Below are 144,179 nucleotides of genomic sequence, written 5' to 3'. Positions count from 1 at the left end.
CAGCTTTACCTGCAGCTGCCGAGTCAGTAGTGGTCTGTTTCGAGAAAGATGCCGCTCCTCCGGCTACCACTCCAACACCGCTCACTACACCTGACGGCATTCAGGCAATGGTGACAGGGGAGCACGTAGCAGCCCCCATTCCCGCCCCACCACCTGCCCCACCCGTTGCGGGGAACGATGCCCGCGACGGTGGTACCCAAACGCACCCAAAGGAAAGCTAACTATAGAGGACCCGGTGCGCTGGGCACCCCAGACATCTGGAGCTGAGATCGGCGTCGGACCGTTCTTGCCGGCATCCCAGCACAAGGAGCGGGGCTGCGGCGTCCAAACCAACAGTGAAGCGTAAACAGCCCCCTCCGAGAATACAAGCCTCGAAGGATGAAACATGAACTCGAACACAATTCACTAGCTCCTAATTGTCTATAGTGGGATCAGAAAATATCCTGTGGAACTGTAGAGGCCGCCTTAAAAATATTGATGATGTCTACGGCATATTGCATTCAGTTCCGCCAAGTGTGATGTGTCTCTAAAACACATTTATTCTCTAAACACAAAAATTCATTTATTTGTTACATGGCAGTTAGGAAAGACAGGGATGGTGGTGATACATGTTGAGGTGGTGCGTCCTTCTTTGCTGAAACACCATTGTGTGTCACACTATCCAAGTACAGAACACCCATGAGGCTTTTTCTAATGAAACCATATTATCTTATAGGCTTATAACGGAATGCTTTCTGTACATCCTTTCGGACTTCCAGCACTCGAGCTCCGATTTCACGGGCCTTCTAGATCAGCTATCCGAACCTTAAATTCTTTTACGTTACCTGAATGCGCGTAAATACCTCTAGGACTCCTCCGGCACGGATGCACGAGATCGACTAAATGAAAAAGTCTGAACATCCTCGGAAGCATGCAGTTTGCGTAAGAACCTGTCAGATACCATTATATAGGACGGAACACTTATTCACACCATTCCTACGCTATTTGTACTGCACTTCTCTTTCCATTTCTTGAGTGAGTCGTGAGCACGGACCCATATGGTAGTGACCACTTCCTTACCTTAGTAACATACCTGCCTGAGTAACATAGGAAAATATAGGTGAACGCCAGAGCAGTTCATCTTCCAATACCAAGTTTACGTACAAGTCTATTGGGATGAAGGAACTGGCAGGCGATCAGGGTAATATTTTGCAGGACCTGGCCCAGATTACAAAGGCAGCAGAAAAATTCTACACCACTCTGTATGCCTGGCACGTTAGACTGGTGGAACTACTAGAGTACAAGCTCAACTTGCTATGTTTAACTTGCAACTAAGGAGGAAATAAAGGTTCTCAAAGGTATGAAAATAGGAAAAGCAGCAGAAGGCGACGGCATAATCCTGGATCTTTTGAACAAGGCAGGAGATATGGTACTCGAAATGCTTGCTGCACTTTTGGGTGGGCATGAGAGAGACGCCGAAATGCGGCCTCTCCAAAATCCGTTTTGTTTCGTCTTACAGTTTTTTCTGGCGCTTGGGTCATGCGCGGGCTACGTTCCCGGAGGATAGCCTTATTCGGACGAGGCGAATTTGGCTGCACTGAATTTGCGCGCATGCACTGATCCCTCAAAGACGAGCCTGACACAGCCTTCCACGTGCCAAGCATCAAATAGCCTATCAGCGCACTACCACGGTGTCTTTGCGACTACGCGCAGGGCCCTGGGTCCCTTCCGTCATCTATGGCACGCCTGGTTCCCGTTATCGGCGACGTACTCTCGGCTACAATGCCTTCACTACCTGACGACTACATAAGAACCCGGCCGACGTGTTGTCCCTTCAGTGGGCATGGGAGAGACCCAGAAATGCAGCCTCTCCAAAATCCGTTTTGTTTCGTCTTACAGGTCGGTAGCGCTCATCCTATCATTGTAAACGGTCAAACAATCTGTGTCTGCTTCTCTTCCCATGCCCACCAGTGTTATGCATAATTATTTGTGATTGTGTAGAAACTATGAAGCTATCAGTCTTATGTGGGGATGTCGAGCTTAATAACCCCTTTTACAGCAAATTCATACATTATAGAAAACGGTTTGATTCCGTGCTCACCGCAGCCGGGCTAGAAACACTAACGGGAAAGAAAATAGAGAAAACCTACATAAGACTTCTAGAAGACATATAAATAAGGAATGCATGGGCAGAGTACAAGAAAAGCCAGAAATTTTTGATCCGAAAGGGAGTAAGAAAGGGAGAAAAACATCTCGCCAAAACTATTCACAGCATGTCAAAAGGGCGTATTTAGAAAGATTGACTAGGACAACGTAGGATTGAAAATAAACAGGGAAGTCTTCAGCCGTTTGAGGTTTCCGGATGGCATAGTCTTGCTGAGTGAGACAGCACAACCCATGTAAACAATACTTAAAAAACTGCAATCAGTAAGCACGGCCATGGAGTTACAAATAAATAATAATAAACCTAAATTGTTCATGTCAAAAATGTCCTCTTCAGCTTAGGCAAGAAGACGGCAAGAGAAGTAAAAGAATGCAACTAACACATTGTTCGTGCTAACCCTAAGCACGAGGGTGAAACCCGGCACAGATTAGGTATGGGTTGGGGGGGCACTCGGTAAGCACCCCCAAATAATGAAAAGTAAGATTCCTCGGTCACTGAAAAGAAAACTCCTCAACCACTGTACAGTTCCAGTGATGACAAACGGAGCTGAAACTTGGCACATTACTAAACAACATAACTCAGGAACAGGAAACGAGGCATCCGTATCAGCGGACAAAGTAGAATAGAGAATATTACATCTTAAACACAAAAAATGGACTTGGGCTGGCCATTCGATCAGACGAACCACCAACCGGCGGATAATAAGGGTAAAAGAGTGGATACAAAGAGATGGGTCTAGAAGAAGGGGAAGGCCATCAATCCGATGGTGTCTTGAAATAAAAGTAATTCAGCGCTAAACAGTGGACTCGGGCAAGGCAGAACGGCAGCAATTCCAAGGCAGTGAGAGAAGCCTTCGTCCTGTAGTGGACCTGAGTAGGCGGATGACGACGACGATGAGTGTGGTTTATGATTAAAGATATTAAGAATAGCTCAAGCATTACCTCCTTTCCACAATCAATGTATTGAAGCTGCGCCTCAAACACCCGCTGGAGGAATGTCTCTGGTACCATCCACCCTCACCAATACCCTCCTTAGCAGAATCCAGAAACGCTAAGATGCTAGTTATAATGCAACTGATTGGCGCGGAGCGCTTGTTTTGGAGTAGCCCCAATGGTTTCCTTCGGAAGCTTAATATTTTTAACTGTGAGCCCTAAAACCCGTTCTGTGAACTTTATTCCGCGTATGGAACACTTTGGTTTTATGAAACATTAAAAATCGTTTTTTACACACCCTACACGCTTGGCAACCTCTTCGAAGAACGTGGACTTTTGGTACCATCCGTTGGACATCCTAGGTTTAAAGGTAAATCGGTTATTAGTGAAAGGAAACGACGAGAGGTGATGAATTGAACTGGCCCTGTATGGTTTCAGACAAGAGGGCGCATCTGGTGTTCCGAAGAAATCAGCTACGGAGGATTTTTTACCGTTTGCTTGCCCTTACCTGCAACGCCTAACCCAAGCGCCGGCCACAGCAAAGTGCGCCAGCAACAGCATAAAGAACTGACGAGGAAGCAATTCGGAGAAGATAGACATCCGGCCATTAATGACAGAAGACGTAAAGAAGGCGTTGAAAGAATTCAAATAGGGAAAAGCACCTGCTGATGATTCTGTAATTGCAGACCTCTTGAAGGATGACGGGTAAGTGGTGCTAGAAAATCTGGCAACCCGTATGAGCAAGCAATGCCTAATGACTGCGAGTGTCCCTAAATCACAAAAGAATGCGAACGTCATCGAATTCATAAGAAAAGTGACGTGAATAACTTAAAAACATAATGCCGGTCAGCTTACTGTTAGTCGTCTAAAAAGTTCATACGAAGGTAATCGCGTACAGAATTTTTGCCACCTGAGAGTTGAGATAACCTAATGAAGAACCAGGGTTTTCTAAAGGCTATTCAACAATACACCATTTTAACACGATCAATCAGGTGATAGAGAAATGCGGGGAGTACACTCATCCTCCATATATAGCGTTCATAGAGTATGAGAAAGCATTTCACACTGTTGAAACCCTACCAGTCGTTGAAGCATTGCGAAATTAGGGTGTAGATGAGCATTCCTTAAATAAACATTAGGAGATATCTACAATGGGTCAACAGTACGATGGTCCTACGTAAGGAGAACACTAAAATACTTTTAAGGGTGACAGACAAGGAGACACAATATCTCCAGTGTTATACACAGCATATTTGAAACAGATATTCAGAGCATTGGATTGATAGTAAGGTTGGGAGTAAGGGTTATCGGAGAATACATCAGTAACCTATCCTAAAGATTTGTTGATGAAGTGGCCTTGGTAAGTAACTCGGGGGACGAATTGCAAACCATGATTGACAGTTAGAATCGTGGGCCTGAAATGTAATATGCCGAAACCAAACAAATCTTCATAACCTCAGGAGAGCACACTGGTTTTAGGTAAGTGGCGAGGCAATGGAAGTGGTAAGAGAATATATCTACTTAGGCCAAGTACTGACTCCCAATCCCAAACTTTAGACAGTTAATTAAAAGTATAAGAATTGGGTAGAGTGAATTCGGCAGGCCTACTCCTATAATCATTGGCAGCCTACCCTAGGCGGCATAGAAAGTGTGTCCCAAGACAGGCCCGCCTATGGCTGCTGTCTAGTATGTCCGGCGAGCATCCAGGTTCTGGCAGCCACTGATCATACGATGAGTGGCCAACATTCGGCAATCAGCGCTTCGGTATTTCTCCGGCCACCCGTGTTCAGACGCACAACGGTAGCTACCCGGCTTCCAGATACTCAGTTCACTTTTGGCTGCCGATGTTGATAAAGAGAACGGCCGAAGTACGGCTTTAGGGCATCCGTTTTTTCTTAGTGAAGTGGTGTTCAGCCGAAGCACGGCAAGCAACCGACCACAGAATATCCATATTCTTGCGGAAGTTGGTGTTCGAAAGGAGACCGGCCAGCGCGGTGGCCTCGCATTCGGTCTTTCAGCGGCGAACCGCGCGTCCGGCGACAGAATACTCGTTTTCTTCGTGCAATCGGCCAAAGCAGCACAGGACTGTTCGGCCTAACTTTATCCGGTGTACTTTATCCGGTGATGTTCTGTACGGCCTTTTTTCGGCAGACGTGTTCGGCCTGTGTCCAAATGTGGGCCTTTTGGCCGTATACAGACGCATTCTCATGGCTGTCCAACGGCCAGTGTTCGTCGGCCAGTCGACCAGATTACGTTTAAACGACCAGATTCCAGCCCTAGGGCACCGGCCATTTCAAGGCCACCCCTTAGCGGCTGAAGTACGGCCACCGGAGGACAGCCGAGATGCGGTTGTCAGACTCCAGCCGGAGTAAAGCTGCCGGAAGTTCGGCCATGCAACGGGCATTGGAGTTCAGCCACAGTACGCTAATTTTACTGAAGCGGATGAACGACCATGGCATGCATCGCAAGCAGATGGCTTAGTCGCGCTGGGCAGCCGCGCAAACCCACCATTTCAGGTCCACTTCACCCACATCAAAGTGAGCCCACGCGCCACCACCAGCCGTCCAGCCGTCAGCGCAGCGTCAGTTGACAGCAAAATTTATTTATTAAAAAGTGCTCACAAATTTCCGCTACTTTAATTGCTCTGCCTCTTTTACTGCCGCATACACAAAATAATAATTTTTTTGCAGAGATAGAGTAGATGCATTGTCCTGGCCCTGATATCTTCCCTATGGCGGCTTACCTGTAATAAATGGGGAAGGAGGCGGAGGGGGGACGGAAGGCGCATACTTTATTGGGTTGAATTTGACAAAGATGAAAGTGCCGCTTCAAACCAATTTTGTTTAGGAGAATCTTCCTGAACACTTTCATGCTCTGACTTAATAAACTATTTTTACAACAGTTGCTTGACCAGTTTTGTTGTATATGAAACCGGCGCGAATGCCTTTACGAAGGGTTTGGTACTCCACAAAACTCAGGAGCAGTCAATATTATTTTCATCACACAAAAAGTATGTCCAGTTTCTTCCCATTTTTCTTGCAAAGAAATTTTCTACTCTATGAACTTTTCCGATCAATTTTCACAGGGCTGATCATAGGAGAGATCGAGCAAATACTTTCATTTTCAATCTATTTTATGTTTTTATGCGTTCTGTGCACACCGCCTAATAGTCCAAAAGAACTTAATTTCCTATAATAACGTACTACGTTAAAAAATTCCAGACGCGTTGCGAATAACGCCGTGCTTTAAGTCGCTGCAGTTGTATCGCTGTGCGTTCACTGAAGGAAAGGTGTAAGACTAGAGTTTTATAACTTGTTTCAAACCAATAACATAGCAACGGTAGTATTCATGCAGCAAACCTTGCACACTGGAACGAATAAAACAATAAATATTTTATTAGTGAAGTTTGAATGTGTAAGGTTCACAAACCATAGGAGGCGAAGTTGCGGCTCCGCAAGTTTATTTATTTCTTTATTTATTTGATACCTGCTCCACCTTTGCATGCATTACAGCACGGACATACATAACCCTAAGCATCAAATTTGAGACCAAATAACAAAATAATTCTACAAAGCGCGGTGAAAATCGTTATTGTAAACAGTAGATACAACCATACGTGGAAGATAATTGCACTCTTGTATTGATCTAAGATAAAATGAATCACGCAAGGCGTCACCTTTAAAGGAAAGTTAATAATTGGCTGTAAGCTAGCAGTCCAACTTTGGGATATGGAGAATGGCGCTTGGATATTCTTCTCCCCTTCTACTCCAGTTTTCGAATTATAGATATTGCGAAAAATTTCAACTTGATGTTTCGTCTGTTATCTTTCGCGTCTTAGCAGTAAAGGTTACATTTATTTTCCCTCGTGCTACGTTGACAGTGCCTATTACCTAATGCGAATCGCACTGCCCTATTCCGTACGTTTTCGAGCGTATCAACCAGCTCTTTATTGTAGGTATACTCGAGAAAACATCTCCAACATCGAGCGCACGTGAGAAAAATACGGTTGTTCTTTTAAGCTAGGTGGAGGTTCGTTGAAATTTGTCTCAGAAAGCCAAAAACACGTAAACCGTAACTTTTAAGTTGTTAACGTGCCTATTTAACCTCTAATCACTCGTTAAAAAAACTCCTAGTTATTTATGGAAATAAAGGTTTTGTTGTGAAGGTGACGTTAACATACTTTTTAAAAAAGTTACACTGTCGTTCCCGAACATTTCGAACAAAGGTTTGGGGCCGCTAGTAATAACATTTATATATAAAAGAAAAAAAGAGGGCCCGCAATTGAGCCTTGGGGAATTCTGGAGGTCACGGGAACATATCGGGACCAACAGCCATTGAGAGCGATCTACTGCAGTCTTAGAGGTACTGGGCTATCCATGCAATAGCCGATTCATTCAGTTTATAGCCCGCAATGTACAGAGAAGGTGAGATGAAACACCGTGAAATGGTTTTTTGCAGTCCAAGAAAATACCACTTTATGCTTATCTACTGTAGCGCCAAATCGTGCGTGAACTCAAGAAGCTGCGTTAAGCAAGAAAAACCTGACGAAATCCGTGTTTCCTAGGATGCTGGCGATTATGTTTAGTTTGCGGCTCTTCTTCTTACAATATTACTGCGAAAGATAATGTTGCACTATTTTGTTGGTGGCAAACATAGAAGAGGCTAACCTCATGCATTGGCAGGCTCACCTTAGTGCCCTGCTTCGTGGGATTTTATGATTGTCTATGAAAAAACACGTGTTATTTTAAATTTGCCATAACAACAGAGCCTTGTGAATGACGAAGCCTGGATGGTATTTTAGTTGCGGTGTTTAAGGTGAGCTTACCCACACTTCAAAAATAACTCATTTGTTTAAACATAATCTCCCGCGTCCTAGCAAACACGGGTTTTGTCGGTTTTTTTTTTCTCAAAGCTGCCTGTTAAGTTCACGTACGATTTGGCTCTAGCAATAGCTAAGCTTAAAGTAGTTGACTGTATTTTCTTGTACTTCACAAAAGTCATTTTAAGGTGTTCCATATCAGCTTCTTGTTAGTACATTGTTCGCTATAAACTGAATAAAATCGGGTATTGCATGAATAGTCGAGTATATCTCTCTAATACAGAAGTCGGTTGCTCTGAATGGTTGTCCATCCGGCTGTGTTCCCGTGACCTCAGGAATTCCCAAAGGGTCAGTTGCGGGCCATCTTTTGTTTTTGTTATATATAAATGTTATTACTATAAACCCTTTGCAAAATGGTCAAATCTTTGGCGGAAAAGCAGTAAGCCGCTCTGGCAACACTGTTCACCCGCTGCGCCACCATTAGAAAGGAAGTGAAAAGGCTGCGAGCACAGAGTTTCTATGAAGCAATTACCGTCCACCGTCCATGTAATTGCGTATGCGTCGTGGGGCAACAGACTCGTGAAGCCGTGGGCGAAAACGTGCCACCGCCACGGCGTTGCTACGATGTGCTTCATTTCTAATGGCGTCGTCGCATTCCCCACCAGCGTTACCACCGCTGAATTCTCAGTGTTTGTTCGCCTTTTTGCAAAGGGTCTATTGGGATCAAATCTTTCTTCAAAATATTGGCGAATGACGGTGTAGTTTACAGGACTATAGCAAATGAACGTGATTCTGAATACCTGCAGCATGATTCGAATGTAATAACATCTTGGTGTGCTGATTCAGAAAAGTCGTTGAATGTTGAAAAGTGTCGTAACCTCTCCTTTACAAGAAAACCTTCAATCAAATTGAATACGTGTACCGTATAATAAACTGATTTAAGAAGATCCGGGGAATATAAGTAAGCAGGAGTTTATTTAACGAGAGGTTAGAGGGTAAATAGGGACGTTCACAGCATAAAAGTTGCGGCTGCACGTTTTTATGGCTTTCTGAGATAGAACTTCGGCAAACATCCATCTACCTTAGAAGAACAAAAGTATTTTACTCATGTGCGCTCAATGTTGGAGTACGCATGTGTTTTCTCAGATCTCTACAACAAAGAGCTGGTTGATACGCTCGAAAACATACAGAATAGGGCAGTGCGATTCATATTAGGTAATTGGCACTGTCAACTTAGCATGAGGGAAAGTAAAAGTAAACTTGAATGGTGAGACAGGAAAGATCAGAGGCGAAACCTCAGGTTGAGATTTTTTCGTAATATCTATCATTCAAAAACTGGAATTGATTGGGAGAATTATATTCAAGCTCCATTCTGCATATCCCAAAGTGGGAACGCTAGCTTAAAGCAAATTATTAACTTTCTCTTGAAGATGACGCCTTGCGCGATTCATTTTATCTTAGATCGATACGAGGGTGTAATCATCTTCCACGTATGATTGTACCAACTGTTTATAATGATAATTTTCACCGCGCTTTGTGGAAATTGTTTGTTATTTGGTCTCATATTTGAGGCTTAGTGTTATGTATCTCCCTGCTGTAATGCATTCAAAGGCAAGCAGGTATCAAATAAAAAAATAAATAAAAAAATGTTAGATGTAGCTTTATTAAGGAAAGAGCTGGCTCATAAAAAAATAAATAAATAAATAAATAAATAAAAAAAATTAATAAACATTCGGAGCCGCAAGTTCGCCTCCAACGGGTTGAGAACCTTACGCATTCAAACTTGAATAATGAAATATTTATTGTTTTATTCGTCCCAGTATGCAAGGTTTGCTGTATGAATACTACCATTGCTATGTTATTGGTTTTAAACAAGTTATGAAACTCTAGTCTTACGCCTCTCCGTCAGTGAATGCACAGCGATACAACTGCAGCGACTTAAAGCACGGCGTCATTCGCAACGCGTCTAGAATTTCTTTACCGTAATACGACATTAGCCGAAATTTAGGTTCTTTTGGGCTATTACATGATGTGCACGTAACTAATGAAAACAACATAAAAAATAGATTGAAAACAAATACACCTGTTCGATCTCTCCTAGGATCAGCCCTGGGAAAGATCACCAGAAAAGTTGATCGAGTAGAAAATTTCTTTGCAAGAAAAATGGCCAAATACTGGACATACGTTTGGTGTGAAGGAAGTTCTATTCAATGCTCCTTAGTCTTTGTGGAGTAGCAAAACGCTTCGTAAAGGCAATCGGGCCAGTTTTATATACAACAAAACTGGTGGCAAGAAAATAAAATGGCCTAAAAGCGGCACTTTCATCTTTGTAAAATTCAGCAGCCTCTCACCCCCTCTCTCTCCCCGTTTATTGCAGGTAAGCCGCGCCACAAAAGATATCACTGCATGGACAATACATCTATTCCAGCTCTACAAAGAACTGAATATTTTCTGTATTTGGAAGTAAAAGAGGCACAGCAATTACAGGAACGGCTGTTTGTGAGCACTGTTTATTAAATAATTATGGTGTCAACTGGCGCTGATAATTAAGCAAGGCTGCGCAGAAGGCTAGACGGCTGGTGGTTGCGCGCGGGCTCACTTTGATGTGGCTGCTTTGAACTTAAAATGAACGGTTTGTGCTGCTGCACAGCGCAACTGAGTCATCTGCTTGCGCGACATGCAGTGACCGGCCTCAGTATAGTTAACGTACTGTGGCTGAACTCCAATGCCCGTAGCACGGCCATATGTCCGGCGGCTTTAGTCCGGCTGGAGTCCGACGACTGCATCTTGGCTGTTCTAAGCTGACCGTACTCCGGCTGTACACGGGTGGCTTTGGCATGACCGCATCCCTACGGCTTGAATCTGGCCGTATGAACGTAAGCCGGTCGACTGCCGGACAGACACTGGCCATTGGACAGCATGGGGAGCACGGCCGTATACCGCCAAAAGGCCCACATTTGGACACGGGCCGAGCATGGCTGCCGGGAAAAAGCCGGACAGAAAATCACCGTCCAAACCACACCGCCTTGACTTTGGCCGAACAGTCCTGTGCTGCCTCGGACCAATGTCCCCAAACAAAAAAGTGTATGAGAACTGCATCTTATTGGTACTCACCTACTGGGCAAAAACCTGGAGGGTCACTATAACGGTTAAAGATAATTCGACGACGATTCTTTGCCCAATGGACCAGACATTGATATGTGTGACTTTAAGGGACACGAAGAGAGCGGAGGGGGTCGGAAAATAAACGGGTTTAAGGACATATTAGGCGAAATTGAGAAAAATAGTTTCTTGTGGGCAGGGCTTGTAATGCGATGACAAGATAACCGTGTGTAATTAAAGGGACACTAAGTGATATGTAACAATTGCGGGATTAATTACCCAATTTGTAGCCTGGAGTCCCTGGGCCATATTTTGACCACTGTGGGTGCGTTTACACGAATGTATTTCGTAGAAAATTCAATTCGAGATTGCCGTTCTCATCTTTCTATCCTCGCCCATTTTCTGTGGTGTTTTCCTGCGACTTCGGGAAAAAAAACGACTTGGCCAGACTGCGCTTTTGCACAGCTCGCCGACTTTCCGAGAGAGTCAGTCAGCCCACCGTTTAGCCTGCCAGCTGCCGACGGGTCGTTGCAATTCATTCGCAATGAAGCCACGACACGTTTGTGAATGAAAGGATGTGCATTTCTTCAGATTGTTAGCTTGTACACTGTATCCAGCCCCTAGTCCAGTTCGCTCAAAACAAGTGCTGCACAAGCGCACATACGACTCTTCGCTGACTAGAACGCTCGCAGGAAAATCTAGGGCCAATTGAAGGCGGGAGAAAGGTTAGCCAAGTTGACATAGGTACTAAGGAAATAAAATCAGCTAAAATTTTCACCGTGCAGCGTAAAGCTAGTGTGCAGGAAGCCCTTTTATGCGCTGGGTTTACAAGCACAGCAGCGAGCAGAACGACCACACATCTGCGAACGCTTTTCCACCTAAGAAATGCAATTCCTAAACGTGGGATATCGTGGGATATCGACTAATTGCTTGTCATGCTATGGAGAACGTCTTACAGCTGGGGCGAGGTGCTTTGGCACCTTTAATCGTCGGCTGATTTTGCACAAGCTCCCTTGAACCACGTCCGGTGTGGACGGGCTCGCGAGCTCTGCGCTGGGGGCGAGCGATCGCGGATGTAGTGAGCTCGCCCAGACCGGCTATTCTATGACAAACGGAACGCGAGTTTTCCACTACCTTTCCGAACTAAGGCCGCCAATGCCTTCTAAAGTTTATTCTCCCTCTATGCCGGTATGGAGGGATAGGAGCGCAGGTTTTATCCTGTAGGACTGCGTGCTGCGCTGACCGCCGGCAGAGTCCTAGAAAAAGGCGTAGGTGTGTCTAGCCAAGGGAACGGAATTGCAAAGGAGCTCAGGGGGGGGGGGGGGGGGGGGTTTCGCGGGAGACAACATTGAATTACGGCGCGCCAGCCTGTATGCTTGAACCAGCACGTTTTTGAGTATGCTCCTTTTCGCCGATAGCTATGGAAGGAACCACAAAAATGTACAGGGGTTGAACTTGGAAGGAAGCCGGCGGTGGTGTGCAGGTGCCGAAGACGTTAAAAAGATCATAAGGCATAGAAGGGGGTGTGGTTTCCCGCGAAAGATACCAACCGCATAAAACTTTGATAACGCGATTAATCGAGCAAACATAGGACATACTATCGTTAGGCGCGTTGATCATAAACGCACCGTTTCTGTAATCAGATGAGCCATGTTAAAAACACTGCTTGTTTTAGAACTTGGGCGCATTGACTTACTAATGTATGAACTTGTGCTGGTTGTTTCTAATATTTATATTTCCAGATTTTTAGAAAAACAGCGCTTAGACTGAGAGCTTTCTATATTTGAGAAACATACACAAAATATATACTTATTCTATTACAGACAACAGGCGCTTAATTTCATTCGATTTCTCCAAGTGTTGTCGCCATTCCATTCCTATTCCACTCCAGGTTCGCGAAGTGTGGAATTATCACAAAGTCATTCCAAGTCCGCAGTAGTAACTCGGCAACGCTGGTAGTTAAATGCAGGATGGACACACGGTGTCAAGGATCGTGGATATGACAGGGGTAACACAAACCTACAGGCAGGCAAGCACAATGATACAGTCTAAGTGAACGCAAAACAACAGAAATTAAAACAAGAGAAGTTGGGTGGTGCGGCCTATATTGAGCCATTGGCTTTGCGGCTGTCCCGTCCCTACCCTTCCCATTGAGAAGCGCGCGACGCGTTAGGCAATGTTTATACACGCGGCGTTGGCCTGGCAAGTTTCGTAATGTGCCTTAATAGGCCTTTCAGCGTAGAAGGCTTTTCGAGGAACAAAAAATTGCCCCGCATTTCCCCGAAGGGGAGTATGAGGAAGTGCGAAGCACGGGGTGATGCTATGAGGGGGAGTTTGTTGAAGTTTGGTGGCATTTTGCCCGTTAGTTACATTAATACCCCCTCGTGATCACGTTCGGCTTAACACGCCTCGTTTGTCCCTCTGCGGAAATCTTGGTGAATTAACGTGTATGTTCGAGAGGAGGAGCGCACCGCACAGCAGCGCACCGCAGCTGCGAAGCGCCGACCGGAGTGAAGGGAGAGGAGGCGCAGTCACGTGAGAGAATGCAGAACTAGCGGGTTTGTAGTATCACGTGTACACCACGCAGTTATCAAGCCGCTATAACGCCGCTGAGTCACCAACGCACGCCGCTGACGACGTAGTTTGAATGCGTTAAAGATATAAGGCGCGTTACTAACACTGATATCAACGTCGCGTCCGTGGCTTAGTCGGTAGAGCGTCTCGCTGCGGCCGCAAAGTCCGCAGATCGAAACCTGGCGCCGGATGCTGTTTTTTTATATAGTGTAGTGGCGTGGCTGGCGCGCCGAGAGAGGGTGTTGCGAGCTGGAGAGTAGTAAAGGGGATTTAGGAGAGTAGGCGAGGGGGGAGAGGAGGCGCTATGCGAGCGCGACGATTCAGGCTAGCTTAAGAAGTGCATTCGCACTTATTCCTGGCCAATCTCCCACGTGGGTATGTGCCATGTCAGCGGCCAGGCAGCGCGCGCCCATCTCCCCCCGTTGCTAAGGAAGACGAAAAGCGCGCGCACCCGCAGCTGTTGCCATGCGGACGGCGGAAGGTTCGGGGTCGCTTATAAAGTGCATTCGCACTTAAAAGCCTCCTGAGGGGATAGGTATGCGTGACGTTCGGTCGTTGTCACCGGTGCCACCGTTCGTACCACACCATTTGTATACAATGCCGTCCTTCGCGGGGACAAGCCCAAGCTGGCCTTTAAGCACCCGCAACGCTCGTGGCGGCATCCCGTACCCGCAGGGAGCGGACAATGTCCGCCGGACAGGCTTTGTACTCCAACGCGCCATCCCTTCTCTCCACGCAACCAACGAAGGGTATAAGAAAGCGTCGAGACAAGCCCCTGCGGTCCCTTTCTCCGCCGTACGTCAAGCGTTTCTGCCAGAGGAATCCCCCGTACGAGTGATCTGGTAGCGCGCTGCTGCATTCCGACACGAGAACGAGACGGGAATGAACGCCGCTTCCTGCACCTTCTGCCAACATGGACCAGCAGGCCCACATCTGCACTCCGAGTCACCTCGACAGCCCAGCGGAGTACGTGTTTCCCGGCTCGCAAGCTCGAGCCCCCGGTCCTGTGGCAAACGTCCGCCTCCCGTGCACCTTGGCGCGAGAGGGAAGGATCTCGCCTCCATTGTGCGGAACCAGCCACCCGCCTGAAACGCTTCTACCTGACCAGGAGCAGGACTAGCGCCGATCTTATCCCGTCCCCGAGACTGATCAGGGAGAGCCGGCACCATTTAAAATCCTATTTGCTAAATTTAACTCTATGTGTTGACACACGTTCGCGTCTGGGTCTCTTTTCTTCTCAACTCTGTGTGTAGCCACCCAAAGGGAAATCAGTGACCCAACCCGTTAAGGGCTCGTCACAGCACGACCTTGGAGGACGGGCTATGTGGGCCTGCCAGTCATAGAGGAATTTCAGCGGTAAGGCCGGAAATTCATGCGAGGTGTCGGGCGAAAGGTGGCATCAGGCGATTGAAGCAGAGCGTCATTCTTGAAGAAGAGGAAGCGCGGAGCGAAAGCCGCTGCTCCGCCACCTTAGAAAGAGGCGATGACTTTGGTCCAACCACGAATATCGCGCCGGTGAAACGGTGGCGGAAGGTCAGCGAGTTGCGGAAAATCCCAGAGTTACGAGCTCACGTGCATTGAAAATATTTTTATAACCGTATGTTAACTTTTCTTTGGGGGCTCACTACGACATTCCACAAAAAAAAAACGGCTGTGGCTTAGCTCAGCCAACCTAGGATACAGAAATCAAAAGCTTGGATTAGTCTGGTTGAGTCTTGGTTTCACTTTGTGAACATTTGATTTAGCTGTGTTTTTCACACTATTAGTCAAAGGATGCCTTTGTCTACGGTTGTGGTCCCGCTTCGTGGATATTCTTAGCCTAATGGCTCCCTCTTCCTCCATCTAATTCATTGATCATGACGTTAAACGCGCCCACTCTACGCAGGAGATGGGCGAGCTATACTTGAGCGCACCTATGGAATCATTTTGCGCCGAAATCGCGAAACACGGACGCTCTCGTTTTTCCCTCTGTCAGAAAAGCCGCCAGCTCGGCCGCTTTTCTTACAGAGACCAACGCGAAAGGCGAAAGCCCGGACAAACAAAGGACGACGGGAGAACCATGAGCGGCGCTTCTGGGCTGCCGATACAGCGGCGCATGCGTGTGCAAGAAGCCAAGGGGTAGTCGGTTGCCGATCAGCGGAGAGACCGCTCTCACCGGAGCCGCGGCCGCCCAGTCGCGAACAACTGACTGAAAACTGGGTCTTAAGCGCACTGCTGATTGCGGGCCCCGCGAGTCCCGTGGTGCAACTACGGTATGGTGCAACTACGTGGTGCAACTACAAGGGAGGGTGGTGCAACTACGGTCAAATGTAGGTCGAATGGCGTACGGTGACGAAATTGCTGGACAAGATTTGTGAAGCTTTGCTTTAAAACGGCACCCGGTTTCGGAGCAGAACCACGCAAAAAACTTGGCCACATGTTCAACAACAGGTCGCTTGAACATAGGGGAACCAAGAAAAAGTTCGGTGTGACCCACAGCTTCACCATTTGCCTTGTCTTCACGCCACTAGTGCGAAGATGCCCCAATTTTTTTGTTATATTTCTACATTAGGCTGTTAGCGTAACTTGAGTGGTTTTCGCATATGACCCCGCTTATGTAAAAATATCTTTTTGCGATAGCATTTAAAAAGATTGTAAAAAATGGATACGCAAATATACTTCACGAGTTTTGCAGGAAATACCATTTCGTTTCCCGTTTCTTATTGTGTGCGCATCTGTGCGCGCTCACGTACTGTATGCGTGTTGTTTACACCTTTTTTTCTAGAGTACCCTTCAAACAATGAATGTCGCCGTAACAAATAACGATATAATTACGTTCAAACAGGGTTAAGACCGTCTTCATTTACCTCGCTTGTGTAGCAGATGATAGGGTAGATAATTTGTCAAGAAAAGCTGCCGCTTCTGTCCCGTGCTATTTCGCATGGCCGTCAATATGCCTTGGTTCATTTTGCTGTGCATTGTTTTAACGTTGAAGTAAGCAGTAATAATTTTAACACGTACAAATGCGTTGCTTTTTAATGAGCGGAATTCATCGTTTTCGCTCTCTGCAGTACAAATATTTGGGGGCATGAAATACTAATTTGAGCTAAAACCTACCTTTCTCATTAATGCGGGCTCACTTCTTCCTAAGTTTGAATTCGGTTAATATAAGCACGTGTTTTATATGGCCCTTTCAACGTGGTAATCGTCGCTTTAGTCTTTTACCACACTAACACATTCTGGTTGATTTTCTGCAAGACATGCCTAATATAAGTTTATACATACCTATGCTATTTTGTTGGGGTTCTACAAAACAAAGAAAACGCTTAAAATTCGACACATGGGGCAAACGTAAAACAAATGATCCAGTTCGGAAGAGCACAGGCACACGGCACCGTTCACTGCGCAATGTTCTCATCAGTGTTTTTGCTGCAGGTCCTTTTGTGTGCCTGGCCTTCAAGTTCAGACAACTATCTTATCGAATGTACGACAAGCGAACTTTAACTGGACGCAAGCGCACTACCCGTCTTCCCGGCGTTGCTCGGTGCCTCATTCTGCGCCTCCTCCTGCGCACCATACGTGGACAGTACGGCCCTTCTAGCCTGGAAACCAAGGACAGCCGAAGGCGTATATAAACGCCTACCGGAGCTGCAACCATCGGGACAGGGCACCGTTCACTGCGCAATGTTCTCATCAGTGTTCTTGCTGCAGGTTAGTTACTTTGATTGCTGCTGTCTAAAAACGTCAAATCGATTTCTCATTGCGGTGTCGTGCCCCCTTGACTTGAAAGACCAGTTGCATTGAATTTTAGTGCATGTAGTGATTGCTTACTACCATGTTGCACTTTCACAGTTGCTTTTGGCGCTGTCGGGAGACGTTGAATCAAACCCCGGGCTTGTCTCTGAGTCTGGTACTCAGACAGATACGCTTGACGTCTCCGCGGTTTTACAGTCCATTAACAAAGTCGAATCTGGGCAGGAAAAAATTTTGGCTGAATTAGCTAATATTCCACTCAGAGAGGCGAGAACTCAAGAGGCGATACAGGACCTTTCCTTCCGCGTGGCCTCACTAGAGAAGAGTAGGCTTCCGCCCGATGCAGGCATGCTGCAGTCACAGATATCTGAGATAAATGAATTAAGAAGACGTACGGAAGACGGGGAGAACAGGCTACGCCGTAACAATCTTCTGTTTTTTGGTTTCTCAAATGATCGGGCTGAAACATGGAAGCAGTCCGAAGAGCATATTATTGCTTTCTGCTCTGAAAAACTTCAAATTACCATAGACCCGATTAACATTGATCGAGCTCACAGGATTGGCGCCTTTCAATTGATTTGATTGATTGATTGTAGGGTTTAACGCGCCGACGCAACGCAGGCGATGAGGCGCGCCGTAGTGGAGGGCTCCGGATTAATTTTGACCACCTGGGGATCTTTATCGTGCGGCGAAATCTCGTACACACGGGCGTTTTTGCTTTTCGCCTCCATCAGAAAAGCGGCCGCCGCGGCCGGGAATCGAACCCGCGACCTGGCGCCTTTCAACATAACAAAGACCGCCCCATAGTTGTTAGGTTTTCCCGATTTAAGGAAAGGGATGCGGTGTTATCGGCATGTACAAATCTGAAAGGAACAGATTTTTCTGTTCGACAAGATGTGTCTCGTTCAGTGCGAATGGTGCAAAAAAGGCTCCTGGAATTTGGAAAACAGCAGCCTCTAAAGTACAAATTACGTCACGACAAGCTTATCATCGGCGAAAGCGTGTAGGTTTATGACCCAGCGTGCGATGGTATCGTTCAGTTAAAAAGCAGCAAAACGGGTGAAGCCTCTTCGTCCGACTGTTAGCCGTACGAGTTCCTGTGTCAATGCACAATCATCTGGTATTATTGTTCTACTTGTCAATTGCCGCAGTATAAAGAATAAATCAGATGAGGTGGCTGCACTGTTATCGTCAATTAACCCAGGTGTGGTTATTGGATCAGAATCATGGCTTGATACAATTTCAAGTTCTGAGGTTTTTCCTGATAACTACGTTGCTTATCGGCAGGACCGAAACGCTCATGGTGGTGGTGTGTTCATACTTGTGAATAAGCATATACCCAGCCTGTTTCTCGATATTGCCAATATAAACTGCGAGTCGGTATGGTGTAAGGTCATGCTCTCTTCTGGATTATATCTTTCAGTTGGCGCCTTTTATCGCCCAACCTGTGACAGAAGCAATCAACCTTTTGTTGAACTTTCCAACATCTTGCATAGAGTTTCCACAGATTACCTTCTGTTAGGTGGCGACTTTAACATGCCAGATGTTTGTTGCGAAATGAAATGCCTATGTTTTCGTCTCAGTCAGCCCTTTCGAAAGCTTTCGGTGATTTAATTATCAGTCATGGCCTCTTTCAGTTTGTTGAAAACCCCACCCGTATCACTCCTTCCACAAGCAACACTCTAGACCTTTTTTTTGCAAATTCACCGGATTTAATACGAGACGTGTTAACCATACCTGGTATTAGTGACCAGGAATGCGTGACGGCCCGTATAGTTTGTACGTGCCCTCGTACGCCTGTTGTCCGACCTAGAAAAGTTTATTTATATGATAGGGGCAACTTTGGTAGCATATCGCTGGCCTTAGAGGAATACTTTGAAACATTTGAATCCCTTTGTGCCTCGTGCAATATCGATGATCTGTGGTCACTGCTCAAACATAAACTCTTAACTCTTATCGACCTACATATCCCGTTTAAAATACTTTCAGCTAAACAAAAGAAAAATAAGCCGTGGTTCACAAAGGAAATAAAAACTCTAATAAATAAAAGAAAACGCATATTTAAGAAGTACCATACGCAGGAGGAAGAAGGTATTCACGCTGCCCTAGAGCAGGTGAATATTGAAATAAAGCTTAAGATCGAAACTTCCAAGAAAGAGTTTTTCCTCTCTCTTGGTTCAAAAATAAAACATAACCCCAAAGAGTTTTGGAAATGTGTTAAATCTAATCGTAAAGATAATACCGGCATTCCATTGCTAACGTACAATGATGTTTCCGTTTCTGCTGATGCTCACGGGGCTAACTGTTTAAATAACTACTTTGAGTCTGTTTTTTCAAAGGCTGTTCCCCAGGATATGCCTGGCTACTCATGCCCTTCATATGATAGCATGCCCAACATTATAGTAGACAGTTGCGGGGTCCTCAAGCTTCTGCAGAACCTGAAAACTAACGCTGCTCCGGGCCCAGATGGTTTCCGAAACATTGTACTTAAGACTTGTGCCCCAGTTCTGACTATGTATCTTGTGTTGTTATATAACTTATCTTTAGCGTATTCTATTCTTCCACAAGACTGGAAAATTGGTAAAATTGTCGCGTTGCACAGAAGTGGCCCACGTAACTCCGTATCATACTATAGACCGATTTCGTTGACAAGCGTATGCTGCAAAATTTTGGAGCACGTATTGTATTCGAGCACTTTTCGTCACCTTCAAAATAATACCTTTTTTGTAGATTATCAGCACGGCTTTAGGGTAGAGCATTCTTGCTCCACTCAGCTGATAGAATTTTCCCATGACGTGTTGCAATCTTACGACCGTGGCCGTGAAACCGACTGTATATTACTGGACTTTCAAAAAGCGTTTGATAAGGTTTCTCATGTACTTCTTATGCACAAACTGTCTTTTCTGGGATTACCCGAAAATATTCTTCAATGGCTCCACTGCTACCTCAATGGACGCTATCAAATAGTTGTTGTCAATGGAACCGAATCAGCCATTAAAACCTGTTTCTTCTGGTGTTCCTCAGGGGTCAGTCCTGGGGCCATTGTTATTTCTGATATTTATTATTGATATAGGCCAGGGCATTCAGTCAAAAATCAGGCTTTATGCAGATGACTGCGTCTTATACAGAGAGTAATGACCATTCGGATAAATTGGCGCTACAATCAGATCTCGACAAAATTCATTCATGGTGCTGCACATGGTGTATGCCCTTGAACATCAGTAAATGCCAACACATTCGATTTTCTAGAAAACACGTGCCTCTCCCAGCAAAATACAGTTTGAATAACGTGCCCATTCCACAAAAAAACGAAGTTAAATATTTAGGAGTAATCTTTTCAGCTGATCTAACCTGGAACCCTCACGTTGAAGCCGTGTCTTTTAAAGCATCATCAACTCTTAACTTCATTCGTAGAAATTTCAGACAAGCACCTCAGGAAGTAAAGGAACGGCTATACTTGTCAAATATTCGGCCTATACTCGAGTGCGCATGCATTGTGTGGGATCCCCACACTCAAAACCTTATCGACCGCCTAGAATCAATTCAGAATCGTGCTGCTCGATTTGTAACTCATAATTACCAGTTTCCAACAAGTATTACTCAAATGAAGAACTCGCTTGGCTGGCCTAACCTCTCTTTGCGTCGGACACGTTTTCGCATTTGTTTCCTTCGTGATGTATACCTTCAGCGCAATGCCGTTACCAGGAATCTATATTTACTACCACCAAACTACATATCTACTCGGCGAGACCACCAATTTAAGATAAGAGAAGTAGCTGCGCGTACCTCAATTTTTATGAATTCTTTCTTTCCCCGTTCCATCAAGCATTGGAATCACCTTCCGCAACACGTCATGGGGATGATAAGCGACGATAAATTTTTTTAATTGTTAACACAGCATTTACTCAGTGAATAGTACTGCGTATGTGCTTTTCCCTTCTTGCAATGTTTTAAACATCTGTCTTGTATATGCCCTGTTTTAAGCTATGTTTTGTGACTTTTTATGTCTTCTTTCACGCCTTGCTAGCAGTCCTTGCCACATATCGTGCATTGTGGTGCTTATACCTATTTGTTTTCATATTGTTGTTTGCTTGTACATTTTATTTACTTCTTTGTTAACTTTTTTCGACTGTAGCGTTTGAAACTGTTAAGCGCAATTCTTTATGCCTTGTGTGAATGCCCCCCTACTGTAATGCCCTCGGGCGATGTAGGTACTTAAATAAATAAATAAATAAAAGCTCACAAATCCTGCTGCCAACCGCCACACTACTTCTAGCCAGCACAAATATTCCTACTGCGACCCCGGCGCTATCATGCGGCCCTGAATTTGCACAGTCAGTTCGTTGCAGACAGCACTCCAAACAATTTGTTTCAAGAGTAATCTCATCTAAAAGAGAGCCATGAGCGTGGATTTCCAGCAAAACAGTGCCACGAGAAATGTGTAGGAAGGCGGATGAAGCTTGCCATTGAGCTCTTAGCAGAGACAAGGTGAGGTATACAGGTAGCACGTGCTGCCACATCAGCACAGCGCCCCATGATCTTAATGCCGGCATCCTAAAAGACGAGCTGCATGGCACCCGCCTCCCTCCACGTGCCCGCCCCCCTGTCCCCCTTCTTAAAAGGAGCAAAACTGTTGCAGCGTATTATACAACTTGATCTTAAATGCACCGTCACGTGCCCGCACTGGGCAACGAGGCGCGTTCATGTCTAAAATTCCTGCGAAATATGAGGACGGGGGGATTGAAGTCATTGCACACATACACACATGGACAGGCAGGCACACATGCACACGAACACGTGTTCACACGCACGCACGCGTACACAAACAAGCGCTCACACGCACAAACACACGCATGCAGGCTCACACACAGACACGTGCGCACAAGAAAGCGCGCGTGCATGATAACACTCGCTCGTACACACTCAGGCAGACAAACTCAATCGTGTGATTGTGTGCGCCTCAATCCGCACACGCACTGAAGCACGCACACGAACACGCACGCGTACACACACACACACCCTTGCACAGGCACGGTAACAAACCCGCAAACACAGGCCCACAAATTTCGTGCATGCACCGACACACACACGAACACGAACCCGTTTGCGCAAGTACACACATCATCACGCGCACGCGCAACCGCATACGCACGCAAGCGCTTATTAACTCATTCACTCACTCATAAATTTCACAATGCGATTGCCGCAAAAGCATACTATTCGCCACACCACACACTGGTCACACTGCCTCTACGCTAGTCTGTAAGTTATCGGCCTGCACACGACGATCTACCTGCGGTGCACAAAATATGAGCAACACTACTCTGCAAAGCCCTTTTCACCAAACTAGCGAAGCAAGCATGACGGGCACTAACCATAAAGCGAAATACAACTACATATACAACTTTCGCAACAACTATAAAAACCCAATGTAGGAAGCTTATACTAACGTGTAAAACTTGAGCGTAGCGAAGCTGTACGCAATCTTCGCGACTGCCACAGGGTTTATGTCCACGACTGAAGACTATTTGCTTTTTCTGAGCTGCTGCAGCGACCTTTACAAAATTACTGTTAGTATAGGTGTGAGCACCCTTCATTTTTGTTAAGTGATAAATACTGGGCATCACCATGATGGGTCACACGTGATGATGTGTCTTTCTCGTGTCGAGCAAATTTTTCCACAATTAGCTGAACGCTGTAGTCTTTTTTATTCCGAGTAAGTGTTGCGACAATTAAAGCGTGCACTGGAGAGTTCGGCAAATCTTGGTCAATCTCCGTAAAGGGTATGCTTGGGGTGCCAAACGTGCTCCGGGGACGCTGGAAGGTCGCAAAGAGGCACGCAAACATGTGCGCTCATTATTTTTATTGGTATTTTAAACGGCGAACACGCGTAATAACGAATTCGTAAACAGTTTCGCTGTAACAATATTGCCGTGAACTGGAACAATCATTTTGTCGATATTTGTAGTGTTAGCAGTATTGACATTGAAATGACGAATAAAAAAAATTGAATTCACAACTACATTTACGTATTTTTCTGGTATCCTGAATTTTCGAATAAAAAACGGAAGTTTAGAGAAGGCGATACCGCAAGTATATTCACTTATCCAAGAAATTCTATTGTAAGAGGTCGCCTGTGCACTTCCTTACTTTCAATCTAATTATCTTGTAGCGTTATATAAGCATCTGCTCTCTGGAACATAACAAAGTTTGATTGATTGATTGATTGATTATCAACGTGCAACATTTGTTTCGCTTGATCAGCTCGATTTGCGTATTCAGTAACGCAGAGAAATTATTGACATTTCCTTTTATCCTTCTGTGGTTGGTAAGCACTCTGTTAAGGATAATATTATTGTGTGGATGACCTACCCGCACGGCTTTGTTTTCTGTGGCATTGGTAGCAGATATTTTAGCCTATAATGTGCACCTGTAAGCCCTAACTTGTTCCTGCAACCTAACTTAATAGTACTACCTACTCGATTTATTGGTTAAAAAGTGGTCGCGTATCGGCTCATTTCGTTGCAAATGTCGTCAAAAGACGATAGTCTTTCGAGACACTTGCCAAAGAAATGCCCCCATCTACTCTCCGGATCACCTCTCATGCAGTTCCTGCACCGTCACGCTCATCCCAATGTAAACACACTAAACGTTTGCCCATGGCGATTTGAATTTACCCCGTTCCACTGCTACAGGCCGGGTTTCTTGATGCGAGCGCTGCAGTAAGGCGAAGACGCGTGTGAATTCAGGAGGCCGACTTCAAGGTTTATAGAACTGCGTGGCCTTGCTCCACGTGTGTTCCAAGCAGAACGTGGAACGTAGTTAGTGGAACCATTCAATGCTCTTGCCGCGTGATTTTCACATGCCGCCAGGAGGTGGCGCGGGCTACAGCAGGCGCCACATGCAGCACTGCAACGCAGGTGGTCGCTAGCAGCATCAGTGAGAGATCGGGGAAGAAGTGTCGGTGACAATGTGAGGGTGGTGTTGAGGGCGCAAAGCCAGCCACTCTTCCTAGACTACACCTGTGCAGTTACCCTCTGTGTAGTTGTGAGTTTTTGTTTTCTTGTTTTTCTGTTTTTACCAGGTCGTCACTGTCAGTGCCACCCGTTTCAAACGGAAAGTAACCACTGCATTATCATCATTCTCATCATTATCATCATCATCATCATCGATTTTCTGCAGTCATGTATAGTATCATTTGCTACCAAGAAACCAAGCATCCAGGGATATTTTAGGAAAGGAACAAAGTAAATATCCCTTGTGTGCCAATTTCCTGTCTTATATTAGCGTATGTCTTGTTCTTGTTCAACAATGTTGACAAGTATGAAGGTATAAACCGGTGTTAGACGTTTACATTTTCCTGTGAGTATATAAGACTATTGCGCAATATCTATTTTGGTTTGGCCGGGTGGCTGAATCGAGTCACAGACACACAGAGAGACAGACATACAGACAGACCAAAATTTCTTCCACGGAGTGAGGCCCGCACATCAGCCTTTGCTGTAGAAACAAATATATTTTCTCTCTCTGTCTCTCTCTCTGTGTTTAAGTAGCCCGATAAAGACTATCGTCTTTAAAACTCCATCCGTGCTGCACCCAAGGTAATATATTCATCTTTACGTTGCAGAGGTGGCCGTTGAGACCCAGATATACTTAAGTCCTTGGCGTATGGCTGACATAATCCCCACCATGAAGGTACGGACTGAGAGCCGTTATTTCGGCTGTAGACATAGTTGGGATATTGTGGCCAAGTACTCTACAAGGGTGGATAAATCCTGGTCTTTTTACTTCGCGGAGATCTTTCTTGGAATCAGTGCACTTATTAAGTAAAGATTCCTAAGTCTCTGGGGTGTTTCTTGTGGGCCACGTAGCCATGCAACCCCTGGAGAGCAGCCTCCTACTATGCAATGTTTCAGTTGAGCGAGTTGAAAGGATCGAAAGAGACGAGAGGAAAGGTAGGCCTAGGTGCCCACCAAGAAAGAAAAAAAAGCATAACAATCATATTAATCAAATCGCTGTAAGCCATCTCTTGTTTTCGCTAAAAATGCTCGCCCAGAAGGAAAAAAACAAGCGGGTCCGGGTTGTGGATACACGTATTGTATCACTGAACGTGTCGTCACATAGCATACCATAAATGCAGGCAAGAAGCAGCCAGTAGGCTATAGACAACCACAGTAGGTGCCCTCGAGTCCTTTAGGCAAAAAAGGTGGTCGGGGGCAGGACTACGACGATAATGTATATTTCCTTCCGCTAGCTCACGTTTCGGGCGAAGTAGTAGGCCTAAGGCGATCAATTTACCGTGGTGGTCCCCGACCAAAAGAAATAAAAAAACGTTCTACGTACACCGGGTGAAGAGACATCTGCTGCTTCGATTAGCTCATTTCATGTTGAAAGCCGCAATTTCAGAGTGCGTTTCAGATGGCGACGATCCAAGAGATGATCAATCCACAGAACGTTTCCCGGCCTGCTGGCTTCAACTGAAGGATGCTGTTCTTGAGCTCCAAATGGTAGAATTTCGAGCATCAGAAACGTTTTATACGTCATAAAGTAGACCAACGTGCACTCGTTTATCAATCCCAGGTCGGCGTAATCTTGCCGGCGGCGTCTTTTCACTCCTTCACTCGAGCTTGCTGCGCCAACACTCTTTGACAGCTGCTGATTCCTATGGGCCAACCTTATTGCACATCCTGGAGTGGCTGATGTTATAGTTTCGCTGGTCCAGAACCTGCGCATCTTAGTCAAACCTGGCGTGAGGGTGATGCCTGGGGCCTTCATCACCGCCCTGGTAGCCTCGTTATCCGCAGTATCCACCGGGGTCAGAAAGGAATTCGCCCTGTAGGGGAAGCTGCCTTAGTTTGATGTGCTCCGCCGTATGCCCCTGGCTGGCAGGCGTATAGCTTGCTCAGAGTGTAATTGCTTGTAGCTGGTCACAAATGACCACTAGTTCTCGAGCGGTGTACGAATGGGGATGGTGACCTGCTACACCGTGCCTGCGGAACGAGGAACGCGGTGGCGGATCTGTTCAGAATCCCGCGGAGCGGGTTCATTAAAGCTGCCTGGTTTCTGTTCATAATTTAGGGGCAGCCAGTATCACAGGATGGTACACGCAATCCGATTCGAAGCACTGGTGTACCGCTCGAAGGCAGAGGATCACAGAAGGGCCTACCCCAGCAGTTTAGCCTGCACAGAAAACATAATGACCACCGGCTTGCAAGTGAGAATGGCTGCCTCTCGCGACGGTCGTCCGCGGGATGTTTTAGCAAGAAACCTTCAGTAGCGCCGGTGACGTCCGTAAATCCGGAGAAACTCAGGTAGGGCGGGTCCGGGTCGGCCGCATCCTTACACATCGTAGTCACCGAGTCCTTTGCGAGGTGGTTTATTGGACCTCAGCGAGGATGACGCAACAATCGATTGTTAGGTGGGCTGCTAGGTATACCCAGTTGTCCGTCAAGGGAATCTGTCGCAAGCTTCAGTAGTTGCTCTGTTTGATTAGAATCCTCGCTTGCTGTCTGGTCAAAGACGCACGGCTCCCAAACAGCGTGCACTTTTGCCACCTTTTCCGCCTCCATGGTTATCCTGCTGTCAGCGAGGACCGCTGCGGTATTCCCGTGCCTGATGACGGCGAAATCAGGGCTTGGTGCTCCGGTACTGTCGGCAGCAACTACGGGAGGAACTGCGGAAAGTCTGTCGAATAACACCTGCATGCTCATCAAGATGAAATTTTCTAGGAAGTCATAGCTACTGAAGAAGGGCAAAATTGATGCTTTGATGAGCCCGCTTGCCAAGGACCTTCATTTCTTTGTACTTGCTGTTGACGGCGCGTAGGTGTGAGCGGATCAGCTCGGTCGGTAGGTCAGGGTACTGTAGTAACGTTTCAAATGGTAGTGACATTCAATTGCCGCTGCCCCCCTTGTGATGGCTTCTCTCACGAATTCTTCACAGAGAAATCAGTAAGCACCCAAAGAAAAATTGAGGTTATAAGGAAATTATCGGGTTCATAAAGCAAATGGCTGAACCCAACCAACGAAAGCAATGCAAAGGAAGAAAGATCCGGGAAGCTGGTCGCACAAGGAATTGGGAGGAAGTGTTGACCAGCCCAAAAGTTGTCGAGAGGACTTAGCATGAAGAACTGGCATGGAACTGGAGGTAGTAAAGAAAAAAGGGGTTGCAGCCGGGAGAAAAAAATTAGACGTACCGAAAATGGTACAAGCACATGTAAAACGAAAAAGCGAACAATGAGTGACCGAAAAACAGAAAAAGGACGAAAGTGCATTTAACAAGTTTAGGAACAACGTAAAATTGGTGAGCGTAATGAACGATATCCATACAAGATGCGTAATGAAGAGATAAAACATTTATAATGGGAACTGGCGTTAACGCATATTCATCGAGCGATTAGTGAGACGTTTAGGCAAATCGAGGAGGTGAAGCCTAAACCGCAAACTACAGCGTCACAAAAGACAGTGGAAAGAAAAATAAATTTGAGCAGTCTTGATTGAAAAAAAAGCATTGCGAAAGGTTTCCCCAAAACAGCAGTCAGCCCCGAAGGAATACCAATGCAGGTTATAAACCTACTTTGATCAAAAAGTAAGGCATCGTTTGTGAGGGCAATGTATAAGGAACAAACCATGCAAATACCAGAAGATTAGCTAGAAAGCAAGGTATATTTATAATGTGAATGCGGCGGCAACCAAGCGAGTATCGATCCATACAGACCAGTCACAGTAACGTCAGTGGTGTAGATTGGTATTGCATGCGATTAAATCAGTAACACAAAAATTAATGGCAGCAAAAGAATCCTTGGGTAACTTCAGAATAGATTTAGACAAACCAGCTGCTTGGATGAGAATTAGTTCGTCATAAAAGAGTGCAACGAAATTGCGAAAGCTAGAATTGACCAGTATGAATTACGTTCTTGCACGTTAAAGGAGCACAGGACAACGTAAGCAGAAAAATGCTTTGAGTGGTTCTGAAACTCCACGGCTTAGATGACGAGTAATACCATTTTTATAGCAACCTATAAACATAATATAGTGCACCTTACGTGGGAAGGCCAGAAATGCCTACAGCAGGCCAACACCCATCGAGGACTGAAACAGGGATGCCCTTTGAGCACGATACTCTAGGCTTTGCATGACATTGTTTGTAAACAAACCAGAAGAACCTCAATTATGGTTCAACGTAGCGCATATGTGGCAAGGTGAACGGGTACAACAGCATATTCAGGAATGTTATACGCAAACGACATTGTTCCTTTCGCTGATAACCAGAGCGTTATGCAACGCCTCGTGTACATCAGCGGCCATGAAGCCACATACCTCGTAATATTATTTAGCAATAAAAATGGAGAATAATGGTTTTCAGTGACACTACCACTGACGAAATGCCATGCAAGCATGGCGAATTACACCCAGTAAAGGAATATAAATATTTGGGGGTGTGGATAAACGACGATAATAACTTAAAAACTCATGACGAGCAACTTAGGAGTACAGAAATCAGAACGTAGCTACAATGAATCACAAAGCTCTTTCGGGGTGTCGCAAATAGGAAGCAGTGAGAATAATGTGGAAAGAAGTAATGGTTGCGGGCCTCACATTTACGAATGCAGTACTCTGCTGGATATTACCTGCTAAGTCAGGCCTTGAAATGAACCACAGAACAATAGCCCGTTTCGCCTTAGAAGCGCATGGGAACACATGTAACGAAGCAGTGCTGGGCGATATGGGCTAGGCGTCGTTTGATGTTCGAGAAGCTCAGAGTAAAATGTTTTGAGGGCAGGTTGACATCAATGGATCAACGTAGGTGGACAGCTAAAGTTTTTAGGTACCTCTACATCAAAAGCATGGGCATGCAGTGGGCTAAAAAAGTCTAGAAGGTTAACCATGAAATACGGAAAGCGCAGTGGAGGCTCAAAGACCGCCAAGGTAACCAAAAATGAAGCAAGGCAAATAGAAACGAATAAATGGGCAAAACATGAAAACTTCAACGTCGTTCGAGAATTAAAGGGAAGAGAAACTGGACACCTCAAAGAAAATTTCTACGATAATTGCAAATGCAGTGCTTTGCTTTTTGAGGCTAGATCAGGTTGCTTCAGAACTAAGAGCTTTGTGGGGGAGTGTACAGAAAATGATGAGGTATGCATGGTTTGCGGAAAAGAAATGGAAACTATGGGGCACATAGTTTTAAAATGTGAGTGTATCCATGCAAATATTGAAGGGGGTAATATTCGGCTTCCAGAAGCCCTACAATTGAAGAGTAGAACAGAGGGAGGAAACATCAGGGCTGTCGAGGCGAGTAAACAATTGCATTGCTAGTGGAAGAAAAGCAGAGAGGGGAATAAGGCCTTGGACAGGTGCCACCTGATACAGAAAAACAAGTATTTAGCACCTGCCTTTAGAACAGCGCTAGTATTAAACAAAGATGACATGCCATCACCGCGCTTTAAAGGGTATACCACCAGCAATCAATGAATCAAGGATTCTGAACGGCCCAAGGGTCCCGGGAATGTGGGGTCTTCTTCACAGGAGCCCATTATCTCATTGCGCAACTTGGAATGTCGACGTGATCATCAGTGGAGGGGCTTGGCGGGAAGGTGGTTCATAACCGGTAGCGTTAAGGTTCATGACCGGTAGCGTCAACATACCAAAACGTTCTTGTTCATCAGCCAGTCTTTATTGACGACATCTGGAACAGCAATTAAGGTTGACGTGTAGAAGTTTTTCTTCAAGCCCACAACACAATAGGCTTTCCCTTGTTTTGGCATCTTCCCTTGAGCATGCACCTTTGACCGCCCGTAGATGGGTCAAAGCTAGAACAGCGTTGCGGGACTTATGGTGATAAAAATTAGGTTTGGGATTTCGTATGGTCGCTTTTTTCTGTGCATGGACAATCTTTTACCTTACTTGTTCACCTGAGTTGCACTGAACCAGCAAAGGACTTTACTAAGGGCAGAGAGTTGGAGAACAGAATGTTCTTCGACGTTTTCATGAAGACGTGTAATCAACTGAGCCATGTCCACAAAACCATGTCCAGAAATCCAACGAAAACCAGCCCACACCTTCCCTTCAAATCGTACCACTCAGTTTCGCACAATGATTATGCAGTCATATCTCACCTATGCAGAGCACATACAGTACGCTCTCCAGAACATGGAAGAAAAACGGAGTAAAAACTTGGTAAGGTGGACCTAAAAAACTGCTACAAAATCAGCTGTAAAGTGGCGACAAATGCCGTCTTCTCTGATTTGCCTAAGACCATTTTTTCTCTTGAACGCCTCCAGTCAGCAATCCTTCCCTGCCTTGTCCATCACCCCCTCACCTTCGTTGCCCTATGGTCCACCTGCATCTCCCTAACGTAATTTAGGGGCAAGGGCAATGATGTCATATATTACCCAAATGGAATGCCCCTCTGTCAAAGCCAAAACCGCGTCAACTATTAGAGTGCCCACGAAAATAAAAATACGAAATATGTTGCCCACACTGCCTGCCATGTACGTGGGTGAAGCTCAAAATTTTTAAGATAGACTTTCATAATATGTTAACATGACTCAGGCATAAAGCAACTAGTTGCACACAGCGACAACTTTGACCCTCTGAGGAGATTTCACCAAACAGCAGGTGATTGAAACCAAAACGATATTCCTGAAAGAGATTCTCCTGAAGTCACGGCACAACCGAGTGAGCAAGAAAAAGCTGACCTAAGTTTAGGTGCTCGTATGATTTTCACCCACGGCCCCAAACGAAAAAACATGTAAGACAAAAGATCTGGGCAGAAAATGTAGGCTTTTGGCGAAACAAAGTCAAATTTGAAAGGGCCGAAGAGGCTCTCAAGCATTGAACACATGTTGCCTGGAAAGGCCGTCGAGCTAGTTGGTATGGTTCGGTATTTGGAACAGTACAGAGGCGACATGGAGAAATAACGAAGGACATAAGAGGCGCATTATATAAAGCTAAATTTATTTAGAGAAAACTACGTTTATATACACATATATCTGGGCATGCGAAATGACTCCGTATATTGGTAAAAACAGCTCCAATTATTTCTTCGGCCTTTACACCTACAAGGCTGACCACAGCAAACCAACTTTCTTTTATGAAAGGAATTAAAATGTGTTGATGATTCAGTTCTCCTCCAATCTTATGATGCGGAAAGCTTCCACTGCCTCTTTTATTGTTTGATTACTGTGCCTGTAGAATATCTTCAAGGACGACATGCATTTGCATTTTCGTGATACCTTATGATTGTGAATCATTATGATTGTGATAGATCAGTGATACTATCTAAAACATTTGTGATAGCTTACGTTCATGGGCTTACACTACGTAACTAGAAGATGGGAGGAAAGTATAATGTAAATATTTCTTTGCGCAAGTAAACCGAGCCGAGTGTATAACCCCCCGTTGACAGCATGTACCAAAACAAAAACCGAAATTAAATATTCGCGAGTGCAGGTGATAATGACCGTACCGTTCTTTGCGCATATAACCAGAAAGATGCCGTATATCATATACCTTTTAACTTTGAGCGCGTGTACGTGGTGCAGTAAAGTAGGTGTGTAAATACTAGCCTGAGACACCACATCTCCTCGATGAAGATTAGGCCCTGCAGCTACTTGTCATTTCATTGCAAAAAATGCAACTGCGCCCCGTCCTTCAATGAACTGGAGATATTGTACGAACAGAGTAATCAAGAAACAGAAAAGGTAGCGGAAGCTTTCCTCCAGCACCGCCGTTGTCGGTACGCAGCTTTTCCGTGTGAAAAAAACGCTCATATATATCCTACTTTATAAATTTCCAGTGAACTGAGGCGGAAAGTTGGGCGATTTGGTTACTAAGCAATTCATCTTACTAGCGAGCATTATAGAGAGACAAAGGTAAAGATTAAACAAAACACACCATAAAACTTCAACTCAGTTTATGCAAGAGAAACACGGGAAAAAGGTTCTATGTATATAAAAGGTGGAAAGGGTAAAAAAGTAGCAAACAAAAAAACAGTGATCAAGAAAAACAAAAAATAGAAGAAACAAAAAGAATAATACAAAAAAAAAACGTATGGTTCTGCACAGGTGAGGGGTGATAGCTGCACACATGCGTAGTTTTAATTTATGCCATGTGATATTCGCGGGCACTGTGGTGTGGCTCTGTGATATGAGCAAATGTGACCAGTGCGATCATATATATATATTTTTTGTAATATCATATTTTTCTTTTTTGTTCGAAGCTTTTCCAACATTTCTACGTTTCATGTACATATAGCCTTTTTTGCGGGTTCCTGTTCCATAAACTGAGCCGAAATTCGAGCTTGTGTTTCGTCTCCTCGTTGCCTTTGTCTCTTTTTTATATTCGATGGTACCATGATTTCCAGTGAACGCCGCACAGGAATATACACAATTAGCCAGCAGAAAGCCATTCTCCACAAAGTTCATTTCAAAACTAGCCACAGCTGTCATTTCAGCTATGGTGACAAGGCGTCAAGCTGGCTGCGAGAGCGACGCAAGCAACGCAAGCACATGTGGGCCGAGCTGTGTGGTGTCCACTATTTCGGGAAAAAAGCGTGTGGGCTCAATAAGAACCCAAAGTCCCAAAAACGTCTTGGGTTTGGCGAATGCGCATCACAGCGCCCCTAGCTGATTGTGGAACGCAGAGCGTTGGCGTCCCTGATATTTAAACTCCTCATTTCCTGCCACGCTGCCTTTCTTTCACGGACACTAGCGTTCCCGTAAAGATCACTGCAGAGAATTTCGTCCCATCGAAGGAATATATTCATTGCACAAGCGTTGTGTCATGCTATCATTTTTAAAAGGGCGCGACCTGTAATCTTGCTGGCACAGTTAAGGTCTCACTCTGTGTACTTTGTATTTGACGAATACTCTCTGTTGCAACAACCCGGGTGTTCTCTGCACGCTATCATGCTCGTTAAATGATAACTGCCCGTTTTGCACTATTTCTATGGCAGTAGCTCTCATGAATACCTTACTGTCTACTGGACCACCACTCAATACAACCAAAGCTGGATGACTTGGGGTCACGAAACTTCACCTTGGGAGGCCCGTAAACCTCCAGAAATGGCTTTAGAAACCACATCATTGTTCCCATTCCGCTTCCATCCACTAAACGCGAAGTACGTTTTGCATATAAGTATGCAACAATATATGTCTCCGCTTATGTTATTACAAACACAGTGGGTCCTAAACGTCGTCTATGCTATTTCTGTCACCTTTAATAGGTAACAAAGATTGTATAGTGGGCGGATTATAGTTATGCCAAACGTTTTAACCCCTGCATATATATGATCGGCAGATTTTTATTTCGAGGCACAAACCTAGCAAAACAAATCCTTCATTGTCCTCCTGAAGCATGGGATAGCTGATAATACCGTTCCTTTTTTTACTCTAGCTGTACCCCTGGTTATGCGACGAGGTTTTACAAACTTTAAGGGTGAGGATGAATGTTGAGGTGCGAAATTATCAAAAGCTTCTCCGCTTGTGTATACAAGTAGCTTGACACTGACTAGGGCTTCAGAGCCCCAACCTGAGTGCTTGTAAATGCTGATCTAAATATTAGCCTAAATAAGACAGCTGTCAATATCCCTCGGAGATACTTGGAATAAAAATAAAGGCATGGATAAAATTGATGGCTATAGTTATGCTGCGATATCTTAGGCCGCGCGAGCGAGAATAAATGAGTAATTTTGATGACATTTGGCTATAGGAGCATGAACTCTAGGGTTTTTTCAGCTTACTCGAAATAAATATCTCCTTATTCCGAAGATTATTCTGATATGTGTACCTTCAAAAGAAGTAAATGATTTTGTTCGTTAACCAAGTTATACAATAACTCTGCGATGACGAACACGTAGGATTAATACGTGTGCCTCTGTGCCATTAGAATTCTAATCGTATACTTCTCATACCGCACCAAAATATTAGCAGATTCACAGGGTAACTTAGCAGGGTACATCGTAGAATGCATTTTAGGTAAGAAAGTTTGCCGTCTTTGAAGTTAAAAGTGCTAGTTGAAGTTAAAACCAAGCAGCAATCCACAATCCTCCTGAAACAAACCCTCATGGCAGATCTGGAGATCAGGGTCACACCCCACCGCAGCCTCAACAGTTGTCAAGGTGTGATCTCTGAGGCAGATCTCCTAACCGAGACAGAGACTGATCTGCTCGAAGGCCTAAAAGAACAAGGCGTGACAGCAGTAAGGCGCATCGTCATCAGGAGAGAGAACAAAGAAATAGCCACCAAACATCTGATCCTGACTTTTGACCGCTGTACACTGCCCGAGCATGTCAACGCAGGTTTCATCCGTTGTTCTGTCCGGCCGTACATCCCGAACCCGAGGCGCTGTTTCAAGTGCCAAAGGTTCGGGCATGGTACCAACTCCTGTCGAGGCAGAACAACATGTGCCAAATGCGCCCAGCACGATCATCTCTCTGACAACTACACTGCAACCAACTTCACCTGCCCGAATTGCCAGGGTCCACACGCAGCATACTCTCGCGCTTGTGAAAAGTTTCATCTTGAAAAAAAAATTATTAACCTTAAGATAACCGAAAACATCACCTTCCCAGAGGCGCGAAAGAGGTTCGCCTCCTTCCCTCTGGGCAGGTACGCCGACGCAGCTCGCCGGGGGGCGGAGCGGCGTTTGGTTTCGGCGGGGACCCAGTACCGCGTGTCGGACTTGGTCCCGTCCCCGCCCCCCCCCCTGGGTTGCCTACGGCAGCCCAACCCACCTCCGCACCGCTCGCTCACCCAGCTGCGGCTGTGGTGGCAACAACGTCTGTTGGGGATGCCTCTGCATCCACTGCTTCCTCTCCACCGGCCCAAAGCACACGCAAGGGCACGGAGATGGAGACGGAGGCAGTCTCAGCGACCCCCTCCTCCGTCTCACTGCCTGTGCCGCCTGTGGTACTCCCCACGCCTTCGGCACTGGCAGCGCAGGCAAAGAACACCCGAAAGGGTACCACGTCAGGGGGGCCCAGTCCGCTGGGCACCCCCTTGCCATCAGATGACGACATGGACGTCGAGCCCTTCCGGCTTTCATCGCAGCGGAAGGAACGGGCTGCGACGTCCAGGTCAGTAGAGAAGGTCAGAAAACCCCTTCCAAGAGTGCAAGCCACGAAAGACCCTACATAAATAATCACACTCCAGTAGCTCTAACACATCATAATGGCAAGAGAAAACATTGTTCAATGGAACTGCAGAGGCCTTCTGAATAATCTTGACGACGTGCATGAGATTCTGCATGGCAATCAGCCAAGTTTAATGTGTGTCCAGGAAACACATCTTAATTCCAAACATACAAATTTCTTGAATAGTTACCTGGTATACAGGAAAGACAGGGATGGCTGCACATACTGTTCTGGTGGTGTGACCATAATTGCCCGCAAATTCTTAGCATGCCACCCTGTCACCTTGAACACTGTCCTTGAGGTTGTAGCAATTCGAACAATAATATTTAATAGGTTGATAACGGTATGCTCCATATACATTTCTCCTGATGTCTCACTTTAGAGCTCTGACTTCGAGGCGCTGGTTGACCAGCTGCCCGAACCTTACATCCTTACAGGCGACCTTAATGCTCATAACTCTCTTTGGGGGTCTTCTCGCACGGATGCCCGAGGTCGCGTGATAGAGAAGTTTTTAACATCCTCTGCAGCATGCCTTTTCAACAAGAAACAGCCGACATACCTTAACACAGGTCACAACACATACTCACGTCTTGACTTGGCTATTGGTTCTGCAATTCTCTTTCCATGTCTTCAATGTGGCGTGGGCACAGACCCATATGGTAGTGACCATTTCTCCACTTCATTAACGCATTTAGGTACAGGGCCGAGCAGTCCATCTTCCCATAAAAGGTTTAATGAAGCAAGAGCTAACTGGAATACATTTACAGAGACATCCAAACTACACCACACATCGATGGGACACCTACACGTTGAAGAAGCTACCCAACTGCTCACGGCGCACATCCTCGACGCCGCCGAAAGGTCCATTCCCCACGCCTCTGGTGCCCCGCGCAACCAGCGGAGGCCGTGGTGGAATGAGAACTGTAGGCAGGCGCGAGAGGCCCAGAACAAGGCGTGAGGTATCCTTCGTGGGTACCCCACGTCGAGTAACCTCCTCTTGTTCAAACGGGCACAGGCGTTCGGAAAACATGTGCGCCGTGAGGCAAAACGCGATAGTTGGTGTACATTCATAACATCAATTAACTCCTACACAGACACAAGGAAAGTATGGACACGAATACGGAAACTCAAGGGACAACAAACACACAGCCTGCCTCTGGTCAGCACTACAGGGGACACACTCGAAGACCAGGCTGACACACTCGCACAACACTTCCAACACGTGTCCAGTTCCTTACACTACACGAACACTTTCCTGAAACACAAAGCCTGTTGTGAAAAGAAGTCCCTACGCGACAACAACAAATCAGACTTCTTACAACTCCCTGTTTTCACTACATGAGCTGAGGGCTGCTCTAAGCACGTGTAAACCCTCAGCTCCAGGCCCAGACAACATTACATATACAATGATACAACACCTGCACGCAGAGACGCTTCTAACACTCTTACACCTATATAACAAGATATGGATTTCGGGGCTCATTCCAAACTCTTGGAAGGAGGCTATAGTTGTAGCTTTCCTGAAGGAGGGAAAGGACCCGTCATCCCCCTCAAGTTACCGTCCTATTGCCCTGACAAGCTGCCTGTGCAAGCTCTTCGAGAAGATGATAAATCGCAGGCTCGTGTACTTCCTTGAGTACAACGGTCTTCCCGAGAGCTGCCAGGCAGGCTTCAGGGTGGGGCGATCGACGAACGATCAATTGTTAGCTCTTCACTCGTACATCAAGGATGCCTTCGCGCACAAGCAATATTGTTTATTACCTGTGTTTTTCGACCTTGAGAAGGCATACGACACCGCTTGGCGTTATGGGATCCTTAGGGACCTCAAGTCATTCGGTGTTTCGGGTAACATGTTGAACGCTCTTGTTAGTTACTTGTCAGACAGAACGTTCCGAGTAAGAGTCGGTGGTGCACTGTCAAAGGCTCACGTGCAAGAAAATGGCGTGCCACAAGGTGGCGTGTTGAGCTGCACTCTCTTCATAGTAAAAATGAACTCTCTTGGTAAGGCACTGCCACCTACAATCTTTTATTCCATGTATGTAGATGACGTCCAGATATCCTATAAATCATGCAATATGTCAATCTGCGAACGTCAAGTCCAGCTTGGTGTAAAGAAACTTGCCGGCTGGGCAGACAAGAATGGTTTTAAATTGAATCCTATAAAAAGCTCCTGCGTTGTGTTCTCCAGGAAGCGCGGAGTCCATCCGGACCCAGACATTACTCTAAATGGCGTGTCGCTTCCTGTGAACAAGGAGCACAAGTTCTTAGGTGTTGTGTTTGATCACAAACTCACATTCATTCCCCACATCAAGGAACTTAAAAATAAATGTCTCAAAACAATGAATATACTTAAGGTTCTCTCCCACCAATCCTACGTTTCCGACAAAGAACTCCTGCTTCGCTTGTATACTGCATTGGTTGGGTCTCGTTTAGACTATGGCAGTGTGGTGTATGGGTCGGCGACTAAGACAGCCTTGCGAATTCTGGACCCAGTGCTATACTTGGGGCTTCGTCTTGCTTCGGGTGCTTTTCGCACTAGCCCTGCCGAGAGTCTTTATGTCGAGTGTGATAAGTGGAGCCTTGAGAACCAACGAACGTACATGGACTTGCTTTATGCTTTTAAAATTTCGTCGCTGAATAATCATCCTTTTTATCCTGTCTTTAACGATACATCAACATATTTGCTCTTTGTAAATCGCCCATCCGTTCCTCTGCCCTTTTCACTTAGAGTGAGAGAGCGAGCCTCGGATCTCAGTGCTTTGTTTTTAGATGTGTACAGGACATCCTTTTCTAACAGTTTACCGCCTTGGCAAGTTCGCCCTGTGTCGTGCGACCTTTCTTTTATGCGACTTGACAAAAATCGTGTACCACGAGCTGCAATACTGCAGCACTTTCTGTCATTGCAGTTTAAATACACATGTGCAGAATTTTATAGTGACGCTTCTAAAACCTCCACTATGGTCTCGTGTGCTGCTCATGGCCCAAACTTCAATGCAGCCAGAACCATGAGCGTGCACACAACCATTTTTTCAGCAGAAGCGTATGGAATTTTACTGATTGTACGACACATACTTGAAAATCATATTCCCAATTCCATCATCTATACAGATTCTTTGAGTGTTGTCCGCGCACTGTAATCGCACAAGCCCCCCAAAAACCACATAGTTAATCTTGTATTCAACACTATCATGTCCGTGTATGCACAAAAGCACGAGCCGGTCCTCTGCTTGGTCCCAGGACACGCAGGGATCGCTGGGAATGAGTTGGCAGACGAGAGGGCCGCTGCAGCTGCACTCAGGATCACTGTAGACATTACAACGATACCCTACACAGACCTCAAGCCTCACATAAGACAACACCTGCGCAGAACATGGCAAACACACTGGGACGAACAGACCGACAACAAACTACATGTAATAAAGCCACACTTGGGACGGTACACATCTGACTCACACAACAGACACACGGAAGTCGCCTTGGGTAGGCTGCGGATAGGGCACACCCATGCGACGCACTCGTATCTGCTGACGGGATCTTCTAGACCCCAGTGCAGCAGGTGCGGAGAGGCCCTATCCGTAGTGCACATACTAATCACATGCAAGGCACTTCACACAACACGACACAAACACTTCAGAGAACTCTACAGACAACATATTCCCCTACATCCATCGTTTTTCCTAGGTGACGAAGCTATTGTTTTCGTGAAACGTGTTTTTGAGTATTTTTCGGACGTCAAGTTTTTAAACCTCATTTCCTATCACGCATCATGAAATCTGGCCCTATACACCAGCCATGCTCATTGTCGTTTTGTGATTTTACTTTTGTTTTTGCTGATTTTACTTAGTGTTTAAGGTATCACCTCTCATATACGACTATTGTTTTGGTGCTCTTTGCCCCAGTTGGCCTTGCGCCATAAACATCAAACCATCATCATCATTTTAGGCTGCATTACTCGAAGCGTACGAAGATCTTGACCCGCTTAGAGCGAAGTGGCGAGTGGAGGTGTCGCCGAAAGGCGGCTTCCCAGAGGGGAGTCAGGCGGTCAACATGGTGGGTCAACGCATTATGGTGTTTTCCCGGCTATTTTCTCTAGCCGGACATGTTCGATAAACGGTCCAATTGCGTGTTACAGTCATTGAATTCTGTTCCTACACATCGGTGAATAGGGTGGATGCGACGGGGCACAAACAGCGACACTCGAACTTTAAAATTAGCAGTGTCGTCGACAACCGGGCACCGAAAAACTCTTGTTTTGCGAACTGCATGGATGCAAAGCTTGTAAAAAATTGCGGAATGATTCTGCATTGTAATAGTACAATCCCGGGAAGTTTTGATGATTGCACTGTGTACCCACAATGAGCGGATACTCATTTTTAAAGCTCAACAACCACAACCCCAGGCTCAAGCCACGGCCTTTCCATCGCTTTCCTGTGCAAAACTCTCGTAGCGTTCCGTGACACTCGACCCCCCCCCCCTATAAAATAACCTCCCGCTACTTATTCGCTCTCCAGTCTACAAGTCACTGCTCTCCCTAGCCTTCAAGTGAACTCCTAGCCTCCTTGCTGCCAGTTTTATTGTCGCTGCTCCCCCAAAGCTCCTCCCGTGTCGTCCGCTGCGCACAGCTCCTTAAGCACCAAAGTCGCGTGCCTTTCAACGAGCGTGTGCCTATGTGCTGCGAAGTAAAGTTGAACGCATTAGGGGCGAACACAGCCTTATGCAACGCTTGGTGTATTTGGAGGAGGGGTTGCTTGCTGGTGGCAGGAACTTGAAGCAGTCAACGCTTACTGCCTTTTTTGCACCCGAATAAAGTTGTGTTTCAATAAATACATTGTGTTTTGATTCCTCGCAGCTGTGTCCCAATTAAAGCTCAACTACTTCAGGTTTTATCGAATGGTCGCTCATATAAGGTACCGCTTATACCAAAAATTTTTGTCGTTCCGCTCACTTCGTTATAACGAGAGATTACTCTATTTAGAGACTTGTCTCGGCCTCAAACATCGCTCATGTGCAAAATATCCAACTCATTTGTGTGGTTTTAAATGACGGCTTAAAATTTACCGAGTTTAGAAAATTAGAGTAGTGTCACATTCACACTATTCATAGCGCCAGCTTTCACACTACAGAAATTATAGTGAAAACTAAATATATTTCTGCATAAGTAATTCGAACTCCTTGTGGTTACCCAAACATATAAAACGTGGGGTTTCATACAGGCTAGACAGCATGCACTCAAAGCCAATCGGTTATCAGTCTCTGTAAAAAGTAGCTTTACATTACGCAAACATTGCATTTGGTGAACACCTACTCTGCTGCCACAATTCAATCCACTTGTTGAGGTAGCAGGGGCAGCGGTTGACCTGCACAAGAAAAGGTATAAAAGTTAGAAACGTGCCGTTATAAGATCGTAAGAATTTTTAGCGGATCTCATACTGCCTGCTTTGTATGAACACATGATGGCACTAACAGTTTACGAAGTCAGACTTCTCCGTCCGTGGAATGCAATACCTACATAAGTAAATGGATAAAAGGACTTAAAGTGGCTAGGCAACTGACATGTGGTTGTTGTGTCTTTCGAGACAAATTCTGCTCGTATTTGGGCTTCTGTTGTTGGGTTTCAGAAAATTAACTTGTAAATGCGACCTTTTCTGGCGAGTGCTTTTATGCATTGCTTCGAAGACATTTATTCCGTACACGGAAATGTCTCTACAGTGAAGGAACCTACTTCATGTGCGTAAGGATCGCGACCCTGATTCCGCCCGACCAAGTGAGGCCGACACTAAAGGAACAGAAGCCACTGGTTTATTCTAGGACAGCAAAAAAAATGACATGAGTAGAAACAGCAGGTCGCAACGCATACCGTCATGTAAACAACGCGATACTTAAAAAACACCCTGCGCCGATTGTGCAGAAAATTTATACAACGCTTCGCTGTACAGTAACAACAACGTTCGAGTCCTGGTACCAAGCCACTCCGTTTGCGCTCACCACATGTGCTGCTTAGTCCGAGCAGAGATCATCGGTCCGGTTGCCTGCCCCTTGCTGCTCCCATCCTGGTTCTGCTGGCGCCGAGCTGTTCCGCACAACTCCCCCCTACCGCACCCATGAGAGCAGTCTTTACACCAGACGGGGCCGCTGTGCGCACCACACGTGTTCCTTGTCCGCTAACTGTTTATCGCACACGCTTGCATGGGGACATGGCGCATTGACGTCATTATCAGAGTTCGACGCGCATTCGCTGCACTGTAATAATCATACGCGGGTGCACATTGGGGCTGCATCCCTACACTTTCTTTCCACCAAGACCGGAGAACTCCCTAGTTGCCCGAGAAGCGCGGGGGGGAGTTTTGCTAAATAAGCCTCCTCCAGGGGGTTTGGGGTGAATGCCGGTTGAGGGGGGTCTTCCCGCTCGAGCCCTTTTGCTGTACCGTTGAGCGGGTAGCGCCTCCTAGAACATAATCGATGTTAGTTCTCTTCGCCATAGGTTTTTTCATGGTACGCCTTAAGGTCATCAATGCCTACTGGACCCGTTTCCCGACCTCCGTGCAGGCTACGAAGGCTATAAGTGGGCCGAGATGTGCGCTTTGTCACCTTGTGAGGGCCTTCCCATCGGTCTGGCCGGGAAGAAGCGAAGCCTTTTGCTGCGTCACTCAACAAATGTGTGCAACGTAGTACCGGATCACCAACGGAAAATTCAACCTGGTGTCGGCACTTGTCGTAGTTCCGGCGTTGTTCGAGGAGTGCTAGATCCACTTATTACCTGGCCTCCTTGAGAGTTTCGTTCAGGGCGCTACGAAGGTCTTGCGCATACTTGACATAAGTGCGAAGGGTCGCCTCGACTTTATCGTTGAAGGAATGTTCAATAGGAAAACACAGATCGCGGGCGAAAAGCAAGGCTGCTGGTGTAAAGCCGGTCGAGCGGTTGATCGTAGTCCGAGTAGCATACCCCCTTTCGGACAGGTGAGCATCCCAGTCTTTCTGGCATTCTGTGAAGGCCACCAGCATTATCTTCAAGTTGCTGTACACATGTTCGGTTATATTCGCTTGTGGATGGTACGGAGTAGTCTTCTTGTATACTACTACCAGAACAGAACAAGTGTCCTCGAAGGTCTTGATTGTGCAGTACGTCGCATTGTTAAAAATACGTTTCTCCTTGAACTGAATGCCTCACGCGCACCGACGCCGCCCCTAGTGCAAATGTTTTATAACCTGGGTTATAAAACATTTATAAAACTATAAAACTTTGGTGGGTTTATAAAACTAAATGAAACTTGGGTTGGTTATCGACTCAATTGCCGGAACAGCAAGCACAAAAACACAAATGACGGCGCTGTATGCGGGGAAGGTGCCTGCGAATTAAGAGTAGCGGCGCTGCTCATTCGGCAGACAAATGCATTTTCGAAACTGTCGACGGCTGCGAACTGCTCGAAACAGCCACACTTTTCATTCGACTGCCGGCTATAATGGCGTAGACCAGCAGAACCTGCGGCTGATGACAACTCAGCTTGATGAATGTCAGTAATTCAGACTACAATAACTTCTCCAAATGTAATAGGTTTCTTTTTTTAGGAGCAGGCATTTTTATTTTATTATTAAAAACTACAAGAGTGGAAACTTTTCCGAACAGTTTTTTAAAGAATTTGGCGTCCCGCTGTAGTTGGCGGCAAGTGGCAAACCTACTCCGCAACCCTCCTCGACTCCGCGTCTGGTTTTTATTTAAACATGCCGTTTTATGTTGTACCAAACCAGTTCTTGGTCACTAACTTTCTTATTTGTCATGTAATTTGTAAATGGCGAACTAGTTAATAAGAATTTCTTTGTCAAAAAATATTATCTGTGCAGCCCGCTTCGATCCTACGCAATCCGGTTCCAGAACTACCCATCATTCCTATCGAAGTGTAAGCGCCGCCTTTGTGTTCGCGTTGACACTAGCGCCAGTTTCCGTTCTAGCTGTTATTGTATGAAACTCTATGGGCGAAGGTACTTCGGAGGGTCGATTGATAGGGTCAACCCCCCGCCCCGACAAAAGTTCGTTGAGAGATCTCAGCTCACCGCCCCAGGCATACATCGGCTAGCCATGACATGCACTGTTAAACAATCATTCTCCCATGGGTCAGCTTCGAGTACATGCCTACAGTCGCGAGTCGCATTGTCAGCGATCCCCGCCTTTCAGGGAGGTGGCCAGTCTCGTGCCAAAGTAGCGGGCTTAACTGCGAGCCTACATTTTCAAGTCAACATGAGGTTCATAGAAAGGTTGTATCAACATTTTCGTATACTGCTTTTGTTTCTTCTGTATGTTTTTAATTGCGGCAAATTCTTTATAACAGCGAACATTATTGTCCATCTAAGCATCCCTTTAAAACAACAAATGTAGCTCCTTTGTCGTCCCTGCTATGTATTATAGCAGCTGCTATGAATACGGTTTGGAAAGCGCTTTATGCACAACCATGACCGATTGATTGCGGTAATTTTGCACAAGTGTCGGCTGAAAGGCGCCCCGTTAACTCTGTGCGTACAATGACGTCACTTCAATGCCTTATCTGTAGTCGTACGTAGGTGGGACTGTTTGCTACGTATCCAAAGCATTTTTTTACTGAGGATAGTATGCTTATCTTCAGGCATTGAATTTTTGCTTGGAATGATTTTGGGCGAAATGACTACGTCATACGCAACCAGCGCGCGATGCATCTGTATTGAGTGCCACTTTTTCAATTACATTGCTCGTCGTGTTCACACGGCTTTCGGTTGTACTAATTTTTGCTAGCGGAGGCATAGCAGTGCCGCATTTACCATGATTTCAGTTACAAGATGCTCCCGAGAGCTGTTTTATACATGTAAAGCGCTGCTGACGTCGCTCTCTAGGTCACAAGTTGCGTATTTCATGTAGGTTGTAAGACTGGTCTCAGGAGGGTTCAGCAGCATCTGCCTTTCGTTGGGAACACATGGCCAATTTTAAAAGACGTAGAGCCCCCAATAGTGGTATTAGCGTGATGGGGTTAGTTGAACCAATTTGCGGTGTCAAAAATTGATGTAACGTTGCGGACAGATGTTCCATCAAGGATATCAATTTGTTTACAAACGTTTAAGAACTACGAGAGAAGACGTACCTTTTCGAGGTGCCGTTATCTCTAGTAGCCGGACTAAAATAATAGCCCTATAACAAAATTCCGTTCGCAGCATTTGCTGCCTTCGGCTCTTTTGAATAAAACACCTATTACATTTTTCAGAAGCCCATAATAGTAGCGCTACACCTTGTGAAGACATAACAAAGCAACAGCGACGGGTACAACTTTCCCCCATCTGTGTTGTTGAACCATCTCTTGTAATCAGAAGGCAACCGTAGCCAGCACTACCACTGCTGTGGATCAACGGTGCTATTACACGGCCCGCTTGACTGGTGCGAGGGCAGCGAGCCAGACGCACACCTGAAAATTAATAAACAGTTTGTCGTCATCTTGGAGTACAATAAAAAAACAATTGGCCGCCTATGTGCTCTTTTCGTTGCAAATATCGAAGAAAGACGACAGATGACTGGTGTCCCTGGCATGTAAATGTCTCCCTTCTCTTTCGCGCTCACCTCTCATGCGCTTCCTCTCTTGTATTGATCCTTCTAGGATAACACCCTAGATGTTTTCTAAAAACAATTTAAATTTACCGCGTTCGACTGATGCACGCCGGGTGCCGTGATGCCAGCGCTGCCGTACGGTGACGACGCGCGTGATTACAGGCGCCCTACTACGATGTTTAAACCACCACGTGGCTCTACTCTACGCGCCATTCAAGCGGAACATGGAACCTCACTAAAAGAACCTGTCGTTGCTGTTGCCGTTTGAGTTTTTTTTTAATTCCTCCAGGTAGCGCGGTCAACAGCAGGAGACGGTTTTCTGCAGTTGATGAAATATTTTATTTGCTATTAGAAAAACCAAGCATCCGTGAAGTTTTTAGTAAGGAAAAGCTGCAAATACCACTCATGTATTGGTTTTCTGCCTACATTTGCGTAATGTCTGGTTTTTGGTCAACAATGTAGACCAATATGAACATAAACGCCGGAATTACACGTTTAGATTTGCCTGTGGGTATATTGGAGCATTGTTCAGTTCGTGTTTCACTTCGCCCGGGGGGCTGAATCTGGTCACAGACAGCAGACAAACATTGAGACACACTAAAATTTCTGCATTAAAGTAATCCAAAAAAGATTGTCTTCTTTAACAAGAGGAAAAACCGCGATTCCTGGGGCGGTCACATAAAATTTATAGGGCGTTCACATAAAGTGCGCTGGTCACATGAAGTGCCTGCCTTAGGTTAAAGTAGTGGTTATGGACCATCCTGGCTTTTGTCGGCAGATACAATTATTAGAGATTCGGAACAGGCATGCCGAAATTTCCCTCATGGAAGAATATCCAAATGTGCCTTAAACATTCTTCTTTAACGTCCTCGTCACAGACGAGTCAAAATACTCGGGACTCCAGCCCATTCGATCTTCCAGGGCAACAACACCGCCCGTAATACTGCCCGAGAGCTATCCCGATGGGCACCACAAGGCAGAGAGGGTGCGAGCCCGTTGCTACCCTACCACAAGATCAGTCAGCATTACAGGCTCGAGAGCACGATTTACACCCTGGCCCACGAATCCTTAGCGAAAGCCAAGGAGAGAATAATTAGGCTGCTTCAAACGAATACGTTTCCCCACTTGACGAAATTGGGGCTCATTGTATCCGACCCAGTACTCCGCTGTGTCAGTTTTGTAGCGAACCTGGCACACTCTACCATATGGTGTGGTGTTGTCAGAAAAAACCCAAGCTAGACAGAATTTCTCGTTCGTCTTACGAGCAGTTGGAGTGCGTCTTGCTTAGTTCCAGTCCGGCAGACCAGCTTCGGTTGTTTGAAAGGGCCGTCGTAGCTGGCCCCACGAATGAGATCCTGAAATGAAGATGCCACTCCACATTTTTTTTCTAATCAAGAAGTTTATTCTCTCTCTCTCTCTCGACACTGCCAGCTACTTTCTTTTTTTCCTATTTTTTGGCTATGAGCCTGCCCTGCCACTGGACACCGTGTTGTCTGATTCTGCGACGTCGAGAACAGAACACGCACGTGACTTCATCTCGCAGGCTGAATTGGAGCGTATCAGAGGCTCATCTGTCCCGCCAGATCGTCCACGCCAGGATTGGGACGCCGCCGGGAAATGATAAGCGTCGCCACGATGAGAACCACAGCAGTGTATGCTTTCCATCTGGCTCCATGGCCCTCCTGTGGACATCTTCACGACAGGTTTGGATATCCGAAATAAACTGTCCTGCTTCCCTGGCCGTAACCGCGTAATTCGCCTGGTTACTCTTGCGACCTGGGCCGATGTGGGCGGCAATTGCTATCAACATTATAACACACAGGTTTTAGTGCTTGGACAATTTCCTTAAGCTTGCTACACTGTCAGTCGTTATCGCATCATCTTCATTTCCCAGGTGCACGAGGCATCATCATTGGTTCCTGACTGAGTTTTCTCGGGTCCTCAATTCTTGAAATAAACCGTCGTTCTTCGCGAGTCTTCGAATCTGCAGATATTTAGTGTGCGGTCAGCTCTATAAATTCGGTTCCCTGGTTCTATAAAGTGCAGCAACAAAGAAGGTTATACCACCCGAAGTGGCAGCGGCTGATGACCAACAATTGGTCGCTCCGCGCGAAGCCATTAACTTTCGAGCGGTCGGCCTCCAAACGGCACAATTAGTGAAAGTGTGCGCCAAGTAAACACCGAGATGAAGCAGCGCCACAAAGAAAGCACATCGGAGGGCCAAGCTTCAGCCAAGGTATAAAATCGAGTCGTGCCTGTCATGTTTCACTCACGTTGGTCAGAAATAAACGGGCCTTAGTGGAGCACAAAGTATTTACCAAGCGGATTGCATTATTGCGTCACAAAACAAGGCCTATTTAAAGTAGGCTGCAACGTATTTTATTACGTGTGCGAGATTTATTACCCGTTCATTAGCGTGCGTCATTTGTGGGACCTGACGCAGCACTGCCAGGCGGATTACTTGCGTTGTGCCGCTGAGCTGTGTTTTTCTCTATGGCTTGAATGCAAAATATGCCACAGTGTCAGCTGTGTCTGTTTTGTAGCATTGAAATCGTTGTTGTTCTCCTAGCGGTGCCTAGAAGATGTGCTTTTTTGTCGGGGGCGTGTGTATATCGTCATGGTGGAATACCGCCGTTTGCCTACGGCAGCTCGCCGCTGAAAACATAAGTGGGAATTTCAAGTTATTCCCGCGTGAGCTTGCGCAGTTGTTTATAATGGTTAGAGCGCTTGAAGGCTAAGTGATGTTGTCGGTTCTTGCAAAAATGTATTGATTGCATACTATAGTAGCTACGCTCTCCCCCTCTCTCATTTAACAGCGAAGCTGTTTAGTAAATCGTTACGGTGCGCGTTCGCAGTTCAAAATAGCGCGAAAATGCTGTGCGCACGAAATGGTCTTCCTTGGGACGACCGGCTGGCATTTAAAAAAAACATGAAAATGCTGAGCGCTGGTGTGTGCCTGCCTGGCGGCGTCGGTCAAGCCTCCCCGGCGCATGTTTGTCAAGTCAAGCAAACCTACATAGCGTACCTCAAGCATACCTACCAAACTCCATCGCTCACCGGAATTGTGGTTCCACTTACTCGAATGAGGAAGACTCAAGCGCTCCCCGTAGTCGTGACAACACTTGCTCGGAACGAGAAATACCTGCCATAGCGTATACCCTTCTAATATGATGTCCTATAATTATCAATTCCATAAAACTAAAGGAAGCTCCTCTTATAGCAATAGTGATGTAGTTATGGTCGTTGCGGCAACAAATAACCAAGCCGGCTGCAATCGTGGACTTGAGCCGTCGTAATCGTCGTGAATGCTGCATACAGCTCCGCGACCTTCAAGGTTTAAGCGTTAGGGTGAGCTTCCTTTTTTTTCAAATGAGCTGCTGAGCTAGAATTTCCAATTGGGGGTGACGTCCAGCTTGCGTTGTACGAATACGCGTGCGGATTTTGAGATTTAATAATCTGACGTAATAAAACACTGGCTCGAAATAAAGCTCTCGTTTGTTATTTTCTTGGAACCCAGGTTTCGCTTTGCTTTTATATTCGCCTATTTGTGCTTTTGATGAATAGTATTTGCGTTTTGCATTCGTGCTAGGGTCCATCTCATCGTATGGATTGAGGATCAAAGTGAACTGGTAACAACACGGGCGACGCGACTATCCGAACTCACTGGATCATTAAAGTGGTAGTTTTGGTAGCAGCGACAATATTACACACTTCTGCTGGGCCCTCCATCCGTTCCGCATACTCGTGGTGCTTCCGGCTGCGCAGATATTAGCGACAGCAACAGCTGTGGGGCTAACGAAGGGGCCCCGGGATTATCTTGTCGCTTTCCCTACCGTCTCCGTAGAAAATAAAATGTACGCGTTAAGTTACATTTGTCGCGTAGCTCATAAATATTAGTTTACGTGATTAATTATTAATTCACGATTTCCCGCATGACAGCCACATAAGTGCTTATCTAACTCCTAGCTGGCCAATATGTCGTTTTCAACAAAAACAACCAGGTAAGTTTGCAAGTTCACAACTCAACCTGTAGGGCACCGTCTTTTTTTGATGCATTGTTGTTAGAAAACAAAATTTGGGGCAATAAAACCTGGATGCAATGATATTTCTGGGCGCTGGCATGAATTTTTTCAATGACTACAACAACCGCAACACATTCCTGGTAAGTTGCTTTGTACCCGGACATTTCTTTACTGCAACATTCTTTTTACCTCGAGAGAGAGGGAGATAAAAAGAGAAAGAGAGAGAGAAGAGAGAGAGAGAGAGAGAGAGAGAGAGATAGATAGATAGATAGATAGATAGATAGATAGATAGATAGATAGATAGATAGATAGATAGATAGATAGATAGATAGATAGATAGATAGATAGATAGATAGATAGATAGATAGATAGATAGATAGATAGATAGATAGATAGATAGATAGATAGATAGATAGATAGAGAGAGAGAGAGAGAGAGAGAGAGAGAGAGAGAGCATTTTTTTACCGCAAAGCAGTATATGTCTCACCCCCCCTTCTACACCCCCACCAATTTTCATACCAGTGAAACGGATTTGCTAGGTGCCACACCGAGGCTCCTCCTCGACACTGCGGACCCCTCTTTCACAGCGGATATTACAATAATCATTCCCCTTGCCACCACTCATGCCTCTTTCAAAAGTTGCGCAGTCGGCTGACGGTGGCTGTACCGCACTTATCAGATTATTGCGGAGAATGACAAGAAGCGCAAATGGGTCTAAACACACCCGAAAGCCGACGCCACCACCGCAGCCGAGGGAACAGCCGCAGCCGTGCACTACCTCAAATTGAACCTCGCCCACTAACTCTGTTTCTCATCCGGTTGAAAGCAACTTGCCCCGTTTAAATGCCGGCGTGAGCACAAATGCTCTTTCAGCTTGAAAGCAATTCCGTGTCGACGGCCCTCGTTGACCAGATGGTCATAGTTATTCTGGCGATAAATAGTAATAGATCTTAGCCTGGCCGCATATTAAGTCTTTCTCTCTCCCTTCGCCGTTGTATTGCACGCCTAATTATGTGCCCATCCCTGGTTGCCGGTTTAGGCTTCCACGGGGTGAGAGTAGAGAGTGGGGGCTGCTCCCGCAGGTGAGCCTAATGCCGCTAGCGATGACATACCCGTGGTGGTGGTGGGTGATACAAAAATGAACTTATACGTCCTGCAAAACTGTATAAACTTCAATCAATCGATCAATAAACTGGGAGTCTCATGGCTCAATGCGCCCTGTCTGCTCTCTTCCGCAACCGAGCTGTTTGTGTTTGGGTTGGCGTATTGTACAGACAATAGGAACTTTTAGCAGTCCGTCCGTTCTGTCGTGTACGGAGTTACCGGGTTGACCGGGACACGTCTGGGCACTTAGGCAATCGTTGTGGTAGGAGGATTAGTTCCGCGTGCCTGCCTTTGCCATATCCGCGCCTCCTCGCCCTTCTTCCTCGCCCTCGCGCGCGCAGGCGCCGACGGGGCCCGGGAAAACCGGTAACAACGTACACGACGGAACGGACGGACTGCTAAAACTTTCTAATGAGAGGCCCATGACGATGCAGTCAAACGGACACCTACGTGTGCTCCCGGTGGACAAAGGTCCAGGCCTTTGAGGTTTAACTCGCCATGGTACGGACGCATGTCGTTCGCTTGGATGAAGAACAGAAAGTGAGGAAGCGTCAGCCCCAACCGAATCTTGAATGAGCGCGAAAGCAAAGGAAAGTCATTTCCGCCTCAAGTTCCAGCTGGTGGAGAAGCTGTCAATTCCTCCCGGATGAACAGTAACTGCCTTCCTAGAAACGACGACATGGACCAATATTGGTTGTTCAGCATATAGGGCTTTCATGACGACATGTTAGACAGTGTCAGTCACTTCTAAGCACGTACCCGCTCATGACCAGTTGCCGGTTAATGCGTGCACGTGTTGGGAGTGGAGGGAGGGGGTGGATCAGGTGGAGCTAAAGGTTTTATGACCTTACTGATGACATGTCCGTTGCGTAAGTGTGGCGGTTAAACGTGGCAGTCAAAAAGAACAATGCGAGTGGTCCGGTGTCCTTAGTGCTAGAGAGGATTGGGTTCACGTGTTACACAAAGAGTAAGAAGCCCACAATGTGAGAGGGACAGAGACACCTCTACTTTTATCCGCTAATATAAAGCTCGGGTATTTGCAAATTTTTTAGGTAATTTCCTGAGAAGGGTGTCCAGTCGTAAATCACAAACAAACGTTTTTGTTTAATGCAATCCGCGGAGGGCGGGTGGCTTCGCAGGTGATCTGTTTTGACCGCGTAGAAGGCCACTATTTTTTCATAATCGGTTCTACTGTCATAGTGCCCAGCAGATTTTCAGTAAAATTTGGGTCTGTTTTTAGGAGACCAAGCCAAGTGCCATGTCGCAAGCGAAGATGTTTAAAAATAAATTGTAATATGTTCACTACGTTTCATTTGAGAGCTAGTGCTATGCTGGAAGTTTAGTTTCAATATTTTCACACTTCGTCAGTAAAAAGGTTGCTTGGTACTCTATTAAGTAACCAACTTGCCTTCAATACTGTAGTGAAAGCTTTTTTACGTATTACAGGCGCTACAACGTAGGGATATTTCCAGGGGAGAGTGGCAGATGCACCAATGGGAAATCTCTTCAATGCTAGAAATTCCTTTAATACTGGTGCTGAACTACACAACTTCGTCAAGGCAGATCGGTGCATTACTGATCAAAAGGGTTTACGTTTACCTGTATACATCCATTTTGTAAGGATATTTTAGCATAATTTGTGCTTGTTCAACCATCTTCGTTTTTTGCGTAAAAGTTATGCTATGGTTTTTTTCCATTTAACTTCTGTCTCTCTGACTCTCCATTGTGTTGAAGTTTTCATTAAACGAATTTATCTTCTATTGTGTCTTTTTCCCCCATGTTTCTGTGATGCATAAACTTGTGCTATCTGCTTACTAAAAATGCAAGCAAACAGTGCTGCTTGGTTATTGGGCTCATTCAACACCTTCACCTCGAATCATTAAAATTTTTGTTGAGAAATTTGTTGAGTGCATACAATACCATTACGGTGAGCGCATATACTATCAGTTGCCTTGCGGCATGATTTACGTTTTATACATGTCATTGTGCATTGAATTATTTATTGGATACGCAATAAATAACTTTTGTAAATTGGCTTGTTCTTCAGTCTCTTTTACTAGAGGCAAAAAGCAAAAACGCCCATGTGCATGAGATTACGGCGCACGTTAGAGATCCCTAGACGGTAAAAATTATTCGGGAGCACTCGACTACGGCGCGCCGCATCGTCTGCGTTGCGGCGGCGCGTTAAACCCTACAATCAATCCATCAACTGTTCTGCAGTCTCACTGCAGAACATGCCAACAATGCTTGAGACTGCAGAACACAGGCAAGCAATGCGCGAGAAACTGCAATCAGAAAGCACGGCCTTGGGGTTAAAACTAAAAATGAATAAATCCAAGGTCATGAGAAATAAACGTGACTGAAACATCCTCTTCAGCGTAGGAAAGAGGAAGTAAAAGAATATAACTGTCTCGGATATATGGTTAGTGCTGAATGAAACCACGAGAGGGAAATCCGGCGCAGGAAAGGTATGGGCTGGGGAGCACTCGTCAAGCTCTCCTTAATATTAAAAAGTAAGCCACCTCTGTCACTGAAAAGAAAAATCTACGACCAATGAATATTGCCGGTGATGAAACATGCAGCTAAAACTTGGCGCCCTACTCAACTTTAGAAAGCACACTTACGTCGGCTAAACGGATTATGGAACGAATAAAGTTAGAAATAACGCATAAGAGCAGAAACCAAGCTACTGAGTCAGAGATAAAAATATAGTTGACGATATCATATTTCAAATAAAGAAAAAGAAATGGACTTGCTCTGGTAATGTGGTGAGACGAACGCTCAACAGGTGGGCAATTAGGGTGACATCCACCTAGACATGGGTATAGAAGCGGAAGGCCAGTAACACGCTGGAAAGATAAAATCCGGAATTTCTGTGTAAACTCTGGGTAAGCAGCGCCGGACAGGAGGGGTTGGTGGTCAATGGGAGAGGCTTTGAACCTGCATTGAACCCGAGTAGGCTGCTGATGATTATTAATATTGCGATTACGATATTATAATAATGATGATGATGACTGTGATGATGATGACATTTGCATGTATAAAGCATAACCGAGTACAGAGGCAACTCAAAGAATAATCATGGGAATTAAAAACTGGCCAGTGTGCCAGACAAGTAAAGGAAATTACCATGGCGTAAACGCATAGGCATTGTCGTGGCAACATGCTTTGCCACCTATTGTGCAATATAAGCATTTCATATCTTGGCCAAGTGTTTGCTTAGCACCTCACCCAAACGCCAGCCAATATATGTGGCCGAAGTAATGCCAAGCTCAGACACAGTGGCCGCTGATGATATGTCATGGTTGGGGTTGGTAAATTCTGCTGTTTATATTTGCAGGTAGTTGAAACGCACCCTTTGTCTGATTAGCAGGCTATTTCAATAAGAATGGCTTGCTTACGTAATTGTTCTATTCAGTTTTTTATTGTATATATGTACACATGCGTGGATAAATTTCTCAGACTCAGTAACGTCGCGTTGATATGTAATGGCTGCAACTTTGGTGGGTTTTTAAAATTACTGTCAGTATGAAAGAACTCGGGAACATTTAATGTGGAATAAGTGTTCAACGTGTACCCAAGAAAGCCAAACACGTGGCGGCCTCATCTCTGCTCAAATATGTTTAGCGAAGTAAAGAATAGAATAGTTATAATAAGCTAAATAAAGCCTACTGGTCGGAAGCAATTTGGTCTCTATCCTTCCGCACAGTGACGTCGAGTTCACTTGTCCGAGTTCGAAAGCAAACGTTTTCATTGAACTACTTTTATTAGTTGCTTATTCTATTCGTACATATATCAGGCGCGTTCAGATAACGAGACAACGCTTTATAAAATAGCTACTCATTTTATTCAGCAAACGATGTAATATACCTTATTCACTGGACAGATGAGGGCCCCGCTCTACTATATGGGCCGTGTTGCGCCTGCACTGAGCGTGGCATAACCATCTATTCATACCGGAGTGCTAGCGCCAAACTATGGGAAAATAATAAAATTCACATTAGTAGGTCGTTAGGAATAAGTGTAAACCTAGCGTTAAATGTTGTTCTGCCGGTTCGGCATACCGTCACCGCCGAACACCTCGTCATCTTTTCAGTTCTTCTAGACCCTGCAATGTACATTTCATAGCAGAAGTTACAGGGGAAAAGCGGTAAATTTACGTAGCCTTGTTTAGGCGCTTATCTGTGGTTGGAGCGCGCCGGGGAGCCTTTGGGAAGCCAGAATGTTTCGGATGGGCACACAAGTGAGAGAGGACAGGAATGAGCAAAACAAGACACGTCTATTGTCAACGACACCCTCTCAACTTTTTAAAAGGCACTGTGCTTTTATATTAACACGAAAGCGTCAATATATGCCGGGATACATATGACGGGACACACCAAGATCCAACTGACGGCATATCTGTCACATAAATGACATCGCCAGAAGCAGTTCCATCGACGAAGTTTCGCCCGTATTCCAGATCATAATCTCTCGCTCTGCAAATGGAGGTTCGAAGCGCTCTGGCAACTGCACTACGAACTAATGCTTAAATGTGTGTACAAACGCACCTGATAACCTATCCTACGACCTGCTTCATTCACATGGTGCTGCCGTCTAGGAGAGGAGAAGCGAATAGTGCATCATAACGCTAACACCCACTGTACGTTTGCACCTCCATGGCAGCGTCTGTGTGTACAGGGGACGCGAGTTAATTGAGGCACCCTAGCAGCGTATGCTGCGGCACCGCCTTCTGCTTTCTTTGCGTTGGCCCCATTCTAGAACACTGTTGCATTAAGCGCAGCTGTAAGGCAAAGACGCCGACTGACAAATGTCACCCTCGTGACTGCTTTCGTACGACGAGAGACACGCCAGCGGGAAGCAGAATGCGTTCACGCATTCATGGTCTAAGGTGCCAACTCTGCCTCCAGCGTTGCACAAGCTGAGCTCAGCTCGTCGCAATACAACCGTCTGCCGTAGACGTAACAGACCTGGACCTAAGTGCTTGCACCGCTGCCGAAGCGACCCGCCAGCATGTTGTCCTCCGTAAAGCGTACCCGCCAAGCAGTCTCCCTTCGCTGCAGCGGACCGTGTGTTCACCAAACAATTCACTTTCAACCCGTTTGGTTTCGTTCGCACATTTTGCCAGCGCCTCCGGTTTCATTGCGATTTACGCACGTGCAACCCATTGCCTAATGTTGATGTGTTTGATGGTGACACACTGAATAAATATCAATAGCGATGTGCAAGTACATATCGATGCCCAATAACATTCGACTGCTCCAGCGAAGGCACATTTCACTTCCATTTTTCACCGTTTCAGACAAAAAAAGGGTCAACCAGATTTTTTTTATTTTTTTGTCGAGCCACACCCGCCATGATGACAGAGCCATGCCACAATTTTCGGGCATTCAACACCTAATACACACGCCATAACCACCACAGCACGAACATGAATAACGATAACAAGGGATGCCGGCGCAAGCCTTACCTAGAAATTTGGGAAGCGCGACGTAAAATTGGCGCGTTAATCGGTTTGGCAAAAGATGAGTAGGCAAAGAGACGCAAGGATGCCGCACTCACGCGTCGTAGGTGTCATGCTGAGTTGCGTGATACAGAAATAGCACCATGCAGACTAGAGACATGGCGGCGGCAGTAGCTCCTATCTGTGATCCGAAGAAACTAAACGTAATCAGAGATGAGGTGCACTTGCAAATGGAACAGACTTGCCACCGATCACTCTATAATTATTTACGCTATTGTGGAGTGGTAGGAGGTCGCTGCGAGAGGCCTTCGTCCTGCGGTGGTCTTAAGCCAATTGATAATGATATTGGTGAGGATGATGATTATCACTGTTTATGAAGGACATAGGACATAAGACAATTGTTGAAACGTGTTCACTTATAACGTTGCATTATTGCCTATCCGCTATTGTTTAGCGCACGCTGCCTATTTAGAAATTTTTGGGGGTTTTCCTTCGGGCCTATAGTTGGCTGGACATAGCCTGTCACTATAAATAATTCGCACGCTCGAAGATGCACTAACCATATCCGGCGCACGCAAGAAAGCTGGGCATAAAACGAAGCTATGGTGAGCAACTCTTGTGTAAAATCAATATGTGGTGGTTCGCTCATGCTGAGATTGAAGGAATCCCCATAAAATAAACTTTTTTTGCTACATAAGAAAAGGTGACACCAAATTGGCAACGCTCATGCAAAGGATAAGCCTGTGGTTGGAAAGACAGCCTTAGCATGTCTGTTCATGGCCGCGGGTTGGACGCGTATCCAGACGCCCGTTTTTGTAAGCTATGGATATGCCAGCGTCTTTCTTATTTTCGGCCATCTCACGTCAAACTGTAAAGGTGAAGTCTTCATTTACAGAGCTTAATATTTTTTTCTCCTTTGCGCTCCGTGGAGATGAGGTTTTTCCTGAGTCAATATTTACTTACTTGTCTATTGGCTGTCTTTTTTTTAATATTTCGTGATACGGAATTTTTTTTCAATTTTGGAGAGCATTTATGAAGATTTGATTTGTGTTGAGTGGCGTTTTTTCTATGTGCGCCATGCCATATATTAAAAAGAAAGCGTTAGTGCATGTGGCGTCTGATAGTCCGACCATTTTAATTCGAAATGTTGGTCTGGTCGAATTGCTTTGTTTAACAAAGAATTATTTGTTGGACTTAGTAAGAAGTGCGCATTATTGCGTCGGGATTAGTGGTTCCCGGAACCTTTGCCATTCTTTGAGGTGCCGCTGAATCTAATAACCAATGCGCGGCTTCCAAGCCTTCATTCTCAATTTGCCCCGGGCGATTTTTCTTTCAGGTAGGCAGTCTTAGGCACAATGTGTGTGGAGAGGGTGTTGACAGTACTGTTTAAGAATTATTTTAAGGTCCACTGGACACTTATTAGGAATATATGAGCATCTCGTCCCACTCCGTCAGCAAATACAAGTAGCAGTAACAATTATTGCCTGTAAATTTATTTTTTGAGAAGCATCATCATTTCAGCGCTGTGCTTTCCAATCCTTCTTTTCTTGCCGCCAACCACTGACTGCTGACTTGACTATTCAACGCCTAGAAGTGGCACCGAGGGTCAAAGGCCAAGCGACCCCTTGAGACACATGGAAAAGGAAGCGGCGCGTCAGCAAAGGAAGATATAAGGCTGTGGCTTGGCTGAAACGTCCTAGGCAACGTCGCTCTGTTCCCTCTTTGAAGTCTTACCATGAAGCACCAAGGGCGGCCGCATCGCAAGACTAACGACCAAAAACGCAAGTACAGAACTTAACAAACTACACCATCTGCATATTAACGCGGCAGGATAATAAATTACCTCACTGACACGGCATACAACCTCAATAGATAGGCGGAGAGGGTTGCCATTATCCCAAAAATGGTACCCATTCGGTACGCCTTCATAGAGGTAAAAAACGTAGTATCGTTCTATCCACTTAAACAAGTTACAAAGTAGGCTTGTGGTGGATGTAGGTCCACGTCGAGGAAACAAACCGGCCACACTTCGCGATTAGCAGCACTGAGAAAAAAATTAACAAACGCATTTTTTACAACGAAAAGCCTCTACGACATAGAAGTAAAGAGCTGGAATTGAATACTATTTTTTTAATCATTTGCATCGCCGAACAATGGTGCACCCGTGGCAGCAAAACTCGTACTATTCTTCAGATACCAGTATATAATGGGTGCGGTGTGCATTTTGCAATTGATAAACGCAGAATTGCGGAGAAACTGCCGGAATGGGGGGCTGGAATGCACAACGATGTGTAAACGGGGCCCTGCTTCTTATTGTGTACCACTTCGGCTGCTTTTTTACGAGTATTAAGGCTTAAAACCAATGTGGGTATTGGAATATACACCTACTGCTACCTGTGTAGGCTAATGCATGCGTCACCGCAACACGACCCAACTCGACATTGGACGGAACAAGCGGCCAATTGAACATTATATAAACCGACGTGGGTTGAAAACGCATGTATCGGCGAACTATACTGGCTGTTGAGTCCATTCTTCTGTCATTCGCTCACGTATTTTAGACAAGCTTACGTATCAACATTTATCGCCGCGGCCGTGCGAGGATTCTTACCGTGCCTTCTTTTACGCAATTTTTCGGAGTGGTGCATATCCATAAGATTCCCGCCCCGTTCCTTCTGTCAGGTCTTCCAGCTGTCAGAGCAGTGCACGATTCATAAGCAGAAACATAAATAAAAAAATTGGCCGCGTATCTGCTCCTTTCGTTGCAAATGTCGTCAAAAGACGATAGTCTTTATCGGCTATTGCGAAGTAAATGCCTCCCTTCGCTTTGCCTCTCACCTCTCATGTTGTTCCTCTTGCGTCGCGCTCCTCCCAAGGTAAAGACGCCAAAGGTTTGCTTAAATCAATTTAAATTTCCCGCGTTCCACTGCTCCAAACCGGGTGTCTCGATGCGAACGCTGCTGTACGGCGGAGACGCGCGTTAATCGAGGCGCCCTACTTCAACGTTTATAGAACCACGTTTCCCTACTCCACGTGCGTTGCAAGCAGAACGTGGAACCTATCTAGTGGAACCTTGCGTAACTGTTGCCGGTTGATTTCTTAAAATGGCGCAAGAAGCTATAGTGGCGCGGGCGACAGTAGGCGACGGCGAAGTGAATTCTTTTTCTGCAGTTGATGAAGTATTTAATTTCGCAAAAGCAAGCATGTTTGATTTTTTTATAAAGGAACACTGCAAATATCACTTCTGTATTGATTTGCTGTCTCATATTTGCGTAATGTCTTGTTCTTCTTCAACAATGTTGACAAGTACGAACCTTACACCGGACATAGACGGGTAGATTTAGCTGTGACTATATAAGACTAGTGGGCAGGCATTGTTTTGCTTTGGCCGGGTGGCTGAATCGAGTCACAGACAGACAGACGGACAGACATACAGACATACAGACACACAGACAGACCAAAATTTCTGGGTTTAAGGAGCCCAAGAAAGACTATCGTCTTTAAAAACAGCGCAAATGGAACGCATGAACTCAGACGACACCGCCCAAAGCGATGCTTGCAACGGAGACCTGCAGCTACGATGCAGAAGTCCTTTGTTTTGCCTGCTTCTTAGTTTCCAACTGCTTGGCTTCTGAAAGTATTTATAGTGGAGGATCCGATACACCTTTAGCGAAGCAGGCGCTATCGCATGCAGCACGACTGGCATATTCAGTGTGCTGTGTTGGGCCGGTTACGTTGATAAAGTACCGCTTGTGATATCCGCATGCAACGCCATCTGAAATACGTCTTCAATATTCATTCTCAAGAATAAATTAAGTAACCCGACTACTAATTTTAAATCCCCAGGCTGGCTGCTGGTCACGGCCAGCGTGGGCGTTCCATTTTTCTCGCTGTTCTGTTTTTCCACTCATTTGCTAAGTCGCTTTACTGTAGACCCAGTACAGCTCTGTGCTAGCACGAACAAAGTACGCAAAGGGGTTTACTGTAGTGAGAGGAACGCGCCCTGCCCCTGCCATCAAATATAACTTTTGGGTACGGCTTGGTTGAGTCTCCACAGCGGGCGCTTATCATAAATCATCCCCAATAGGCGTGTCAAGAGAATGTTTGAGCATTAGCGATTGGGTTTTAGAAGTTGAAGCATCGGTCATTTGTAACCGAATGTATTTTCATGGTGCATGAAGAGGGCTGCTGTGGGAAAATCGTGGTGTGTTGGCCACGCCTATCTGCTCAGATAAGAGTGAACCATAATTGGGACTCAACGCACCTACGACTGGGGCACCGTTGGCTCAGGCTGGCCTGGGGTCTTCATTTTTGTTTCTATCGCTTCTGTCGGTTCTAGCCGTCGTTCCTGTCGCTTCTACCGGGCATAATACGACGACTTCCTGACAACACTACGCCGTCGACGAAAGTTCACGCCGTTGGTGGGTGCTGCTTCGGTCAATGTGTCGCTCCTGTCGCTTCTACCGGGCATAATACGACGACTTCGGGACGACACTGCGCCATCGACTAAAGTTTAAGTTTAAGCCGTGGGGGGGGGGGGAGAGGGGGGAGGGGGGGGGGTGCGGCTTCGGTCGTTCCGCAGCGCAACGGATGGGCAGGGTGCGTTGGAAACACATTAGAATTTGAGAAAACTCTGAAAGTGTTTCGCACGGCCCAGTTGAATTCGTCACGCTCGTGGCAGCTGCTTTGTGCGTGATGTGTTGTTCATGTTTGACGTAGCAGGCGTATATCTATCCCGAATTTGATTCTTCTAACGCAGGAAGAATTCGAGCTTGCTTTTGTCTCTAAAATGGGGCTGTCCTTTGGATATGCAGTCACCTGGCGACCGACCCCGTTTGCGTCCACTTTGAGGCGGCTTTTGCTCGATGACCGCCAAGGAGCAAGTGTTCAGCGCGCTGCAGTTTTACGCGATGGGCAGCTTCCACAAACGCGTTGGTACCCACCAACGCGACCAAGGATAGACTTTGCGATAAATTGACGTTGGGTTCTCAGTGTCGCACGAAAAGGTGGGTTTACTAGGACAGCTGTATTGACCGCCACCAGTCCACAGTCAATCGGTGTGTGCGCAATAGTATCACGAAGCCAACGACGACGTAGTTGTATTCAAGGAAAACAAGTTTATTGGAGCGAACTTGTGCTCCCCTAACAACTCAAGAATACACAGCCCGCGAAGCAGCAGTCAAACAATTGACGCGCGCAAGCGAGAGTCGGGAAGTCGAATACCATGGTGTCTGCTCTGCAGGCATTTGCCTTTCGGCGGGAGTGTTTCTCGAACCGTCGATTTACATCCACAACACTGGAGAACAAAGATGATTATTCTAGGCTGGTGACGTCACTTCGATATACTCTCTTTAACAAAGAAGATAACACGTGCCGCATGAAGAATGGAACACGTGCTTCACATGGCCCGCGGATAACAGAGATAACACAGCCCGGCGCGGCCTGTCGGCGAACTAATAAACAAACAAACCAAATGCATGGTTCGCGGCATTACCCCCCAACTTGTTAAGAGTGCATCGACCCGATGCTAAAAAAAGACAGTCCCAACAATCAACAAAAAAGTTCTTTATCTTGCGTAGTAAGGTGAACCAAGTGGACGATTTCGGGTGGCTTGCGTCGTTGTGATGTTGCGGAATCACCATCGGGGATCATCGCGTACTCGGCCCGCAGACGACAGCCTCAGAGCCTTTTAAAAAATTTAATGAATTTTAAAATTTTATTAGATGGTTCTGATAGGTGGATCATACAACAGTGGCTACCATTTTTGCTCTTTCCATTCCTCTGGGCACGTTAGTGTTGCTGTCACAACGGTTGCAATGGTAGTTTGTTACGGGTAATGTTGCACTCCTCTTTTCAAGAAAACCGGGGAAGCTTGAACTCACGCGCAAGGCTTGAATGGCGAAGCTTTTTTATGTGAAAGTTGCCGGACACATTCATTTCGGTATCATTGTTTATTTGTGTAGTGGCGGAGCTAGTATGCGCCGTCATTTTCTTCAAAGAGGTTGTTGCCTTTTTCGATGCGAGTGGTGTTTGCTAACTCATCCTCGGTATTTTGGACTTTAGGTATTATTGACTTCGTCATCGACTCGAGGCAGTGGTTGTGGTATCCGCAAGTCACTCGGGAATAACTGGCACACCGGTAACCATGTATCCAGTTATCCTAATGGCTTCTAGAGAATGCGGTGGTCGAGTTTATTTGCCAGGCAGGGCGTCTTTTTATCTGTAGCGTAAGCGCTGGAGTTTTTTCCACATCCGTGGTAGCGGATCAGGATAGCACTGGAGATTTTGTGCTCCTAAGGTGGACTCGGTGGTTGCTGAGATGAACGCGCTCACGTACGCTGGACATTTTCTCATTCCTTGCGACTGTTTCCAGGTACTTTGTAAAGCAAATGATTACTAATTTCGTGCAGTGGTTACGCCGTGGATACGCAAATTTCCCTTTGAAGCTTAGAGACACCCACTGCTACCCTACCCTTGAAGGGCAACGCGTGCATCGCCAGGCCACTTTCGCCGCTGTGCGCAAGGCCCTGCTTTCAGTAGTTCTGCTCAACTTATTATATGAGTAGTTCACGGGTGCGATAGTCAATAGTTCATAGTCAGAGTTTGTGTAAGAGAATTCAGGCACTACGTCGTACTGCTTTTCTTTAGTATAAATTGCAACTCCGCCCCCACTTCCACTAGTGCGAATCAGTAAAAACCTCAGGTAGCCATGCAGTACGTTGTTTTTATCGTAGTACAAAGTTTCAGTCACCATTATGGTACTGAATTCAAAAGAGAATTGGCCTAGAAGAAAAGCAATGTCATCCTCTTTTCCTAAAAGTGAGCTTGGAATAATGTGAAGAGCGGATTGAAACAATTTATTTTCTAGTTTTAGACTTCTTGGTGATACCAGTTCTTCATATTCCATCTTGTTTACTAACGTCAGCAACCGGAAAGACGCTCTGCTTCCTAGTGGGTACCAACCGCACCCTGAGCGCTGGCCGAGGGCATGACAGAAACGCTGCTGTCTTGTCTAGGAGCGATGTTGCTCAGGTTTTTTGCGCATAAAATTTGTACGGCTTGCGCTTTGTCGTGTTCTTTTGCAAAAATATTTTCGTTGTAGGACCATACCGCTTTTAATTTACTGTCGTACTTCCACTTAACAGCCGTCGCAAGAAGCTTTAAGTGTGGGGCATAGGTGCTCATTAACTCAAACTGGAGCTTGATGTTCCAGGTCAAGATTTTGGTTGTTGAGGCGCAGTTTTTCGCTTTGTGCAAGACAGAGTAACGTTTGGCGTGAGACTTGAACTGGACGACGATGTTTGACTTTTCAACATTTCGTGTTGGAACACGGTGGCAAGTTTCGATGTCCTCAGCCGTGATAGCCTCGCCTGTTTGAGAAGAAAGGGACCTCTATGGTCAAACGCTGAATGCGATCAGCTTGGCTGCTCGAAGTTAAAGAAAAGACAGGGAGGTGAGCGTGGTTGGACGCCCAGGTGCACCTGGATGTATCGACACCAGAAGTGCAACTGCAGATGTCACGGAATGCATTTTTCCACGCGGTCGCATGCCCCGGTTGATTTTTCGGCGGCGTGTGCCTTCAGTTTGTTTCTTAAAACACGCCAACAGGGGGAACTTTGAGTAATCTTGTTGACGGTGTTGGTGACACCGCGGAGCCCGAGCCCCCAAACATAAGCTGGATCCAACCGTGGCGATGCGTTGAATAGTTAAGGGTAGAAACCACGAACGGTGGCCATCGGAGCCCAGGTAAAGCTCCGGCGGATGGGTTTCCTGCCTTTCTACCAGGCAGGGAGCTCCGGTACCTCTTCAGCTCTCGGGGTAAGGCTGATGAAGAAAATACTGCCGTCTCCCTGCTTTTATACTATGCTATATGGTAAATTCTAACCCCCCCCCCTGCCCCCGAAACGTGATCGGCTCCCGAAAAGGGGCCACGCCGTAGAATCGTTTCCTGCTGTGCATTCCATCTCGCTTCCAAATCCAGATAACTACCCTCCTTTTTTGATCCTAAAATCTGTAGAGAAACCGAAGTCGATTGCCTCTCAATACGTATTTCTTGTTTTTAAAATTTTTAAGGTATCATCGGCAAAACCATACGACGCCAAAAAGACCTGGTGAAGTGCTAGTTGAGCTAAAAACTCAGCAGCAGTCCACAATCCTCCTGAACGAAACCCGCATGGCAGATCTGGAGATCAGGGTCACACCTCACCGCAGCCTCAACAGCTATCAGTTTGTGATCTCTGAGGCGTATCTCATTTCCGAAACCAATGCCGAAATTCTGGAAGGCTTAAGGAATCAGGGCGTCAAGGCTGTAAATCGCCTATCCATACGCCGCCATGACACGCAGATAGCAACTAAACACATTATCCTGACCTTCGAGCGATCCACCCTGCCGCACTTCGTAAATACCGGTTACATAGATTGTTCTGTCCGCCCGTACATCCCGAACCCACCGCGCTGCTTCAAGTGCCAACGGTTCGGGCATGGCACAAACTCTTGCCATGGCCGACTTACCTGCGCTAAGTGCGGTTGGCATGAGCATCCCTCAGACAGTTGTGAATCTGAAACCTTCACCTATGCCAACTGCGAGGAACCCCATTCAGCGTACTCCCGAAAATGTGAAACGTTCAAGCAGGAGAAGCAGATAATTCATGCCAAGGTAACAGAGAACATCACCTTGCCAGGGGCGCGAAATAGGTTCACCTGTTTCCCACTGGGGAGGTACGCTGACGCAGCTCACCGGGGGGCGGAGCGGCGTCTTGTATCGGCAGGGACCCAGTACCGCGAGTCGGTATTAATCCCATCCCACCACCGCCCCCCCCCCCCACACACACCTTGCGTTGCCTCCAGTGGCCCAACGCACCACCACGCCGCTCGCTGAGGTAGCAGCGGCTGTGGCGGCATCCACGACCGGTGGGGATGCTGCTGCACCCACTGTTTCCTCCTCTCCACCGGCCCGAAGCACACGCGAGGGCCCGGAGGAGATGGAGATGGAGGAAACCGGAGAAGTTCCCACCTCCGCCGCACCACCTGTGCCACCCGGGGCGCTCCTGACGCCCTCGGCGGTCGTGGCCAAAACGAAGGGAACCGCTAAAGGTGCCAAGTTCGGTGGGTCCGGTACGCCGGGTACCCTTCCAAATTTGATGATGAGATGGATGTGGGACCTTTCCTATCTCTTTCGCAGCGCGACGAGAGGGTCATTCGGTCTAAATATCAGAGAAGGTAAAAAGACCTCTCCCAAGAGTGCAAGCCCCAAAAGACCTTACATAAATAGTCACACTGCAGTAGCTCTAACACATCAAAATGGGAAGAGAAAACATAGCTCAATGAAACTGCAGCGGCATTCTGAATAATCTTGATGACGTACATGAGTTTCTGCATCATAATCAGCCAAGTTTAATGTGTGTCCAAAAAACAAGTTTAAATGCTAATCAATCAAATCTTTGAAATAGCTATATCGTGTTCAGGAAGCAAAAGGTTGGTTGCACACACTCTTCGCGCAGTGTAGCCGTAATAGCTCTGAAATCCCAAGCATGCCACCCTGTCGCTCTCAACACCGTCCTTGAGGCTGTAGCAATACGCACAATAATTTTTAATAGGTTGATAGCGGTATGCTCCATTTACATTCATCCTGATTTTGCACTTTCGAGCTCTGACTTCGATGATCTGGTCTGCTAGCTCCCCGAACCATACATCTTAACAGGTGCCCTTAATGCGTACAACTCTATTTGGAGCTTTCCCCGGACAGATGCTCGAGGTCGCCTTATTGAGAAATTCCTTACATCTTCAGGAGCATGCCTCTTCAACAAAAATAAGCCCGCATATATTATATTGGACACAACACACACTCATATCTTGACCTAGCTATTGGCTCTGCAGTTCTCTTTCCTTTTCTCGAGTGGGATGTGGGCAATAACCCATATGGTAGTAACCACTTCCCCACCTAAATAACATATATTGGTAAAGGCCCATGCAGTCCGTCTTCCCAAAACAGGTTCAATGAAGCAAGAGCCAACTGAACCACATTACCAGACACATCCAAACTGCACCGTACATCCATAGGACACCTACACGTTTAAAAAGCTACCCAACTCCTCACGGTGCACATCTTCGACGCCGCCAAAAAGTCCATTCCCCACGCCTCTGGTGCCCCGTGCAACCAGATGAGGCCGTGGTGGAATGAGGACTGTAGGCGGGAGCGAGAGGCCCAGAACAAGGCGTGGGGTACCCTTCATCAGTACCCCACGTCGGGTACACTTATGTTGTTCAAACGGGCCAAGGCGTTTGGAAAACGTGTGCGACATGAGGCAAAACGAGAGAGTTGGCACATCTTCTTGACATCTCTAAGTTCTTACACAGACACACACAAAGCCTGGACACGAATACGAAAACTAAAAGGGCAACAGACACACAGCCTGCCCCTGGTTAGTACAACAGGGGACACAGTGGAAGACCAGGCTAACAGACTTGCACAACTCTCTATTACATCATGTAACTTGTATGTCTGTGAGCGCCGAGTCCAGCTTGGCGTTAACAAGCTAGCCGGCTCGGCAGATAGCAATGGTTTTTAAATTTAATCACGGGAAGCGCACTTGTGTTTTGTTTTCCAAGAGGCGTGGCATTTGGACAGATCCAGACATTTTCCTTAATGGTGTCTTAATTCCTGTCAAAAAGGAACACTAGTTTTTAGGTATTATCTTCGACAAAAAGCTCACATTCATCCCACACATAAAACTAAAACATAAATGCTAAAAACAATGACCATCCTAAGGGTTCTCTCGCACATTTCTTCGCATATCTCGCGCTTACAAACGACTTCTTTTACAAGATTTTCCAGCTCGATAGGTGCACGATCGGACTATGGTAGCGTTCTTTATGGTTCAGCAAGTAAAGCATCACTCAAACTGCTGGACCCAGTGCTGCATCTCGGGCTCTACCTTGCGTGTGGCGCCTTCCGCACTAGCCCGGTCGAACGCCTCTCTGTGGAGTGCAACAAATGGAACCTACAATGTCAGCGAGCATGCACAGGTCTCCTTTATGCTTTTAAAATTTCATCCTTGCCTCACCACCCCTTTAAATCAGTTTTCAGGATACATCCATGACTGAACTCCTTTCATATCGACAATCGTTCTTTGCGCCCTCCTTTTACAGAGTTAGAAAGGAAGTGTCAGAGCTTGCTGTCTCCTTTTTAGACAATATACAAGCTTCTGTAATAGATTTTATGGCACCGTGCCATCTCCGCCCTGTATCAGGCGACACATCTTTTACACATACAGATAAAAACCGAGCCAATACATGCGCAGTTCTGGAGCACTTGTATTTGCAGCAGAAGTATCAATGGTCTGAATTTTAAACGGACGCCTCTAAAACTGCCACCTCTGTGTCCTGCGCACAACATGGGGCCGGCCTTAAGTTCACTAGAACCCTGAATAGTAATACTAGTATCTTTGCGGCAGAGGCTTACGGTGTACTTCTTGTTGTTAATCATATACTTCAAAGCCACACCCCACAATCCATTATATATACAGATTCCCTCAGTGTTGTGTGGGCATTGTAGTCAACAATGTCTTCGAAAAACCATGTTGTCAATCTGATAGTCAAGCGTATTATGTCTGTGTATGTCCACCAATTTGAACTGGTCCTTTGCTGGGTCCCTGGCCACTGTGGCATAGCCGGGAACGAAGCAGCGGATCGAATGACTGCTGCTGCTTCCCTCTTGAATACAGTAGACATAACCACATTACCCTACACCGACGTCAAGCCACCATCAGACAACAACTTCTCAAAACATCGCAAACACACTGGAGTGAACAAAGATACAAGTTACACAAAATAAAGCCTCACTTGGGACCATACACCAACGACACACCCAATAGATACACTCAAGTCGCATTGGCTATATTACGGACAGGGCACACACATGCAACGCACTCGCACCTTCTCACTGGATCTCAATGACCTCGGTGCAGCAGGACCGGAGAGGCCTTATCCGTGATCCACATCCTCATACAATCTAAGGCACTCGACATTACACGACGCAAACACTTCCCACCACAACACACACTACATTATCCACCACATCTGCCATACTTCTTAGAAGACTATGCCATGTTTTCGGTGTAGCACGCCTTTAAGTTCGTATCAGAAAGTTCACTTCTTCTAAATCATCTCATACCACCCATAGTTTTACCCCTAATCCTATACACCAGCCACCTTATTTATCTTTCAACCCCTCTTGTTCTTCACCCTGGCCCTTTACACCAGCCATGCTCATAATCTTTAACTGATTTATCCGTGTTCCCTCCTCATCAAATAACTTTGTGTTTGGCGCTCTTTGCCCATGTCGGCCTTGCGTCCATTAAACTACAACCATCATCATTATCATCGTTTCTTAAAACACGTTAAGGAACCGAAAAATGTGAAAAGACAAAAGGAATACTCAAGTTACGTTTGTGAATGAGAGGTTGCGTGACCTTGCTTCTTAAGGAGTTGTGCGTAGTGGCGAAGCTTGTGCGAAAGCAGAAGGCTCAAATCATGAAGTTTTTATCAGGGAAATAAATGCGTAAAGGGTAAATACAACCTCACTAATATCTAGCATTTTGGTCTTGCTGCCATTCGGCTAAAACTAAATCCTGTATATAACCAAAACTGCGATCTCTTGTGAACTTTGTTTCATCCAGATTTAGCTTATAGCATGACTTACGCGCATTACCGTTATTAGAGTTTTAATAAATGTAATATCTGAAAGACCAAGAAATAGACTAGAAACTTTCGGCTTCTCGGGTTCCTCAGAGCCAAATAAAAGGTAACATTTATGGCAAGAATCTCTTTATCCTCACAATAAACTCACGGCATATTTGGTAATGCTGAAAATGTGAATACGGCCAATACTGAATGACTGGACGCGCTAAAAACTATGTGTTCTTGCTTCAACTTGAGGCGTGATAGCGATACACCTTTTCCATGACAGCGGTCATAGAAATGCACGAAATGCAACTTTCTAGTACATATTGGTGCACGCACATCAGGAGTGTTTAATTGAGCCTGAACAGTTTGTAGTTTTAGTCTTACGTAAAAACGACTGCAAAATCTGAACATGCAGCTCAGCACCGTAGACTGCGTAAATTATCACAACCGGAATTTTCAATTCTTAAATCTCACGGGCCAGAACTGAGGATAATGAGGTAGAACATTTTAGGCTAGGGCGAGATAGAGCTGTTGAGTAATAGTTCTTGTTCTGGCTACAGGAATGTCTTCATTGCTTTAAATGTGGTTACGCCAATGTTCATTCGGAGACAGTTGAAGAGTGCACATTTTGTTTTGACTCTGGATAATACATTCGGCCCTGGACACGTTTCAATCATGTGTACACAAACGCCGGAACACACCCGGTAGAGCTTACCAGTCACCAAACACATGGAAACGAGCAAAACAGCGCAGCATCAGAATGACCGGTGTTAACAAAAAAAGACAGGCCGTCGATTTTTGTAGACAGGCGTACTATCACGCAGCCGGGAGCTGTTTTCGCATGCCCAACACGCGGGGGCACTGCATACCAAAGAATTTATGTAATACTTCTTGCTGGATTTGCAATCTTTGTTTGCAATGCTTGTAGATAAAATTTTCTTTTCGCTCATGATGTATTTAGCGCAGAACAACTGACTGTTCAGCCGAGATCCGATGACTGGACAAAAACCTATTCTTTCTCAGTGGGCCTTGTGTTCCTTGTGACCGTAATTTTTTCATAGGTCCGGACATTGCCTAGGTGCAACGTTATGCTAATATTTCGCTATATCCTTTTATAAAAATTCCCATGTTCTTTTTTTGCAACATAAGAGGTTTTCGCGCGGGTGCCTATTAATCTTTATTAAAAGAACCTTTGGAAAATTCGTTCCTACAGGCAAATTAAAGAAAATGTTTGTTTTCTGCGGAAGACAGCACTCTATGTAAGAAAATATTTACGTTGTGTAGAAGTCCGGCAGTGATGTGAGCACCATCGGGAGTTGCCTGGAAAATAACATGGTGATAAAATGTTACGAGAGTTCAAACAAATTAGTATGTGGTATTACTTTATTGTGTGGCAGTAACTTCGAAGTTAGGTCTGTATATATCAGTTAGGTAACACTGTTGTGATGAGCTGTATATTATTTTCAAAAGCCACCTTTCTCTTTAAAATACCACCCACAGTGTTCCGGATGTTCTATTAAAATGCTCGACACGTGACCTGAAGAATACTGCCCAGAATTTTCAAGAGAGTAGAATGCCATATCTGTGGTTTGACATAAACAAGAAAGCGTTTTCAGAAATAAAGCGTAATATTTATATTTCGAAGGATGTGATGTTTCGAACTTAGACAACATAACGCATGCATGCTTGCTGTATGCTATTTTAGGCCACCAGCCGCCGCGGTGGCTCAGTGGCTAAGGCGTTGCGCTGTTGAGCGTGAGGCCGCGGCTTCTATTCCCGTCCGCGGCGGCGACTTTTCTGATAGAGGCGAAAAGCAAAAACGCCCGTGTGTGCGAGATGTCGGCGCACCTTAAAGATCCCCAGGTAGTCAAAATTAATCCGGAGCCCTCCACTACAGCGCGCCTTATCGCCTGCGTTGCGTCGGCGCGTTAAAATACACAAAGCACTATTTTAAGCCACCAGGAAATCTGCAAGTAGAAAAGAATCGACCAAACATTTGTCCGACGATAAACGCAACTGTAGCCACTGGCCACATTTGGCCGAATATGTGACACTGAGAAGGTTGCATTTTTACTGCGATTAAGAGAAGGTGCTGCTTGTCCAACGTGGATACAAAGTAATCCGCAAAATACACCAGCCCGTGGAAAGAATGGCTAAAAAGCTGTTGCGAGGAGGCGCTTTTTCAACGCCCGTAAGAAGCGAAGACGACAATCTGCGTGCCGAGGGTGATGATGATGATGATGATGATGTCCTCAAATTTTTTGGCACGTACCCACAAGGGGGGATTGGCCAGGGCTAAATCGGTTAAAAACGTGGGGACTTCAATATACTTATTTCCGGAAAGAGGCTGTAAAAGGAAACTTAGTTGTTAATGAAACCCGAATTACCCAATAATCAGCACCGCTTAGCAAGTCAAACGACCTGAGGCAGAAAGAAAATTTTGAATGCAATTATATATATCCCTTCTTGCAAACCCCAGCTTTGATGCGCCAATAGATAATATAAGTGTTATCGATAAAGTCAACCCCAACCTCTCAATCGGTTCCTTCAAAAACAGTTGTCTAGCTGTTGAGAAACGGCGACAGTCGAGGAAAAAATGGTCGATTGTTTCGGGGACCTGGCACCGCACACATAGTTCTGTAGGTGAAAGTTCTGATCTGAACAGATAGAAATTAAGCCTCGGTACCCTGCAGCGCAGCTCGGTGAAGGTCACCTCGCATTGCCGAGAGCCACAAAAATGAACATTCCACCCGTACTTTAAATGTTGGAACTCTTCAAATGATAAGAGTGAATCGGTACGGGTGGCGTCTAAATGCCAATATTGTCTTAGTCTCGCAGATGCAAATAGAGCCAGATTAGGAATTCCGAGGGTGGAGAAAGGGACACGACAAAAGAGGAAGATGAAGAGGGGTTGAGCGCTGGAGGCAGGAAGGAGCAGGCGCTTCGAGAAGCTATCGCCTGGTCGAGAACGCCTAAGAGATCTTCGTTACGGGGCCGCAGATTCCTCCTGGAAGATGTCGACCGGCCGTGAACGCCCAGGAGACTCGACGCCAAACCGCATCCATCAGACCGTCGATTCTGGCAAGGCCTTGCCACGTCCGCAACGGAAACCTCTCCGTGTTCCGAATAGCACACGGGAAACACCTTCAAGACTTCGCAGAGGGTAGCGCCAACGACAAGCGCACCGGGTAGAGAAACGCTCCAGAGCTCCGAAGTCACCGACTCTACACGTGAGTAAGAACTATTTTGAGTTGGACTTTCTCACGTAACATTTATTTTATTGATTACATTCGTGTGTGTGCGTAATTTGTGTACTTGTTAATATACTGGTCTGGACAATACAGTCCGTGACTGACGTCACTCGCTTCGGTGCCTCTCCGTTATTTCGCCATAACCTCCTCATCCTAAAACAACCCGCTTCACAACATGGCACCCACGACAGAGCTCTGCGTAATTTCCAGGGAGTCGAAGAGTACCTTTTTGTGGTGGAGACGCGAACACTTGGCGTCAAACATAGGCATGGATTTAGAAAAATTGCTGGCTGCAGGAAAACAGGTAGGGCTGTTGGCATGGAGATAAAACACTCGTTAAAAAGACAGGCCAACAATGCCCAAGAAGGAAGAGCGAGCGCGAGAGAAGCTGATATTCACAGGCTTCAGCTCTAGCGTGACTCCTCCTTATCTCCTAGAGAGCTAGCCCGCGAGACACAAAAGCGCGGGACGCCAGATTTAGACCTCGAAATTGCACAGAGAGGGCGCCGCGCCGCAGAAAAAGTGCGCAGCGAGAACATCGAGCTGGACCTACGTGACAGAGACGGCACGCGTCTCAGACATAATGAGACCAGGCGCAAAAGAAAGCACAAAGGAAACCTTTTCCGGCGCTTCGTGCCGAGGCTGCAGGCGCATGCGAAGCGCGAGCTGAACTCCTACCCCAAACATGTCACGGTTGCCGACGCACAGCGTGCAGATGAGCTAGAATGCGCCATGTGAGAGCAGCAGTGCGCAGCCTTGCACCGAGCTGGATAACCAGCAGGAAACGCACCCACACAGGGAGCTATTTGACAGTGGTAAAACACTAAAAAAAAGGACAGTGTTTTTGCAGGCTATAGTAGATTGCGGTAAAAACATGCGAAAACACATGAAACGCCGAACGCGAATTCCCAGGAAAACGGTTTCAACCGTTCCTTTGCATGTGCGTTTTTTGATGAGGATGGCCTAAAGTGAAACGTAGAATAACGGCGATGCATAAGGGAAAAAAGAGAATGCTGAAACTGGATGGGGCGAACGTCAAACGCCGAGCAGTAAAAATAATGGTCCAGGGTAAGTGGCGCAAGACGGATAGCGCAACTCGCAAAGTACCCGGTGCGTCCTTCGAGTGGCAAGCTCACAAATGGGCTGGAAGGCTCGTCGCTGGCAAGGAAAAAGCAGCTGATGAACACCGAAGGCTCTATAGTTCATATCACAAGCTAGCTGCAGCACTGTGGAGGCTACATTGTTGTCCCCCTCCGGGCGCCTAACTCACCGCGAAGGAAGCGACAAACGGCGCCGGGGCCGTGCGGTGCCACTTCCCGAGAGGGGAGAAGGGAGTGTCCTTTCAGGACCCCTCTTCGCGGCGGATTAGGCGCCCTCAGTGGGCGCACTATTGATAACAATGTAGCCTCCACAGTGCTGCAGCTAGCTCTGGCAGAACCGTTAAGCCGAGTTTCTTGCTTTGAGCGCGTTAGCCTTGTGAGCACAGGTGGCTCTCAGAACCAAACTGATAACATTGCACGGGGCTCGAAGTGGAAGCGCCGCAAAAAAGTGAAACTAAAGCCCACGATTAACGAAGTGGTATGAACTGAATTGGCTATAAATCGGATGCCTAAGGGAACAGGACATATTTGGAGATACCTTAATTTAAGAAAGAAAAGTGGTAGATTATTGTGTAATATTTTCATGTTTGTAGTCTGTCGATGGGCGTGGGCTACTTGAGCCGCCTTGAATTAAGGTAAATCGTCTAGAGTGCCGAATGTTTCCACACAGTGGTAATTTTGTGGTTTGGTAAAGTTAAAAGCTGTGTTTGGTTTGGTCAGCGAAATCGTGGTTCTGTTAATGCTTACGTCAATCTTCTGTGCAACACGCGGTTGAAAAGTGTCAGCAAGATTTTGTGTTCTTAACCAGATGTATTTTTAGTTTATGTTTGTGTGCTTCTTAATATGATCATTCGATAGACTGCTGGTGTGGCTCGTTAGGTGAACTTGTGGTGAGTATATTACTTATTGACGGTGCACTGTGTGTGTGCGATTTTAGTGCGACGATCAACCACCATCGCCACGAAGTGAACGTTGCACTGGAAGTGTTTTCCCAAAAACACTTTTCCTGATGGGGGAACGTGTGCGTAGGCGCTGGTATCAGCCCTTAAAAGTGAGAAAGAAGAAGAGCTCGGCCATGACCGACGAGGATCACGCAGGAAGAAGGAAGACGAAGAAGAGAAGAGGAAGCCAGACGGCATGTCGGCGGCCGAAAGAACGCAGAATGCGGCGAGTTCTCTGCTTGTCGCGAACGTCCAGGCGACCTCAACGCTGAGCCCGTCCTCCTCCTGTCCTCTGTTGTCCTGTCCTGTCTTCTGGGAGCAGGAAGCACCGTCGGCAGGCTGCTCGGGTGTGACAAGGAACAAGGTGTTCGGGAGTTACACGCCGGATGCCACAGCCCAGGTTACCTCCGCTTTGAGCCGCGCCTCCTTCATGACATTTGAGACTGGCAAGGCCTCGTACGACTGCGACGTAGAGCTCTTCGGTGACCAACGAGCGAACAGACAACAGCGCCGCGTCCTTACGTGAAACCGCAGCGCCTCCAGCAAGAGCACCGGGTAGAGCACCGCTAGAGAGCTTCTAAGCCACCGACTCTACACTTGAGCGAGAACTATTTTTGTGGCACTTTCTCCACTTTCTCATAAGATATTTATTTTATTGATTAGAGTAGCGTGTGTGCGTAAGTTGTGTACTTGTTTATGTAATGGTCTCGACAATATACCCCTCGTCTGACGTAACTCGCTTCGGTGCCTCTCCGCTAATTTGCCATAACCTCCTCATCATAAAACAACCGGCCCCTAGCTGCATTAGTGTGTGGGTTGCCTCGGAAATCTGTGCACTGCCTGAATTTCTTGCTAAACCCACGGCTACTACTACATGAAGATGAACTTGTGGTGGTCGTTTTTGTTACTGTTGGTAATATTCAGGTGTTGGTAGAATAGGCACAAACCAGGCACAAAACCAAGAGCACACTGAAATAAGAATATGAGCTTGAACAAAAAAGAGTGAAATTTGTAAGAGAGAAAATACACAATGCACAGTAATGCGCAAGTAAATGTTTGGTTAGTAAAAATATAAAGGTTGACCGCATACAAATTAGGATTTTTTTTTGAATAACCGAGGACATAAAGCAACACCATCCAGAAAAGACGGGTTTGGCTTTCGCTCACAATGTGAAAAGAGCCCTGAAAATGATACAGCTTCAGTTCAACAGTTCAAGTGGTTCACAAGTTCATGCACAAGCATAAGACGTTCGCCAACAAGAGGGTAACATTGCATCTGCGTTCACTTGTGGCAGGCTCCCATCATCTAAATCATAAAGGCCGTATGATTATGCAGGAAATTTCTCGGCGAAGAAGTATATACGAAAACGTAGATAAGCTGATCCCGTGGAAAACGTTCAAGAAGAATTAATAGCGGATGTTAACTTCTTCTGGGCGCGTGGTACATACGGAAGAGGTCTTTCTTTTTTAAGATATTTTTGCTGGTGACTTAAGAGTCGTGCACGGTTAAAATTGCCAGTGTTATCTATCAATTTGTAAATATTTTGGTGGAAAAAGGCAAAGTATTGAAACAAAGCTTTATAAAAACGACAGAAGGAATACTCCCTGGAAAACAAGGGCAGCATGTAGGGGCCATAGTGTTTCCATAGTTACTTTGAAAGATAATCTACCAATGGGAAGACTCTGAGAGTTTTGCTGAAGGATAACCGCGAGGTTTTTACATTGAAAATGTTTCAAATACAAGCTTTATGTGATAATGTGAAATACTAAAGGTTTCCTTCTGTGGCTGTGTCTTAACATGAGAAAGCGTGTGACGTCATCGCGGTATCGGAAACGTGGCTGAAAGAAGGCGAAACTGTGGTCATTCCGGGCTAATCAGCATTTTCTATCCCGCGTGCCACCCACAGCAATGGCGGGCGTCTGGCAGCTTTTGTTAAAACTGTGCATACTGTCACGACCATGCCCTCTGTATCCTGCAGCTGCGCACATGTTGATGCTATTTTTGTCAGAGTAGAATGTTCACTGACAAATTGTGTAGTCTATCGCCCTCCAAATTCAAACCATGCTTCCAGTATTTACAAACTTGAAACCGTTCTGTCTACGGTGACCTTAAACAACGATGCACCTGTGGTGATTGTTGGCGATTTTAATATCGACTCCTGTGCACAATAAATCGAGATTATCAGTATTGGCTAGATTCCTATACTTTCCGAAACCAAATTACAATGCCCACGCGCATCACCTGTACGACGGCTACCCTAATGAACCATGCATTAACAAACATCACAACTGGTGTGCGAGCAGGCGTTTTTAACAAGCCTATTTCAGGCCACCTTCCTTTTTTAGTAAAACTTGAACACAGAACAGACACCCAGCACAGTTGCTTGAAACATTCAGTCCGAACTAACAACCAACAGTTACGGGGGCGTATATTGGCTATTGATGCTGCTGATATTATTAATGAAGACGTTAACCTAGAGGTTGACAATTTCATTCATATCCTTATGACCGCTCAAGCTAAAAGCAGTGTCAGGGTGCCAAAACATTCATATGAGAACCTATCATGCCCCTAGATGACCAGGGGCATAATCATTGTGCAATGAATATTCGCAATATTTGTGTGTCGGCACTGAGAACGCAGAAAAAAACAGTACTATGCACACCTTATTCATCATGCAGCTGGTGACAACATAAAAATTTTGAATAAAATTAGGGAAGCCAACGGGAAAAGCACTGCGCAGCGTATTGCCCCAGCTAATATGAGTGAAAATGCCATAGAATCTTTTCACATATATTTGAAAACCATAGGTTTTTCCTTGTCAAAACATTTTCAGTTCGGTATTGATAAACCATTATTTTTAAGCAATAAAGCTAACAGTTTCATAAAGCAGGACATAGAAGGGCAAGAAATAACGTCTGTGGTCTCCAATATAGGTCTACGCAAAGCTACCGAGATCGACAACATTTCTACGCGTTTGATTAAAGATAATTTTGATGTTCTGAGCCCCATCATGTACCATTTGTTGAACCACTGTTTGCGAGATGGTGTCTATCCTTCTTCGCTGAAAATGGCCAAGGTTACACCAATATATAAAAACGGGGAAATTTCAGACCCGTCAAGTTACAGGCCAAGTTCAGTTTTAAGTGCGATTATTATAATTTTTTAAAAGCTTCTTGCAAAACACATTACTTTGTTTCTTTATAAGTACCAAATCCTTTCCCGAGAACAGCACGGGTTTTGTTTCAAGTATTCCACTTCATCTGCTATAATCAAGCTCAATCAAATTATCAACAGGGCACTAAATGGCAACAAACTTGCTACAGTCGTATTAGTAGATCTAAAGAAGGCCTTTGATACCGTCGATCATCAAATCTTGCTGAAGAAATTGCAAGCCTATGGATGCAGCGATAAAATATACTAATTTCTTTCTAGCTACCTTGAAAATCGTCAGCAAGTGGTTGTGGTGGACGATATCAGCTCAACCCCACAGCTAGTGCGCATGGGTGTTCTGCAGGGCTCGGTGCGGGGGCCTATGCTGTTTTCATTATTTTTAAATGACTTCCTAAAGCATTATTGAACGCAGATTTAGTAAGTACGCCGACGACGTGGCGCTTGTCGTAACCGGTTATAACGGGTAGGGAATATAAGGAAGAATTAATACGAAAAGAAAACATTGCTCGGTGGTTTTTGCTTAACCGACTCACTATCAACGCAAAAAACAAAACAAAATAACGATATATACTTATCGAAAAAAAACTTTCGAAATGAACCGTTCGAAATATCAGTGAACAAGTGCTTACTTGAACAGGTGGACTCAATTAAATTTCTAGGAGTTGCTATAGATGCTCATTTGAATTGGCAGAATCACGTCGATGCTGTCTGTGCAAAGCTAGCATCTGCTTGGTACGCATTACTGCAAGCTCGTTAGTTATTTGATATAAAATACTAAAAACACACTATTGCGCTTTATTCAATAGTCACCTGTCGCACTGCATAGTTTCTTGGGGTTGGACGTACAATACCTATCTTAATCTTGTACGTCGACTACAAAAACGGGCTTTGAGATCAACCACACGCTCAAGACAAGACGCACCAAGTAAACCCCGTTTTTGACGCTCTTCAAGTTTTGACATTTGATCAATTACGTCTAAAAATACAGCTTAATTGGTATACAGTATATTAAATTCTAGTCATCCTTTAGACAGCTCGATATTTATTCTTCATTGCGTCAAAGAAGAAGTTCGGCTGTAGGCAACATTAACCTGGCACGTGTTATTAATGTGTACGGGCAGCGACGGCTACATTAATTGGGGCCAAAATATGAAACGATATACCCCGAAAAATAAAAGCATCCAAAATGTTTAGGTACAGCATGAAAATACGCTTGCATAAAACAACCTTCCAAAAATGAGTGATAATACGAATGTGGAGCCTTTGCTACTTAACTGCTCATTCCGTCTTCCCACACACTATGTATTAAGTTCAAACCTCCTTAACCCATATTCATTTTATTTTGAGGCCCGTGCGAGGTTTCAGTTTTGCTGTAAATATAGTGCGAATGTATTTTGTACATGTACCAACATCGTTTGTTTTGTATATGTGCAATGTATATTCTTTAAAACCCATGTTCTTCTTGTATAGTCGGTGTATAAGCCTTCCTCGCCTGTATATATATATGTGTGTGTGTATGTATATATATATATATATATATATATATATATATATATATATATATATATATATATATATATATATATATATATATATATATATATGTACTTGATGTTTGTAGAGCACTTTAATTAGACAGCTACGATTTGATGCGACCGCAGTGCCATTATATTTTGTTTGTGGACCCTTGTGAACCTATGTGGACCCAACACTGTTTTTGCCTATCTTGTTCTGCAAAAAATTAATAAAGCTTCAATCAATAAAAAAATGACAAGTGGTATTCATTTGTTGGCAATTAGGTCTTTGCCTTCACGGCACCTAATAGAGATTGCATTTATAGCTAAAGGAAGGCACTCTGCGGGCAGATGATTTATTTAGGGTACCTTTGTAAGATCAGTGTACTGGTGAAAAATTGTGGGAATTATGGGGCGTTCATACCTTGTAGTAACAAGAAGTCATAGCAAGAGACCAAACACCTGACCTTAAAACATGCTAGTGCATGGGTTGTAATGGAAATAGCTGTGACAGCTCACAATTAAGCTAAAGTCATTGTTAGCTAATAACTGCCTAATAAGGTAACGGAAAGGCGCATGTACGCATCTACGGAAGAATTTCTTCTAGAGTGGAGGTAATATCGCAAAAGCAATACTAACAAAGCAATAAAGTGGTTTTTCTTTGTGTTTTCTGCGATTATTTTGGCGCGCGCACGCAAAAGCAAGCAATTATAGTTTAGTACCTAGTAATGAGTCCGGGCTTGTAAAGCAACTGCTGACTTTTGATGCACGACACTATGCTGGGGGTAAGGGAGACGCAGTAGCGGAATAATCGGTGTCGACTGTTAATGAATTACATCAGTGGGGTTACTTTCGTCAATTATAAAATGTGTTCTGCGAATTTTCCACGTAGCAGTAACTTTCAAGATTAGGGAGATGCAATTGCAATTTTAAACTAAAAAAGAGCTATTTAAGTTGATTTATTGCTTCAACAATAACACTGGCCAGAAAAACTAGGTTTGAGGATGCGACTAACAAGCTCTTTGTTAATCACGGTACTTGCCCCAAGCAAGGTTTTGGAGGTCTTTATTTTTGTCTAAGTCTTGTACGTTTCAAAGACTCGCAAATGCATTCCAAGCGATAGTCCACGTCATTGACGTCATTCCCCCACAATCCTAAACACTAAAACAGTCACGTTAATCTTGGAATGAGGTTAACCGTACTTAGAGAATATGAAAGGCACACGCGTCGCAGTACCTTAGAGCAGGAATGTAGCCTATGTTGTAGGCCTTGGCACACACGCAAAGGTTTAAGCAAAACTCAATTTTCCACCCGCCGCGGTGGCTGAGTGGCTAAGGCGTTGCGCTGCTGAGCACGAGGTCGCGGGTTCGATTGCCGGCCGCGGTGGTCGCTTTTCTGATGGAGGCGAAAAGCAAAAACGCCCGTGTGTACGAGATTTCGGCGCACGATAAAGATCTCCAGGTGGTCAAAATTAATCCGGAGCCCTCCACTACGGCGCGCCTCATCGCCTGCGTTGCGTCGGCGCGTTAAACCCTACAATCAATCAAATCAAAACTCAATCTTCCACGTCGTGTGCATTAAGCCAAGTGATATTCTAGGTGTGCAATCTCGATTATTACCGACAGATGAATTGTAGAAAACCTAACCGGCATTTCTGAGGACAGTTTGTGCTCTTCTGGATAAAAACTGCGAAGGGCATTTATAACTCTTTTAAAGCAGCTAAACCTACGTCTCCACATCAGAATAAATTGAAAGAGGCCACCACTTGGGGAGACAAAGATTTCCGTTTAAAAGAGGTAAATTACACGCTGTAATACAGGGCAGCAGTTTTTTAGAAAAGCAGGACAAAATATTATTTGCTTCTCGAGTGAGTTTGAAGCTATGATGTTGCTCTATCTTGGCGGATGACAGGAATTTTGGTATAGAGCGCTTTCGCTTCTGTCATACGAGTCAGGAACGGGTAGAAGATATTTACTGGGCTGTCTTCACAAGTACGATTTAGTGAAGTGTTGGGGGGATAACTTATGGAATATATGAAAGCAGTGCCTAAAAGGTATTTCACCACCACCATATCACTGAGTGCCTGAAGCCCACACAACGACGGTGTGGCTTTCCTTATAAGTGCGAGCGTAATTCGGTTAGCATAACCCAATAGTTTCTGAAAAAAAAAACAAATTACGCCCACCTGCCCTCGCGGAAACCCTGGTGTGATGCGACGCTGAGTGGGGTTCAAGCGCACACGGAGAGCAACCGTCGACCGAAAGGCCGCCGGAGAGCGACACACCGGTTATATGCGCAGCACGCCCGAAGGAGAGGAGACCGCGGAGAGAGAGAGTACTGCACATGCGCAGCACCGCGCGCAGCGGCACCCACCGGTGGAGTGAGAGCGCGCTGGGCCGCACACCCGCAGATGTTGAGAGAGAGTGTTCGCTCTCACCTGGGCACGCGCCGCGTGTTGCGTCTGCCGCGGCTATGACGCAACACAATCCAACACAATCCACTTTAATCCAATCCAAATTCAATCCAGTCCAATCAAGCCAAGCCAAGCCAAGGCAATCAAATCCAATCCAATCCAATCCAATGCCCTCGCGAGAGAGTGTTCGCTATCGGAGATGAGAGGGGTGAGCGGACGCCGATGACGACGACGGACGCACGCAGGAAGGACAGGGCTGCCGACAAGAGATGCTCTCAGCGTCGCATCTAATGACTGAAAGTTTAGACTTCTCCGCTTAAAGTTTTTGAGATTTAAGTATTTTAAATCCGAGACGTACGCTCTTGCCCTATCTTACTCAATTTCGTAAATCCTTCTCTCACCTTGTCTATTTTCTTCTCTTCTCTCTCTTTGGCTTTTTTCTTCTTTTTTCTACTTCCCGAACAGAGTAGCATGAACAAAATTTTGTACGCTGTGAGAAAACTATTTTCAATAAAAACTACTCTTTCCCTCCCTTTTCGCTGCTGCAGCACATGTGCCTAGCTTTATGGAGAAATATAGTAAGGAAACCATTGATGTAAGGTGAATGACGCAATAAACGAGTTTTTCCTTTCAGGACGACATTTTTTTGGGGCTACCAAAAAGCATAGCTTTGGCCTTTCTGCTGCGTTTCCCCCTTCCCCTCTCTACTTTCTGTGCGGCTGTACACAACCACTTAGCACCGGGGAATAACTTACTCGCGCATTTCGCTGCGCTAGGATTGGACCGGCTTTTATTCGCACCGTCTAGCTTAAAAAAGACGACTGACATGGTAGACGCAAAACTGCTTGTAAAGACGTCACCGCATCCCGTTAATTTCCGCTATAATGAGCTGTACATTTTTATAATAGCAAAAGCAGAACCGGCAAAATACGCATCACAACAAAGCAAAATAAAAGGAATGTTAATAATGTCGTTTTGGAGTTGTAGACGCAACCGAAAGAAAACCTACACTTTTACTTCCTAATCGAAAGCAGTTTTCACGCTAGTAGAGCAGAAGCCGCTAAGCTAAACACACAGAATATTTTTTTGTTTATATTACAAAAGCGAAAGAGTAGAAGCAAGGTCTAAGTGATATATTGGAACAGATGAGTGTTAGGTACACGTGAATGCGTCACAAGAATTGTTGCTTTTTTTGCTTCACCATATCAAAACTCGGCTAGGCTGTTTTCTATAAAAAACGCCAACCCACGCATATATCAATTTGTATCAAGAAAAACAGTACTATTGTACAATTATAACCAAAAAACACCGCCGAGTCATAAAACAACAACAAAGAGCAAGCCGTTTTCTAGAGACTCTAGACTCTCCCACTCACGCAAGTGGCACACAAAACAAGGTTGTTGCGAAAGCTCTTAGAAGAAAAAAATAGCTGCGCCAAGAACAGCAGCACGCGGTCGGTCACGTGGCAGGGGCTGAAGAGGAGGCGGTGGGATGCCTGCCAAGAAGCCAGGAAAGAGATGGCCACGCTGGTCCAGCCTAACCTCAGGGCAGTACACGCCAAGCTGCTCAAGGATATTCAGTCAGCAGTGCTCGATGACGGCCGTACGTCCTGATACCATATTTGATAGCAGCAATAAACAGCCCCTGCCTGCTCCCCGATGTTGAGGGACACATTGACGGGCACTGAATACAAAGGCCCGAAGTGCCTCCCATTCAAGGAAAAATACATGGTGGCAGGACGGGCGCACAAGTGCTTATATCAACGGCATCAGTGAGGCAGTGGTGGGGCGTGGTACCATTGAAACAATTGCGCAGGGTGAGCTGCAGCGTGTCTCGAAACACCTCTCTCGACAGACAGGCGCAAGACTCGACGTTGTCTCTCCACTGCTGCTGAAGCGGATGGCACCCAAATCTCGTCGATGATACTGGTAGCGCTTATGGGGTTGCGTGTAGTGGCGACATCCTTGATAGATAAATGGGGTCGAGGATGAGAATCATTCACAAGACAGGAGGTGACAAGGTTGTGCTGGATAGTTGCGGACCAATTACTGGTGCGTGGGCCCGCTACACACTCCTGGGCCACATGTTGTGTGCACGTGTGATGGGCTCGGCTGAAACAGAGAATGTACTGAAGGGGGGGGGGGGCGAAAGAACAGTTTGGAACCCGGGAAGCACTGGGAGGACAATTTGCTTCAAGTAACGCAGGCACCAGAACTCCGTGCTAAAGGGCATCGCCACCGTCGACATCGCACGCAGCGCCCTGATGCCGACCGTCTAATTAAAGGATCATCGACAGTGAACTATCGGGATTTTCAGCTGAGGGCTCAGCTCACGCCGTTATTTTTATGCTTATAGTTGAGTGTGTAAAGCCTAGCGCTTTGTTACCACTTTCGAACATTTTGCTACAAAACCCAAGTAAAGTGCAACTAATTATGAATATTTCGTTTATCTATATCCCGTGCGAGGATTGGTTGTTTCTTGGCACGTAATAAATTGAACAAATCGTGTTCACCAGTATAGTTGCGGCCTGCCTCACTCGCTGATTGTTGTCGTTCCGGAGGAGGGTGTATCGTGGTTGTGTTCTGTGTTGCCCATTTGATAATCTGCGCGGGAGATGTTGAGACCAATCCGGGTCCAGAAAAAAATAGACCAAGTTGTAGCTCCTAAAAGACCTAGCGCAGTCAAATAAAAATTTGACAAAGACACATACATGAAGCTAAAGGACATTCAAACAAAAGTTACCGACATTAAAAAGCGGTTCAGCGAAGTGGAACGCCAACTCAGCGCAATCGACAGCCTGCGTCAGGATGCCACCAGTGTTAACGAAGCTGTTCAAGAATCTCAAGTACAGCTGCAAACCATTAGGACTAAATAATGAGAACAAACCGAATTGTAGGTGAAGACTAGAATAACCGAATGTGAAGAAACAACCTGATTTTCAAGGTGATTGCCTAGGAACCAGGAGAAAAGTGGGCAGATACGGAACGCTTCATTATGGAATTAGTCTCCACACATTTATGATCCACGCAGCGGAAATCCATCGAGTGAAAAGGGTGGGCTGGCCCCAACCAGAACAAAGTCGCCCAATTGGGTTAAAATTCCTGAACTTCAAAGATAAAACGACATTCTGAGGAACGCGTCTAAGCTACAGAAAAACCTCGCGTATAAACTGAGGAATACGTCTGGCGGCAAATCCAACTTTGTTAGGAAAAAACAGCGAGGCTTCCCTCGGGAGAACCGTACCCGGGACTAGAAGTACAGGGTGGTCTTCAATAAAGTCCTTCTCGGAAAAAAACGTTATTTATTTGTCTCAGCAAAAAATGAGATAGTCTGCCAAGGCACAAAAAGCTACGGCAAGCATGCCAAGTACACACAGTGTGGGTAGTTCACTTGGGAAGTATGATGCTAAAGGTGAGTGACATAAATCCCTTATGTAGCAAAGAACGTATCAATTTTAGTGTACAATTTTCGCAGCAAGCTACCAAAACGAGATCAGTTATGTGCTTTTGTAGAATTATATTCGTCAGACATTGCTCTGAGCGCGGAGACATGGTTAACTCCCGATGTTACCAATACCGAACAGTCACTCTCTAAAGCATTTGCCATATCTAGAAGAGACCGAGTGGCCGCACGCGGAGGTGAAGTGGTAGTGGCCGTAAAGAATACATTTTGTGGAGGCCTTGATACCACGAGTTCCGATATATAAATTTTGTGGGTTCTGATTGAGTTGTCATCATCATCATCGTCATCATCATCATCACCAGCCTATCTACGCCCCATGCAGGGCAAAGGTCTCTCCCATTACTCTCCGATTACCCCGCTCCTGTGCTCACAGCGACCAATTTATCCCTGCAAACTTCTTGATCTCTTCCGCCTATCTAACTTTCTGCGGCCCCCTGCAGCACTTGCCTTCTCTAGGGATACACTATGTTACCCTTGTTGACCACCTGTTATCTTGCCTTCGCATTACATGCCCTGCCCTTATCCATTTCTTCTTCTTTATTTATACTAATATGTCCTTAACACGCGTTTGTTCCTTGACCCACTCCGCTCTCTTCCTGTCGCTTAATGTTACACCTATGATTTTCCGTTCCATTGCGGGCTGAGTCGTCCTCAATTTAAGTCACACCCTCTTAGTGAGCCTCCAAGTTTCTGCCCGTAGGGAGTAGCGGTAAGATGCAGCTGTCATACACTTTCTTCTGCATTGATATGTTAGGCTGCCATTCATTATCTGAGAATTCCTGCCGAGTGCACTTCACCCCATTCTTATCCTTCGAATTATTTCTGCCACATGGTTGTGATCCGGGGTCACAACTTGTCCTAAGTAGATATATTCGCTAACTGCATCCACGGCCTTGTCACCTATCTCAAACCGCTGTGCTCAAATAACCTATCCCAAAACACATTCGAGAGATTGTGTTTCCTTGTCTCACGCCCTTCGTTATAGGTATTTTACTGCTCTCCATACGGAGGTAATGGTAGGTGTGGACCTATTGTAGATATCCTGTTGTATTCTTAAATAATGCTCATCTACCCCCTGGTTCCCTAATATCTGAATGACTGCTTTGGATTTGACCGAGTCAAATGCTTTCTCGTAATCTATGAGGGCTATTTATTGGGGTTCCGTATACTCGGCGCAATTCTCTATCACCTGATTGATCTTGTGAATATGGTTAACTGTTGAATAGCCTATGCAAAACACTGCTTGTTCTTTATGTTGACTGAAATCTATGCTTACAGAAATTCTGTTAGCGATTATTTGTGTAAGACCTTATAGACGACTCAGGAAATGCTTATCGGCGTGTAGGCCATTCATGACCTATCGCAAATTGATGCCATATTCACCGACTTTGTGAAAGCTTTTTATAAAGTATCCCATAACCGCCTAATGATGAAACTTGCCCGGCTGAACATAAGCAGCAGTGTTATGAATTGGATTGCAACATTTTTAACCAAGCACTATCAATAAGGTTCAGTATTGACCACAATTCCCCCTTAACAGAAGCCATATCAGGAGTGCCTCTATGCTCTGTAATGAGACCAATTTTATTTCTGGATTACTATAATGACTTAAGCAATAACTTAAGTTCTAATGTTCGGTTATTCGCCGATGATTGTGTAATTTACACAAAAATTAACTGGTAAGAAGACTATAATGCTTTACAGACCGACCTGCGCCATATCCCTAAAGGGTGTGAGCGTTGGCATTTGCTAATAAATGCTTCCAAAACAAAACCTATGACATTTACCAGGAGCACTAACATGCCCCGACATTTGTATTCTAATATTATTACAGTAATAAAAACTTTTCTACACTATATCTGTGTGTTTATTTGTCGTCCCAACTTACGTCGAGTGAACATATATGATGTAATTTCCAAGGCAAGTAAAACACTCGGTTTCATCACACAAAATTTGTATTTAGCTGGTTAGTCAAATAAACGTTTAGCTTATACCACTCTAGCTCTATCCAAACTCGATTACAGGCCAATTATGTGGAATCAAAACCAGACATGCCTAACAAATTGGATGCCTTAAAAAATAAAGCGGAACGTTTTTTTACTGAGACCTATTCCCGCACATCTACCATCGCTGCCATTAATGAATCTCTACTGCTGCCCTCCCTCGAAAAACGAAGATTACTAGCACTAATATCTCACTACCGCCGCCTCTATCTGAGTCCGTCATCATTTTCTGCGTCGCATATCACACCTGGCCATCGCACGTTTTCACATCTAGAGTGACAGTGAGAAACATTTTATTGAGCCCGTGAAGTGGGAGTGGTTCCTTATTCCAAGAAGCAATACGATGAGCCGGCAGCCTTCACTCAGGAAGCCAAAAGTGTCTGGCCGTACAGATCGCTGCTGGTCACCAGGTTCTCACACAGCTCAGGAGGGGGAAGTGGGGAGGGAAGAGAGGGGAGGTTGGGGTTGTGCTTGCACTCTAATATGATGTGGGGAAGAGTACAGCGTTGTAAGCAGAACTTGCATTCCGCCGGGAATCGCATTGGAAACATGTATTGGAGGCGGACTAGGTTAGGGAAGGTATTGCTCTGCAGTCGGCAAAGTAGGAATTGTTCTTCTTTTGAGAGTTTAGGATGCGGAGGAGGAAAGTGCTGTCTTTTGAACTGTTATTATTAAGTGATGTCTTAAAAAGTCAGTAGAGGGAGGGACGGTTCGGCATCCTCAGTAGGCTGGAGGGACAGGGCGCAGGCTTGCTGGTGAGTAACGTTATTGCCCGTCAGTGAGGAATGGCCAGGAGTCCAAACGAGGGTGACTTTTCGGCAGGGTTGATGCAAAAACAGTAGTTTTAACGTTGAGCGGGCCACCCTTCCGGCTAGAAAGCTTCTGCATGCTGCTTGAGCATCTGTGATGATTATGAATAAGGGCTTCGTATGAATAAGGGCTAATGCCTCATAAAGGCGAACTCTTCGGCAATCGATGGCGCGTCTCGATTGTTGCTGAAGCTACGAGGGCGTTCTTAGTGGTGACTACGGATACTGGATGCTGTCCGTTGGGGTAGGTGCTAGCGTCCGTGTAAGAGACATCTGCACGCTTTCCATGAATGGTCTCGTGCACTTGACTACACGCTTTTCGGCGGCTGGGTTCTAGGTCCTGGTGCATATTTTTTGGCAAGGGGTGAACTCGGATAACACTTCTCCAGTTATGTGGCAGGGGCTGAGAGGCAGTGGATTGGCATGTGACGTGAATACTTTTCAGGAGGGCTAAGCCCAGAGGTGTTTGGGTGAGACGGAGACGTTGACTAGATAAATGGCCTTCAATGAGTTCTGACACCGTGTTGTGGAGGCCCAGTTGTAAAAGACGGGCCATGGCGGTGTTCATAGGAAGATTTAGCACTAGTTTTAATGCTTTCCGTAGAAGCCGGTCAATGATGTCCGTGTCACTTTTGCTGAGAATAAGGTGCGGTACGACATACGTGACACGTGAAATAAGGAGAAACTGGACTAGTCGGACCATGTCTTTTTTCTTCATGCCACGTTGGCGGTTAGAAACTCGTCCAAGCATGTGGGAGACTTGGTTAAAAGCCTTGGAGAGCTTAGATAAGGTGGTCATTGTTGTGTGTATTGGCCTGGATGGTGATGCCTAAAATCTTAAGGGAGGAGCCGGGCCGTATAATATGGCCTTCGAGGTAGATGCAGACTGTTTTTTTCTTTAGAGCAGGTGGATGTTTACGGATTATGAAAAACTCAGATTTTCTGGGGAAGCATTGAAGTCCCACGGAGGAGGCATAGTTGTGAATGACAGCGGTAGCCTGTTGAAGGTAGTCTCAGATGTTTCCCATGGAGTCTGTGTCTGTCCATATGGTGATGTTCTCTGCGTAAAGGGCGTGATGTATGTGGAGGATGGCGTCAAGTTTCTGGGGCAAATCCAGGAGGGCGAGATTGAAAAGGAGTGGAGAAAGAACTGAACCTTGAGGCGTGCCGTGGTCCCTCAATGCAACAGGCTCAGATTTAACGCCACCTACACGAATAATAGCTTGCCGGTGAGTAAGAAAATCTGCAAAGTATGAGTACGTACGGTGGCCGCAGCCTGTTTGATTGAGGCGGGATTAAATGGAGGAATTACAAACATGATCAAATGCCCAGTTTAAGCCCAGGGCAAGAATGGTCCATAGGGGAGCAACGAGTCGCTTGACCAAGGATTTCTTTAATTCAAAAGAGAATATCTTGTGTGCTGAGATGCTTCCTGAAGCCATACATATTGTCGGGTATAAGGCCTTTTTTTCAAGGAAGGGTTGGGGACACTTAAGTATCATTCTTTCCACTGACTTGCCCACGCAGGAGGTCAGACAGATCGGTCTGAGGTTATCAAGATGAGGGGACTTATTTGGCTTGGGGATGAATCGTATTTTAGCCGTCTTCCACTGGGGAGGAAGGTGACCTGAGCTCCAGTGCGAATTCATGTGGTATAGCAGGTGATCCAGAGAGCCGCCGTCCGGGTTGGCAAGAAGCCGGTAAGTGGCTTGGTCTGGTCCCGGGGCGCTACTTTTATTGCATTCGAACAAAGCTGCTTTCATTTCGTATAGTTGAAAGTCCTCATCCAAGTCACTGTTTGTCGATCCCGTGTAAGGAGGTGGGTTGAAGTGGCCAGAGGTGTTGAAATATTTAGCCGTGTGTTTTTGGACGAGATCTTGTTGAGATGTAGCTTTTTCTTAGGAGATGGAGATAGGAGCTCGGTGAGGACGTGATTGCGTCCCCTCTGTGGGGTGACAGGATTAACAGCAGATATAGTGATACGAATAAGCCTGAGCGTTGAGTAGCTGTCTGAGGAACCGTAGGCGATGTATCCAGGGAGATTCACATGAGTGTTTGTTTCCTGGAGGGCAATGACCGCTGGTTTTGATTCAAGGGTCATGAGGAATTGAGTAAGAGATACAGATTTTTGTTTGAGGTCTCTACAATTTCATTGGAGGAGCGTCGTAGAAGTGGGATTTGGTTGCTTCCGGTTGATCACGTAACGAGGCAGAGATGGTGTTGTCTTTGTTTCGGGGTATGGGACAGACCGGGTGTGGTTTCTTAAGGAGCCTGTTGAAGTTCTGCCTTGTCGGATGGGGCCGACGTCATCGCTGTGCTCGAGAGAAGTGGGTGTAGTCTTCACAGAGATTACTTCCTGCCTGAATGTGTGATCCTCCGTGCGGAGGGACTGAATATCTTGTTGTAGTTTCTGGTTTTCTTGCCGAATATTCTGAAGGCCTTGGTTTATGGAAGCAAGATGCTTAGCTGGGTTAGTAAACATTTCTTCCTGAGCGGGGGGTTAGGTTTTTTGCGTTTTTCGCCGGCTGTATATTGGTTGTGCTCTAGTGCAGCGAGACGAGCATAGAGTGATGCTATCAAAGCATTTTTTGTTCCAGAATTTTGGTAAGAAGGAAGGAAGGAATACGTTTTTTATATCATCGGGATAAGGTGTTGGGGGTGGAGGAGGCCCACAGGGCCACCGCAACCGCCAGGGCCCGGAAGGTAGTCAGGACTTGGCCTGACTCCCCCGGGTCACGCAACATCTGCTCCCAGTGGTGAGGGTAAGGAACGGGAGGGGGTACGGGTCTGTGGGGCATTCGCAGAGGGAATGGTAGTGAGTGTTGAGTTCCCCGCAGGCTCGACAGGTAGGGTCAGTAAAGAGGTGTGGATGAATGTGTAATAATTGTGTTCTGTGTGGAAATGTGTGTTTGTAGGATGCGCAGACTGAGGCCCGCCTCCGGGGAGAGGTGTGGGTGCGGGGGTGGGTATCGGCGGCGGAGAAGGCGGTAGTGCTGGGCAATATACCTGTATTGCAGGAGGAAGGCTGGCTTGCCTGCAGGGGCTTCGCGTGTAGGCGTAGTGAAAATGGCCACCTGGTGAAGTAGTTCACGAGCACGTACGTGCACGACTTCATTAGCGCCTACGCCTGTGTGGGCTGGTGTCGACAGCAGGGTCACGATGTCCGATGGAGAATTTTCGGAGAGAATTTTAATGCCATGGGAGAGATGTTACCACGAATAAAATTGCGGATGGCCTGCTGACAGTCAGAGATGACGAATTGGGGGGTGGGGCGCGGGGTGAGCGCGAGGGCAATGGCTGCCTCCTTTGCCGTACTTGTGTTGCTAGTTAGGACGGTAGGCGCTGTGACGTTTGGTGATGTCTGTTGGCCAACAACAGCTTCACAGTGTGCAGGTTTGTGAGGGTAGGGGGTGGCATAAGTGTATAGTGTGCATGGTGATTCTGGGTATAGTTTGGCGTGGGCGTTGGCTCGTGCTAATCGGTGGGCTGCAAGGAAAGTAGCGTGCATGTTGCGAGAAATTTGGCGGATTCGGATGCTGTTACGGATGTGAGGTGGAATGGGGAGTGGCGGGATTGGGATGGTGAGTGGTAGTGCGTGTATAGAGTTAAGAATGTAGTGGCCTGTATGGGAGGATGCAAGGCGCGAGAGTAGGGAGACGCGGTGGGCATCTAGGTGCCCCCATATAGTGTTGTGTATGCCGAGGTCGAGTAAGCGATGTGTTGGTGCGTATGAGGGAAGCAGGAGTGCATGCCTATACGTCTTCCGGAGGAGGGTATCGAGTAAGTCGAGTTGGGTAGATGTAAGGTTAGTGTATGGTAGGTGGTAGAAGATACGGTTGAGTAGAACACTGTGTACGAGACGGAGGCGGTCCGGTTCTGTGATGCCACGGTGTTTGCTGGCGATCCGTCTAATGAGATGCGTGGTTTGGGTAACGTATTTGTTTTCGTGGTGGAGAGTGAGTGCGGGTGATCTGTTGTGTGTTAGGGTGAGGCCTAAGACTCTAAGTTGCTGTGTGTGGGTGTTTGGGTCAGAGTGTATAAAAAGTTGGAAGGGGCGGTTTGGAGTGGGCTTGCTGCGAGGGTGTGGGAAAGTTAGGAGAGCCGATTTTTGTGGAGAGCACTGCAGCATTAAAGGTTCGATGTGGTCTAAGACTTGGTTGAGGCCGTGTTGGAGTGTGGTTTCAATGCGTTGGTTGGAGCCAGGGTGAACCCACAGGGCAATGTAATCTGCGTACCGTGTGCCGCGTACTGTGGTTATAGTGAGGAGAGAGCGGGCAAGTGGGATTAGGGTGAGGCTAAAGAGCGCGGGCGAGAGGACTGCTCGTTGTGGCGTTCCGCGGTCTGGCATGTGGAAAAGATCAGCCTGGACACGGCCAAAGCGGATGGTGGCAGTACGTTGTGTACGAAAGTTACAGATATAGTGATAGAAGTGTAGGCCTAGGTTTTGGGATGAAACTGCCTGAAGTATGCTATGATGTGAACATTGTCAAAGGCTTTTTGAAGGTCCAGTGAGAGAATAGAGGTTTGGTCTTGCGGCGGGGGGTGTTGGTTATAATCATGATGGTACTGTATAAGGGTGTCTTGAGTGGATAAGTTGGGTCGAAAGCCGATCATGTTAGGGGGGTAAGCTTGAGTGTGTTCAAGGTGTGCATTATAACATTCTGCAAGACGTGTTCGAAACGTTTTCCAAGGCAGAAGGTGAGGAAGATAGGGCGGAGGTTGTGTACGGAGGGGTTTTTTCCAGGCTTGAAGATGAGGGTGATGTTAAAGTGTTGCGTACATTCCATGCAGGTAGTTGTATTCTGGGACTGTTATGGAGGCGGACGAGGAAAGAAATTATTTTGAGCTGTCGGAGAGACCCTTTGGGCCTAGTGCACTTGTTTTGGCTAGGTGAACTGGATTTGGGGTGACAGCTGCTGATCCGGCGGACCCTGGGACTGCGTTGGTGGTTTGCTTCGAGAATAGCTGCGTTTTCTTGACGAAGGAGTCGTTGAACGTCCACGCCCACGAACCGGTATGAAGACTCGAGCTGTTTCATGAGCGCTTGCCCGGGATCTAGATCACCCTTTTAAAATCCTCTCCTTGTCTGCCCATACTAATGTTCTTCGTAAATATCTGTTGTTCTTGGTCATCTTTCATTGGAATCGCTTACCAGAAGGTATTCGCACAATTATAACTCAAGATTGCTGTGTAATTCGTTTGAAGCGATTGTTATAAAGAGATAGCTGAAATATTCAGAGCGATGAACCGTGTATGTGCGCTTTCTTTGTTTTAATATTTCCATTTACTTTTTTATTGGTGTGTTCTACTATCTTCAGTTACATGCCCGCTCTTGACTGCATTTGTTTTTTGAATTCAATGTATCCCACACATTGCCCCCCCCCCCACCGCCTATATAATGCCTTCCGGGGCCTTTAGGGTATCATATTAAAAAAAGCCTACTGCTTCCTTTTCTAGACAGTGCACTGGAATTTCATTCCACGGAGTACCCGGAGCTGTCAGAGACAAAGAAAGTTCTTGTCCTGCCCGACTAGCTCTTGCAGCTGCTTGTCAGACTTTACATTGGTTAGCAGGTAGTGATCCACTGAGACAACTTCCTTACAGGCCAGAACAGCTGCCTCGAGGACTGCGCAAGAGATACTCATTGTTCTAACTTGTGTTCATTCTGCTCCTGGCTGAAATAGAGAGACGGATCAAGGACAGCGGGTGGGTTTAGTTGTCAGTATTATGCAGGAGCCATAATTAGGAGCATCAAAATATAATAGACTTCATATTATGCGATAACACTGGCGCCATGCAAGATGTGCAAGTGCTCGAAAGCGTAAGGTGTAGCAACCACCATATGGTAAGATCCAGAATTAGGCTAGATTTCAGGGGGGACCGTAACAAGCTAGTACGAAAGAAGGCAATTGTTGAGCTAACAGTTCGACGTAAAGTAGGGGAATTCAGGTTCGCGCTGCGGAACCGATATTCAGCTCTTACCGAGGACGCAGAATTTACGACACAGGAAGCCAGCGACAACCTTACACGCATTTTCATTGAGTGTGCAGTAGAAGTCAAGGCAAGTTGGCTAGACAGGATACTGGTAACCTTTCCCAGTAGACAAAAATCTGATTAGGGAAAGACAATATCCGCCCTAGCTGACAAAATAGAACTAGTGGACCTTTCAAAGTTCATCAATAAGCGTTAGACAGCTCACATACGGAAGTATAATATAGAGAGGATCGATTACGCTGCAAAGAATGAAGGTAGCCTGAAAGCAGTGAAGAGGCGTCTAGACGTGGGGGAAAATCAGATGTGTACACCTAAATACAAGCAAGGCAATGTCATTACAAACAGGGATAAATTAGTCACAGTAGTCGAGGAGTTCTATAGGGATCTCTACAGTAGCCGGGCATCCAGTATAATGTTGTACGAGAAAGCAGTTCAGAGGAGATAGACATCCCAGCAGTAAAGACAGAAGAAGTAAATAAGGCTTTGAAAGAAACGAAAGGAGGCAAAGCACCTGTTGAGGATTTGATAACAGCAGACCTCTTCAAGGACGGCGGAGAAATTGTACTTGAAAAAATGAAAAACCTGTATACGCAATGCCTAATGACCGCAAGTGTACCGGAATCATAGAAGAACGCGAACATCATCCTACTTCATCAGAAAGGTGATATAAAGGAATTGAAAACTTACAGGTCGATCAACATACTGTCAACCGTCTACAACGTACTTTTCAAAGTAATCGCCTAGAGAATTTCTGCAACCTTAGGTTTCAGTCAACCTCTAGAACAAGTAGGGTTCCGTAAAGGCTATTCAACAATGGACCAAATTTACATGATCAATAAAGTTATAGAGAAGTGCGCTCAGTATACTGAACCCCTATATATAGCCTTCATAGATTATGAGAAAGCGTTTGACTCGGTCGAAACCTCAGCAGTCATTGAGGCATTACGGGACCAGGGTGTAGATAAGCATTATTTAAGAATACTATAGGATTTCTGCAATGGGTCCACAGCTACAATATACCTTCATAAGGAGAGCAGTGAAAGACTTGTAGAGAAGGGCGTCAGACATCGGGACACAATCTCGTCAACGTTATTCACGGCATGCTACAAGAAGTATTCAGAAAATTGTTTCGGGAACAGGGGCGAGTAAGGGTTAATAAAGAATACCTTAGTATACGCAGATATTCTGATTTCGTTTCCTTGTTAAGTAACTCAGGGAAGGAATTGCAAAGCTTGCTTTCTGAATTGGACAGAGTAGAAACGTGGGCCTGAAAATAGTATGCAGAAAACCAAAGTCATGATCAATAACCTCGGGATAGCACAGCGGTTTGAGATAGGTGGCGAGGCGGTGGAACAAGTAAGCGACTATGTCTACTTAGGCCAAGTTGTGACACCTTATCTCAACCATGAGGCAGATATAATTCGAAAGATAAGAATGGAGTGCACTCGGCAGGTATTTTCAGATAATGAATGGCAGCTTACCATTGTCACTTACGAAGAAAGTGTATCACAGCTGCATCTTACCGGTGCTTACCTACGGGGCAGAAGCTTGGAGGCTCACTAAGAGGGTTCAACTTAAACTGAGGCTGACTCAGCGTGCAATGGAACGGAACGTGATAGGTGTAACTTTAAGGGATAAGAGAGTGGAGTGGGTCAGGGAGCAAAGGCGTGTTAAGGACATTTTGGTAGAAATTAAGAAGAAATGGACGTGGGCAGGGCATACAATGCGAAGGCAAGATAACCGTTCTTCATTAAGGGTAACAGAGTGAATACCTAAAAGAAGGCAAGCGTTTCATGGGGCGGGAGAACGTTAGATGGGAAGGTCAGATCAAGAAGTTTGCGGGGATAAATTGGTCGCATATAGCACAGGACGAGGGTAATTGGAGAATATTGTGAGAGGCCTTTGCCCTACAGTGGGCGTAGACAGGCTGCTGCGGCTGCTGCTGCTGCTGCTGCTGATGATGAGGATGATGATCCTGATAATGATTATGATAATGGAGGACAGAGTGCAGCGCGCACGAAATCTGCCGGCCCGGGTATAACGCCTAAATATTGTCCTGCTGGCTGGGAAAACGCAGCAGCTACAGTCCGCTCTCCACATTGTGTCGAGCAGGGGCGCGTCACTTTGCCTTCGCTTGCACGCAGGAAGACCACTACCAGCCTGTGTCGCCTAAACAAGAACACTGACTGCAAAACTAGAGCGTGACGGGACGCAGTGGGCCACCAAGTACCCTTATCTAGGGGTGGCACTCACCAAGAGCCACACTAAGGTGCGGCCTCTTGAAGCAGTACTACGAACGAACGCAGCTACTCGGTTGCCTCTCGATAGATCACGGCCAAATTAAACTTCAACTGCTGTGTAGTTTCAGGTGAACCTCGGCAATCTGTTGTGGGACCCGCTATCCCTTTTGTTAACACCGCCTTCTGCTTGTTGTCATCCACCTGCCAGGCAACGGGAATAAGGCAGCTAGTGGCTGAATGGGCGGCTGTAGGGGTACACGGCTTTGGGGCGAAGAAGGCGATGAAATGAGACATGCTTCGAGGCGCACGAAGCAGTGGCCAAGCTGGCTTCAGAGAAGCGGCTCAGCCTTATTGCCTATAAGCGACGTCCAAGCGAGGTCCGCTAGTATATCACCTACCGATATCTGACCACCAAATAAATGGAGCGCACCGAACGCGTCAGAAATTGGAACCGATGACAAGGCTGCGCCATCAGGTGGTAACGACTGAAACCAAGCGATGGCGGAAGCAGCGCTGGAGAAGCCGGTTTTGAAGATCTATTGTGGCAGCAGCACTTTAATTGAGAGGGAGATAATCTACGATAACTTTTGACGGAGTGGTCTCCTCTAAGACGCTTTTAATGGTGTTCTTCGCCCTTGGGCCCTCTCCACCGAATTCACGGATGCTCAGAAACCACGTGCAGAAACTCTAACCATGCTGAAGCGGTAGTTCGCCACACAGATTCCGAGCGCCCCGAATGGAACCTTCTAAAGCTGTTGAAGTGACACACAACATGAATGATTCCGCCCGCACTGGGTTCTACGTGGCGTTCAGGTGCTGCTTTCACACCCACTCTCCATGACGCTGGGCTGCCGCGGACCAAAACGGTAACACTATTTTGACGCTGGCGAAGCCGAAAAAAAGGACGGAGCACTGGTGTTAAAAAAGCATTACGGAGCGTACTAGACCAAGAAGCAGGACGATTGCAGGTGGTTTTGGGAAAGCTGTCGCAACATACGGCTTTACCGTTGAACACCCGATAAAATGTGATAGCAGCGAAATTATCATCGTCACCATTATCATTATGGGAGCACGAGCAGGAAGCATTCGGAATTTTAACGTTCCAAGAGCTGATTGACTAGGAGAAACCAAAACATTACGCATGCTTTTAACATAGCCCGGAATACCAGGGCCTGTTCAGTATGCGCAGATTTTCGAAGTGCTGATGATATAGCTTTTCAGCTGCTCAGTTTCTAGATCATGGACGCTTGCTCCCAATAGTACAGTCTAACGACACAATAGTTACGCTTGTATTTAAAGCGAGAGAAGGTAACGTTGCCCCTTAGCATGCTTGCTATGGTGAAGTCACCCCAACCATGCGTCTGGTTACTACTGTTTCGTAATCCTGTTTCCAGAATAGGTGAAATAGCACCTTAATGTCTGGCAAATATAGCTGGCAAAAATAGCCAGAAGTATAAGTTTCTTGCGTTTGAGGAGCCGTGCGTTGCTGCAGAGAAATACTTCGTGAGGTTAAGGAACGTGACGGCAAAGAAAATACAGCAGCCTGTTAACGGCTGCAAGAGTAGCTCCACCGTTTTGCTGCAAACTAGCGCAAATTTTGTAAGCACAATATAAAAGAAGTTAACTGCAAAGTGGATGCAGTTGTGGTCCTAAGCTGACTTTGAGGTTCAACTGGTTGACTACAAAAACGTAAAAAATTTTCAAAACGTTGCCGGGCTCTGATTTTCAGACGGAAATGATTTTGTTGTAATATTGGATGCTAGTATTATCATCGAGCAGAACGGTACTAACGGAAACAACCACACCCGGGGAAAGTCTGCATGCAAACACCTACCGAGGCAGTCTATATACTACACTTAGATTTAGCCAGATACCAGACTCAGTATTCGTCTAAGTGGATAGAGGTATTAGAAGTAGCGTAGTGCTTATTTCAAGTCATTAAACGAAGCTTGATAGAAATTATACATAAAAACTGCCCGGGGTTACAGCACCCTGATATTTCCACCTAAGTTAGACAAGGCAAGGTCAAAGGAACAAGTTGCGACACTTTAGCGTAATCAAAACTAAAGTCGTTTCCGTCGCACTAAGTAGAATGTACACTTGCGCCTGTTTCCCGAAACCCCACCAGTAGTACGAGTGATGACTTCATTTGTACAAAGCAAAAGAGTCATCCAATGATTTCCATTTGACACCGGCGGTGGATAACTTTCGGTAGCTATTGGGTGTATGAGTTCTCTTATAGTAATGGCGACATGGAACTGCAACAAATTTTGAGGGGCTGCGTCAAAAATCAGAGCCAACTGAGGATCCATTGATGCAGCAGCCGGAGGTCGTATCAAACTGAGAACACGTGTGAATATACCCGCCATCAATTCACAGTATGGCGATTAAATCCATCTTTCTTCGGTTTTCGCAAGTTCGCTGTTTTTCCTCTTCCAGCCAATGCATTCTTAGAACTCAATGAGAGAGCTATTCAGAAAAAACAGTTCCTGCAGCGTCCTCAAGAAACTCCAGCTAAGACCCTTGCTCTTTCCTTAAAACCTGAAATTTAAAACGTTCTATGCACCAACCCTGTACAAACACCAGCCGTATTGGTCATTGGTCATTCAGCTCTCCGACAATAAGCCGGATATTATAGAGTTGTGCGAAGATAAAAAAATAGTAGGTAGCATCATGGATGCGGCTAGACGGCATATTCTGTGAAATCGGAGAGATCAAGGAAAGAAAGACCACGGGGTGGGATTGTTAATCTACAGAAAATTCTAGTATTCTGACCTACATATATAATTACGGGCAAGCCAGTCCGTCTCAAGCAAATGGACACATTTTCTGTCCAAATACACCCACGACAAAGACATAGCATCTTGGCAAAGCTTTTAACGGCTTATCTGGAGGGCTATTCAGACAGCTTGACTGGGAAAACACAGAATTGCGAATGAACAGAGTATACTTGAGCCATTTGAGCTTGTTACATTATACTCTTAGTTAGGGAGTCTCCAGAACGCTTGGAAAGAATGCATGAGAAATTACCAACAGAAAGGATGGCCGTTGGGCTACAAATAAAATATGATAAAGAGATTGTGATGATAATCAGGCATGGCAAATGCGCCCTCTTCACAATATGTACTGGAACGCTTGAAGACGTAAAAAATATAAATACCTCGGAGATGTCACTCCTAACACCAACCACGGGAGAAAATTTATGCAGAAAATAGGTATGGGCTGGAGAGCATGGGTCAAACACTGCGGAATAGGGCAACCTTAGCTATTTCTATCACTGAAAAGAAGAATATACAACCAGTGCATACTGCCAGTGATCACGTATTGAGCGGAAACTTGCGCCTTACTCAGTAAAAGGAAAGCAACGTTAGGTCGGCTCAACGGGCAATGGAAATAATATTGGTAGAAGTAACTGTTAAGGACAGGAAACAAGCTTTCTGGAGAAAGGTACAAGCTTATACTAGGTGATATCGTAGTTGAAGTAAAGAAAAAGAAATATAGTTGTGCCCCCAATCTGGTTACACAAACTGACAATTCTTGGACAATTAGGGTAACGGAGTGGATTAGTGGTGACGTCTCTACGAGCAGGGAAGATCAATGTTCCTATTGAAGGGAAACATGAGTAATTTAGGAGACAAAGAGTAGACTGGAGTAGCGTAGGAGAGGAGAAGGTTAAGGTCATGGCGAGAGGCCTTCATATTGCAGTGGACCTAATCAGGCTGTTCAATTTGATGACGATTATGATGACAATACTGTGAAAGTTGTCTTAAGAGGCCATCTTTAATGCGCAAAAAAATGTGCGTAATTGTGGTATAAAATTCCGAATATTATAACAGGACGGGTACATAAAATGAACATTATGTTTGCAAGAAGGATGTTCTAGTGCCAAAAAGGGAGCAGGCACATAACTCTGGTACTTCTTCAATTGTTTCAGCATATGCACGGGCGGCTGGCACCGGGGTCTTTTCAGTGGCTACCTCGAGGAAGACGGCAGTTTGACAACACAGGATTGGTCTCCATTTTCGGTGCAACTGCGCTGCCTTTCTTGGCTTCAGGCGTGGTGCATTGGTCATTTGGAACTACTGCGGAAGCGCACAAGGGAGTGCTTGTCTGATGTAAACACGGAATGCTCGTCGGAAGAGATCAATGTGAGTAGGGTATCTACGAAACGACGTACATTCAAGGTTTGAAAGCGACGCAGCAGATTTTAACCGCTAAATGGCATCGCCATTTGTCGACATTGGCAGACATCACCACATATTTCCTACTAAAGCGCTTGCTGCATGAAGACCCCTTCGGTTCGGGTGCAAACAAGGAAACGATGCGCCTTGTTAGAAAATCAAGAAATAATAACAAAGGAGGTCGGCACGCAAAAAACACATAGTAACATGGTAACGAAAAAACAGCAGACGTTGAAACGAAAAACAATCAACTTCTAGGAACACCAACTTCATCGACACTAGCTAAAAATGAGGAAGTCCGCATGCACAGTGACCTACTTATAGATCCGATGCGAAAGGTATTTCAATACACAGGGTGACATTGAAAATCTCTCCGGCAGAAATACCCTTCAGATTTTGGCGTGGTACGTGAACGAATTGAAGCAAGACATGAATGAAAGGACAGTGTTACTTCGCTTTGCACTGAAAGAGCACGCATTACAGGCAACTTGTGACAGTAAATTACAGTGACGTAACTTTTGTACTGTTCATTAGGACCTGAAATTGATGCTGTACAATAAAGTAATGCGTCCCGAACTAGAATATTTCTGCGCAGTTTGAGACCCGGGATTAGACTATTCTACTAACATTTTAAATGTTGTTCGAAACCGCAGCGCATGTTTAATCACGGCCAACCACTCTCGCGTACCAATTGTAACATCTATAAAGATGACCTTTAACGTACCCAATCTTTCTTTGCACAGACAACTAGGTGGATTATTTTATTTGCCAAGATCTACCATTGAAACCAAATTCTGAACATCACACTACTAGCCAGTCTGTCATATATGTCAACACGCACTGATCATCCCTTCAAGGTTGAAGTTCCGCAATGCCATACAAATGTATTTTTTGATTCTTTCATCCCCAAACCATTCCAAACAGAGGAACCCCCTTCCAACCTCAATCGCCACAATCACCGATACGCGCGTATTTCGAACTGTGGCTGAACGCTATTTTTGTTCCCAGTAAATAGTTATTTCAGCTCCTCTATTTCCACTGCTATTTATGCTTTTTATGTTACTGTTGCGTTTCTTTGTTTATTATGGCCCTAAAATAGCACCAGTGTGACCGTAAAGTGGCCCTGTGTAAGACAGTACTAATCAGGTTTACTGGAGTGAGTATAGACGGTCTCCCTGGCTGGAAAACCCGGGACAGCCGAAGCGTTCAGCTAACTGTAACCACGAAGGTCGGCAACTGTCCACAAAAAAACTGCAACTGCGGCTGAGGCACCGACTACTGGCCTTGCCACCATCTCAACTACACTACCTGCACCACGGCAAGCTATGGACGCCGCCGAAAATCCATCACCAGATTCCGCGGGAAACCAAACCATGGAACGCGACTGCTCACTGCCCGATGCAGCATCCGCCGCAAATGTGGCGCCTGCTCTTCACACTTATGCCGCGTTGACCCCCCACCAAAGCGAAAGTGACAACGCTTACCCTGCAACTGGGAAAATCATGGTCACTGCTGAAAACTCATCAGGTGATCCTAGCGGAATTCAAACCATGGAATACGACTACAACAGTGGCCGAATCATCGCCCAAGCAGGACTGGGATAAAGATCTTGCGGGCCCGCAAACAAGCAAGCGCTCAAGTAAGACAACCTGAAATTTCTAAACAACGCACCATAAGCCCCAATCATCTTGGACGTTCGTTTCCAGCCAATAGACCAATGCCTAACCAGATCACTCAACCCTTTGAGGGGTGCGTAAAGACATCAACAGTGAACCACTCACCCAGACAAACCCTACTTAACATTCCTGACAACGAACACAAAATTATCTACCGCCCACGCACGGGACTCTGCCTGTCAAGATGGTGAGATCAACTAATCACGCAAGGATTTGGCACAACTGAAAAGGTACCATTAGGAGATTTTTACAGCCAAGTAAACATAAAAACCCAGTGGGATCAAAACTTGATCGTCGCAAGTACCGCAAGCGAGGACCTCGCAGAAGTACCCAGAACCATCACCTAACTTCTACTTGAATGCCAAAACATCGAACTCTGTATTGTCAAGCGGCCTCCAAATACGACGCGTGGGGTCATTCATGGCCTCGAAGCCGGGACAAAGAAGGAAGAACTGGCAGCCCTTTTAATCACCACTGGCCCCCCACGTCTTCACGCCAGGGTGCTGGGGCGCTCTAATACCGCTGCTGTCATGTTCGAAGGACCTCACGTTCCCTTTTACATGAATGTCGCCTGCACACTTACTCGATGCCGACTTTACAAAAGAACACACCAGTACTGCTCTCTCTGCGGGGCTCTTGGGCAATAACAAGACGTATGACCCCCTCCAGATAAAAAAAATCTGCTGCTAGTGTGGCTTGGGCAATGCGCTGCCTGATAACTACTGCATCCCAATGTGAAAAATATGTGGTTTGTCCCATGAAACCGCAAGCAAGGACTGCATCCGCCCCCTGAAACACAACCCACCACCGCGTGTCCCGAGAAACCAAGCGGAGCAGACCACAATGGCAAACTGAATATCAACGGCTACGCAGAACCCTCCACAGGCGTGGAAACAATGGCCCCCATTCCGACCCTGCCGAGCCCACAAAAAAAGCAAGAACAAGAAGAACGGACAAGGTGAGGTGGCCACAGACGCTAACCAATCCTTCACTGCCAAGCCTCTCCTCCTGCACCATACACCACTTCACAACATGCAGCAAACACCACAACTACCACCTACCACATTTCAACAGCCGTGCACCTCAAAATCCCCCACCGAGAATAAAGAGGACAACAATGGTTTAAGCCCACGGTGTACTTCAGTTCCCGAGACTGAGCACAGGATACAAGTGATTGCAAAACAAATTGAACTTCAATCAAACATCACGGCAAACATCACGACAAGCATTAGCGCCATAATGCAGCTCTGCAAAAAGACAATCCAGTGCGTAGCTGCCCTAGAATCCAGGATGGCGCCCTCAGAACAGCCACTTCAGGAACAACAGTCGCGCTTTGACCAAGCCTTCGCAAACACCAAACCATGGTCGAACAAGCTGTCCAGGCGTTACGTACACATCTCGATAGGCGTCACCAGCGACTCTCCGTCCTAGAACAGAAAAGCGGTCTAGCCCACAAGAAAAAAAATGTCTGAAGACAACGCGCATTTGAATTCCCCCTTCTTCCGGATGGTCAGGCCGCGGAATAGTATACAAATATACAAGCTCACAATTTGGCAGTGGAATAACAGGTCCCTAACCAATACAAAACTCATAATTTTACTATAGGCAAGTAGCCCGCTCTAATCCTCGTCAAGAAAGACAACACAATGGTGCCGCACTACTTTTCTTCGTCATGAGAATACACGTTTATTAACCTCCTGCCGAAGACAAAATCCCAAGCAAGCCTGTTCATATTAAACATCTCAAGTCCTCCACAGGCGTCCCTCACCACTTTCTAGAATGATCTAACCACCCCGACCGGATCAGGAAATAGTGTATCCAGGGAGACAACCCCTGATGTCACCTTCTCTTAAAACATCAGATACGAGGAGTGTCTCCAACTGAATGAAACGTTAGGGAGCGTTCACTATATAATAGAGTCTGTTGTTGCCTGTTACAGAACCCCGCATGCCTCGGAAAAGTCAAGATCACTGACTAGAAAGCATTCCGTGAAGAGACCCAACCGACCAACTTTGATTCCATTTAGCAATGGTCAGAAGGAATTATTCAATCGGTTTTCAAACACACCAAAACAATTCAGCTTACCACCGATAACCCTGACACTGACCCGCACCTTCCAACCCTACGGGAGGCTCGAAGAAGCGTGATCAAGCGGTGGAAAAAAATGAAATCCAACCGTGCCCTCAAGCTCTGCATAGCTCAAAATACTGCTGAGACCATCGAAAATGCACATCATTTCAGTAGCCAGAACTTGAACCGACTTTGCGACCAACTACAAGCTACGGTGAGCGACGGCCGATATTGAGACACTCTCAAAACGCTTATCGGTAATACAGAAACGAAGGCAGTCGCCTCCCGCCATATACGGCGTCTCATTATTTTCTACTTTGTGTACCTCTAACTAATACCATTTTGTGCGTGTGCTGACTCCCGCGTACGGCCCGACAAGCCTTGCATGGTTAGGGCTGACTCGACGTTGATTTGTATATTTCCAGAGATGAAAATAAACTATTACTATTACTATTACTATTACTATTCACCAATACCACGGGGACGACCACAAACAATTACTTAGAGACCTGGCTGGCCGTTACATACGCCCCATCCCCGCCACCTTTCGTCTGCTCCCCGCTTATGCTGGTAACTCCAACCGAGACCTTGACAGCCCCTTTACGGAGGCGGAAAGAACAGCAGCTCTTCAGACCCTGATCAGAAACACAACGCCGGGTCACGACAGAGTCAAATGTGATGGCAAAAGCAATGGCAAAAGGATTAAGTACCCACTTTCAGGAAACATGCTGACATCAGCTTAATTCCCAAACCTAAAAACCCATACATTTCACAAACCTAAGCTTAATTTCCCTGACATCCTGCGTTGATAAGTAAAATAGATTTGCTTCTTAGCTCGAAGACAATGATCACTGGCCTCACCGCAAGTACGGCTTCCGCTCGCGACTTTCTACTCAATATATACTCCTTGAAATCAAAGGAGACATCCTGGACAATCTAAGCAGCGAACATAAAAGTGCCATTTTGGCCCTTGACGTCAAAGGTGCCTTCGGCAATGTCAGGCACCATGCTATTTTAGAAGGCCTACAATCAACCCACTGCAGCGAGCGGACATACAACTTTGTTCAAATATTCTGGACAGACCACACAGGGACAAATGAAATCGGGAACCTTAGAACTGACAAACTCCCGACACCACCGAAAAGAACACCCCAGGGCTCTGTCATATCACCACTACTTTTCAATTTAGAAATAAAAGACTTTCCATAACAATTGAATTATATCCCAGGCATCAATCGCGGCATTTACTCCGAAGATATTACAATATGGGCACGCACGGGATCTGCCGGCACGCATCAGGACGCCTTGCAAGAAGCGATTCAAACCAGCGAACAGTACCTTCACCGACGTGGCCTGTACTGCTCTCCAGAAATATCCGAATTACTGCTGCTTAAAAAACAAACCAGAGGTCGAACCCCGGCACCAATTTCTGACAGAAATTCAAATAAACAATGCTCCAATCTCACAGGTAGAAACCCTCCGCCTACTAGGACTTACGCTACAGCAAGACTGAGTGGGCATGGTAACGCTCTATAAACTGCAAACCAAAATTCATCAAGTTCTACATCTCATACGCCATATCACAAGTCGCCGTAAGGCATCGAAAAAAGGACACCAATTAAATTGTGCAAGCGCTATATTAACGAGTACAATTACGTATGGAATGCAATATCTAGCACTCAAAAATAAAGAAAACAAAACCCTATATTTTGATCCGAAAACCTACACGTTTTCTCCCCGTTTACCCCTCACCGTTTCTACAGACAAATTGTTGCAATTAGGCCTGCGCAACACTTGAGAGGAATTGGCTGAGGTACACATAACTAGCCAATTGGAAGGCCTAAAACTCACCAAGACGGGAAGACACCCTACAAAAACTGGGTTACGAAGTCCCGAAAGACAACTGCGCTCAACAACGCATTCCTCTAGAAAGAACATCACTGTTGCCTCGGTACCAAGAAATATGCGTCCGCTCCACAACAAAGCACGACGCAAGGCCAGAGTTTAAGCTCTTCGAACTGCACACCGGAAACGGCCTGACGTTAGGTACGCCAATGCCTGGCTATACACCAATCGAACAGCCTACTCCATCAGCATAGTCCATATTCAGGGACTGGAGCTAGCTTCTGCTTCAATACCTACTAAGGACATCAACACCGCTCAAGAAGCAGCCATTGCCCTTGCAGCTACCACGGGCAAAGCACAAGTCACCATCATATGAGACTCCTAGACAGCCTGTCGAAACTTTCAAGTTAGGTGAATTTCATCAACAGCAGCGAAAATTCTATCAGACCTCCCTGATTGACCCGAAATGTTTATCATATGGACACCGGCTCATTCATCAATGGAAAGGAACGAGGCGGCTCATGCCGCAGGCCGAGCTCATATACACCGGGCGCCTCCTTCTGGGATGTGAGCCAGTCCTTCCATAAGCCCAGCACGAGAATTAACCCTAGAACGTACAGTGACATCCTGGCCCACTACCGCTTGGGATGAAGAACCTTTCCGCCTTCACATCACAACATGTCTCGCGAAGACACGGTCAGCTACAAACAGTTACACACTAACACATTTCCTTATGGTACATTACTACAATTAGTGCACCCGACATTCTACACATACACTTGTGAATACCGCATAGAGCCATGTACTCTATACCACATGGTGTGGGAGTGCCGCCACACACCATCCCTTGCCCCAAATCCCATTCCTCATTTCAGCAGTAAGAGGGTCAGTTGAGCAGAAATCGGATCACCAACAATATCTTCTAGACTGGGTGAGACAGGCTGCAGAGGACCCTGGGATTCCTGTATTGGGGATGTCCGCAACCCAACAACACTCACTCCTCAATTAAATGTTTATTCCTCCTCCTTCTTCTGGTTATCCAGATAAGTGCATTGTGTGCTTATTGGATACTTATTTCTGTATTGTAATCTTTGATGCTGTTTTCCTTTTGGTGGGTGCGTTTATTTTTCATGTGTTCGTACGTTCGCCTTACATACTCGTTTGCTTGTACATTCCTTGGTATTTTCTTTCGGTCTGTATGCACATTTTCTGATGGGTGGATTTAATCGTATTCTTACGCTCGCTTTGTATTTATTTATTTCTTAAACCTGTATATTATATTAGCGTCGTATATTCCTGGAAACCTTATTGTTTGCTTTATCTGAACCGCACTGCTTGTGTATCCTAAATGATCTCTATATGTACAATTGTTTGTGTATTTGCCACCTACCCAGTCCCTTCTCTGACGCCCTCAGGGCATTGAAGGTATTGAAATAAATAAATAAATAAATGAACCCATCATCAATACAAAAGGCTTACAAAGTGGGCAAACCTAAAGATGATAATCCCAGAACAATACTTGTGAAGTCCGCCCTTTTAGAAACAAGCCACGAGTGTTTTCTGCTGCGTAAAATAAAGTGCACAAAATTTTCTACAAGAGCAGATTTTTGTGCAAACATGCGGCCAGGAAAACAAAGGCTTATCAATTTTGCACGGGAACACGATGCCAGAATTAAGTTTCCGTACAATACCCCAATGTTGCGTGGCAAGACCTTCATGCACCAATGACGCAGATCGTGATCGCGGTCAATAGCTTCTAACGCATACAACTTAGCACGGAAATATTACCTGTTTAAATAACCTGTATTTTGTTTTTGGGAACTGCCGCAGCGTGAAAAAAAGACCCGAGATATTGGAAGTCTGGTAAACATCACGGGACCGCATATTGTCATTGGGGAAGTGTAGGGGCTAAGTGATGATGTTTGACATTGTGAGGTGCTTCCTCGGGGATATACTAGATATCAGAGAGATCACAATACGCGAGGTGGTGGCGTGTTTGTTCTAGTTGGCGGTAGTATACCCATTATTCCGGACCTCTTCTTCGCAATCTCTGTGCGGTGTAGAACTTTTTTTGTACCGGCAGAATATTGTCCTCGGTTCCTTTTATTGACCGCCTGGTTTTGCCAGCAAAGCATTCCTTCTTAGATTTCGATATCCGTTTTTTCCCTTTCGCCTGAAAATGGCCTGCTTGATTGTGAGTTCAAGATGCCTGACGTCACCTGTATGAATAGCTATTCTGCTGAAAATAACCGATTGGAAATTACCGCGGCGTTTTTTAAATTCTTCGAGCACACGGCCTTTTTCCATCATTAAACTGTCCTAAAATAGTGTTCCGGATCCGCTATTCAGCAAGCAACATTATTTTGGTCAGTCGGGTATACCGTTACACGGAAGTAGTGATAGTGAATTTATATCTGGTACATTGGTGTAGGGGGGTCAAAAATAGTACACCGTGTCCACGAAAATTTTATTTATATGATGACTGCAATTACGAGTCTTTGAGCGAGGAATCGAATTCTTTCGTGGGTCTTTTTTGAATACAGCCAATACCTGACATATAGAGCTTAGTGATGCTTTTTAGGATAACAGTATATCATGGACGAAAAATTCTCTCTCATGCAAAAGGAAGAATCAGTGTGTCCATAGAACCTTGTCTGAGAAAAGAGTTACGTACGTCTACAAGAAGAACGGCTACAATGTACGAGGCATTTAGACGAACACACTATCATAGGCCTATAATTAAGTAAACAGCTGAAAATAAAGTTCGGTATGTTTCTAAAAAACGACCTGGCGCTTTCGAAACGCCGATATTGGCCCTTCGTACGTGGTGTAATTTTGAAAAATCCTAGAGAAGTATAATGGTATATTAAAAATGAAAAGAAAGATCCCGTTGGCTACTCCTAAGCGAATAAGGGTCACTTACTGCAAGATAGCTCCACTAAGGCCAAGTCGGTTTAAGCATACTTTAATTCGATGGTTTCAGATAAAATTTCATATTTCTGTCGCATTCAATTCAGTCACTTCGCGCATGGAATTGGCTTAACCACATTTTACATAAAATGTTTACCCACATTTTAAAACGAATTGTTGCAGCAGGGGCTTTTTTCTGAGCTTTAAATAATTTTGATCAAGTTAATTGATCACTGGCTTCTTTAACTTGGGGCGGTCACCGCCGTGGCCGCCTGAAGTTTTACCTCGACGTGTAGGTGTGTATCGAAGAGATACTTGCTCGCTTGGAATGCTGGCGTTAGCCGATACTTGTTTTTTAACTTCAACGGCTTTCCGAGCGACATCTTCACCGGTGTATTTCACGTCTAAGTATGCGCTCATCACCCGTAGCCGCTTTATGCGTGCATGGTTTGGGGGGCGGGGTTCGGGAAGTGGGAATGCACGCACACCTGTGCATTTGCGCTACCGATAACGCCCGTTGGGCTGGTTCGAAATTCAAACGTGGAATTCCTATGGCTCACTGCATCATTTCAGATTTCTTCCATAATTGCGCTGTTTCGGTCTGGGTTGATGTGCTACACACGAGACCCTCCAGCTTTAACTCGCTATTGGATGAACACATGTAGCTCGCTTGGAGGAAGAGCGGGAATGGAAGACGCGTCGTCGAGAACAGAATCGCGAGTAGTCACGAAAGCAATAGATAGTCGCTGCCGCCATCACTGCGTCTTCTGGTTTCTGGTCGTCGAGTGCTTGGAAATCCTTCCGTGATGAACGCAACTTTGGAACGCCAACGTTGAGCAATAATTGTTCGCATTACGCGCTATTAGAGCGATATTTTCGATACTTTTTTCACTCATAAGCTCATGCACATAACGGGTTGCGGCGTGCATGGGTTGGCACGGGGTAGCGGTGCACGCGAAGCTATAGGCTTCATGCCCTTACTGACGACATGTTCTTTGCGCAGGCGGGACGTGTAAACGAGGCTGTCGAACGGCCCAAGCCGACTTCTGCTTTGCCCTCTCAGTGATAGAGCGATTTGCGTTAGTGTGTTACACAAAGAGTAAGTTGCCTACGACGTGGTTGTAACACTCCCGCTCATCGTTTTCCCGCTGCGTGTTTTTCCGCGAGACGGAAGCTGGGGTCCTTCCAAGTTGGCTAGGAGGTATGCTCAAGTGTAAATTACGAACAAACGTGTTTTCCTTCGTGCACTGCGTATCCTGCGTCCAGCTTCTTAGTTCATCTCTCTTCACAGAGTGGAAGGGCGCTATTTTGTTTTTCTTGTACTCAACCTAAACGTGCCCGCTTATGGTTCCTCAACTAGGGAACAATGCGTTTCAAGTTGGATTACGACGCTTGTACTATCCAGTTTTTTTAAGAAATGGAAACACTTTTTGTTTTCTAAACTGTTTAAAAAAGTGAAGACGTGAAACGCTCAGCCCAATACGAAGTTTTTTCGTTCAGCTCGTGCAACCCCGTTAAAAACTTTAACGTCCAAAATTATTTATGATGTGATTTTATAGAAACCTTGCATATTTGCCATTGTGGCCGGAGCACACACAATCAAGAAATGACAAATTTCGCCGTCACTTATATGCCAAACACAACTATTAGTAAAGGCTTGCATTGGGTAAGACTACTTTTTCTTATTACCTACCACGCAAAAGTTTATTTTAGAGACGGTAGGCAATGCGGTACTTTTAGCATTCCCAGCTATATAAACTTCGTAGTTTCTCTAATAGCCGTATATGGGTAGTATTTTCTCTCGCACTTCTTGCCTCACGCCAATAAACATCTGTGGCGTTGTATGCTTTCTCTAAATTTGCCCTCCGTTCTCTTGAAAATATTCCAAATCGGAACATTGCAACTTGTCTGAAGTATCAAAATTCTGTTAAGACAAAAAAAATTTGCTGTCCCCTCGCAGTTCTATTCGTGTCGCCAATTGTTTCAGATCAGGCTGACAAAAATTGATTCTTGGGTCTCCCCCCCCTTACTTTTTCTTGTTACGACTTTCCCTACTTTCACTCTTGCATTTCTAAGACCTGCGACGATGGGAACCACCTCCCCGCCTCCATCGCCAGCATTCCGGATTCTTCATCATTCCAACGGCTGCCACTAACATTGTATAAAATGTTAACCACTCCTCTCTATAACGCTTTCGGGCTTCGAGAGTATTTTAATAAATGAATAAATAAATAATATGGGGATATGCCTACGATTGCGAGCAAAATGATTGTAACAAACCTCTATCAGTACTACCGAAGAAATAGAACCATACTCACGTGACAACTCCAACCATGGCAATAATCAGCATAACACTTCGCCCTTTCATATTTACGGAACGAAGCCTCAGTATAAACGCAATGCCTCCAAAACATGGCAGGTAAATACACTCCCAACTATACTGGTCTCTTAAAACACCAATCCACTAGAGGTGACCTAAGCGTATGTTACGTCATTACAAAGTGAAATTTAGGCGTGTTTTAGGCCCCACATTTATTTCAACAACAAATCCGCAACGAATATTTTGTACAAACGTTAGTTCTGTCTCCCTGTTCAGCCATGTAGCCACAAGCATTACTCTTTTTTTAGCCTGCCTGCCTGGATTTGACAATGGGTGTAAACATACTTGCCACTTTGTTTATTCGTGGCAGAACAGTATTCCTTTGTGTGATTGCATTGTTTCTAAACCCGACCGTTGCGTTTTGAAATAAAAATGGCGGTGTTCGTATTTTGCATGTCATACCACCCTGCCTTTTTTCTGTGGACCCCAGCAACCATGTGATTAAGGAGCGTTTCAACTCGCAAATAAATAATTAGGCATGAGGCAGTGGCTCTCTGTGTGAATACGTGAATGTATGTGTGCGTGGAGTGGATTGTTCAAATCACTATTTATTTAAATATCACTTCTGTTAAACTAATTGTTATAAGGGGGCGAAGGAAACTTTGAACTGATTAGTTAGCTCGTCTCCAGAATTTTCTTCTTGACTTCAGATGTTTGGTACTAATTTGCAAACTTTTTCTTCATTAAAGATTATGTGTGAAAAATTGAGGCTCTTTGCATGTCCACAAATTCACAGCGAACCACTCTACAACACCGGCCGACGAAACCTACGGGAATAAGGACGGGGCCAGCAGCACGTAAAAATGTCAGAAAACATTCCTGTTCCCCTGTGGGTGACTGAACCGCAGCTAGTCAATGATAAACAAAATCCACAGCTCTTTCCCTGTACTATAATTGGAAAGATGAAATAGGTTATTCTAAGGATTGCGGGGATACCACATTCCGTACTCCTAACATATGTTAAATCTTATTCTATTTTAGACGTTGACAAAAATACTATAGAATTGGTTTTTCTAGTTTTTTTGCAATTTTATGGCTTACTTTCAACTTGAGCTTTCTCAGAATGACATAGAAATTTTTACGTAGGGTACGTAAGCGGCCGCAAATGTATTGAAAAAATGCAAGAAGAAATCGATTTTGTAGAATTCAAACTTCGCGGCCTTCGAAGACCGCCTCATAGTCTCTACAATGGCAGAAAGAGGGCGCCAGGACTCCGCTAGAAGTAGGAGTTCCTGTATAAACATCCCCCTCGCGAGAGGCACGATCAAATGCAGAGCATTTACGGGGCACACGACGTTAAGTAGTTTGCGTTACGTTAATGCTGTTGCACTTGTGGCAACTGCTGACGAGAAAGCGCTCGTCAGCAGTAATTTGAATGAGTCAACGATATAAGGCGCGTTGGTAGTGTCCGATTCCGTGTCAGCTTTGTGGCGTAGTGGGAAGCGCACCATGTACATTGCGTTCTGCCCGCAGGGTCGAGGGATTGAAACCAGGCGCCGGATAGTATTTTCTTTTTATATAGTAGGGAGGCGCGCGATGCGGACTACGGACGCCAACGCGGGTGACATCGTGAGTTACTGAAATGCTCTGCGTTTAAAATCACCTTACAGAGTTCTTACACTGCATTCCAAGATCGCCAATGTAATCGCGTTGTGTAAGACAAAGACAACTTGTTTGTTTTGGCCGTATTTGCGGTTTTGCTGCTGGGCGCAGGAAAACGTGAATTGACCTGAGCTTACTGTAAGACTGCTGCCAACCATGGGGCCTTAGGATCGCAGACAAAATCTCCCCAAATACAGCAAACACGTTGACACGGGCAGTAAACCGTCAAAAGATGCAGTGAGCTCCCGTTAAGGCAAATAAGAAGAAACCATGCTAAATTTGTCGTTCCATAGGATTTTTCTTATCAGAAGCCCCCCCCCCCACCATACAAAAATAATCCGCAACAAGCCCAGGTACACGCAGATATATTGCTGCAGGATGCTGAATGAAGTAGGCTTACAATCGACGAAAAAGACAAGAAATTATTTCTTTGAGAGCACAAAATAATGCAAGACTCTTCAAGAGCGTTGACTGGTTTTATCCAGTTTATGCGGCTACTGAGAGCACACTCTCGCTACGTCGTGCGACAACGCAGCCAAGGCAGAGAGGAAACTCCTCGCTTCCTCGGCGGTGACACGCTAGGACTCGCGAGGCCCATCGTCGCGAGCTCACACGCTTCTGCTGAGAAACAGCACTGGTCAGGAGAGCTTTAACGTTCGCGAACAGGATGCCTGCGTCGTCGCTTTCCTTACTTTTTGCACTATTAGTTTTGCGCTTTTCTTGTCCAAATGCAGAGCGGTCTCAAAGCACAACGGATTGTAACCTGGGTAGAATAAGCGAATTAATAGCTTTCCGTGCAGTGCAACAGGCCGTGCTGATCGCTCAAATGGTGATGCGCCTGCTGTGTCGCTGACTCAAAGTAGTTTCAGTGATCCTTGCTGGCACTCGCGTAGCTTGTCCGTCACGCAGATTTTTTGTATCGGTATGCGGTCATCTGGGCGGGAGGCAGGAAAGGGGCAGTACAGAGCGGGTGATCTGTGTAGAAGAGAATTAATCGCTTGGCACGTAGGGCAGCAGACCGTGCGGATCGCTCCAATGGTACGGGCTTTATTTACCCGAAGCGGAGTTTTTTTTTTCATCGGGTGGGTGTAACGAAAACCAGAGAAACGTTCCGACGTCGTTTCGCATAAGAGAAAATTGTTCTTGTGTTCGTCGTAACGAGAGTACACTCTATACAGCTTTTTACCCTATCTGCGAAAAACCCTATTAAAGCATGGGTAGTACTTAGGAGCTGCGTGATTAGATATCTGAAGGCGCACGTGATACCTTCGGTTATAGCTTGGGGGCTGCGTCTATCAGGCTCGTTGACATAATAAATGCGTATTTTTCTCGAATTATCAAGCAACGCAGGTGATTTGACAGCTCGTACCAAGCATGCCGCATATGTAGAAATCAGTGTTTCGATGACTGTATTGGCGGTGAGCGCGACAACGGGCGGCGCTGCGAAGCGCGACTCTGTGACGTCGGCTAAGGGATCCTCGCATTTTTCGTATGCTTCAATCGAGCCCGCTCTCCCTGCTGTTTTATTTCTCTTGGTTGAAGTCTGGTGCTTGTCCTCCCTAAATGTTGCATGCGCATAACTTTTTGCAATAATAATATACTTAATATCGCATACACTAGGTGAAGGTGCAAGTTAAAGTATAGTTTTTGATACCGCTATAGAAGAAACATTGCCCGCATCGCCCCATTCCTTGCGGTGCCGATTCTGTGCGGAGCGCGAAGAGTCGGAGCTAGGCACCAGATTCTGTATTCAACAATCTTTCGAACAAAGGTAACAGCCAGCAGCTATAAAGTAACCAACAACTGCAAAAAATAGAAGACAGAAGCTAATTCCATGCGTTCGGGGCTGTCGACTACTAGTGGAGGGTCTCCTTAGTCCAGGAGTCCCTGGCTCTGGTTGAGAGTCCGGGCCCGTCTCAAAAGGTTAAGCTGGCCTTCGGATTCAGAACTGGACAGCTGTGCGCCCACTGGGAAGGGGAGCTTTCCGAGGCTGAAGTAAATGAGATAGGATGCACGTTGGGTATCTCTGTTGGTGTGCCAGGTTTGCAGATTAGTGAGATGTCCACGTGTTTCCACGCTGGCGGAAGCGTTCCTTGTGTCCAATGAACATTGATGACAATAAGGAGTTGGTCGAGGGTGGCAGAAGGAAGGTTGCGGATTAGACGATTCATGATTTTATCATCTTCTGGTGCTGTGTGGCGCGTGATGTTGCGGATCGCTGCCTCGAGTTCTTCGAAGGTAAAAGGTGTGTCCAGCGTTGATTGGCGTCGCCAGTATATTTTGAGTCGGTAAAACAGTTTTCGCCACCTTGCCGAACGCCTGAAAGTATTGTATCACATCACTTTACGTTGCCATGGCATAAAATATGCCGACATGCAATTTGCGCTGCAAAAAGTGTACGTTTAGTTACAACTAACCCATTGTCCGTCTAGGCGCGTGTTGGTCTTATACCCGGCTTCTAACGGAAATCGATGTTTGTTGAGCAGGATGAGTCACATCTACGTCACTAGGTCTGTGCGAAAGAAAGTTTGACACCCGCCTCAATGCGGGCGTACGGCTACAAACGTTCCTTCGCCAAAACTTACTCCACCTTAGGGATTTCCCCTAAATTTGATCTATTAACACTAGGTTTGTTCAGACCTGCAGGGATAGGTCGGTACCTTTCCCACAACCATATCTTCCTAATTTAAATATGAATTGATGATGGTTTCAGCTTAATGGCGCAAGGCCGACATGGGCAAAGAGCGCCAAACACAGTTATTTAATGAGGAGGGAATACGAAGAAAATTAGTTAAAGGCTATGAGTACGATTTTTGTAAAGGGCCAGGGTGAATACCAAGGGTGAATACTCTGTCACGCATGACGCTATCCGCTTTCCAAAGCACTCATTGGGTATTGGTGGTGGGATGTACGATTGGCTATCGAATTACCTTAGCGACAGAAGCATCTTCATGACCACCTCTGATGGCGACACATCGAAGCACACCGTAACTCGTGGTGTTCCACAAGGAGGGGTACTCAGCCCAGCGCTTTTTAATATTTCCCTCATCGGCATTGAAAAATGTTTGCCACCTCATATCGCGATTTCCTTATATGCCGATGATATTTGCATATGGTGCTCCGGCCGAGATAGGCGTGTGCTTCGTGCGAGGCTTCAGCGGGGAATAGATGCTATCTCAGAATTCCTCGCAGTGCGTGGACTCCAAATCTCGGCAACAAAATCAGCAGCCATCGCTTTTACGAAACGTGATGTCACACGGTACGAGCTCACGGCAATGAGGATACCAATACCTTATGGTATCCTTATGTCACTACCTTATGTCACAAATCATAAATTTCTCGGCGTCACATTCGACAGATTGCTGACATGGACACCCCACATTCGCAGTTTGAAAGAAAAGTTCTCGTCATTTTTCAACACCTTCCGAATGCTTTCCAGCAACAGTGGTGGCTGCACAGTTTACTCGCTTCTTCGTCTCTACGACGCTCTCTGCGAAAGTCTTTTACGCTACAGCCTTCCTGCGTTGTTTCCCCTCTCAGCTGCAAATCTCAAGTCTTTGGAAAGCATGCAGGCGCGCGTACTCCGGGTGTGCATCGGCGTCCCAAAAACAACATCAACCCTGGGAACGTTCATTGAATGTAGACGATTGACGCCGATAGCGCTGCGCAAACACGAACTGCTTCGGGCATGTTTGCGTTTTGTCACGAGGCAACGTCACCATCCATTGGCTGAGACTTCTGCTTCAGTTCTGCAAGACTTTTTACCGCAACATTACGAGATCCCATCTCTGCCTTCGTACCCGCTATGGTTGCTCCCACCCATAAGCATTCACACAACCGTGCCAGGAGTGACGCGAAGAGCAAATGTTCCCGCTCCAGCTCTTATGTTTTACACTCTACAACTTCTAGACAGGAAATACATCGGCCATAAACATATATACACTGATGGCTCAGTGACAGAAGGATCTTCCACGATTGGTGTTTGGATACCTGCGTCGTGCACTACGATAAACAAAAAACGCAGTCACAGGACGTCATCAACAGTGACTGAGCTTGCCGCCATCCGTGCTGCTCTTGAATACATCACCACGCACTCACCCAGCCAATGGGCTATCTTTACGGATTCATGCTCAGCCCTTGAATGCCTTCAGTCTTTCCCTTCTGACCAGCTGGTTGTGGACATTCGTTTTTTACATCACCAAGCCGTGAATGCTTGCCATTTTGTCGGACTACAGTGGATACCTGCACATTGCGGGGTATCGGGTTATTCAACAGCAGACGCTGTAGCTTCCCAAGCTCACAACTGCCAAGTGCCTACTGCGGCAATACCGTTCTCTAGAAAGGATGCGGCCGCACTTGCGTGTCGTGTTGCGCGGCAGGTACAGCTTTCAATATGGATGGATCCTTCACGTCGCTATACCCCACTTTATTCTGTCGACCCAGAATGTACTTTCAAGTTGCCCTCTAATCTCACGAAACACGACGCAGCCGTAATACACCGCATACGCCTGAACGTCGCCTACACTCGCCTTTTTCGTTTCAAGCTTCAGCAGACCAGCTCAACCTTCTGTCCGGGTTGTAACTGTCCCGAAGATATTTACCATGTCGTATGTGTGTGTAAACGATATGACGAACCAAGACGCTCCTTCGCAGTGACTTTGGGCAGGCTACCGACGTCGTGTCTTACGTTAAGTGATGTGCTTGGCCCCTGGTCATGCGCAAAGATGGCTTCACGTGCTAGGAGGGCCTTCCTAAGCTTCCTTCGCAGTTCAGGCCTCGTTCACAGACTTTAACAGTGCCGAGGATTGATTCGACATGTGCTACAGGACTGTGACCGTTACCTTTGCGCTCTCAAACTCTTAGTGGCGTCCCAGTGAACATTTCGGGGCTGTGTTCACCGTGACTTCTAGGTTGGCTGTCAAAGTGTTATGATTGCTCGTTGTCGCTCTGCAGTTTCCTGAACTGTGCTCAAATTCAAAGTGAACCTTCAGCCATTGCGTGTTTACCCAATCTTTTATTTTTAACCTTACCTTGTGATCTCATGACCACGTGTAGTCGCTCCGCGGTAGCCTGAACCCTGCTAAAATTGAAAGCGAACATTTCCCTTTCGTTAAAACATTTCTCTAGTGTGTTTTAACACTTCCTTCATTTTTACTTTGAACTACTGAACTCTGTCTACAGACCGCTTGTCGTTTTGTTTTGTCATTTGTGTCATTATTCACCTCACGTAGCATGTTAGGCTATCTGCTGGACAGACCTCGTCAGTACCATTAAACTGCGTTCTCTCCCCCCCCCAAGAGTGGTTAAAAGATAAATAAGGTGGCTGATGTATAGGACCATCTATGAGTGGTATGATATGAGTTGTAAGAAGTGCTCTTCAGATAGGAACGTAAAGGCGCGATGAACAGAAAACATGGCATCGTCTTCTAAGAAGTATGACTGGTCTTGGAGATCCAGTAAGAAGGTTTGAGTGCGTTACATGTGTGTGCCCTATCCGTTTTCAAGCCCAGGCGACTTCAGTGTATCTATTGTGTGTGTCGGTGGTGTATGGTCCCAAGTGAGGTTTTATTACGTGTAACTAGTTCTTTGTGTGTTCACTCCAGTGTGTTTGCCATGTTTTGCGGGTATTGTCTGATGTGTGGCTTCACGTCGGTGTAGGGTAATGTGGTTATGTCTACGGATGTAATGCAGCAGCAGCCATTACATCCGCAGCTTTGTTTCCAGCTGTACCACAGTGGCCAGAGACACAGCAAATGACCAGTTCAAATTTGTGGACATACACAGACATAATACCCTTGACTGTCAGATTGACAACATGGTTTTTGGAAGACTTTGTTCACGACAACGCCCACACAACACTGAGGGAATCTGTATATATAATGGATTGTGGGATGTGGCTTTGAAGTATATGATTAACAACAAAAAGTACACCGTTAGCGTCTGCCGTAAAGATACTAGTATGAATATTGACAGTTCCAGTGACATTAAGGCCGGGCCCATGTGCCACGCAGGACACAGAGGTGGCAGTTTTAGAGGCGTCCGTGTAAAGTTTAGAATATTGATACTTCTGCTGCAAATACAAGAAGTGCTGCAGAATTGCACATGTGGGAGCCCGGTTTTTATCTACATGCGTAAAAGATGTGTCGCATGATACAGGGCGGAGATGCCATGGTGCTATAAAATCCGTTAGAGAACTTTGGATTGTATCTACAAAGGAGACAGCAAGCTCTGACGCTTCCTCTTTAACTCTGTAAGAGAAGGGCGCAGGGAACGATGTTCGATTTAGAAGGAGTTAAGTCGTGGACGTATCATGAAAAACAAATTTAAAAGGATGGTGAGGCATGGATGAAATTTTAAAAGCAGAAAGAAGATCTGTGTATGCTCGCTGGCATTGTATGTTGCATTTGTTGCACTCCACATAGAGGCTTTCGATCGGGCTAGTGCGGAAGGCACCACATGCCAGGCGGAGCTCCAGATGGAGTACTGGGTCCAGCATTGTGAGGGATGTTTCACTTGCTGACCCATAAACAACGCTACTATAGTCCAATCGTGAACCTATCAAGATGGTAAAAACACATAAAAAAAGGTGTTTGTCAGCGCCAAAGAAATGCGCGAGAGAACCTCCACGAGAGTCATTGTTTTTAAGCATTTATGGTTTAGTTGTTTTATGTGTGGGATGAATGTGAGCTTTTTATTCAAGATTATACCTAAAACTTGTGTTTCTTTTTGGCAGGAATCAAGACACCATTCAGTTGAATGTCTGGATCTGGCCAGATGCCACGCCTCTTGAAAACAAAACACAAGTGCACTTGCCTGGATTAAATTTAAAACCATTGCTATCTACCAAGCCGGCTAGCTTGTTAACACCAAGGTGGACTTGCCGCTCACAGATAGATAATTTACAGGATTTAAAGGAGAGTTGAACGTCGTCTACATAAATTGAACAGGGAATTGACGGTGGCAGCGCTTTCTTAAGGGAATTCATTTTCACAATAAAAAGTGTGCAACTTAAAACTCCACCTTGTGGCACTCCGTTTTCCTGCACATGAACCCTAGAGAGTGCAGTTTCAGCTCGTACACGAAAGATTCTTTGAGACAAGTAGCTGGCAGGTGTGTTGGTTATGTTACCCGACATGCCGAAGGACGTTGGGTCTCTTAGGACGCCATACCGCCACGTGGTATCATACGCTTTTTCCAGATCAAAGAATACCGTCATACAATATTGTTTGTGGAGGAAAGCATTCTTTTTAAGACTCGAGCGCTACTAGTTCGTAATGTGTAGATCGCCCAGCCCTGAAGACTGCCTGGCAGCCCTTGAGAAGACCATTGTACTCAAGAAAGTACACGAGTCTCCTGTTTATCATCTTCGCAAAGAGCTTACACTGGAAGCTTGTCATGGCAATGGACGATCATTGGCAGGAGAGGAAGGGTCCTTTCCTTCCTTCAGGAAAGCCACAACTATGGCCTACCTACAAGAGCGAGGAATGTGTCCCGAAAGCCATATGTTGTTGTATAGATGTAGGAGTGTTTCAAAAGTGTCTGGGTGTAGGTGTTGTATCATGGTGTGTGTGATTTTGTCTGCACCGGGAGCTGAAGGCTTACATGTGCTCAGCGCAGCCTTCCGCTCATGAATTAAAAAGGAGAATTGTAAGAAGTGTGCGACTTGTTGTTATCACGCAGGGACTTCTTTTCTACACATGTTTTGTGTTTATGAAAGTGTTTGTGTAGTGTGCTGAACTGGACACGTGTTCGAAGTGTTGTGCAAGTGTGGTAGCCTGGTCTTCCAGTGTGTCCCCTGTTGTACTAACCAGGTGCAGGCTGTGTGTCTATTGTCCTTTTAGTTTTCGTATTCGTGTCCTGACTTTGTGTGTGGCTGTGTAAGAGTTTATAGATGTCGAGAAGTTGTGCCAACTCTCTCGTTTTGCCTACCGGCGCGCACGTTTTTCAAACGCCTTGGCCCGTTTGAACAAAATGAGATTACCCGACGTGGGGTACCGACGAAAGACACCCCACGCCTTGTTCTGTGCCTCTCTCTCCCACCTGAAGTCCTCATTCCACCATGGCCTCCTCTCGTCGCGCGGGGCACCAGAGGCGCGAGGGATGGACTTTTCGGCATCGTCGAGGATGTGCGCCGTGAGAAGGTGGGTAGCTTTTAAGTGCGAAGCACTTCTTAGTCGGGCCTACTCCTGCTTCCACCGCCGTCCTCTGTCCGCAGCCTAGCAACGGAGCTAGCTACCGTGCCTAGCAATGGCGCCGGATTTCCGACGCGTGAGGGGGCTCGCATAGCGCCTCCTCTACCCCCTCGCCTACTCTCCTAAAGCCCCTTTACTACTCTCCAGCTCGCAACACCTTCTCTCGGCACGCCAGCCAGGCCACTACACTATATAAAAAAACAGCATACGGCGCCAGGTTTCGATCCGAGGACTTCGCGGCCGCAGCGCGACGCTATACCGACTAAGGCACGTACGCGACGCTGATATCAGTGTTAGTAACGCGCCTTATATCTTTAAAGCATTCAAACTACGTCGTCAGCGGCGTGCGTTGACGACTCAGGGGCACATTCCCTCTCGAACATCTCTCGAACATACACGATAATTCACCAAGATTTCCGCAGAGGGACAAACGAGGCGTGTTAGGCCGAACGTGATCACGAGGGGGTGTTAATGTAACTAACGGGCAAAATGCCACCAAACTTCAACAAACTCCCCCTCGTAGCATCACCCCGTGCTTCGCACTTCCTCATACTCCCCGTCGGGGAAATGCGTGGGAATTGTTTCAACGTGTAGGTGTCCTATAAATGTGCGGTGCAGTTTGGATGTCTCTGGTAATGTCGTTCAGTTAGCTCTTGCTTCATTGAACCTGTTTTGGGAAGATGGACTGCATGGGCCTTTACCTATATATGTTAGCGAGGTGAGGAAGTGGTCACTACGATATGGGTTCGTGCCCACACCCCATTCAAGACATGGAACGAGAACTGCGAGCCAATAGCCAGGTCAAAACAAGAGTGTGTGTTGTGTCCTATATTAACGTATGAGGGAATATTTTGGTTGAAGAGGCATGCTCCTGAAGATATAAGGAATTTCTCTATCAGGCGACCTCGGGAATTAGTGCGAGGAGAGCCCCAAAGAGAGTTGTGAGCATTAAGGTTGCCTGTGAAGATGTATGGTTCGGGCAACTGGTCGACCAGCGCCTCGAAGTCAGAGATTGAAAGTGCAAAATCAGGTCGAATGTTAATGGAGCATACCGCTATCAACGTATAAAAATTATCGTGCTTATTGCTACAGCCTCAAGGACAGTGTTGAGAGTTATAGGGTGGCATGCTAAGAATTTCCGGACTATTATGGCTACACCGCCTGAAGAGTGTCTGCTGCCAACCCTATCCTTTCTGAACACGATATAGCTATTTAAGAATGTGATTGATTTGAATTTCAATGTGCTTCTTGGACACATTAAACTTGGCTGATGAGCATGCAGAATCTCATACCCGTCACCAAGGTTATTCAGAAGGCCTCTGCAGTTTCATTGAACAATATTTTCTCTTCCCATTATGATGTGTTAGAGCTACTGGAGTGTGACTATTTACGCAAGGTCTTTCGGGGCTTGCACTTTTGAGAGGGCTTCCTTTACGTTCTCTGGAGGTTTATATGAATGGACCCGCTCCTTCCGCTGTAAAGCAGACAGAAAAGGCCCAACATCCGCCTCATCATCCGATTTGCAAGGAGTACCCGGCGTACCGTACCCCCCGAACTTGGCACCTTTTGCAGTGGGGTTATTTTTGGCCGCGACCGCCGCGGGCGTAATGAGCGCCTTAGGTGGCACAGGCGGTGCGGCGGAGGTGGGAAATCCTGCGATTTCCTCGGTCTCCATCTCCTCCGGGCCTCGGGTGTGCTTCGGGCTGGTGGAGAGGAGTAAACAGAGGGTGCAGCAGCATCCCCAACGGACGTGGATGCCACCACAGCCGGCGGTGCAATGGCGGGCTGGGCTGCCCGAGGCAACCCAGGGGGAGGCGCAGGCGGGACCAGGTCCGACTCGTGGTACTACGTTCCCGCCGAAACCAGACGCCCCGCCGCCCACCTGCGAGGTGCGTCGGCGTACCTCCCCAGGGGGGAACGAGGCGGACCTCTTTCGCGCCTCTGCGAAGGTGGTGTTCTTATTCACTTTTACCTTAATAATGTCCGTCTCCTGGTTGAACTTCTCACATTTTCGAGAGTAGGCGGCATGGAGTTCCTGGCAGTTGGCGCAGATGAGGGTTGAAGATAGAAAATTGTGCAATGAGTGATCATGCTGGGTGCACATTGCGCAGGTCAGACGGCCACGGCAAGAGTTGGTTCCGTGCTCGAACCACTGGCATTAAGCAGCGGTGGGGGTTGGGGATGTATGGCCGAACCGAACATCGAATGTATCCTGCATGAATGAATTCTGGTAGTGTTGATCGATAAAAGGTTAAGATCAGATGTTTAGTAGGAATTTCTTTGTCTTCTCTGCGTATCGTAATGCGCCTCACAGCTGTGACGCCCTGACTTTTCAGGGGCTCCAGCAGATCGGTTTCGGTTTCAGTCATGAGGTAAGCATCTGAGATTATGCCCTGTGAGCTGTTAAGGCTTCGGTGGGGCGTGACCGTGATGTTAAGCTTTTCAATTCGTGTCGGCCTCAGAAGATTTGTTGCCTGCTGCTGGTTATTGCCTTCGACCAACAGTTCTCCCGTTCTCTGTTCCTTTGCTTTGTAGGATTTTCCTATTATACCTTCTATGACCTTTGTGACCAAGTAGACGGACAGAGAGGTAACATGCGTTTTCTTTTTCAACGGATTGAATGGTCAGAAAACGGGGATAGTTGGCTAGCTTTGGGATGAAGGTTGTTGGTAAGGACGAAAATGATACTTCAGTGCGGCCCCTTTTCAGGGACCGATTACGTTTCAAGGGGGGTTTCAAAATACCATACAGCATGTTTATAAGCAGGGCACGGGTGTACTTTCTTCCACAGCGTTACCCTGATAGCTAAGGAGGCCCCTGAGATATCTGCCTGGTAAACAGGCAGAGAGCCCATCCGCCGGAGCTTGACCTGGGCTCTGACGGCCACCGTTTGAGGTTTCTACTCTTCACCTTTAAACACATCACCACGGTAGGTTGCAGCTTATGTTGGGGGCTCGGTGTCCGCGCTGTCGCCAACACCATCACCACGATTACTCACGGTGCTCCGTGCGGGAATATAAATATGAGTTATGGGAAAACACACTCAAGAGGAGGAACAGAGAAGTGCGAGAAAACTTTTTTAACAGTATAGTCGAGCTGATTAGTGGGCCGGTGCTCCGTCCAGGATCACACGGCCCAATTTTCTTCAATTCATAGAGTGCCATCCCGAGAAAACCAGGATTTGTACTTTACGTCGGCAGGGTTTGGAAAACACTAAAGACCTGCTCGGAAATATTAATCGGTTCCGTTTGTTGTAATATATGCACGTTAACTAGTTGTTGCGCTCGTTAGCGCATATATCAAGCCTTCAACACCGTAATCTTGTCATAATTGTTCGGGTGGAGAGTCTGTTCGTTAAGATAACGATGATTACCATAGAAATTCGAAGCACAAAAGTCGCCTTCGAGTACTATGGGCAACGGTGCCTGGCGCGCGAGCGCGGTGGCTTAGGACAAATCCTTCTCATTGTAGTTGCATCTGAATAAACAACGCACACTGCGGATATGCACATCCTTGCACGCAGCCATAACGAAAGCCAATATGTGACGAATGGAAGGCATGCTATACAGCCTGAAGAAAATATCTAAACAATAATTGTGATTCTCCGAAGGCTCCCCAAGACTACTAATAAGGCGGTCAGAATGATGCAGAAAAATTACTGCGTTGGGCACAATAGAGAAAAAAACATTAATGTGATACAAGTCCACAACAAAAAAAGAACTAGAAGACAGCCATTTCAGTTCCTATTGTGCGATGCGCGTGTAGGGTTCGGCTACTTGGTACCTAGCATTACACTGATGAGTCTTTGTAATCGCATTTCAAAAATACTATAGGGAAGCCGACGCATTTGAATACTTATCGAGGAGCTCTGAGCGGAGAACCTCGCGAATAAGCTGGAAAAGACGAGTCGCACACGACCTTCAGGTCGATGCTCTGAAGAAAGCTGCTCTCTCTGTCCTCGTGGGTGGTAAACGTGTGGGGGATACAGCCGTAAATTATTCTGACACGTCATACGCTTGCGCAAATAACTGAATTACTAGAAATACGCTTTTTATATGAACTACAGCATCAAAGCGGATGATTTCTAGCACAGGCACTGCTGCTCTTCACAAGCGTAGTGTAGCAGACGACAGGGGCGCGAGTCCCTAAGCCGACGTCATAGCCAGGGGGTGCCACTCAAATACCTCACCGCCAATCATACGGTATGCGCGGTATCTTATTTAGGCCAAAAATTGTGGCAGAAATAGGGAGCATTTTCAAGGAGTTGTTTGCTGCCATTTTAGCATCTTAAGAAGTACTACTCACTGTAATTCCGCGTACAATGCGTTCTGTCTCTTTTTATAAGTGTTTTGTTTTTACCGTAAGGCAACACCGACCTATTTTATCGGCGTTTCAAGCGCAGTGAATGTATCTTTCGTTTTGTTTGTGTGGCAAACAGTTTATTAAATTTGGTAGGTAGAGCGTTTTGCTCTGACTTCGCTAGACTAGAGAAATCTTTTTTTGATTTCCAGTCTTCCCGATGAAATTGGACGGTTCTGAGAAAGAACCACGCTGAAAGGAAAATGCTCGCCGGGTAGAGCAAGCGGCATTAGATTTGCCTACAACAGTTCGCGCACGCGGCTTTGTTCACTGCTTCGAAATTGCTTGTACTTCATTGGAGTGTTGGTGGAGAACGAGGTCACCCCAATAAACTTTGTTTTTTCAAAAACCTTGCGCCTATAATTTAGTTTTAAAACTGGGTTTTACTACCTCCCCTCTTCCCCTATTACAGAGAAAACGGCTGAAAAAATCCCCTTGTTCTGGTCGCGTATCTCGGTACCCACTCTTTTTGAGTAGTAAGAGAGTAGGTACCAAAAGGAAATTCATCACATTTCATTTTTTCTCGCTGCATGATCAGGGCAAGTCTATTTTTAAACTATAATATCATCTAATCAAGTTTGTTTTCTCATCGCGAAAGTTCGCTTCCCCATTCATAAGTGTTACTCTTATGAGCATTCGTTCCATGGCCTATGGGGCCTAGTTAAGTTTGCTTTTAAGTTTTTGTGATACGACGCCAGGTTTCCTCCCCTTATGCCATCACAGTCAAGATGATTTGGTTGCATACTCTTTGTTTCAGTGAAAAGGGTATATAACTTTCCGTGCATTGGAGTATTTTCTGAGTGCACCTGACGCCCATGCGTATTCTGAGCCGGATTTGTCTCTCTTCTAATAACCGTTTGCAACCATAACTCGCCCGAGGTAGTTGCATTCTTGTACTTGTTCTAGCGTCAAGTATCTAATCTTTATAGGGCGCTTTCGGCATGGTTGGTTGCCATTACTCATGTGTAATCATATTGCACGTTCAGTCCTACTGCCTGGCTCTCTTTTTTAGTTCAGTCAACTTTTTCAGATCCTCTGCTGACTCAATGAGCAAGCCTGTGTCATCTGTAAGCCTCAAACGGCTCACGTATACTTACTTTATACATATTCCCGCATTGATCCAGTGAAGCTTACTAAATCTTGATCTCTAGAGACGCTGTGAACAGTTTCGGCAAGACGATATCTTTCTGTCGTAGCTCTTTCTGATCGGGAATTTTTGGCTTGTTTGTAAATGATGCTTTGACCCGCGCAGCCTTTTATATGTCGACCAGGAGTCTTATGTCGGTTTCCACTATTTCCTTTCCTTTTCTTAGATAATTTCAGCTGGCCATTATTTCAGTTGCCCTACGTTACCCACGGCCCGCTCAGCTGAACCGGAGCGTCAGCAGCAGACAGGCCTTTAGCTAACCTATGAGCTCAGCTTCCTCGACGGGGAATCAATCACTTCTCTGGTTTTGCCCTGCAAGTCTGCTAACCCAGACTTTCCAAAAAGAAATACAAGAATATATCTTTTGGTCGCCCAATTAAAGCAAAACACCGCGTTTATTGCCTTATTTTACTTGTTTGTATACTCTATTCTTTGCTGCGATAAAACGGTTCAAAGTATTTTGAAAGAAGCCATTCTACGTTTTATATGCAAGACAGGGCTTTCTTTCTGGGAGCTGTATAGAAGTAGGCTCACGCTTCGGTCAACGTTTTTTGCACCTGTCCCAAATCTCGTTGAGGTGTGTGACATCTTTGAATATCCGAAAACGCTTCTGGGTTTGGTCGCTGATGTTCCAAGTGAAGGAAATCTGATTGTTTTAGCGCATTCGCCTCGCTGGGTACAGCCGTGTTAGAATTCCGCACGGGAGCGTAAGCTTCTGCTACCGCACACTCAGCAAGACGCTCTAGCGGAGCGAGGCCAGCCAGCGCAGTGAGACCGTGCTCTGTTAACGCCACTTGCAGCGGATCGCAACACGCATGTGCATTGTCGCTGCAGCTGGTTAACTCAGCGGACCGGTTCGTTAAAAACCGTAATCCAGAATTTCCTAATGCTTCTTGCACAGCTGCGGTGCTTTCCATTTCCATTCATTACCATGGATGGGGTTCATTGTAAATATGCTTTCCTGATTCTTTTCAGCTCTCTGAAATATTGGGTACCATATTTGCCACTCAAACGGTTAAATATTGTGGCCGTGTTGGGTACAGAACAATCACTAAGTTGTCTCTTACGTTGGTCAGCAGTCAATCGCCTGTGCAGGGTATTTAGCCATGGAAACGCATCCAGTAGGTATGCTCGAACGTAGGAGAGGAGTGGGAAGAAGAGTTTACCCAGGGCCACTGCTCACCGACCTCCACTCATTTATTGCCGAAACAGGATGCTTGCCTTGCTAATCAATCGCATCAACCAATTTTTAATCACTTATTGAAATACCTATTGGTACAGCAGTATTAATTTTTTTTGTTGAAAAATTGTAAGCATCCCTGTACACTATTTTTTCTTTGTTTGAAAATAATTACTAAGCTTCTAAAACAGTGAAACCTCAATACGACTAGGCCAATCCCTCAGAGTGGGTACGCGCCATTCTTGTTCCGGAACCAACCATTGTACCACGTTTTGCCTGTGCTTCCGCAAGGCTTGTGAATGAAGCCTACGTCCATCTTTTACGTCCATAGCAATATTACTCTGGTAAACAGCTTATATAAAACTGAGAGTAGGCAAATAGATCTGTATTTCTCAAGCCTTTGCTTTCACCATTTTTGCAAGCAGAACTATTTTCGCGTTTGTTCTTGGCTTTGGAATCTTTTATAGTCCTTAAGCTTTCCCAAACTTTTTCAGCAAGTCTTGCGACTAGAATATCTAGTACAACCCTTTAAATTATCGCTGGGTATGCCGTCGTATCCTGCAGCGTTTGTTTTTTTATGTCCTTCATAGCTTTTTTAATTTCCTTTTAGTTACTTTTGAGACACTGCAAGCTATACTTATTCTCTGAGCGATTTTACTTGATGTTACGTCACTCGTGCATATTGTACGCAATATTGCCTTGCTCGCGTCTTGGTGCGTACAATCTGTCTTGTCTTGTAGCTGCATCACTCTTAGTTGCTCTTATCTTCCCCATATCTACAGCATTTACTCGACCACTTTATTGTTGTACGCACAAATTTTGTTTCTTTTATTTGTTGTATTAAATTTTGAGAGATCTGCTTCATGAATATATTTCCCCATACTCGAAATATTCTTGTTTTTACGTTCGAATTTAGTTTCGTCATTTTCTCTGTTAGCATCTAGATTGCTTCCCGCATGCTTTTTCTTCCACAGCTGCTACTGATTCTCTGATCGCCGCTGTTCGGTTGTTATTTGCCCTTTCTTCACCCCCCCGCTTCGCTTCTTTTATAAGTGCAAATTTGTTTTCAAGGGTTTTTTTATATCCTGCGCGATGGCTACGGCTGACGTCTTGTTGTTTTTTTTTTTACTTTTCACGAGTTTGCTTTTGTTGATGACCGAGGCTCGAGCGTCTGTTTTAAGGGTACTTTTTTGCCATTTATCATTCGAAATATTTTGTGCTTTCAAATATATTTTCTGGAACCGTTTTCTCAAATTCCTGTTTATTCTTTGGTCCTACTTCTTTTTTTTGTTGACATTGTCCTTTTATAATCTTGTTTGTTTGGTATCCCATCTTGAATCGTTGAAACGATATTGCAAGGGGTACGGATACTAAATTAGGAGCTGATATACCATCAAGTTGTCAATAATCTGTGAACGATTGCGAATAATGTGAACACGTCAATATGTTATCCCGCAATGAAAATGTTCTTTGGTAACTATTCTCAAGCAAAATAACTTGTGGGAAAAACGAGATCTGATTTGTGACAGCTCAATTCATATACTTTCAAATAGCGTACGCTGCACTCAGATAAAACTATGGTGGGTGAGTATAGGAGTGAATGTCTTTTCCCGTTTTGTAAAAGCAAATTTGAATAATATTGTCGGGACAGCCGCAAAGGCGTATTTTGTGGATGTTCGCCATCCAGAATCCTTCATGGTACCCTTAGCGCTGTATTGAAAATCATATTCTTTTATCAGAAAATGGAATGCTAGACTCTCCACTCGTTCAGTAGAATACAATAAACCTACCATGCGCGGACTCCAAACTGTGGAAGGGTAAAGGATTGTCCACACATGCGAAGCAAACAACAGCTGTTGAATGTATTTGCTAGCGCATTGGGGAAATTTCTTCTTGAAAATGAAACTGCTCTGCATGGTCGACGTGTTCCAAGTTGGACGTGTTTATTCCTTATTTTATTACTGTAAAATACACTTGGTGTTCGACATCCGAAACTAAGTTGTGGCGTAAGCAGTTCAGGAAAAACCCGGAACGTATAAAATATGTTTTCCGTGTAAAAGAGGGATTCTCACAATGCGAGGTATTGCATGAAGGATCGAATTTAAAGCCTTGTTCAAATTTTTTATGTATTTGCCATTTTAGGTGCTTCATATTGTCACGAAGCCTGAGATGACGCAGTTCCTTGAAGAAAAACACGTTTATTGGAGCGAACTTGTGCTCCCCTAGCAACTCAAAGAATACACAGGCGGCGAAGCACCAGTGAACAAAGTAACGTGTGCGGGCGAGCGTCGACGATCTGAATGCCGTGGCGTCTGCTCTGCAGGCTTTTATCTTTCGGCGTGGGTGTTTTTGGAACCGTAGATTTACATTCAGAACATTGAAGATCAGAGAACATTACTCTGGGCTAGTGACGGCAAGACGAAACAGTCTGTTTATCTGAATGAGATTGCCCGTTCGGCAGAAAAATACAGAATGCAAGACGCGCTTCGCATGACACAAATAACAGAGCCGAGCGTGGCCGGGCAGTAAAAACAAACAATAATTAAACAGACAAACGCATACATAGTTCGCGGCATTACCCCCTCTAAGATTGCATCGAGCCGATGCTAAAACAAAAGACAGTCCAAAGAAACACGAAAAAAGTCCGTCATCTTGCATAGTAAGGTTTTAAGGGAACCACGTGGACGACGTCAGGCCACGTGCGTCATCGTGATGTTCCGGAATCACCATCGGGGATCACCTCGTAGGTAAGTTGGCCGACATGTCGTATAATCTGTTAGGGTCCGAAATACCGTCGCAGAAGCTTCTCACTGAGTACGCGTCGTCGGATAGGAGTCCAAACCCAAACACGATCCCGAGGTGCTACTCGGCGTCTCGGCGTCGAAGGTTGTAGCGCCTGGCATCCACGAGCTGCTGGTCCGTTGTACGAAGTCGAGCCAGCTGGCCGGCATCCTCCGAACGCGGAAGGTATCCTTGGACGTCGGCGTTGAGGTCGTCGTCTTCTACGTGTGGAAGCATGGCGTCGAGCATCGTAGTCGGCCGTTTTCCGTAGACAACCTTGAAAGGCGTCATCTGCGTAGTTTCCTGTATAGCCGTGCTGTACGCAAAGGTGACATGCGGTAGCGTCCCAAGCCTTATGTTCAGCTTCGACGTACATTCACAGCATATCGACACTTGTCTTGTTCAGACGTTCCGTTAGCCCGTTCGTTTGGGGGTGGTACGCGGTCGTTCTTCTGTGATCCGTGTTGTTGTAGCGTATTATTCCTTTATCTGCTCCGCAGTAAAGTCCGTTCCACGGTCCGTGATTAGGACTTCCGGGGATCCATGTTGCAGCACAACTTGGCTTATCAAAAACTTTAAGACTTCCTGTGCAGTCCCCCTCGGAAGAGTGGCGATCTCTTCGTAGCGCGTCATGTATTCTGTCGCCACGACAATCCACTTGTTCAAGGATAGGGATATAGGGAACAGGTCCAGAAGGTCCATTCCAATCTGTTGGAAGGTCCTCCGTGAGACGGCGATCGGCTGTAGTAGTCGTGCGGGTCTCGTCGGTGGCATTTTTCGTCGCTGGCAGTCACGGCAGCTCCGCGCGTAGTGGGTGACGTCGGATGTAAGGCAACGCCAGCAGTACTTTGCCATGATTTTTACAATTGTGTGGGGTGTGCCGAGATGTCCAGAAAAAGGGTCGTCGTGGCACGCTTCCCAAATTTCGTCTTGAAGGTCTGCGGGGATGACAAGAAGATAATGCGTTCTCGTTCGGGGGCGGAAATTCTTCTTCAAAAGTACATAATTTTTTAGGCTGAATGTTGGTAAGTTGCGTTTGAAGGTCCTAGGCACGGCAACATTGCATCCTTCGAGGTAGTCGCTTATGACGCGTAAGTCGGGGTCGGCACGCAGCTAGGCGGCTTGGTCGCTCTCCGTCACTACTCTGAAGAACGCGCTGTCTTCATCAGAGTATTGTGCTTGTGGGTCGGCGGGAGCGCGGGACAGGCAGCCGGCGTCGGAGTGCTTCCTGCAGGATTTATAGATGATTGTAACGTCGAATTCCTGCAGGCACAAGCTCCATAGCCCAAGGCGGCCAGAGGGGTCCTTCAAATTGACGAGCCAACACAGCGCATGGTGGTCAGTCACAACCTTGAATGGTCTATCATACACGTATGAGCGAAATTTTTAAATCGCCCTCATAATAGCGAGGCACTCTTTTTCAGACCCTGAGTAGTTTTTCTCGTCCTTCGACAGACCACGCTGGCAAAGGCGATTACTTTTTCGCAACCACTTTGCTTTTCGACGAGGACGGCACGCACGCCTATATGACTGGCGTCCATGTGCATTTCCGTTTCGCCGTATTCGCCGAAATGAGCGAGCACGGGCGGGCTTTGGAGGCGTTTTTGCAGCTCTCAGAATGCTTTTTTGTGGTCGTTTTTTCGGCTAAAGGGGTGCTATCTTTCGTCAAGCGTGTGAGTGGCTCTGCAATGCATGCAAAGTTTGCGACGAAGCGCTGGTAGTATGCGCACAGACCGAGAAATCTTCGCATGCCCTTCTTGTCTTTCGCCCTTGGGAAGTTGACAATGGCTGAAGCTTTTGACGGGTCATGTAGGACTCCCGCAGCGTTGACGACGCGGCCCAGAAACTTGAGCTACTCGTACGCGAAACGGCACTTTTCAGGCTTAAGCGTTAACCCCGACGTACGAATGGACTTGACTACAGACTCCAACCCTGCAAGGTGTTCTTCGAAAGTGCGTGCGAATACCACAACGTCGTCGAGGTATACGAGGCTGGTGTGCCACTTCAGGCCAGCTGGTACAGTGTCCATGACGCTTTGAATTGTTGCTGGCGCCGTGCACAGCCCAAACAGCATCACCTTGTACCCGTATAGGCCAGCTGGGGTTATAAATGCGGTCTTCTCTCGGTCTCTCTCGTACACCTCAATTTGCAGTAGCCGGTCTTCAGATCCATCGATGAGAAGTACTTCGGATTGCAGAAATGGTCGATGGCGTCATCGATTCGTGGCAGGGGGTACACGTCCTTTTTGGTGATTTTGTTCAGTCGCCGGTAGTCAACGCAAAACCTTAATGTGCCGTCTTTTTTCTTCACCAGTACGACCGGCGCAGCCCTGGGACTTTTCGATGTCTGTGTAATATCGTCGCTGAGCATGTCGTCGACTTGGGTCCGGATGGCTTCCCGCTCGCGTGAAGACACACGCTACGGTACTGTCGGGTAGGTCGGGCTCCATCTTCGGTAATTATTCGGTGCTTCGCTAGGGGTTTCTGACGTAGTTTTGAGTTCGACAAAAAACACTCCCTGTAGCGACGCAGTAAATCCAATAATTTGTTTCGTTCTTCTGCCGTAACGCCCGATTCACGTCGAAGTGTGAGAATCTAAAAGGTATCTAAGGGTGCGCGTTCAAAGTTGGCTACCGCGAACACGTCACTTGCTTCTTGCGTTTCTTCGAGGAACACAATGGCAGCGCCCTCGTTTTAATGCTGGTATTCCCCGCTTAAGTTACTGATAAAAACTTGGAATTGGCGTTGCCTAAAGCGCACAATGCCTCTTCCGACGGAGACCCCGTGGTGGAAGAGCAACCTTTGCTCACTCTCTACGATAGCGTCGACGTCAGGAACCGCTACTTCACAGTAGACGCTGATCCTCAAGCTTGCGCGGGGTGGCAGGGTAACATGATTTTCGGCGATCCTTGCAGCAGCAGGGTTTCCGGTGTTAGGTTCCGGCGTCATGCAGTGATCGAACGAAAATGTTATAGACTTGGCCTGTAGATCAATTATTGCACCGTTGTCCGTCGAAAAGTTCATTCAGAGAATTACGTCACGGGAGCAGTTAAGTAAAATGACCAACGCCGCAGGGTACGTTTTGCCGTCTATGGTGACGCGCGATATGCATGTTCCACTTGGCATCGCCAGGTGGCCTCCTGCTCTGCGAATATGCGGACCATCCCATCTGGTCATAACTTTCCTCAGCTTATACGCAAATGGTCCGCTCATGACTGAGTAGTCCGCTCCCGTGTCTTTGAGGGCGACTACTTCAGTGCCGTCCATGGACAGTTGAACGTCGGACGCTGTTTGCTTTGAGTTCCAGGTGCGTCATGGCTTCGTATCTCGGTTTTTGCGTGTTGACGATCGGGCACACTGCGTCGTGGCCGTCGTCTTCTCAGCGGAAGGTTCGGTCGAGTCGGGTAGGTGTCGCGCCATGTGGTTGTCGTCATGTTCGAGAGTCACGTCCGGGTTAGATCGGGTCGTCGGACTGAGGGCATGTCGGGAATCATCTTCTTCCGCGAGTCGTTGCGTCGTTGGAGGGTTTTCATTTTTCCGCCATCGTGGAACTTTACCTCCAGAAGTAGCTGTTTTTAGTTTCCCCCGCGTGGGCTGGAGGACCTTCCACGTGCGGAATTAGCATTGCTACGGTGATTGACGACTGGTATAAGTAGGGCGACGGTGATCGGTTGAAGCGGGCTAGTCCTCCGTTGGTGTTGGACAGATATTCGTCGATCTCAGTAGGGCCCTGGCCGGGTTGGGCGCGTGAGGCATCGACGGAGAAACCACGCAGTCCGAGTCTCCTGTACGGGCAGCGACGATAGATATGATCGGTCTCTCGGCAGTGGTAGCACAGCGGACGATTACCGGCGGTTCGCCATACGTCCGTCTTCCTGGGCGCCTGGGTTTGGCCTGCAGAGAGTCGGGCCTGCGACAGTGGACGGCGGTACGGCGGGACTTCTTGATGACGGGTTGGAGCAGGGCAGAGCTGTCTAACGGCCGCGGAGTAGTTCATAGCTTTAGGCTCACGTGGTATTATGTAAGCCGTAGAAGTCCCAACAGCGAGTTGAATTTCTTCCCGGATCACCTATCTCATAGAGGTGACTTGGGGTTGCGGCGTTGTTAGGAACAGTTTCTGCAGTTCTTCCCTGACGACAGCGCGGATTGTCTCACGTAGTGTGTCAGATCTAAGAGCCCCGGCATCGATCGTGTCCGCAACTAGCGCATTGATGGGACGGTCGTACTGTCTCGTGAGGATTTCCAGCGTCTTCTCCATGGTGGCCGCACCATAAGCGAATTCCGCCACCGTTTTGGGAGGGGGTATCGGACAAGGCAAACAAAAAGTCCTTGCTTTACTCCTCGCATCAGAAACCTCAGTTTCTTTTCTTCCGTCATATCCGGCTCCGCGCGAAGAAATAGTCGCCTTATTTCCCCAACGAAGGTTACAACTCCTTCGTTCGGGTGTTGCGTTCGAGTTTCCACCAAAAGCGCAGCTCGTTCTTTTCTCACCACGGTCGTGCATGTCTTCAGGAACTCGCTATTGAATTGCATCCAGCCGGCCAACCCGCTCTTGTGGTTCTTGAACCAAGTTTGAGCTGCGTCCTCCAAGTAAAAGAAAACATGCCGGAATGTTTTTTCATCGTCACACCTGTTGAAGATCCGCACGCGCTCCACCTTCTCCAACCATTCCTCTGGGTCTTCAGGGGGGGTTCCTCGGAATGTTGGCGGTTCCCGGGACTGCTGCAGCATGATTGGCGACGTTGGTTCTTGCACCATGGTGGTGGTTGCAGCCGTGGTTGTCCTGGCTCTTTGTGGCAGGACACCAAACTCGGGCGGCAATCCTTGCAGGCGGAGTCTGGCTCTAGTTGGACAGGCCTGGTGGCTTCCATATGTCGTAAGGAGCATAAAGGGTGCGTACCCAGTACCGCTACCAAATGTCACAAGGCCAGAGATGAAGCGGTTGCCTTGATGGAAAACGAGTTTATTGGAGCGAACTTGTGCTCCTCTAACAACTCAAAGAATACACAGGCGGAGAAGCAGCAGTCACCAAAGTGACGTGTGCGGGCGAGTGTCGACGATCGGAATGCCGTGGCGTCTGCTCTGCAGGCGTTATCTTTCGGCGCGATTGTTTCTGGAACCGTCGATTTACATCCAGAACGTTGTAGATCAGAGAAGATTATTCTGGCTAGTGACGTTAGGACGAAACAGTCTGATAATCTGATTGAGATAGCCCGTGCGGCATAAAAATACAGAATGCAAGACGCGCTTCGCTTGACACAGATAACAGATCCGGGTGTGGCTGGGCAGTAAAAACAAACAATTAATCAACAAACTATGCTTGTCTACGAGACTGTCCTGTTATTTGCGACGATGTGTTTGAGCCAGTTTTAAAAATTTGAAATATATTGGCAGTGTTGATTTTGTCATTCATAAAAAGTGCCCAAAGACCTTATCAACCAAACAATGAGCACATGCCTCTTGGGAAACTTCCAATTCTTCGACGGGATGTGAGGACCATTTGGTGACAGAGCAGAAGAGCCATTTATTAATACGTTGAAGGAAATATGGGTGGTGTTTGTTCAGTTATGTGTTTGCTGGTCCATAACAGCGTACCATAAACTGTACTATAAAGAGCCAATGAGGATCAATTCATTGTATGAATTAAAACAACTTGGGAGTTTAATTGATTATTATGACTTGGACGCCATCCACTATTAGCAACCGGATACCAAACTGTTAAGAACGGCTATGATTTAGCACTTTCACAGATTTTTAAGGTTCTGCTAAATTTTTGAGGTATTCAAGCGAAATGTATTTGTTTGATCCTGCTGGTTTTATTTTTTAGTTTTCAGAAGAGAATCTCCATTTTCTGAAACGCCCGCTATAACACTTTAAATAGCAATCGAGGAGTTTCTTGGTGCGTTTCGTAGACAAAGGCTTTTTCCTGCAAAGCACTATAGTCTCATCCCGTCACTAGTTTTTATTTTTGTTAGCGCAATTTACTCGGCCCCGGTTCCGGGCTCCTCCCTTCGCTGTCGGCCCCTATTTCAGAGTAGTTATCACATCAGTTATTCCGCTGGCCACCACCTATGCCTCTTTCACGAGTTGCGTAGTCGGTTGACAGCGCCCGTATCGCCAGAGTGACACGATTGCCGAGAATCAACAGGAGCGCGAATGAATTTAAAAACACCTGAACACCGCCGCCACCACGACCGCCGGGAACGTAGCCACGGCCGTAGCAGAATAAAAATACACCTCTCCCACAAGCTGGGGCTCCCTGCCGGTTGAAAGAAACTGCCCGCGTTGGAACGCCGGCATCCGCACATAATGTTTCTTCAGCTTGAAAGACATCCAGAGCAACATTGTCGCATTGCGGTTGACCGAATGACCGACTAGCCATAGTTTTTCTGACACAAGAATAATATTACATCTAGTCTGCCTACATATACAACCTTTCACTCTACCTTCGAGTGTGAATTTCGCGCCTTATTATGCGACCGTCCCTGGGGGCTGGTTTAGGCATGCACGGGTTGGGGGTAGAGGAAGGGGGCATGCAAGCCCAGCAGGGCTTAATGCCGCTACCGATAACATGCCCGCTTAGGAGGTCGGAGATTTATACAAGGAAGTTTCATAGTTCAATGCGCCTATTTAGCTGTCCTACGCTGGTTTGGTGTGTTGCACAGATACTTAGATGCCTACGACTCGGCAGCGAAAGGGACACCCACGTGAGTGTCAGCTAGTATAAAGGTCGAGGCGTTCGAAGTGTTAACTCGCTATGGGGCGGAAGCGTTCCATTCCCTTGGAGTAAGAAGATTGGAAACTGAAGAAGCATAAGCCCGAACAGAAGTGTGAATGGGCGCGAAAACAATATAAAGCCACTGCCATCACCACCCCAAGTTCCAGCTGGTCTAGTAGCTGGGAATCCCTCCCGGACGAACCGCAACTGGCCCGCTTCGGCTACGTGGGCCAATATGACTTGCACAGCCTAAAGAGTTTTGCGAGCGGCATGTTCGATGGTTTGGTTCACTTGTAAGCACCCACTTATAACAGGTTGCCGTTTATGCGTGCACGGGTAGGTATAAAAGTGAGAGGGGGGTGGCGGGAGCGCGCAGGTAAAGGTTTCAGCTCCTTACTGATGATAAGTCAAATGCATTGGCCTATGGGTTATTGTGGACGTCAATTACCCAAATGGGACTGTTCCGGTGTCCTCACTACTAGAGTGGATTGGGTTGGCGCGTTACACAAGCAGTTAGATGCCTACGACGCGGGAACGAAAGGGACAGCTCTACATTCATCAGCTACAAAAAAGCCAGGGTCTTTACAAGTTTCATACTGTTAATTGGTTAGCAAGTGCGCTCATTTGTAAAAAGTAAACAAACGTGTTTTCTTTCGTGCACTCCGTGGATGTGTTTCAGCTTCGCAGGGCATCCGTTTTTACAAACTGGAAGGGCACTAGTTTCCACGAGGCCCTTTTTTTCTCGACTGTGCTAAACCAAAGCTTAAACGTTCGTTTTTAAGCCTAAGCGCCTAAAGCAAAACAAAATACTTTTATGCGCTTTCGAAATCAAGCGCCAGTTCATATCGGGAAAGTGACGGAAATTGGAGCCGAACTGATGGCGCTGCATTGGATCTCGTACGATTTTGAAATTGCTAGAGGTTGTTGCGAACCAGGATAGCGTGGTCGAAGTTGACGCTGGTTGCTGTCCTGCTGGGTCAGTAATAATGACGAAGTTGAAGGAGAAAAAAACTTTATATACAAGTATTTAAAAAGTATAGGTCACATCCTGATTAGGTACAAAGCTTCTTGGCCAATCCGCCATGTGGGTATGTGCCATATTATGAGGGAACCAACCAACCAACCAACATCTTGGTATCAGAGAACAGGCAGTGAGCTCTTGTGCGCTAGATATTAAATAGGCACGTTGGGTCCGTTCCTCTCACCCGTTTCCTCGTCTGACGTCAGGACGAACCAATCACAAAATTCAAGGCAGTTAAAATAGTGCCCCCACGCACAAACACACACACGCACGAGAGACCCGCTGTTCTCGTGCGTAGGTTAACGTTAGGTTTCCCCCGCGTGCAATCCGTCGTAGGTCAGAGCCCCCTTTTTTTCTGGCGATGTTGCACCACCGGAAAGACGCCTTGCATTCCTCGGTAGCAATATTTGTCTCCAGACTTCTCCAGCGTCGGGAAAAACGCCACAAAAAGGGCATGACAATGAGGCGCGGGCACGCCGCCAAAGCTTGCAGTGCGGGTCGCCAAGCAATGCTATTATCAGCACCGCCGCTGGGCGGTGGGCGCTTGAGGGGCCATGAGGTCGCTGAAAGAATATTGTCAAGTAGGCCCATAGTTCGCCACTGTGAACACGCCGGGTCGTGGAAAGTCGATTAGGAATGACCGGCAGCCGGTTTCTGGTAGTTCCCGCGAGCGCAGAAGATGGGTTGCGTAGCAGCATCGCAACAAATTGCCGGAAACGATAATGCTGCGCAACGGATTGACATTACGCACCCGCCGCGGTGGCTCAATGGCTAAGGCGTTGCGCTGCTGAGCACGAGGTCGCGGGTTCAATTGCCGACCACGGCGGCCACTTTTCTGATAGAGGCAAAAAGAAAACACGCCGTGTGTACGAGATTTCTGCACACGTTAAAAATCTCCAGGTGGTGAACATTTATCCGGAGCCCTCCACTACCGCCCGCCTCGTCGCCTGCGTTGCGTCGGGGCGTTAAACCCTACAATCAATCAATCAATCAATCAATTCAATACATTACGCAATGAATTATACTAACATTTCAATCCCTATACTGTTCGTTGAATAGCAAAATAACACATTTTAAATATACCTGCCGCGACATGCTGTTGTATCAATTCACTACTCTGGCCTACCATATCATTCGTTTCAAGAAAATCTGAAAAGCCAAAGACTTCATTGTTTGATCTTCTGAAAGTTGTTCTGATTTTATAACTAGTTTTGATACTAGAGATTATTCTGAAACTAATTCAAAAAGGGGTTCTAGGACTGGTTTTAAAATTGGTTCTGATCTTTAAGAACTAGTCTTTTCCGTGGAGAATTGAAGAATCCTACTTTGTTTTCAAAATGATCACCAGAACACTCTTCTTAAACAAGAGCCTATCTCTCCACCCCAATAATTGTACTCGGAATCTGAACATGCAAACAAAGTAAAGGTCTCTTTTGCCAGTACAAATTTCTCCTTGACTCTTTGTAAAGACGGCTAAAATATTGCTGATTGCTGTCCTCAACTCTTGCTAATATCACGGGTTTTAAATCCGGTTATATAAATTTTTTCATACCTGAATGACTCTAGTTTTGAGTATTACGTAATATTCTTACACTTTGTGGTACCGGGGTGTTTGCACCCTGCCGCTGTTCCCCAGACAGACACTGCGTCCCCTAAAAAGGCATCTTTACTAGAAGCTCCGTTCCCCCAAGGTCTGCTCCTTAGCAGGTCCCACTTCGCAAAATTAGTTTAGCCCGGTCCGCTATGTTCTGATCTCAGTCATGTCCCATACCCCATCTCTGTCTTCACCCGATACATACCCATCCCGTTGGATTTACCACTGGCACGTCTCTTATTACTAAAGCTTTGTGGGACGTATTTTAGTTTCCGTTCCTTTATTTGGTATGTATTTTTTCCCGCTAACATTCTAGTTATTATGTGTTTATTATCATTTGATTTGTGATATTTACCTAACAACCACTTATTTCTCTTACGAACGACAGGCTGTGGGAGATTAAAAAAAATAAAACCTCCTGCACATCCTCACCAGATAATGCCAATCTCACTTGCCAAAATCACGTGTGGTTCAAAAGTTTGACTCTTCCAGAAAGCAATAAAGAGTGGGCGAACCAGGTGGGATAAAATTAGCATATGTTGGAAATGATGCAACTCCCATCTTTGAAGTTTTACCAAACTCGTAAGCATAGAAGCAGGAATGAAATCACATTATAGCAGAGGCTTGACTTGAAACCGCAGAGACTCAGCCTTTCTCAGGGTATATCACGTTGCTGAACGTCACCGTTTTTTTAACAAATTCTTCGCGGCTGATTTCATGCTATATTTGCCTTTTTTTGCGGGCAAAATAAATTAGCCAATATCCGGTCTTACCCCCATTGATTTCATCAGTTGGGCCAGCAGTGGTAAGTTATATAAATGAGGGATGCCCATTTTGGTCAAAATATCATTAAGTTTCTCAGAAAGAATGCAAACAAAATGAAATGCTTATATGAGAGCAGCTTCTGATAACAGCAAATGGAAAGACTAACTTTAAGCAAAAATTAAATATTCTGTATGACCACAACCAATAAAATAATAAATGGGCCAGTAAGAAATACAAAACCGAGATAAGAGACGAAGCAAATGCACACAATCGGTTGTGGGCACACTCATGTATATGGCTCCAACATTGTCACTAGGCGTCATGTATTAAGCCAGAAAGTCTCACTTCATTAGAAGCAAGCTCCACTCCAGAACAATGGTGTTGATATGCGCTGCTGAGGTTTTATGTGCCAGTGGAGGATGGTCGCTTTTTAACAAGAACGGCCTGAATAATTCGGACACCTTCGAAATGGAGGCGGGAAGACTGAGGAAACAGAGGACCTGGTGGCCTCCACTGGGTTTGCGTTATGTTTGTTTAGGTCGGCCGCGCGTTTACGAGAAAGATTTACAAAAAGCAATTTTTTTCACTCACGAAGGGTTCAAGATACGCCTGGTCTGGACTCCTGCTCACACATATGGAGCGTACGGAAACTATTCGGCGCATAATGCTGCCCGGGAGTGTTTACGGAATCCTCCCATGGTTCCCGTGCCCATCCAAGGAAGACCTGAGCCCAAACAGGCATGCAAAATGGACTGGCAGCAAAAATACCGTCGAATTAAGAACCTCAGCCGGCAACGGCTTGCCGACGCCTCACCACCTGGTTTTCTTGCTCCTCTGCAGTCCCTGCCAAGAACAGGAGAAATTTTCGCTAATAAAGTCTACGCTGACTCGGCCTACACTCCGGACGTCATACACCGAACAATACACCGAATCTTTTCCACCTCATCTGGGCTTGTTCAACTTACTCGACTGACCGCGACCAGTTCCTTACGACGCACGTACGTCTGACGACTTCTGAAGAACATGTCCAACACGTCAGAAACAATCCCCAAATTTTACAGAAGATTACAGAATTCGGTCTCAAAACAGGTCTCTATAAAGTAGTGTAATGGCGGATCGTTCACCCTCTCTCTCGATGTACACCGAAACACACCCCTTGTGGCTCCTGAACGGCTCCTTTTGAATACCCCAATCATGGTCGTAGTAGAGTGCCCTCGTCACAACTTCACCTGTGCATATCGTGCTAAGTGAACGCTCACAGAGCACTGCAGAATTTAAATGAACAATCTTCCCCTCCCCTTTTCCCCGTGCCCCACACCAGGGCCTATTGGCCTCCTCCTGTAATAAAGTCATCCATTCTATTCTCTATGCAAACTGATTTAAATGAAAGTGCCCAATCTACACTACTTAGTGCAGAAGCCAAACTGCCAAGGCTCGAAGCGAAAGTCTAATGCCAACGCCTACGCAACAGAGCCAACTGAAATCAATACGCCGTGAATGTGATGGTAGTTCCATCAGGTAGACGACGGTTTCATACGAGAAGGACCCAGGTTAGATCGGACCCACGAGAAGCGTTTTTTTCTTGAGGCACGCAGGTGAAACACTTGCTGATGGACTCGTTGCCTGCTCGCCCCTTTTCGTCAAACTTCTAGGCGTATAATTTTCCTGCCTAATACTTCGCAGAGCTGACTTTTGTGTTAACTATCCGTACGAACAGACGAATGCGTGACTTCACTGCTATACTAAGTATGTATGACACCTCTTCACAGCCCATGGAGAGCAAGTTTTGATTACTGTATTGTAGAGCACGGAGCCTCGCTGGGTAAGGCTCGTCGGCTCGCATATGCAGCCGCGTGGAGGGTTGCTTCATGGCTCGGCATGAGTGCTGCGCCAATGCTAGTCGAGGGAGCATGTGTCCGAAGGATGAATGGTTCAGAACAATCCTGCTATTTCTAATTGGGTCCTATGAAGGCATTTTATTTAGGGTACTGATTTCCGTTCGCTCGATTCTATTCCAAGGTGTTTTAGATGGGGCTGTCTACTTGCAAGCTTAATAAATACGTGGGACTCTTCGGAACACCGAAAGACAAAACCTCTGTTGTAGCAAGTAAGGACCACGACAAGGCGCTCTTGTTGATTTGTCATGGGGCGTTCCGCAGCCTGCAATTTCTCAGGTGTCTACACTTGAGCATGGAACAGGTCATGACCGAGAACGTGAGAGTGGAGTTGAGTGACAAATAGCCGATTTTGTTCTTTTCGCTTGAGTGGACAGCCGGGTTTCTGAGACCTGCTGGAAAATGGACTGGAGAACTTCTGTATGTCTAGGTCATGTTTCCGTTGTAGTGAACACTGCGTGGTAGTGGTGGTAGTCCTGTGAGTACTGCGGCTGTCTTGTTTATGGGATAGGTCAGAAACCGAAATGAGTGGATGTCATAGGCGGAACAGTACATGGTCATTGGTATGGATGAGTTGTGCATAAGACCATGGCAAAAGCCCTTGAATGTCCCAAAGCTTGGACTCCTGCCTTGTTTAGTGAACATAGCGGAGTGACGTAAACAAGAATCAAGTACACTGCTAAGGTCCACAAAGCGACTTATCGTGGCGTTTTTTAACACAAGGGCAGCTTAAGCTTTTAGTTCCAGCGCGGCGTGTTACCACAAAGGTATAATCGTTGGTGAAGTGTAAAGAGGGAATATGCTGAGACAAAAAAAATGTGAGGGAAATGGGTGAGGGGAAAAGCTGCCCACGAACAGGTGTTTGGAGTAGGACCTTGGAGAAAAAATGTGGTTAGCGATGACCCGGTGTGACCCAGATTGTTCTTACAACATGGTGCTATACCATCCGGCTAAGAAGTATGAACTGTGTGACGTCAGACAAATATAAAGTAGAATAACAAGAAAATAAAAAAGAACCACGAAAACCCACAAAATTTCACACCCCAACAGCCTCTATAAGAAAGTCCAAACTACTAATGATCGGACTCACGTGCCGAAGTCGCAATTTTTGTTGTGCTGAAGCAGATGCGCTGGCCTTTTCCGCTGTCGTGGCGTTTTCGCGGCAGTTTCGCGAGGGCTGGCCGGTCAAAAAAAAAGGCTGCGTAGCGGATGCTTCCAGGGCTTGCCAAAGTCGGAGGTCTGGAGAAATATGCGGCTTGGCGTTGAGTCTCCCGGTCGTTCTCATCCTGTAGGAAACTATGCGAACCACCCTTCTCTTGCCTCCAACTTGCCACCTCTCTCTTCTTTATCCTTCAGCCACGTGCTCTTCTCCGATATCTGCGCGAGCGCACAACCAAAAAAATTCTCGAAAGGTGCGAAAGCCCTGGATAGATCAACAACTTCTTAAACAAATTAAAAAGAAAAACTCAATGTATCACTCTTTTGTGCGAACCCGTGACCCTGACCTGCTTCTAGAATTAAAAAAATATAGAAACAAACTGCAGAGCGACCTGAAAACGGCCAAGCTCATATACTACGAACGTCTCTTCGAGGATATACGTAACGATCCAAAAAGATATGGGAAACAGTGAATGTGATAATGGGCCGCAAGAAGAGCACGCAGTCGCATGTTGCTCGCTTAAACGGTAGGCGGGTAGAATCAGCCGAAATGGCAATCGCAATAAATAGGCATTTCATCAAAGCTAGGGCTAACATTTCGGAGGTCGATGAAGATAAAGTAGCGCTTTACTGGAACAGTCACAACTTCCAAACTCTATCTTTTTAAGTCCGACAAACGCGAGTGAGGTGCAAACTTTTATTCTTAAACTTAAAAACAACGTCGCATCTGGCATCGATGGTATTGCTCCACTTCCTGTTAAACACATTGCTTCTGAAATTAGTGAAGTTTTACCTTTTATTATTAATTTGACATTATTTACTGGAGTTTTTCCTCAAAAATTGAAAGTAGCACGAGTTAGGCCAATTCACAAAGGAGGTGGCGATGACCAGTTGTCCAATTACAGGCCAATCTCTGTGTTGACTGCCTTTTCAAAAATATTTGAAGATGTAATACATAATAGACTAACAAACTTTTTCAACCCACACAAGGTCATTTCACCATATCAGTACGGCTTTAAAAAAAACAAGTCAACGTAGGAAGCTCTGCTTAATATTAAGGACAGTATAATAGAAAATATAGAGGGAAAGAAATTTACACTCGGGTTATTCGTGGACCTACAAAAGGCATTTCACTCTATCAATCATGAAATATTGCTAATAAAACTAAAAAAATTAGGAATACGTGGAATAGCGGTTGACCTATTAAGGAGCTATTTAGGTAATAGGGAGCAATTTGTTGAATTTAACGGTATTTCATCGGAGTTATTGGCAATAGACCACGGTGTTCCACAAGGGTCAAAGCTGGGACCGTTGTTATTGTTAATATATTTGAATGATAGCCCAAACATACCTTGTACACCCGAGATAGCCATGTATGCAGATGACACAAACATATTTTTCTACGGTAGCAGTATAAGAGAACTCCAGTATGAAGTAAATAGATATTTAGAAATGTTGTCAAAGTGGTTACACGAAAATAACTTACAGCTAAACGCATCGAAGACTACCTACATCATTTTAGACCAATTAATAA

At 46.1% G+C, this 144,179-nt stretch overlaps 1 long non-coding RNA gene across 1 annotated transcript; it reads right to left on the bottom strand.

Moving 5' to 3' along the window:
- Positions 1 to 40,742: 40,742 nt before the first annotated feature.
- On the bottom strand, positions 40,743 to 110,340 carry LOC144166096 (uncharacterized). Its single transcript, XR_013321568.1, has 3 exons — positions 110,173 to 110,340; positions 69,549 to 69,593; positions 40,743 to 40,794 (listed from the first exon to the last, which is right to left on the bottom strand). It is a non-coding gene; the product is annotated as an uncharacterized LOC144166096 (long non-coding RNA).
- Positions 110,341 to 144,179: the final 33,839 nt, after the last annotated feature.

Source organism: Haemaphysalis longicornis, unplaced genomic scaffold (genome assembly GCF_048455015.1).
Source record: "Haemaphysalis longicornis isolate Haplotype H1 unplaced genomic scaffold, Haemaphysalis longicornis Haplotype H1 scaffold_16, whole genome shotgun sequence".
In the NCBI taxonomy this organism is placed as follows: Eukaryota; Metazoa; Arthropoda; class Arachnida; order Ixodida; family Ixodidae; genus Haemaphysalis; species Haemaphysalis longicornis.
This window is presented reverse-complemented; position numbering and strand designations above follow the sequence as displayed.